We start from the raw sequence: 135,043 nt of genomic DNA on the forward strand, positions 1-135,043 counted from the left end.
TCCGCTGACCGCTCCGGCGGCCGACCCCTCCACTGCGGGGCCCTCCCGCCTCTCCAGTGGGGGGTCCTGCCGCGATGGGCGGGCCAGCAGGAGGCCTCGAGTTCCTCGCCTCCCCGCCACCGCCGCTGGTCCAGACACACTCCCATGACCACACGCAGCCCCTCTGTCCGTCACCAGAGGCTCAGAGAGGGCGGGGCCTGAGCCGGGCAGCAGGGGGGGGGGGACTGCAAACCCATCTCTGCACCAGGCAGCCGCCCTCCCTGTCCCACATCACACCCTGACCCCGAGTCCCCGGCTGAGACCCCCCCAGCACCCCGTAAACGCAGCAGGAGCTCTGTGGGGACCCCAACATACTCAGCCAGGGACCCCACCTGCCACCAGGCTGGGGGGCGTTGGTGATGTGCCACTGGGGAGGGTCCACCAGGACCGCCACAATGGGCCCCCACAGTGGCTGGAAACAGCACAGAGACAAATGGGGGGACTGAGGCCCACAGGAGAAGTTCCTCTCCCGGGGCACACGAACAAGGGCAGTGCGGGGCAGGGACTCGGGGTGAGCTGTGGCGAGGCTGCTCCCCTTTGGCCTTGGCTGCCCCCACTGTGCCCTCTCTCCACCAGACGTGGGGAAGGGCGGTGAGCCCCACGCCCTGCTGGCACCAGGTCCGGGACTTGGAGTCCTCCTCCGTCCCAGGGCACAGCTCACCTCCGCCCCAAGGCCAAGGTCACAGATCTCAAGTTTGGAGATCCCCACTTGGGGCCAGCTCCTGAGGGCAGTTGGCACAGACCCGCCCTGTCCCCGGCTCCCGTCGTGCAGCCAGGCCAGGAAGCAGCTCCAATGCCCACCTCAGAGGGTCCGGGCCAGTCCAGAGAGGGTCAGCGCCTGCTCAAGGCCACGGGCACGTCTACACTGGTGCAAAACTGGAAGCTGGCCAAGACCTCCAGGCCAGGCGCCAGGCCGCCTGGGAGCGCGTGGTGAACAGGAGAGGGAGCCCAGGCCATCACGTGGTCACTTTCTTTATTGTGGTGGCTCAGACCCCATGGGGAGGGGTGCAGGTCCCCACTCCCATGTTCCCACTCCCACGGTGCCCACCCTGCCCGAGCCAAGGGCACAGGTCCTGCAGCCAGCCGGGCGGCTCACTCGGGGGTCCTGCTTTTGCTCCTCAGGGACCAGACCCTGGACAAGCTGAACTTGGACTTCTTCTTCTGGTCCCCGCTGCTTTTCTGGAGGTCTGGGGGGGGGGGGTGGACACTGAGGACACTCACCACCTCTCGGCCACTGCCCCTGCCACATATATCCCTCCTGCCTTCCCGTCGAAGCCCTCCCTGGGCCCCAGAGCCTGGAGGAAGCCAGGTCCCGACAGCAGCCCTGACCCTCTGCCCTCCCTCGTGGGAACCGCCTCGGTGCCTGCCGTTAGGGCACCCGCCGGCCCGGGCACCCCCTCACCCTGACTACACGGTCAGGGGCTGCCTCTCGGCCCCACCGAATGACGGGAAGCTTGCTCCCTTGGCGTAAGCCTTCCTGTCCTCGGGCTGCATCTGCCCTAGGGGTCCTGGCCCCCGCCCCTCCCACCTCTGCCCCGGCCCCCCCATTACCCAGACTCTGGATCATGTTCTGTAGCATCTCGTCCTCCTCTTGCTCTCTGAAACAGGAGCCGGGCGGCAGTGAGCGGCCTGCCCGCGGGGACTCACAGCCGCGCCCCCAGCCCATCTGACACCGAGGCAATGCCTGCCCTCTCCGGGCCCAGACCCTCGTCGGTGGCACGGGGACACGAGGGCCCTGGGAGGACCTGGACCAGGGCTCCCTCAGCTCACTTAACCCGTTCAACAAACTTGGCCACAAACCCTGTGGCCTTGACGGGTCCCTCATTTACACACGGGGACAGGGATGCCCCCGGGGATGGTCACAAAGCCGGCGGCCCAGTGCAGCTCCAGGAGACACAGGTGGCTGGGGGCATTTAAGGAAAAATAAAATCTGAAGTTCCGTTCCCCTGTTGCATGGGTCACAGTGAGCCACTTGCATCACGGAACGTTCCAGCAGCAGGTGCTGACCCCTGACGGGTCAGGGACACGGGGCTCGAGGGCTTTGTCCGGGACAACCTCTAAGGCAGGCTGCCTGGCTGGGTCTGCCCTCGGCCTCAGGGCCCCGCAGAACGCACACGGGGGGGGGGGTTCTCGCTCCTCTGTGCTGACGGCGGGGACAGGCTCTGCGCACGAGGTGGCCAGCCAAGGCCCGGCCTGGGGAGCCGGGGTTCTGGCACGCCCTCACCTGAGGCGGTCCTCCTCCAGGAAGCCCACGATGTGGCTCCGGTCCTCCACCGTACTGATATACTGGTGCAACAGGTCCTCCTCGCGCCGCTGGTCCTTGAGGGACTTCAGACCCTCTGCAGGGACAGCCCGCCTTCAGCGGCAGCCCTGCCGCCCCACCCTGCTCGGGGACACAGCGTCCCCGGAGGTGGGGGAAGGGTCTCGGGGGCAGTGGGGGGCAGTGGGGACAGGGTCTGCCCATCTGCCAACGCTGGATGGACGGGTGGACGGGTGGACGGGTGGACGGGTGGGTGAACGAACGAATGAATGAGTGACTGAGTGGAAGAACGGCCAGGTCGGGCCCCGAGCGCCACTGGCCCCGTTGCACAGCAGGAGGGCAGAGGGGGACTGCCAGGCCCTCAGCCCCACCACCCACAACACCCACAGGCCGCGCTGGTCAGGCCCTACCGCCTGCAGTCCCCGCTCTGCAAGCACAGAGAGGCTGAGTGCCCCGGCCAAGGACACACAGCCTGGAGGGGAGACGTGAGACTTGACCCTGGGCAAGTGGCAGCCTCTCCCAAGGGTGGCCACCCAGGCGGCCGGCGGGAGGAGAGCCCGCACCCACGCCGCCCCCGGGGCTGAGCGCCCCCCACCCCCGGCCGCGGTTCCCCCGGGGTGGGCGGGACGCACTGGGCTTGGCCATCAGCTGACGCAGCTCCCCCTCCAGGTGCAACTGCTGCTCCACCAGGCGCTGGTCCCTGGCCCTGCCGAGGTGACGCAGGCGTGAGGCCCGGCCCGCCTGGCTGGCCTCCCCCATGCCTGAGCCCGGCGGGCGCCGAGAGGAGGCGGCCGTCCAGGAGAGGGCCCTCCGGGCAGAGGTGGAGGCTGGACCCCTCACTTGTACATCAGCTCCGACTCCTGCCGCAGCAGTAGCTGCTTCTCGTGGATGAGCTGGAACCACTCCACCATGAGGGCATCCTCGGAGGCATCTGCGGAGAGGGGGCGCCAGGATGGGTCAGGCCAGGGTGGCCCCAGGGGGAAGCTGGCTGAGGCCGGGCCGGGGCACTGGGCAGGGTGTCGGCTCACCCCCCTCGGCGGCGCGAAGACGCTTCTCCAGCTCCACGCCCCTGAGCTCCAGGGCGTCCAGCTGGCTCTCGATGTTCTGCATGTGTCTCTGGATCTCTTCCGGGGGCACGTAGTCAGGGTGCAGCTGGGGACGAAGGGCCGGTGAGGGGCCACGGGAGATGCCGGGCCATGCCCTGGAGGGCTGCGCTCCCAGCCCACCTGCACCTGGCCTACTCACCCTGGCACGGTTGGTCACTGCCTTGCTGGGTGGAGCGGGGACACCAGCCGAGCCCAAGGGCCTCCCTGCTGAAGGCGAGACGAGTCTCCTGGGCCTGGGGGCATCAGGCCCAAAGCTGCGCCGATCCCACCCCACCTGCCCGGCAGCCCTGCCCCCCCCCAGCAGTGCCCGCTGGTGCCCAAAAGCCAAAGCTCACAGACAGATCCAGGCACCATCCCCACCGGCCTCCATGCCCCCCAAGTCAGCAGCCCGGGCACCCCAAGAGCAAACACTCCACCATCACCAGGTAGATAGGAGCAGGGAACCCTGTCCGGTCCTCCCTTCCCTACTGGTGAGCAAGGGTTCAGGGACGGGGTCCTCCAGGGCCCCGCCCCACCCCAAGCCAAGCCTGGCCACCCGCGGGTGCTCCCCTGCGTGCCTTCCCTCCGCTCTGAGCCCCGTAAGCTCCTCATCCTCCTGCAAACCCCACCAGACGCCCCCTCCTCAGATGAGCCCCTTCATCTCCAGCCCAGCTAGAAATGGGGGCTGGGGTCTCGGGGCTGACCTGATTTGCCCTGAGCAGAGAGCTTCCCTTTCTCCTCTTCCTTCCAGCTCTGGGCTGGGACTTCCTGCCCCGAGGGCTCAGAACGAAGCCAGTTGGCAGAAACGTCCAGGCTGGCAGAGACGGCCAGCTTCCTGCGGCGGGATGGGGACGGGGACGGGGAGGCGGCTGCCCAGGGGCAGGGGACAGGGCCACATGTCAAGCTGGCAGATCTGGTGTCCTCCCCCCAACTGCTTCCCTGAGTGGGGGCCACCGGCCAGCACAGGATCAGCCCTCACAGCCCTGTGCCCACGTCCGCCCGGGAAGGCCAGCGTCCGCATCCTCGACAACACCAGGGCAAACGAGTCCAGTGGGCTGGAGACCGGCTCAAGGCCACGCGGGAAGTGACGTGAGGGCTGGACATGGGTCCGGGGGTGGCACTCACACGCACGTGCAAGTGTAAAGGCACAAACACTCACACCCAGGCTGCCACCCCGGACACCAGCCCCTCCAGCACCACGGGGCCGCGTTCCCGGGCCGGGCACCTGGAGCCCCCGGGTTCCCACCCAGCATTACCTGAGGGGCTGGGCCCGGGGCTAGCTGCGCCCGCTGTCCTGTCAGGCCGAAGAGGGGTCGGGGGGACGTGGACGGGCGCCTCGGAGCTCCCACGGACCTTCCCAGGTGCCTCACCCATCCGAGGCTCTGCCAGGACCCTAGACAGAGGGCAGGAGGTCAGCCGAGGGAAGGACGGGCTGCCCCCACACCCAGGTGCAGACAACCTGAGGCAGGGAAGGAGCTCATGGTGCCTGACTGGCGGTGACCCTCCTAGAACACAGGTGTGTGTTCCTGCGAGTGCTCACCTCTGTGGGTGCGAGCACCAGCTCAGGTCCTCACAGCTGGTGCAGGACCGCGTCCGCTGCCCGCCCCCGGCCACGCACTGCTACGGTGCACACAGGGCGGCCGGTGTGATTACCCCCCCGTCACTCAGGCGGTGTGACTGCCCCCCGTCACTCACTCAGGTGGTGTGACTGCCCCCCCGTCACTCAGGCGGTGTGAACTGCCCCTGTCACTCAGGTAGTGTGACTGCCTCCCATCACTCAGGCCGGTGTGACTGTCCCCCTGTCACTCAGGTGGCGTGACTGCCCCCCCATCACTCAGGCCGGTGTGACTGTCCCCCTGTCACTCAGGTGGTGTGACTGCCCTCCCATCACTCAGGCCGGTGTGAATTGCCCCTGTCACTCAGGCCGGTGTGACTGTCCCCCCATCACTCAGGCCGGTGTGACTGTCCCCCTGTCACTCAGGCGGTGTGACTGACCCTCGTCACTCACTCAGGCGGTGTGACTGCCCCCCCCGTCACTCAGGCGGTGTGAACTGCCCCCCGTCACTCAGGTGGTGTGACTGCCCTCCCATCACTCAGGCCGGTGTGACTGTCCCCCTGTCACTCAGGTGGTGTGACTGCCCTCCCATCACTCAGGCCGGTGTGAATTGCCCCTGTCACTCAGGCCGGTGTGACTGCCCCCCCGTCACTCAGGCGGTGTGACTGTCCCCCCGTCACTCAGGTGCTGTGACTGCCCCCCCATCACTCAGGCCAGTGTGAACTGCCCCCTGTCACTCAGGCCGGTGTGACTGCCCCCCCGTCACTCAGGCGGTGTGACTGCCCCCCCGTCACTCAGGCGGTGTGACTGCCCCCCCGTCACTCAGGTGGGTGTGAACTGGTTTCTGCTACTACTGCTGAGAGGTCCGAGCAGATGTGCACACATCCCTCCCATGGGCATGTCAGTCAGTCCATGTGTGTGCCATTATTCACCTGCAAGCATCTGGTGAGCACCTACCGTATGCCTGACCCTGTGCTAATCCTCAGGCTCCATGAGCACAAAGCCACAGGCCCAGGTGCAGGTCCAGGGGAGCCCCCCCAGAGCCCCGCCTCCCCCCCCTCACCTCTCAGCAGGGCTTTTCTTCTCCACAGGCTTCAGGCGGGCCCTCCATCCTGCCGGCCCGTCCTCCTGGCCTTCCTGGGGGCTGGCACTCGCACCTAGGTGGGAGGCAGGAACACAGTTCATGGGGGGTGCTCCGGGTGGAGGGGTCTGCTGGGAAAGACTGGATCTCACCCGCCCCACCCCAGCTTCCTGCAGCCAGGTCTTCTCAAATACCCACACAACCAGCCCGGCCCACGGGAAGGAGTCGGGCTCGGGGTGGGCTGAGGACTTCAAGCCTGCGCTGTGTGTGCCCGGGGGAATCGCTCCCCTCTCTGGGCCTCGACTTCCCCTGCTGCCAGACAGTGAGGGTGAGGCCAGGTGAGCCCCATGGATGCTGAGTGCCTGTGCGTCTGTGGGATGGATGGCTAAGCCGGGACAGCCCATCTACAGGCCTCCTTGGCTCAGAACAGAGCAGCTTTCGTGGCAGGGGCTCAGCCGAGGGAAAGATCTTGGTAAAACACTCTGCATGGGGTATTCTCTGAGCCCAGCTCAGTAATGCCAGGGCACCCCTACGAGACACCCGGGTGCCCAGAAAAAGCCTATTTCACAATTACCCAGAAAAGTATACATAACGATGCCTGGAACATGAGGCCACGAAACAGTAGTAAGCGGTCGGAGGGGACTCCGGGAGGGGCCCAGGCCCAGGGGGGCTACAGGACGCGAGGAGCCCTAGGGTACCATCATTAGGACAGAGCAGGAAGAACAGACACACAGGAACCGTGGACGCAAGATGCCAGGGGAGAGGGGGTGAGGCCGCGACCAGGGCAAAGCAGGAGAGGAGTAACGGATGGCCTGGCATCATCCCCACGGACAGTGACACTGACAACCGGGGCCATGGGGCCTCAGCAAGAAGGGCTGGCAGGGCAGGCGGGCGGCAAACAGTGACCATAAAGCTGCGCCACCCCAAGAGACATCTGCCACCCCAAACTGAAGTCAGGCAGACTGGGGAGAGAGCGAGGACCAGGGGTGGTGTGACGCAGGTGACAGGACAGGCACCCAGTGCTGGCGAGCCCGGGAGCCGGGCAGGAACCGGCAAAGCACTGCAGAACCACAGACCAAGGAGCAGAGCGGCCACCCCCTGCACCCTGAGCCCCACTCCCCACCCCACCCCTGCTCCAGGGGAGCTCTCACCCTTTGCCAGTGGGGCCTCCGGCTTCAGCTTGGAGCTGGCACCTGCCCAGCTGGCCCCTGAGGATACAGGTGGGCTCTTCCTGCCCACCTGGGGTGATGTGGATGCCCGTGAGGTGGTGCCCACTCTCAGGGGGGCTGGCAGCTCAGTCCTCGCAGGGGGGTTAAGGGCCTGGGGGGATACCATCTGTGACAGCTTGGCTGATGGACTTGCTTGTGGCCCTTCAGTTCTGGTATGGGATTTCAGAGCAGGGGAGGGCCTGTGGGCAAGAGCATAGGCATCAGGCACAGGTGGACCCAAGAGCCCTTCCCGCCATGACCCCCAGGCAGAAGCCCCTCAGCCTTCCCTGGCAGCTGATTCTTAACATCCACCCTCCTGAGGGAGACAGACAGCCCCTCCGAGGGACAGGCCACGGGCACCCACTTCCAGCACAGATGTATATGGCACCTGACTTTACCTTCCCGTATAACTCTGCCATGGGCTGAGATTAAAATGCCCCCAAAACACACCATGCATGGGGTGTGGGGAGGGGCTACACCCACAGCCCCTCCCTCTTCCATACACCTGCCCAGAAGCACCTGGGATTTACTATGGAAGCCCCGCCCAGAGCCAGGGCCCGCCTAGCCCCATCTAAGCAGCATGCGTGAGGCCTCCACACAGGCAGCCCAACACCGGCCATCCGGCATCCTCTTGCGCGCACATGCGTGCAGGAAGCAGGGCCGCCGGCTCCCAGCAGGGCCCAGGGCAGGGGGCTGGAACCTCTCCAAGCCAGAGTAGCTCCTCCATGTGCCCCATGCTCCCTAGGAAACCAATCTCTCCCTCCTGTTTTTCCCGGCTGTCTGGGTGCACAGAGACCAGGAGGAGCAGCTCCCCGCCCCGGGGCAGACATCCCGCTGGGCGTCCCCAGAGAGCCCTCACAGCCATGCGGCCTCAGCCCCCGGGTGCCCGGGACACCCCCAGGCCTGGAGTGGCAGGGCAGGCTCGCTCTCCCGGGGCACCACCGGCTGATCCAGCTGGAAGGAGCAGCTCTAAGCCAGAATGCTCCCCCAAAATAAGGGGCCGCACGAGGCAGCACGCACAGCATCGTCAGCCAGCCTGGTGTGCTATCTCCTTACTCATGGGCCACTGTAGTATGGTGAATGGTGTCCCCCCCCAAATTCACTTCCACTCGGAAGCCCAGAGCATGGCCTCGTTTGGAAATAGGGTCTTTGCAGACGTAATCAAGTACAGATGAAGTCATCCTGGATTAGGGTGGCCCTAAGTCCAGTGACGGGTGTCCTTGTAAGAGACAGAAGAGTAGAGAACAGACACAGAGAGAAATTCAGGTGACCCTGGAAGCCGAGATGGAGGGTGTGACCCCAAGCAAGGAACGTGGGGCCACCAGGAGCTGGATGAGGCGGGAAGGACCCTCCCCGAGCGCCCTCGGAGGGAGTGTGGCCCTGCCCACCTCGTGTTTGGCCTTCTGGCCTCCAGAACTGGGAGAGAACAATGTTCTGTCGGTGAAGCCGCCAGTGTGTGGTGCTCTGTCCCAGCAGCCTCAGCACACTGCTGCAGGGACCCCCCATCCCTCAGGGCCCGCTCCAAGTCCAGCGTGCCGAGGGCACTGGGCAAGCACTGCCACACAGGACTGAGGGGGGATGAGCTCCGCCTGGGTCAAACCGGAGGACACTGGGACCTCTCACAGCCCCTGGTTCCCCATCTATAAAACGGGTATCCTCTCTGTGTGCCACATAGCGGCCCCAGGGAGCAGCATCCGTGCCCCCGACAGTGTGTCCACCATAGCTTTATGTGACAACAGTGTCCCCTCCTGCTGACCACCGGGCACTCTGGGACCCGTCTCATTCCCAATTCCCAGATGAGGAAGCTGAGGCTGGGGAGCCTCCTCAGCTGCCCCCGACCCCGCGCACCCCCCCACCCACCTGCCAGGCGCCTGGGCACCGGTGTCCCCGAGCCTGGGAAGGGCCTTCAGGAGGCAGCTCAGCGCCTGCTCCCTGCTGCTGTCCCCAGAAGGTGCATCCGCAGGAGCTGGGGCCCCGCCAGCTGGGCCAGGGCTGGGGGCGGCTCCAGGAGTCTGGAAGAACCTCTCCCGGGCCTGCTGGATCTTGGAGGCTGATGGGGTCCAGCCTGGGGTGTCTGCTGGGCCTGGAGACGCTGGGCCCACACTGACCTTGGTCTGGGGGGCTGCTGCTTGGGGGGTCACCCGGCCCTGGAGGGTGGCCGGGCGAGAGTCCGGGACACTCGGTGTCAGGGCAGGACGGGGGCTGACTGCTGCCGTCTCCCCGACCAGCGATGACCAGCCTGCTGGGGAGCTGTTGGCCACACGCATGCTGGCTTTGCCAGCCTGGAGGACCGCCGAGAACCTGGGCCCGGCCGGGCTCCCCGCGTGGACGTGGGAGGCGGCGGTGGCCGGAGGGTCAGCTGGGGTGGGAACACCTTTGGCAGCTGAGTTGCTCACCCGGGCCTCTGGCCTGACCTTTGGCCCTGTGTCTCGGAGCCCATTTGCCTCCTGGGCCTTCCATGGGGCACTGGGCAGCTTGGAGTCTGACAGCACGGCCCCTGGTTGTTGGGGGGCCGGGCCCCGCCACGTGGAGCTTGCAGAGGCGGCCTCGGGGTGGTGGCTGGAACATACGAAGACACCGGGCTCGCCGGTGGGCCTGTAGGCCCCAGAGTGCAGCGTGTTGGAGCATTGCTTACACCTGGTGCAGGGCAGAGGAAGACCCGTGAGGGCGCTCCAGGCTGATGTGCGCTCCCCACTCACACTCCCAGGCACACACACTCGTGCAGCCCTGTGTGCACACGTGTGGCGGTTGACTCACTCAACAAACACCTCTCCTCACTGTCATCAGCCATTTTGAGTAGGACTCCACAAGGACCTTATTGGGGCGCAGACACCCAGTGTCTGTACCTGTCAGCACACGCACACAGGTGCACACTCACGCACGGGCACACGCACACACACGTGCACACTCATGCGCACATGCATGCACACGCAGGTGCACGGGCTCACATGCATACTTGCAAACGTGCGCAAGGGCACACGCACACACGCGCACACGCACACACACGTGCACACTCATGCACGGGCATGTGCACATGCATGCACACACAGGCACACGCACTTGCACACAGGGTGCACGGGCTCACATGCATACTTGCAAACGTGCACAAGGGCACGCGCACACACACGTGCACATGCACACACGTGCACACTCATGCACGGGCGTGTGCACATGCATGCACACACAGGCACACGCACTTGCACACGCAGGTGCACGGGCTCACATGCATACTTGCAAACGTGCACAAGGGCACACGCACACACGCGCACACACACACACGGGTGCACACATGCACACGCCCACCTGAAGCAGCTCCGGTGGTAGAGCTTCCTGTCGGCCAAGTGTCGCTGCACGAGGTGCACGTGCTTGTTGCACACCCCACAGGCGCTGCTGACGGGGCTGCTCGTGGAGGCCTGGCCCTTGGGAAGGGTGCCAGCTGACACTTCTGAGCCCCCCCCCACAGGCCTCCCCCCGACAGCTGCCCATCAACGGGCGAAGAGATCCCCCTTTACAGACCAGGAACCCGAGGTCCCGAGGGGAGCAGCCTGCCGGGCGCAGCCAGGTTCAGGGTCTGCAGCCCAGCCCCAGGAGAGGGCCGGGGGCCTGACCTCGGGGACCTGGGGGCACCAGGGACAGATGCCCGCGCTCCTGGGGCCACCTGAGGGGCAGCAGGCCTAACGCCAGGCCAAGGCTAGCTCCCCACGCTGGGCCAGCAGGGGGCGCCCGACCCCAGCATGTCACCCGTCTCCATCCCTCACCTCTGGAAGTGGGGGTACCCTAACGCCCCCGGCAGGTGGGCAGGACACACTCAGGATTCTCCCTGGCCCACCCAGCAGGGAGGGGCAGGAGGCCAGAGAAGTCTGGGTTCAGGGTCCCAGCTCTGCTCGGCCTGCGCCACCTCCCTGGGCCTCAGTTGCCTATCTGTCCGATGGGGATCCCATCCGAACCGTGGAGAACTGAAGGAGCCCCTGAAGCCGATCCTCACGAACGGCGGCTGAGGCCGTGCCTGGGAGCCAAGGGGACCCCCATCCCAGGTGGTGCAGGGGTCACACTCGGTCCCAAGGCCGGAGGGAAGGCGGGGCTGGGGTGCTTACGGTCTTCAGCAGGAGGCCCCCGGAGCTTCTGTCCTTCCACTGGGCGGCGGGGTCTGTGCCACTTGGAGACAGTGGCGGCCCCTGGGCTGGAGCGGGTGAGGGCCTGGCCAGCCGGGATGGGGCCTTCTTCCCGGACGGTTCCTCACTGGGGTCTGACGGGGGTCTCTTGACGCCAGCCACGCCCCCAACTGGCACGAGACAAGTAGGGTCAGGCTCTGAAAGCACCTGGGGCCCCCCGGGCCCGGGTCCCCCGCAGGAGCCCGGGGCTATGGGAGGCGCGGCTCCTGCTGTCCGGGGACACGGGAGGGGCCGCCGGGAGCGGCCACAGGCGCACATTCCCAGCAGGGGCCTGACCTCATACACACCCCTGCCCTCCGGCTCTGAGAGCCCCGATGTGGGGTCAGGGAAGTGGAACTTTTCTGTTTCTCCACAAAGTGGAAATATCAAGGCGGGGCTGGTCCTGTGCCCAGAGTGATTCCGGGGATTTCTAAGGCCTGGATGAGGAATGTGGGGGGGAGGGGAAGTGGCTGAGCTTCGGGGTGCACAAAGCAGCCAGAACAAAGTCCCTTGGGCCTGTCCCCAACCCACCTGCCCTGCCTGGAGGCCCCACCCCGCTAGGGCCAGCCTGGTGTCTACAAGGCCAAATGTCAGGACCAAACGGGGTGGGGGGGCCCTCTGGAGCCAGGCCAGGGAGCCCACACGGGGTCTGCAAAGCTGCCTGAGGCAAGAGTTGTGGGCATAGGCTCGAGGGGTGCAGATGGGCAAACTGAGGCCAAGAGTGTAAGGAGAGGCAGGATCTGGGCGCATCCGTTTGGTGGACAGGTGGTGTGGGGCCTACAGGGTCTGGACCCGTGCTCATCACTTGCAGCAGCATGGGGGGGGCCTGCTCCCCCGGAGAGGAGGCCACAGCTCAGGGAGCCCCGCACATGTGGCACCAGAAGGGCCTCCCTGCCTGCTTCCTGCCCTGCCGGGCAGCGCTGAAAACTGCTGTTAAGCTGGTGGTGGGCGTCGCGGAGGCCTGAGAGGGCAGGTCACGCAGGGACTCACTGGGGGAGCGCCCGTGGAAGTAGTTATAGTACTGGGACACATAGGTCAGGATGCTCAGCCGGTCCGGCACCTTCAGGGCCACCATGTCCTCAGCGTCCAGCAGGGCTGGGATGCCCAGCTTCTCCTCGGCCACACGGAAGGCCTGGGGGAGTGGTCAGCATGGGTGGGCTTGGGGACACCCCTCCTCCTTCTCCGCCAGGAAGGAGGCCAGAAACCCGCTCAGGCCCAGAAAGGTCTGGGTTCTGCTCAGGCTGCATGACCTCCCTGAGCCTCAGTTTCCCAGTCTGTACAACAGGGACCATATCCTGGCCACGCAGGGTTGAAGGAGCTGGGGAGCCAGTCCCTGCCGTGGCCAGCCTGGCGCCGCCTGCCTGCCAATGCCCGTCCCTCACCTGACGATCCTCAAGTCCCCATCTGCACCCTTCCCCTGAATTGCTGAGACGCCCACACCACGTCTGAGGGGGACACCTCAGTCTTCATGTGTCCAAAACAGGGTTCCACGGGTGACCTTCCTGCCGTGCTCAGGCCAAAGGCCTCGAATCTCCTTTGACTCCCCTTCAAAACACATCCAGAATCTGACTCTTCCTGCTGCCACCATCATCCCCTAGCCCCCCACTCCGCTGTCAACACAGATCCTGTGGACCCGGAGCACTCCCGGCACAGCAACCCTCGGAGAGCAGGCCAAGCGCTTCCCACGCCCGGCCTGCCCTCACTCTGCTCCGGCCGCCCCCACTCTGCTCCCGCCACCCCCACTCTGCTCCGGCCGCGCCCCCACTGTTCCCCCCGGGCCCCCACTCTGCTCCCGCCGCCCCCACTCTGCTCCGGCTGCGCCCCTACTCTGTTCCCTCCGCACCCCCACTCTTCTCCGGCCGCGCCCCCACTGTTCCCCCCGGGCCCCCACTCTGCTCCCGCCGCCCCCACTCTGCTCCGGCTGCGCCCCTACTCTGTTCCCTCCGCACCCCCACTCTTCTCTGGCCGCGCCCCCACTGCTCCCCCCGGGTCCCCACTCTGCTCCCGCTGCCCCCACTCTGCTCCGGCCGCACCCCTACTTTGCTCCAGCTGCGACCCCCTCGCTGTTTCTCCTACCAGCCAGGTACCCTCCGGCCCAGTGCCCTTGCCCCGGCAGCCCCCCCACCAGGCTCGCCCCTCCCAGAAGTGCCCAGGGGGCTCCATCTTTCCTGGGCGAGGCCTGCCCTGTCCCCTCAGGACGACCACACACAGCTCTGCTGCACTGTCCCCATGTGTTCATCCCGCCCGCAGGCTACAGGACTTCCTGTCACTCGGGATGGGGGTCCCCTCAGGGTGGGGAGGGGCCGTGGCCCCGCCAGGACCCGCCCCAGGGCTGGTCCTCCCAGAGCCACCTCTGGTCCCCGCTCTGCCGTGGATGGGAACCAAGGCCCAGCCACTCCCGACCCGTCCTTCCCCGACAGGAAGAAGGGGCCCAGGAGGGCGCCGGCGCCGGACCAGAGGCTATTCCTGGGCTTGGGTCACCCGGCTCAGGACAGCCTGCGGAGCTCAGCAGCGCGTCTCTGGCCGCCAGGTGCTCGCCTGCGGGGCCGGCCCCTCCCGCAACTGCCCTGGTGGTGCCCAAGGGAACCTGGGACCTGGGTGACGCCGGCGAGCAGGCAGGAGCAGGGGCACTCACCAGTTTGTTGTTCTCATAAATGTCTTCCTTCCTGAGAGCGTCAAAGTCTCTGGAAGAGAAAAATGCAGGCGTCCAAAGCAGCTCAGGGAGGGAGACCGAGGCCGGGGGTGGCAGCTCTGAAGGCACGAGGTCACTCGGCAGCCACGAGTGGGTGGAGCCGGCCCTGCTCCGGGCTCAGCAGTGCCCGCCGGCACCCCGGAGACCATCGGCCCCCGCAGCCATGGCCCTCACCTCTGGTGCCCTGCAGAGGCTGAGCCCTTACCCCCCACTGCCAGGCTCACGCACAGGCTCTGGGCAGCGGGTCCCCACAGGGTGGGGAAGGGCCACGGCCAAGCCAGGACCCACTGCAGGGGCCTGTCCTCCCACAGCCACCTCTGGTCAAGACAAAGACACCAGCCTGGGCAGTGCAGCCGGGCACACGTCCAAGTGGGCTGCTTCCAAACTCCCAGAAGCTCATGGCCTCGTGGGTCACAGGAGGCCCATGTCCCAGGGGTGAGACCAGGGGGTGGACATAAAAGGCAGTGGGGGTCGTAGCCCCACGCTGCCCACTGGTCAGGCCCCCCCCCACACTTGACCTTGGGGGTGCCGGATGTCCGAGGTGCCAGGCCCAGCCTGGAAGGGACTCGGTGCCCCCACCCAACACGGGCACACCTCAGCCCGTCGGCTAGGAGCAGAAAACACAACCGGGCCGGCAGGCGCCTGTCCCGACACACGCCACTCAAACACCCATCGGTGGGGCCTCCACAGCAGCTCGGCCCCTTCAGTGTGCGCTGGATGGTTCTGGAAGCCCTGTAGCATGGGAAAGGGCTTAGGCAGGAGCCGTGTCCCGACCCAGCCAGGCTGTGCTGTGCGACCCTGGGGGAGCCCCGCCTCGGGCCTCAGCGTCCCCATCTGGGAGGAGGACAGCAGCTTCCAATGCGAACTGCGGGGCCTGGCTGCGGCGGGGCGTGGCGGCCTTGGCCTGAGGCCACGCGGTGGGGAGGGGATGGGGCTGCCGTGTGCCCACCTCCCTCTGAGGAGGCCCCCGCCGGCCTCCAGCCTCGCGTCCGTCACCCTGCCAGCTTCAGGGAGATCGCACCATCCGCTCAGACCACCTCCCAGGTAACGTGTTCCAGATGCTAAGACCACCCCATGAGCACAGACGGTGCTTTTGTGCACAGGACAAGATGGCGGCAGCTCTGTCTGCAGGTGGACAAACGGCCAGGGGGCAGCAGGGGCGGGCGCGGCACCCTCCTGCTTCCTCAGCGCGGCCACACGCAGGTCACCCTGGGTCTGTCCCACCAGCATCCACGGCACGCGGAGTGGCCCGGCTCCAACCGTGGCCCAGGGGGCTCTCGGCAGGCCGGGCCCTCCGTCTGCAGGGGTCCTCTCCCTCCCCCAGCCCATCCCTTTGAAAGTTCAATCTCTTTTCCAGACCTGCCCTGGGTCACTGACCCACACCGCCGCATCCTCAGCAAGATGCCCTGGTGGTGGGAGGGCAGGATAACAAGTTCTGTTTTGTCTGCAAACACGTGGGCTAAGGAGGCCCCCGGCCCCCTGCATCTGCTGCGGGGAGGGGGTGCAACGGCGCGCCTGGCGGATTCGGTGGGGGGGGGGGCGGGCGCTTGCTTTGCCCAGACCCTGAGGGAGCACCTCACCGCGGTGGTGCCGGCCCCCCCCAGCAGGTGCCAAGGCGGGCAGGTCGGAAGCTGCTGAGGTGCCCTTCCACCCAAGGTCAAGGACCCCCCCCCAGGACCCTGGGCCCTCAAGGCCTCCGCAGCGGGGCCGGACCCCCCCGGCCAGTCTCACGGCCACCGCACCCCTCCTGAAGCAAGCTCTCCACCCAGGGTCCTGCCCTCCCAGCCTCTCGAGCTCAGCCCACGCTGTTCCCTCCGTGCGGAACACAGCTGCCCTGCCCGGGACACCCGCCCCGGCGCCTCCCCAGAGGCACCTGCAGGGCCCCCAGTGGACGCTTGTCTGCTTCTCTGCCGCGTGAGCACACATCCCCCACAGCTCGGGGCTCGGCCGGCGTCGCCTCTGTCCCTAAGGGCTGCTTGGCCCGGCGCTCTGGGGCCGGTGCTGGCAGCAATCTCTGGACTGAGCTGCCCCGCAAACCCCTCCGAGTGCCAAGGAGACCGCGCCCGGCCCCATCAGGAAGTCCAACGCGACCGCCATCGGGGACTCTTGTGGGGATGGGCTGAACTGGGACCCACAATGATCTGTTGGAGTCCTAGCCCCCAGGACCTCAAAACGTGACCTTTGGAAACAGGATCTTCTTTACAGACAGAATCCCATTCAGATGAGGTCATGACAGTGGGCCCCAATCCAAAATGACTGTCGTCCTTATAAAAAGGGAAATCAGGACCTGGAAGCACACAGAGGGGCGCCGGCCCTCCACCAGCCAAGGGGAGAGGCCCGGAGCCTCCGGAGGGGCCCACCTGCCGGCACCTGACTCAGGGGACGCATGTCTGCTGTTCTGGTCGCCCCAGACTGACGGCCCGGCTCTGGCCAACCCTCTGGGAGGCGGCCTGGTGGCACGTAAGGCCCTGCTGGACCAAAACGCATGAGCTGCACCCTCACGGGCACTTGCGTGGCTGCCCCTCGGCGAGGAAGCTGCAGCCCGAGAGCCTGCACACCGGGTGGGCTGCGGCTCAGGGCGCCCCCACCCCTCCCACCCCGGTTAGGTCCTGCTTCCGTCGAATCCCTGTCATGTAAGTCCAGTTCCGTTCTGGTTCAGCTCCAAGGTACCTGCGCACACAGCTGCCCTCTGCAAATGCTGCCGACGGACTCGTTCCCAGGCTCGCCCAGCGAGGGGACTTCTGTGGCGTCCGTCTGTGCTCTCGACACCGGCCCATGAACGTACTCATTGGGTCTACACGTGTGTCCTGTGGCCGCTGACTTGTCTGCCGTCGGCCGGGCGCCAGTGTGTGCCCAGTCCCGGCCCGGCCTGGCCGCAAGAGCCGGAGGCACGGCCCCTCCTGCTGGCCACAGCTGGCGAGACTGTTGACCTCACGCTGTTGCGCCAGCCAGCCCCCTGCCCCCAGGCTTTCGGGGCTCTTGGGAATGTGTACCCCCTTCCAAATTCCTGGAGAGCTGACCTCACGCTGTTTATTTCCCGGAACAAAATGCAGCCACGCGGGGGGTGGGCGCTGCGCTGGGAGGGGCTGACCGAAGGGAAGGCGTCTTTTCCAGGCACTCCCAGCACATCTGGAGTTAGTCCCACCGGAACGGGGAGTGGGGAGGAAGAGGGGAGACACAGAGATGGAGAGGGACACAGACAAGACCGAAGCCCCACGGCAGAAGGGGAGGGAGACGCTGGCACGTGCTAGCACAGATCTCAGGCCGGGTGGAGGGCATGGGGAGGAATGCGACGTGACCAGGTGCCCGAGGCCCGAGGCAGAGAGGAGGGTCCCGGTGGGTGCAGGGCCCAGGGCTCAGGGCCCCATCTCCTTGCACCTGGTGGACAAGTGAGACCCCTCAGCCTTGGCTGCCCAGCTGCAGGCCTCCCCCAGGCCAGAGCAGACCCTGACCCCCAACCCTGGCCCGGGGCAGGGTCCAACCAAGAGTCAGCCATGGGGCTTCTGTGGTGGCCTGAGGGGGGGCATCACAGGGCACTGGCCCCGGGTAGCCCCGAGGAGGTGGGCTGGCAGCGCTCCCCATGTCCATCCTGGAGAGTCTTGCCGGAAGGCGGCCGCGGGGGCCTGGGCAGCAGGCCCTCAGGCTGGGGAACAGAAGGCCTCTGTCCCCAGGCAGCTTCCTGCTGGCCAAGAGGCCGGTGTGGGAGGGGAGGCCAGCCTAGCCGCCTGGGCCCAGCCCACCCTCTGCTCTGGCCCAGGAAGGGAAGCAGTGCTGTCTCCGAGCATCTGGGTGGGGGCCTCTCCTGACTCCGGACTACGTGCGAGTCTCAGGGCGCGTCTCAGGGAGCCCCGCCGTGGCCAGGGAGACACTCCACCACCACTGGCTCTGCCCCAGCCCTGACATCGGCCTCCCGAGCTGGAGGGACCTGAGAAAGATCAGGTCCCCCCACCATGGGACTGAAGGGCTGGGAGGCCCAGTGAGTCTGCCGCAGAACCCCCACCTGGGGACACCGTCCACAACCCTTACAAAGGCCCAAGGAAGCCCGGGTGCTTCTGTCAGCTGCTGGGAAGGCCTCCTGCCCCCTCCTTCCTGGTGGCAGCCGCCACCCCTACCTCCTGCGTCTCCCCTGAAAACCTCAGCCACCCCTGGTCAGCCCAGAAGGGGCAGGAGCCCGGCCACGCGCTCCAGCCCTGACAGGTCTACCGCCCGAGGCAGGAAGGGGCTGTTTGTCCTGGGCGGCTCCCGCGCTCACCTGGCTGCTTGGCAGAGGAGGCGTCACTGGGGAAACAGACCTGGGGCGGCACCCTGGAGGCCCACCCGAGAAAGCCCACAACTCGGGGGCAGGCTGACCAGGGAGGGGCCCGCGCTGGTGCTGCCCGGCCAGCTCTGGTGGGGCGTCTCAGGTGCGCCCGCCTCCCGACCCATGCACACCTCCGGGGGCCCCCGCGGGGCCACCAGCGCATTGCATGTGCCTCCCGGGGCAGGGCCGCACGACCCAGCCGCACAGGGGCAGGAGCGGAGCTGTAGGGTGGGAGTAGCCGACCGCCCCCTGTCTGGCTCAGCGCCCGGCAGGAGGCGGCGGGGAGGAAGCAGCTCTGGTGCAGTAGGAAGGCTGGGGATGGGGCGCAGGGAAGGCCTTCCTGGTGGCAAAGTCAGAAGACACAGAGCCGGATGTCCACTCTCCTGCGGCCAGAGGGTTTCTGAAGGACGGGGAGCATGGGGGGGGGCTCGCCCCAGTCTGGCCTCGGAAGCGTCCCCAGGACGGCGGCATCCTGCACTACCCCTTACTGCGTATTTCCTCCCCTCCCCGCACCCCTGGGGGTGGGTGTGCAGCATGGGGCCTGGGGGCGGGGGAGGGGAGTGTAAGGCACACAGAGGACGTGCATGTGCCCGCACTCAGCGTGTGTCCGCACCACCTACGTGCACGGTGTTCCACCAGCCCCCGCAGCACCTGCCACGTGTCAGAAGCTGCACTGATGTTCTGCTGACCACAAACAGAAACCCACTCCCTCCCAGTTCCGGAGGCCAGAAGTCCAAGATCAAGGCGTCGGCAGGGCCGTGCTCCTTCCGGAGGCTCGCGGGGACATCTGTTCCTTGTTCCGCGGGCTCCAGGCGTTCCTTGGCTTGTGGCCCCATCACTCCAATCCGGCCTCCATGGTCATGTGGCCTCCTCTCCCTGCCCCCTGCAAACAGGTACCTGCAGAGCCCAGCTCCTACCACCCCTGCGGAGCCCAGGTGCATGCCCTTATCGGCAGCTCTCCGACCATGTGCTCCTATCCACCAAGCACCTGGCATGTGCCAGACATGGTTCCAGGCACCGAGGACAGGCAGTGACCAAAAAAGACATCTCCACCCTTCTGGAGCTGAAGGCCAGTCGGGGCAGATGGACAAAAGCCAAGTCAGCAGTACATGAGGTAAGTGACGCCCTCGATGTCCCTCCCTGAGGCAGGGCCAAGTCCATGTTCTTCAGCCAGCAGCGCCGAGTACACAGCAGACGCTCGTTAACGGTTAAAGGAACGGTTATGTGACGCCTGCTCGTGCCAGCACGGTACACACCCATAGTGCACACCTGTGCTCACGCCTGGGCAGTGCATGCTGGGACAGGCCCATGCGCCGCACACACACACAGGCCTCTAATCCAGCGCAGCAAGGAGCAGATGGAAGCCCCCAGGGCTCGGAAAAGCCCCAGATCTCCAGTGACACCCCTTGTGTCGTCCTCAGGCTGCTGGCCAGCAGACGGCCGTACCCTATCTGCCTATAACTGCAGGCTTCTCATGCTGCCCTGTCCAGGCCCAGCCAGCCTCACCTGGGACCCTGCGTGCTCCCAGGTGGGCTCGGCCTGTCCACCTCCACTCCAGGTCCCATCCTTAGCCCACCGACCCATCAAAGCCCATTCTGCCCAACATTTCTGCCTCCAGAGGTAACTGACGTGCATCCCTGGGCAGGGGGCAGAAGCTGCTGCCCAAATGCCACACGGGGCCTCCCCAGGAGGCTCCTCAAATGCATTTCACAACTTTGGGCAGGAGGAGGAAGTACGCGTAGGCCTTTGTCAAGACTAGCTTCCCGGGAGAGTGCCTGGGAGTACAGAGTACATCTGAGTGCAGGGGAGGAGCGCCGAGGGCCAGCCCTGGCTCTGCGGACATGCTCTGTGCCGGAACAAGGGCGTCTGGTCTCTGGGCCTCAGTTCCCCCATCTATACAGAAAGGGGTCTCACTGAGGTGCTGTCTCTGGCCTCTCCCAGCCCCAAGACCTCCCTGGCAAACACACACCCCACCCTACCCCTGGATCCAGCCCCAGCTTCTCAGAATGCTTTTGAACATCATGCTTTTTCCAGAAGGCAGGTGGCCTTCCGAGGACAGCCTTCCTGAACCCCAGTCCCCCACCCCCAGTCCTGGCACCTCCCTTGGCGCTTTCCCCATCTCCAGTTCACATGAGTCGGGGGCCAGGCCCTCATCACACAGACCTCTGCCCCCGCAAGCCTGGTCCCAGTCACTCAGCCAGAGCGTTTGCTGAGTGAATAACCGATGTAGTGGGTCGAGCGTGGGGACAAGATCCAGCGACAAGGCAGGGCCAGCCTGCCAGCCACCACCAAGACCCTCCTGGGGAGTCGCCCTAGGCCACTCCCCTGCCGGGTCCCTCGGCTCCCAGGGATAGGGGCTGAGCCTCCACCTCATACCTGTGGCTCCAGGGTGCCCAGGCAGGCCTGCGCCCGCCCCTCCCCCACAGCGCCCCTGGCCTGCATTCCTAAAGGTGCCGGGGCGCAGCACCCCCGATCTGGGGCCGGTCCGTGGGCAGCAGCGCGCTCAGGGGCGCAGAAGGGCAGCCCTGCCGGCCCTCTCCCAGGGAGGCGGCGGGGGCAGGAGTGGCTGTGGCCGGAGCCCGGCGGCCGGCCTGACTCACGGACTGACTAAGCCGGCGGGGGCGGCCGGCCGGCCTGGCTCCGGCCCAGCTCCACTCGGTGGACGGGCAAACTGAGGCCGCCGGGCGGGTGGTGGCTGCAGGGACCCCGCTCCGCGCCGCCCCATCGCGCGGCTCCCCACACAGCGCCCGCCCGGCGGCGCCAGCAGCCCCGGCCTCAGTTTCCCCGCCTGCGGCGCACTCACAGGAGGTCGGGCCGGTGGCGGTGCAGGATGGCGCAGAAGGCCAGGCCGTCGCGGAACGACGTGGTCATGTTGGTGATGCTCACGTCCCGGTAGCCCTCGCACTGCTGCCGGCACCACTGCTGCAGCGCCTTGGTGGCCGCCATGCGGGCAGCGGCGCGCGCCCCGGCGGCCGCGGGGCTCCAACTGCGCCTCCCGGAGCCGCGGACGGACGCCCGCGCCGACCGGCGGACCCGCCGACCCCTGGCGCCGACCCCCGCCGGAGCCCCGCCGGAGCCCCGCGGACTACCGGGAGCCTCAGCCTCGCCGCCGGCGGGAGTGCGGCCCGAGCCCGCCCCCCCAGAGGCCCCGCCCCGAGAGGCCCCGCCCCCAGGAGAGGCCACGGCCCCGCCCCTAGGGCCCGCTCCCGCCAGGCTCCGCCTCAGGCCGGCCACGCCCCCTCCAGGACGCGCCCCTCGAGGGCCCGCCCCGCCCCCGCCCGGAGCCACGCCCATCCCACCTCCCGTCCGAGCCCCTCCGCCCTCCACTACTCCTGGGCGGCTTTGGGACTTTCTTTTCAACGCCCCCGCCAACCAACTGTCGTGGAGAAGTGAGGGGCAAAGCCACTCTACAGACGGGGAAACTGAGGCTAGGAAGTGGTGGAGCGCCCCGGCCTGCCTTTGGCCCTGGGCACCCTTGACCTCGGGAGGCCGCCCCCGACCCCCCCGACCACCCCCCCGTGCGGGAAGGCCCCTTGCGTTTCTGGGTTTTCAGGGGACTTTTCCTCCTGGGTGCTCACGCTGGCGGGGGGCCAGGTGAGGCCGCGGTCCCGCTTCTCGGGTTACAGCCCGGGGCGCTGAGGCTGGGAAGGGGGCGCGGTCCCCGAGTGGCCCCGCCGGCGTTGGGGGGCGCGGGGGGAGGTCCTGCACGCCAGGAGTCTCCCCCCGCGGGCCTGTCCACGGAACTGCTCCTGGGGCGCCGCGCCCCTCGGTGGTCATGCTGGTCCGTGTGTCCTGGTTTTCCACCCTGAGCATCTGTGACAGAAGTCATGGGGTTCTCCCTCCTGTGGGGCCCCCAGTTACCCGGCTGGCTCCGCTCCACATTCTCGGGAGCCCTGGCTGAGGCCATGCCACCGGACAGCCGGAAACACTGACGCCAGAAATGGGCGATGACCTCACCTTCCCGGCCCCCCAGCTCCAAGGCTTGTCCAGACAAGGCCCACAGGAAGGAGGGTGTTTCCCCATGATTGGCCCCTGGCAGGGCTAAGGGGTGGCTTCTCCATGCCCACTTGAAGGAGCAAAAACCAAGGTCTTCCAGGCCAGACCCAGCACATGGCATTCTAGCTCTTTCCAGCATCTGGGCCCTGAGGGGTGGACATCCAGCTGCCCAGCCAGCAATGAGAGTGAGGCCTGTGTGTAGGTGGTGAGCTCCCCATCACAGGGGGCATGCAAGGAGGTGCTAGACAGGGAGCCCCCGGACCTGGGATCAAGGCTGGCCATGACTACTGCCCTGACCTGCGGGGGGGGGGGGGGGTTCCCAGCAGGAGGACAAAGGACAGTGTCATGCCAGTTTAGCCAGGCTGGTGGCTGGTCCTGGAACGAGGAACCAACTGGGTTTTCCTGACCCCCAGGGCAGCAGTTAGGAGAACTAGAAAAGCCAGTGAGGAAGGAAGAGGCCTGGGGGGAGGGCAGGGGGTGGACACAGGGGTTCACAAGGGACACACAGGGCTGGAGGCCCACCTCCCTCAGAAGGAAGAGTGGGGGATGGCTGGAGCTCTGGTCTCCAGGGGTTTAAGCTACATTCTTGCCCCCGCCGCCGGTCACCACGCAGCTTCCTCTAGGGACAGTGACTTGGGGAGCAGCATTTGTGGTGGTGTCCCCATGAGCACATCATGTCCTTCCATTGGCCCTGCTCCTCTCCAGGACCTCCAAGCCAGGGCACCCCCAGTCCACCCACTTCTCTCTACTGCCCCCCTCCAGCTACCATAGCCCACCCCTCCCCAGCAGCCAAAGGAGCTTTCTAGAAAGCCAACTGGTCAAGCACTTTCCTGCTTGGCCTCTGCAGCACTCAAAATAAAGTCCAGGCCGCTCGTCATGCCTCCCGGTCCTTATCACCCCTGCCCTCCCTGGCCTCACCCTCCCCACACCCTACCCTTCCCCTACTGGCCTCAGAGCCTCTGCCCTGCTGGTCCCCTGAACTCAGCCCCTCCTCCAGGACCCCAAACAGGCCCCGCCCACGGCTGGCCCCACAGGGGTTGATGGCTCCTTCCTATCCGCTCGATGCCCACATGCAGTCCAGCAGGAGACCAACCACTGCCACCACCCAGTGTGAGCTTGGATTCCCACCAGCAACTTCTGCCCCTGCATCTGCTTTGCCACCTACAACGGATTCTCAACACAGAATCTCTAACAACGGGGGTGAGGGCGTGCCGCCCCTGCTCACACCCTGCGCTGCTCCCCAGGAAGGTCCTGTCCTCGTAGCGGGCCATCACATCAGCCATCCTCCCCTCCTCCCAGCCGGGGCTTTCCCGCCTGTCCTCCCACAGCCGCGCACCGCCCCCCCCCGGTCCTGCCTCTGACCTCCACATTCACGCTTTCCCCTGCCGGAGCCAATCTAGCCCCTCCTGCAGGACGCTGGGGCCGCAGGGCTGAGTTCTGCCTAACGGAGGGGACGGGCACACCTCCAGACTCACCATCTTGCCCGGTCTGCCAGCCGGATGCACAGGACACGCAGGGGGAGGCCGAGGCCTCACTGACCAGGAACAGCTGTGGGCCTCTGAGCGAGTGAGACACGAATGCGCACTGGGTTCAGTTGCTGGCACTTTGGGGTGTTTGTTGCGGCGGCTAGCCGGCTTTCCCCTCCTATGACACATGCACAAGCAAAGGCAAAAGTGCACCTGGGACGGCACCTCAAGGGGACACGGGGTGCCAGTCACTCAGTGGTAAAAGAAGGACCCTGTCTTGGTTCAGAAAATGGGAGGGGGCATCCCTGAGGAGGGAGCACGGGAACTGAGCCCTGAAGGATAGCAGAGAGAACTTATCCAAGAGGGCAGGAAAGAATTTCCCAGGCAGAAGGAATGGTGTGTGCATCCTGAGGCAGGAATGAAGGTCCGAGGAATACAAAAGGCAAATGTAGCTCCCACGGAGGAACTGGAGAGGAGGGAGCAGGGCCCGCCAGCCTATCAGTTTTCGCACCCATTTCCCCTTTTAATATAGCCACCCTTTAAAAGAGGGTTGATCAGGGGCACCCCGGTGGCTCAGGTGGTTAAGGGTCCGACTCTTGATCTCAGGGTTTCGAGTTCAAGCCCTGTGTTTATTTTTTTTTAAGATTTTATTTATTTATTTGACAGAGGGAGACACAGCGAGAGCAGGAACACCAGCAGGGGGAGTGGGAGAGGGAGAAGCAGGCTTCCCGCCGAGCAGGGAGCCCGATGTGGGATCATGACCTGAGCTGAAGGCAGATGCTTAACAACTGAGCCTCCCAGGCGCCCTAAGCCCTATGTTTAACAAAAAAAAAAAGAAAAAAAGTGGGTTGATCGTACCTTTCCTGCAGCCCAAGAAACTGAGGTCCCAAGAAGAGAAGGGACCACCTGACCAGCCGGGAAGACCTGACCGGGAGGGGCCCCGGCCCCAGCGTGGGGTGAGGACAGGAGGAGCCTGGGTCAGCACAGGCCGTCGTCCTGCCCCAGTGGTCACCCTGGTTGGGGGCAGGACTTCCAGGCCAGACAGTGTCAGTCCCCCCACCTCCTGCTTCCAGAACATTCTGCCCCTCTTGGTGATGATGGGGGCCCACCCTGGGAGGAAGGGGAGGGACAGGGCCAGAGGCATCACTAGTCTCCATCCAAAAGCCAACTCCAGCTTGTGCGTCAGTTTAGCTTCTGGAGGAGGCGTTGGCTACTGGGCCCCAGGAAGAGTCCCAGTGGTGGGGCGGGGCCCGTAGACCTGTCAACTGGATTCCACCCCAAGTAACTAATTTGACCCAGGGCTGATGGGCCAAGCAGGAACAGCAGCTCCTTAAGCCTCTGAGGCAGAGGAGAAACCAGGAGAGAGGGAATGGCTGGGTGGCGGGGCGGGGGGGGCATGGGGTGCTCGAGAACAAAGGGAGGTGGCCTGGCCCGGCAGCTCTCCCTGCAGGACTTCTCAGAGCCTTTATGTACTGCGGTACATCCACGGGAGCAGCCACACTGCACAGGGGTGCCCACAGAACCCCTGCTGTGAGAATGGGTCCCAGAACAGGAGTGGGGGCCGGGGCTCCCTCAGGACACGGCCTGGCATCAGACGGGCCGGCTGAGTTGGAGATCTCGGTCAGAGAGTGGTTTGCCCGGGGACCCTATGGAAGGCTCCCCACTTCTGGGGCTTCCTCATCTTCCCCGTAAGACAGGGCCTCTCATCCCTGGGTGTTCAGGGAGGATGGCACCAGAGGCGGCCGGCGGAGATACGGCTCCCTGCCCAGGCCACGGCAATCGTGGCTGTAGGAGATGGACACTCGTGGGGCGAGGTGGGCAGAGCCCCCCTGGAGTGGACCACAGCCCCCTGCGCACGGCCTGCACAGGAAGGACGGCTGGGGGGGTCACGCTGGCCTCACAGCAGATCATCAGGGATGTCCTTTCTCCCCCACTGCTCAAGGCCGGTCACCCCGGTGCCATCCACGGGTTCACCCAGGCCGCCGTGGACGCCAACGCTGAGCCTGCGGCCCCAGGCAGGAGAGGGATCTAGAAGCTGTGACACCCCATTTTCAGGGGCCACCCATTAATTAATTAGGCCCAATGAATAATGCATGCCGCCTGGGGTATATTAATAGCATATTTATATGGCATACTATGGATAGCATACATTCTCGTCGGAACGCTTCACAAATAATTCATGACCCCACTCCTTTCCTGGGCTGGGGGAGAGCCTGGCCAGTGCTTCGGCAAGGGCTCGTGGGTTGCTTCCAACAGCCAAATTTTACATTTCATTATAAATGGCTTTGCCGGGCATGTCGGTAACTTCTCCATTTCCATCCACTTTATTATTAATGGCTTTCCTGAACTGTAGCAGCCCAACATCGCACACAATGCGTTATAAATATTTGATCCAGCATCTATAGTCTGCCATTTATCATTTATAACGGGTTACAAAAACATTATAAAACATTTACCGCACATTTATAGATCATTTTCGGCTACCACGACGATGTGTTATAAATACATTATTAATCCTCCTCACGCCATTTATAGGAGCCCCTTGTAATGAGGCCTGGCCCGCCCAGCCCCTGGTAAACAGAGCGCACGGGGGCTGCGGGGGGTGGCCGGGCGGCAGGCCCAGGGCCCATGGAAGCCCAGCCCGCTTCTGATGGCTGTGTGTCCTTGGCCGGATCACAGCACGTCTCTGTTCACAGAGCCGGTCATTCACTGGGCACTTCCTGGGTCAGCCGCCGCTCACGGCCACCCTGAGCCTGGGGCTTTACCTTCAGGCCCGTCTCACAGACGCGGACGCAGGCTCAGGGGTTTGCCCGAGGCCACGGCTGAGCTGGTGTTAGAGCCCCACGCGGCCTGTGCCTTTAGGGTCACCCGTCCCAAGGCTGGGGGTGAGAGGTCAGGCGAGGCCGCCCCTGGCCTTATGGGAGCAGGACTGGAGAGCTCAGAGAGTCAGGGTCAGGAGGACCTGGGGCGGGGGGACCTGGGGTGGTGGACCCGCACACTGGACTCTGACCTGGCAGCCCCTCAGCTCCTGCAGTCACACCCATGCCAAAGGCTCTCGGGGCTGCAAGTCTGGCCCGTGGGCTTGTGAGATGCGGGCTGTAATGCTGACCAGGGAGGAGAGGGTCTGAGGGGTCTTTGGGACCCAGCCGCCCCTCCACGGTACCCCAGCTCCACCTCCGCATCCTCAGGAGGCCCCCCGGGGAGGCTGAGGCCAGGGGCAGCAGTCCAGGTGTGCAGAGCAGGTGGCCGTCAGCCCTGGGACGGTCACAGGGACCCTGGGCCCTGCAGCTGACGTCCTGTGCTCACCCAGATCCTCTCTGCCTGTGGCCCTGTGACGTCCCCCCGCCGCCTCCTCCTAGGGCCTCCTCTTCCCATCTGGAACAGGTGGGACCAAACCACTTGCCAGACAAGTGACCACCGAGCCCCACTATGTGCGGGCCGGCCCCTTGTTCCCCACTGAGCCCCACCCTCCCCCCAGGCCAGGAGGGCCCAGGCAGAGAACCGGGGCCGTGCGCTCATCACCACTCACACCCGAAGACCGTCGAGAGCCCTGTGGCTTCAACTGTAGGTTAATAAGCAGGGTCCTCACCTGAAAAACTCCTATTCATCCTTCCAGACCCACTTGGCAGTCTACCTTCCGTGAACTCTTCCTGACTCCCCGGGCATGGGCCTTGTGGGGCCCCTGGGGGCCAAACTGGCACTGGGGTCTGTACTGGTGAGTGGGCTCTGGGATGAGGGAACTGGACAGTCCTCCCAGAGCATTCCCTCCGTCCCTCCGTCCTCCCAGAGCGAGCGTTCCCAGCAGGTCCTTCATCCAGGGAGGGAGGGGACAGCAGGCCCCGGGGAGGCCTTAAACCACGCCCTCCCCTCCGACACCTGAAATAACCCTACCTCGGCCTGGCTGGGCCTAACCAGGTCGGTCCTCGGTTGCTTTAAGGAGACAAGGAGGCAGGTCCTGACCCAGGACCTGAGCGGGTCTGCCCTGTGAGCCCTCGCTGCCCTCATCCGTGAAATGGGGACGTCAGCCAGCCCTCCCAGGGTGAACGTGGGGACACGGGCCCTGGGCACCTGGTGGGGAGAGATCCAGGCCAGTCAGGGCCCACCCCTTCCCAGGACTGAAAACGAAACCAGGTGTTTGTCCTGAAGCTGTTGGGGAAACCGGCGCCGGTCACCATGGCAACGCCCCACCCGGCCCCACCCCTTCGCCGCCGCCGAAGGAAGCCCCCGGACTGGCTGCCCTTGCAGTGGGGCTGGCCTTGGCCCGGCATCCTCCCCGGGGCCTGCCCCCTCTCCTACAGCGAAGGGGGCCGCGGGTCTGGCACGGGACTACTTCGGAGCCCCAGAGCGGTCCAGGCCACACTGGCCCCTGTAACGGGGAACTCACTACCCGGCTCACCACTGGCCTTCGCTGATCGAGAACAGATGCACGGGGACCCATCCTCGGGGGTCCTGTTGAATGTCCACCCCCACAGCTGGACCTGGGGACCCTGGGCTCGGAAGGGGGCGGCCACCGCTGAGGAGTTTGGGGGATCAGAGAGACGGAGGCCAAGGTCACGGGTGAGCTCTGTGGCCACCTGTCGGCCCATCCTGGGGCAGCACCAGCCCTGTGACCTGCACACCCTCTGCTTTCACATTTCCCTGCCCCCTGCACGGATTCCGTGTCCGTCTGGGCCGAGCCCCGATTCTGGTGTCCCAGGTCCACAGCACGTCCACCGGAGACGGTGCAGCAAATGCAGGTTCAAATCCCGGCTCGCCAGCCATGGGGTGCCAGGCCCCCACGCCGCCGCTGTCGCTCGCACTGCCCCCAGGGGGCTTGGGAAGGCCTGGTGTGTGCAGCTGTCATGACCGGCTGCCCCGTGGCACCCGGGCACCCCCTCCACGTGTTTCATGTGGCCACCTCAGCTCAAATACCTTCCACTTTCCTGGCAGGTAGGTGCGTGCAGCCCCTCTTAACGACAGGGCAACGGAGGCCCAGAGACCGGAGCTCCGCTGCTGAGGGTCATGTGCCCAGGACTGAAGCCCGAGCGGGCGCGGACAGCCCGTCCCACCAGTGGGAGCCCCCGGGCACAGCCCGGGTGTGAGGGCCAGGCAGGAACATTCACACCACAGCTCCCCCACCCCCTGCTCCCAACCCGGGGTCTGAAGCCAAGACTCCCAGAGACCGGCCCTCCTTCCCTCCCTCAGCTGCTCGGCACACCCTACGAGCCCGGCTGGAACGCCGAGCAGCCCCAAGCCAGGCCCCCACCTCCAGCCGCGGAGTGACGGGCAGCAAGAAGACAGCGAGCCCAGGGTGCTGACCTCAGGATCCAAGGCCCTAACTGGGCTGAGCTCCTGGTACCTGCTAGGCCTGTGGGGGCAAAGACCCCAGGCTCAGGCCTGGGGCCGAGTGGGCAGGGGCAGGTCGTGTGCCGTCTGGGAGGTGAGGTGACACCAAGTGGGGGGCGCCCCCACCCCCACGCATCCTCACTCCTGTGCGCTCACTCGCCCACAAAGCCGGGAACCGGGGGGGGGGGCGTGCACACCCCTATGGCGCCCCTTCCCCCACACTTGGCCCCGGCTGGGCGCCCAGGTGGCCGGGACCTCCGTCCGTCTCCCCAGGCGAGGAGCGGCGCAGCCGGTGGTCAGGGGCAGACTCTGGCCCCACGGCCCCTGCACTCGCGTCTCAACCATGCCAGCACCAGCCCGAGCCCCGGAGCCTGCTACCGTCTTGCGCCGGTTTCCTGGCACATAACACGGAGACCGCGTGACCGGGAACGGGTGCTCAGCGGGGCCGCGGGCAGTGAGGTAACAGCCAGCGTCCCAGGAGCCCCTTGCACGTGACGGCCAGAGCCCGCACACCGGCGTCAGACCCCGCTGTCCCTCTGCGCGGCTCGCCCGCGTGCCCAGGCTCCTTGTGGTCCCACTGGTGACCTCCACTCCTGCCACCATGGCCAATGCCGCAGTGACCGGCCTGCCCACGCACACACCAGGATGCCTGGGTCGTTGCCGTGCTGAGGGGGGTGGGCCGCATCTGGGGGCTGTTGGAGCTCCCGCACCCCCCACGGCGGAGCTGAGCCCCTGCCTCTCGCCCTTCTCCGTCGGGTGGCTGAAGCATGTGCCAACGCAGTGAGGGGGCCAGGAGGGGAGGCCAGGCCGAGGTGGGCAGGGGCCCAGGCTGCATCGGGCCCTGAGCTACCTTGGACCTGAACCTTAGGCCCAGAGATGGGCGAGCCTGCTTCTCTGCCTGCTGGGACCCCTCCCACACTCTGGGGCCAGGGGCTCCGTGCACCGGCTGACGTGGAGCCCACCACCCACCTGCCGGGGATCCTGGGGCCCCGGGTGAGGAGGCCCCACCCTGGGGCACCGTGTGACATGATCCCAGCAGCCAGGCCGGCGCCCCCCCCCCGCGGAGCCCGCCCTTCTCGGGGTCTCAGGGCTGCAGTGGGTGGGGGCTGAGACTGCCTGCTGGGAGTGGGCGGCAGGCCAGGGTCACGGGCCCCAGGCTAGGCACTGCGAGCCACGCGGGACAGGGACCTGAGAAACGACAGGATCTGGAACCCAGGGGCCATCGTGGGGGCAGGACCGATAGAGGCCGACCGCCGAGAGCTCGGGACCAGGGAGCAAGGGTGCCCAGGAAGGGGGTCGGGAGAAGGAACGGAACACCAGCCTGCTCCACACAGGGAGGGGCACCGTGGCGGTCCCCATGCTGAGGCCAGGCCAGGCCGGGGTGCAGGGCCCCCTGGAGCGAGGGGAAGGAGCAGGCAACTCTCACCACGCCCCAGGGCCAGTCGCCCCCAGGGGCTGAGGCTGAGGTTCAGCCGGGACCATCCCCCCTCCCCGCCAAGGCCCAGCGGCTTTGGGGCCAGTTTTTTTAGGCACGGCGCCCCCTGGTGGCCCCGCTGAGCAGAAGCGGGCAGGGGAGCTTGCTGGGGGGGGCGCAGCCGGAGCCGGTAGGAGGGTAAGGTGGGGCAACACCGGTGCTGCTGGGAGCGCGGCGGGGTGGGGGGCGAGGCCAACGCGGAGGGGGCCCTGGGGCCTCATGGGAGGGGCTGACTTCGTGGGGCACTGCCCCCGCCATGCCCCCAGGTCAAATTCTCAGGCGAGGCCCCCACCCCAGCACTGCAGCTTCACTGGGGTGCCCCCCTCTCGTGGATGGGATCGTCCTGGGTTAGGGCGCGGTTCAGCTGGCTTCTGCGTGGATGCCCACAGCCAAGGGTCCTGGGCCCGTGGCCCCTTCTGGGGTGGGACGGGAGTTGGGTCCGCGGGAGCCCCCGAGCAAACCCCGCCCAACCTAGGTGCCCAGGACCGGCCGAGAGCGGGAGCAGAGAGGGGACCAGCGCGACAGCAGGGAGCAGGGGCTGAGGGGTGGGCCAGGCCAGCAGACGGGCTCCCCCTCCCGGGCCCTGCTCAATCCCCAGGCGACTCGAGGGAGGTGACCAGGCAGCCAGCACTCGGGGAATTCAGAACGTTTCATTTCAACCAGCCCCTTGCCGTGGCTCGCAGGGACATGAGCGTCTGCCTGCGTCACTGTGCAGGCAGGGAGCCACGGGCCGCGGGCACTGCTGCGGTGGCTCGGCGCCCTCCCCCCCCGGAGCGGACCAGCAGGCGGCCAGCAGAGGGAGGCTGCAGGCCGGCTCACATCACCGCCTCCATGTGCAGGATCCTCAGGGCCTCGGAGATCTGGACGCTGGTGTCCATCTGCCCGTACATGCCCACCAGGAAGGCCCGGTGTAGCAACACGGCCGCGTGCTCTGTATGAGACACAAGATGGACACGTCCGGGCCCCGATGAGCAGGCGGCTCCCGGAAGCAGGGCGTCTGGGCCCCCCTGAGAGCCAGGCCTCGGGGAGCGAAGGCCTTGGGGGCACTGGGCACCCTGGGTGGGACAGGCTGGGGCTCACCTTGGCAGAGGAGGGTGTACTCGGGCAGGTTCCTGAGGGCCGTCTGTACCACCTCGAAGTCCCGGCTGCCCAGGCAGCACATGAACGTGGGCAAGAAGTCCGCTGCAAAGCTGAGAAGGCGCATACTCAGGTGGGCACCTCTCCCGCGCCCGAGATCGCCCTGGAGCGCCACGGCCGGGTCCTCAGCAGGCAGGGCTGGGACAGGGCCGGGGTCCGGCGGTGGGGACGCAGGGCTCACCTGGGGTTGTTCTGGATGGAGCGCAGGGCCAGGCCGAAGGCCAGGTTGCGGCAGGGTTCCTCAGCAGAGCTCATCAGCCGCTGCAGGCTGGTCTGGGGGGGCGGGGGTGTTACCGGGGCTCCCCTCCTGTCAGGAGCTCAGCTCCTCAGCCCCCAGGCCTCCCGACAGCAACCGCAGAGAGTCGGCAGGGGACCCCGCTCCCCACGCCCCACCCCCACCGCCACGGCCTCAGGACCCGGGGCCGGAAGCACTGGCGGTCTGCAGGTTCCAGCCCAGAGCAGGGGTGGGCTCCCGGCTCAACTGTGAGCACCCGGGGCAAGGCCAGGTTCAGACACGGGGTGCCCCGTCCCCCCAGCCCAGCACGCTTTCTACTGGAGGGCTGAGGGCTCCCCTGGTCCCCAGCTCGCTCACCGAGAAAAAGCCCAGGATCTCAGGTCTCCGCCGAGACATCTCGTCTATGTCGCTCAGGACTTCCAGCACGTCTGAGACAGGCAGAGGGGCACGTGAGGGCCATGTCACAGCTGCTAGACTCACGGCCAGACCCGTGTCCCCAAGCAACCCAGGGGCAGGAGGGGGCAAGCTCCAGGAGCAGAGCCTGTGCTGTGGCAGGACCCCCAGGCCGTGCGGGTCCTCACCCCGCCTGCCAGGCAGGGGCAGAGCGGGGGCTCCACAGGGACCCGGTCTCGCCTCTGCACAGGCTCCGCGGCAGCGGGACCCCCGGTGCTCTGGCTGCAGTGTGGCCGTCAGAACGCTGGCGCCAGTGCCCTCTGGAACCTTCCATGCCTCCTGAGTGCTGGGTAAGCCCAGGAGTCCCCAGCACCTCAGGATGAAAAGCACCGGGATTTGGCCTGGCTTCCCAGTCCCACCAGGCCAGCAACCCCAAATAGTCGCTGGTTGACCGGGAGGCTTTCAGAGGTGCAGGCCCCCGCAGCCCTTGTCTGGCAGGTCTGAGGAGGCCAGCGATCTGCGCTGGAACCACCCTGCCCAGCTGCCTGTCCCTGGCCTCCCAGAGCCACTCCTCCTGCCAGGCAGCACCCGGCTCCCGATGCTCCTCTCTGCACAGGGACACTGACCCCTAAGCGCACACCCACTTCGGGGGGCCACCAGCACCACGGTGTGCCCGACAGCCCATGTTCATGCAGCGGCCCTGCCCTCCGTTCCCCTGCACACTGCGGGCCCCCCCCACCAGCCCGCGGTCAGGCCTCCCTTCTGCAGGTGCCCCTCGGCCCCAGGGGTCCCCGATCTCCTGCTGTCTGCAGCCTGCTGCCCAGCGAGACCCCCAGCAGAGTAGCCCGTCCCCGCCTCGAGCCCCTGCATCTTCCCCCTAAGGCCTTCTCTGCCCCCCGACCATGAGGAGACAGCCCCGCTCCTCCTGCAGCCTGGTAGGGACCCTGCTGTCTTCTGGCCGGCAGGAGCCAGGTTCCCAAACTCACCCTCAACAGTCTGGCCCCGGGAAAGCCTCTTCATGTAGGGAGCCATTTCTGCTGCCGTCAGGGGGGTGAACAGGGAGACGCTGACCAGGGGCAGGGAGCCAGCCGAGTTCTCCTCTGGAAGCCAGGAAGTCAGTGCTGTCAGACGGGAGACAGCACCGCCCGCCCAGGGCCTGTGGGAGCTCCGGCGGGGGGGCGGGGGGAGCGGGGGGAGCGGCCTGCCAGCACCCAACACCCAGGCTCCAGAAACCGCTGTAAGCAAGGGCCGTCCCTGCCAAGCAGCCCCCAGAACCCCACGAGTCCAGAAGGTGCGGTCACTGCCCCAGGCCCGAGCACGATGCCCGGGACGCAGTGGGCGCTCAACAAACGTGCGGGAACCGTGAGCCCGCTGGGACCTGCCTGGGACAGAGCACTCTTCTCCCCGAGCCTCTCCCCCGCCGCACAGAGCGTGACCTCACGGCAGGAGCAGTGCCAGCCCCGCTGCGGCCCGGACACGCCACAGGGACACCGGCATGGTCCCGGGGGCTGCCAGGCCTGCAGCCCCTTCCCGGCAGAACCCCCGTGGGTCCCACTCACCGTCGCCCTCCTCGTCCAGGCCCCGGTCGGCTCTACCATCCCTGCTGGGAAGGCTCAGCCCTGCAAGGAGGGACTTGAGCATCACCAGATCACTGCTGTCGAAGGACAGGTCGCTGGGGGAGCACAGGTTCTCCGTGAGGAAGACGCCGCAGATGGCGGGCGGGCGGGGAGGAGGCCAGGCCTTCGGGAAGCGCGTTCAGAACAGCGCCGCACAGACGCAGCCCCGCGGCCCGAGCCCCCGCCACCCTGGGCTCCCGCACTGCATGCGCCCCCACCTCGGGAGCCCCTGACCCGAGCATGGACGTGCCTCCCTGCAGCCCTGCGGCTGGACCCTCGCCAGACGGAGCCTGTGCGGGCCGGACACGTGTGCGCACACACACACACTCACTGCAGCGCGTCCGCGTGTTTCTGCAAGAAGGACACGGCCGCCGGGGCGTTGCAGGTCACGTACTTGTGGGTGAAGTGCACGAACTTGTGGATGAAGGGCGCCAGGTGGCGGGAAGACTTCCTGTAGCTCTGCAAAGCGGAAGCCGTGCGTTCACAGCCGGAGCGCCCCCGGCCCGCCCACCACACTTGCCCGGGCCTCAGGACAGACCGCGGAGGCCGCAATGCCATCTGCTGGGCGCTGGGCCCTATGTTCAAACCGGCCGTGCCGTTCGTGAGCCGCCAGCGCGGCCAGGCAGGCGTCTAACGCGCACAACAGCGCGCAACAGCAGCTGGCCGCGGGGAAGGCAGCACTGAGCCCGACGGCGCTCCCGGCCGGCCCCCGAAGAGCACGGGCCTTCCCCGGGCACACGACAGGCGGGGAGCTGGTCCCCAGGCCGGGTGGCAGAAGCCATGGATAGGCGGCCTGGCCGGCCCCGATGCAGGCGCCCCCGGGCCAGGGAGCAGAGGGGGTGGGAGTGGCGGGGGCCGCAGGAGGTGACAGCGGGCAGAGGAGGGACAGGGGCACGCAGGCCTACTGCCCAGGCAGAGGCGCACGCACCAGCAGCAGGCGGACGAAGGAGCGCAGACAGTCCCACAGCGCCCCCTGGTGCTCGTGCTGGAACACCTGCGGCTGCAGCAGCTCCAGGACTCCCAGCACATGCAGGAAGAAGGCCAGGTGGTTCTGCTGCCGGAACTCCTGGAAGTTGAGGTGGGTGCGGCCGTGAAGGAGCGCCGCGATCATGGGCAGGTGCCTGGGGACAACAGAGAGCGCTCACGGTCCGCTCCCCAGAAATCCAGCACCCCTGCCAGACCCCGCAGGAAACGCACGCTCGGGGACACGAGACACACAGGCACACCTGGCTTCCCCACGCGGCCTGGGGCTCGCAGACGTGTCCACCTGCAACCCGGCCACCCTGTCCGTCCCACCCGCTTCTGGGTCTACGAGGTGGTGTCTCTCCTGACCCACCCTCCAGGGCTCTCCCTGGGCCCAGCTCTGGCTCCATCAGGAACAAGCCGACAGCCGTTAACTGTGCCCTGCGGTCCACAAGGAAGCCTTTAGACGCAGACCCCGCTCTTGAACAAGCACCTGAGCGCCGGCAGGACGTGAAGAACCACCGGAGGGCCTGCTGGGCTTGGGGTGGAAAGGGCCGGCTGGGGCGCCCGTACCTGAGCAGCAGGATGGGGTGGGCCACAGCCAGCTTCCTGCAGGCCATGTTAGCGTCAGCCACTCTGTTCTCCGACGACCGGGAGTCGCTGGTGTCCGCGAGGAGGGTGATGAAGCGGTGGATGAGGCCATCCAGCTGAGGGGACGGGGGCAGTGAGGGCCAGGGACTGCCCACAGCCCTGGTGTCTCATGTGCCTGCCCCACACGGGGCGAGCCCACCGCAGAAGGGCCCCCGACGGGGCTCACTGGGGGCGGGGCGCCCCAGGTTCCCTGAAGACCTGGCATGGTCGTGGGGTGACCAGAGAAAGCTGTCGCCCCCCCCCCCGGGCCCCGTGCTTTCTGGGTGCACGTCAAACAGGCCAAAGCCAAAGCCCCCTGACAACCACATAGACGGTACTGAAAGTCAACCCCTACACCAGACACACACTCTCACTGAACGCCAGGTCACTACGTGCATTCACATGCGAAACCAACATGGCGTACGAAGCATGACCTCAGCTGTGCAAAATATGCATAAAGAAACACAAGGAAACGTGGTCATAAAAAAATAGTACTTCCCGGCACTGAACTGACAAAGTAGCAAATGCTACTCGAGGCCAGACCTCGGAAGTGGGTGCGGAAGACCCGTCAGATGCCCCCCGCACGCCCCCCGTACGCGCCCAAAGGCAGCGAGGGCAGATGGCAGGCAGACCTGCACACGAGCGCGCGGTGCGCAGGCTGAAGCAGGCCGGTCAGGCCGCACGGTGCGACACCCCACAGCCCAGCCGGGTCTCGGGACCACGCTGAGCGGAAGATGGCCAGCGAGGCGCGCGTGCCTCCACCACCCGGACAGAACGCTCCCGCAGCGCGAGCTCCGGGGCGCTCGCCTGAGAGGGGCGGGGAGGGCGCAGGGACACTCTGGGCTGACGGACGCGTGAGGGACGAGCCAGGGGGCCGCTGGGTCAGATGCCCGCCACCGGGCAGCAGGCTGTGCGTCACAGCGCCTTACGGAGAACCAGGGGTGCAGGCGGCCGGCCCCTCTGCTCCGCCCCACAGCCGGGGGGCTGCTCGAAGGAGAAAAGACCGCTTCCGGGCCCTCCGAGAGCTGCGACAGACGAGGGGCGCGAGGCGCGCTCTGCCCCCCGGCGCCCAGGAGGACGGCCGCCCAGACGCGCCAGCACCACTCGTGTCCTTTTTGGCTCTTACAGCTGAGAACTGCGTTTCTCCGGGACCTGCTTTGGGCTTGCACCCCAGGAGTGAAGAGCGGGGGTGGTGGCGAGCCCCCCCCGTCAGGCCGCCCCCAGCCGCGGCTCACCTTGCAGGTGCTGCTGCCCGTGGCACCTCCACTATGCAGCAGGGCCTCAGGCACGGGCACCCGCAGCTCCGGCCACTGCAGGTAGAGCTGCACCAGCAGGTCCCGGCAGCGCCTGCCCAGCACGCTGCAAGACACGGGGGCGGCTGCTGGGTGCACGGGCTCCCGCGGGCGGCGGCCTGGGCCCGCGGGCGAGGGGGAGCCTCACCTGTCGCCCCACTGCTGCATGCAGCCCGTCAGGTGCGCCGTCACCTTCCTGACGCTCTCGTCGTGTCCACGGCAGCAGCTGAGCAGCAAGGGCAGCCGGGCCTGGAGGAGGCTGCAGGTGGCGGCGTCCCCGTCCTGGCTTCTGGCCTCCGCCTCCGCCAGGATCAGCTCCACCAGGCCGATGAGCTCGGCCGCCTGGACCCGCAGCACCAACTCCTCCCGCCGCTTCTGCAAGCAGCAGCGCCCGTGAGCACCAGGGCCGGCCGGCCAGGCCCGCGCACGCCTCACCCCACCCTGCGGGGCGGCGCGCCCCAACACCTGCCTGAGGGGTGCGCTGGTCCCTTCCCTGCCAGATCCGTGGGACGTGGATGCAGGCCCAGAGGAAGTCCAGAGAGGCTGAAGGGTCAAACCTGCAAGGACGCGGGAGCTTCGCCTCAGTTTCCAGGCGAGAGAGGAGAACAAAGGGTAGGACGAGCCGTGGTGACGTCAGGTTCGGGCCACAAACACCACTTCCCGATCAGCTCTCTAGGTACGGCCAGGTCAGCTGTTCCAGGACGTGTGCCGCGCTGCCCCGCCCCTCCTGACGTCCCCATCTCACACCAGCAAAACCAACACTGGCCCCGCCCGCCCTCCAGGCCCACTGGCCACACAGAGTGGGCATTTGACTCCCCTGCATACAGCGTGGACAACAGCCACGGACACCATCCGAGGAGCTGGTGGTCGCCCAGAGCAGGGTCACTTGGACCAGGTGGGCTCTGTATCCCCACGGTGGTGACAGCCACTGCAGGAACCCCCTCCAGGGTGCCAGTGAGGGGAACGCTGGGTCAGATGCCCAGAGGGCCCCTGGATGCTGCCTCCAACTGCCTGCCAGGGTGCGGGGAGGGTGAGGGTGCTCACCTCTGCTCCCGGTTCTTGCCCAGCAGGATGCGGATACACTGATGCAGCGTGGACCAGCTGGACTGGTGAGTGAGGAGGGCCAGCAGGTAGGGTCGGAAAGACGGCACCTGGGGGCCAGGATGACCTTTGCCCTGGGGAGGAAGAACACTGGGGATGGTCCCTGCTAGGCTGATTAGCCACCTAGCCTCAAGCCACTGGAAAATAGAGGAAGAGGGATGTTTCTAGAAAGACCCAGAGCTCCTGCCTGGAATGCAGCCCTGGCAGCCCCCGAACCACGGGGGGCCCAGCTGGGGCGCGCTGTAAATGCAGCGTGTGCTGACCCGAACCAGCTACTCAGAGATAGCGAGTGCACGCAAACAAACCCAAATCCCCAACTCCTGCTCCCAGAACCCTCAGAGTCTTGTCCAAAGGCCACCGGCCATGGAAGCACCTTGAGAGACTCGGGGACACCGGAGGGTGATCGGGGGTCTCTGAGACGCCCAGTCCCTCCCCACAGGGCCCCACAGGCTCCTCGGGGGCCCCATCCCCAGCGGGGTGCCGGTCTCCACTCTCCACGGTGCCTCCTGTCCCTGCAGGAGGCCCTGGGCCACAAAGTGCTGGTCCCCCTCCTCCCCGCCTGCCCGAGCAACCAGATCCGGCCGCTGCAGTGACTGGTCACCGGGGACAGGACACCCGTCCAGGCCAGTGAGAGTCAGGCCCGGGCTTCTGCTGGAACCAACACAAAGAGACTGTCCAGGCAAGGGCTGCCGCGGGACCCCAGCGCCCACCACACCAGGTTAGTGCCGGCCATCGGTCCTCGGAGGGGAGCACAGCCCACCTTGCTCCGGGAGAAGAGCAGCCTCTGCTGGAGGTCAGGGCAGCTGCTGACCACCTCGGGGTCTAGCATCTCCAGCCAGTCGACAAGCAGCCCCGAGCAGGGTCCCAGCTGCACGGCCTCCAGGCTGAAGGGAAAGCAGGGAGGGCTCAGAGACGGCCTGCCAGGGCCGCTCACAGACTGGCCGCGGCCCCGCCAGCTTACCTGCAGCCGTCGGCTTCCGACTCCCCTGGGGCCTGAGGCTCCTTCTCCTGCAGCAGCAGGGAGCTCACCACGGCGACGGGCCGCAAGGTCGGGGACGTAGGGGCGGGGGCCAAGAGCGCGGCCAGCAGCTCCTCCAGGTGAGGCGACCCCACCTCAATCAGACCCTGGAGGACTGCGGGGAAAACAGCGTGTTCCATGGCACTCCAGCGCGGGGGACAGACAGGCCCCAGACCACCGGACTCCAGGACGGACAGCCCCCGGGCCCCCCAAGGCCAGCAATGCCCCTGCGTGCCCAGGCCAGGGCGGCCAGTGGTGAGCCGTGGCTCGGCCTGAGTCCATCACCGGGGTGGGCTCACCGCATGCACAAAACCCCAACAGCAGAGCCCAGGCCGGGGCTACGTTGCCGGGGGCGGGGCCTTCCTGGCTGACTGCCACTCCTCTCCACAGGCCCCATTTTGGGGGCACCTGGGAGATGGACCTCTGCGCTCTGCGGCCAAGCTGGGGGTCCTCACAGTGCCCGGCCCCGAGGTACCTTTGCTGACAAGCTCGGGTTCCACGCCACAGTTCTCCCCTGACTTGAGGGTGGTGACCACAGCCCGGACGGTGGAGCTGACCACCTCCAAGTCCCCTCGGAATGCCAGGGCCTCGGCTAAGCGCAGGAGCCCGCTCCGCACTGCAGGGAAGCATGTGTGTAAGCCAGGGGACAGCCCTCTGTCTGCACTCCTGTGGCCTGCCCTGTCCCGGGAGCCCCCAGGCCTCACGCACTTCCCGCCAAGGATCCTACTTTGCTCCCCAAAGCCCTAGCTTTCCAACCCTCGGCCACGTCCACACCGATGCCCATCCGGGGCCCACAGAGCCCAGGGGCTGACACCCCTGTATATCGAGCCTATCGCCCCTCCCCACTGCCCCTGGGGGAGTGACAGCAAGCCCAAAGGCCCGCTCCCCAGGAGTCGGCCGGCCCTCACCGTCGCTGATCCTGTGGCGTGCTGAGTACTGGGCGGCGAACAGCTTGAGCTGGGCCTGCAGGGGCCCCCCCTCCCCAGCGGGGCCGTCCAGCCACTGGAGCGTCTGCATGAGCACTTTGAGGAAGAGTGACGAGAAGCCCGTGTCCTGGGGCACGCAGCGCTGTGGGGACGACCCGCAGCTCAGCGCAGGCGCCGGGACCAGGGCGGGGCCCGCACAGAGTCTCTGGCCATCGCGCTGCCCGGGGGCACCAGGACCTCAGACAGATCCTTTCAAACCCCACGGCTACCGAGGTCCCCTACTGTTTGTGACCCACCGTCGTGCAGCTCAGAAAGAAGACACCCCACGTACACGCAGGGACACAAACATCAACGCGTTCACGCAAGCCGAGAAGCAGATACGGCAAAATTGCAAAATCCGGGGCGCACGCGTGGGCTGGGAGCGATCCCCGGTGCCGTCCCCTGCTCGCTGGAAAGCTTCGGGAAACAAAGGTGCGGGCTCCACGCCCAGCTCCGTAGGGGCCTGCTTCCTCCGTCCCCGAGACGCCACACACCAAGGCCCACAGACGGACAGAACGGGGACGCTTGGCAGAGCCCGGGACGGCTGTGGGTGGACACGAGGCCCTGAAGACGCGCAGCGGCCCTCCCGCGTGGCCCCCGCGGACCCCCGCGGACCCCGGGCTCTGCCGCACGCACCCACCTGGTACTGGCAGAGCTGGCGCATCAGAGGGCAGGCGAGGAAGTGGCTCCGGTGCATGGACATCACCAGGGCCCCGCTGTGCGGGGAGTTGAGCAGGGTGGCGATGGCCTGCAGGAGGCGCACAGTGACGCCCGTCACCTCGGGGCTCCCCTGACGGACACGGGCCAGCTCCTGGCCCAAGGCCTGCTGCAGCGCGAGAGCAGCAGGGCGGGCGCTGGAGCTCTGCCACCGCGGGCCCGGGCTCAGCGGGAAGATCTGCAGCAGAGCAAAGGGCAGCGTCAGGAGGACGCGCTCGGCAGAGGTGGGCCCTGCGCCCGGCGCTCGCACCACGACCGCTCGCGCTCGGTTGGCCAGGCTGTGCCGGGGTGCCGCCGGCAGCCCCCCGTCCCTGCCGGATGCGCCAAGGAGGCACAGAGTGGGTGCCCGGGACTCCTGACAGGGACCTGCACGGGGAGCCCACTTGGGGGAGACCGCAGGCAAGCCCACCGCCCTGCAAACGTGGGCCCCTCCGTTACAGAGCGGGACCCCGACCCCAGAGGGTGCGCACAGACTGCAGCTGGAGGGGAAGGGTGGGGCCCCTCCCAAGCACGGCCCCGGGACTCGAGAGAAACCCACTCGAGAGAAAGCGAGCATGCAGGTGCGCGAGCAGGGAGAGACGCGCTCGGCAGCGAAAGTCACAGGGTGAGGAGGTGAGCACCCATGCGGAGGACCCCGGGCCGCGGGCCGCACGTGAGCACGCGCGTCCACAAGAGGTGGAGGCACGGGAGCGAGCGCTCGTACGACCGTTCTACACACACAACTCCGGACAGGCTGAAGGTCGGGGACCGTCCGCTCTAGCAGGAGCAGCGCCCTCGTCGGCAGAGCAAGTCAGGACTGCGCTCGCGGCCGAGGGCTTGTGGCACCTGGGCCAGTCCCACAGAGGCCTGGCGCCTCCAGGCACCGCCCTAAGGGAACTGCGGGGGCTCCGTCACAACCGCCGTTCCGGGTGAGCGCAGCGAGGCACGCGGCAGGTGAGCAGCTCGTCTGCAGTCGCCCTGCTCTGGCCGGGCCGCTGGCTCCAGAGCACGCCCCACGCGGATGTGGAGTTCCGGGGTGAAGCCCCTCCCCATCCGCGCCCAGCACCCCGCTCCTGGAGAGACTCTCCCAGGCAGCCACCTCGTACCTGCAGGAGCATGCTGGCCAGGTCGTCCTCGGGAGCAAGCTCCCGCACCTGGGTCACAGCCCGTGTCCGGCCCTGGCCCGAAGGCTGCTCTGGGCTGTTTTTGGGTTTGGGCACCTCTGCGCTGTCTGCAGAGAAAGGGGAAGAGGCTTCAGCTGATGACTCCTCCCGGCCGGCTTCCAGCGGGGGACGGCACTCCCCCCACTACCACCCCCAGCCTCACTCAGGCCTGCTGGGGCCCGCGAGGAGCAGGGCTTTACACAGGAAGCCAGATGCTGGCTGCTGATGACTGTGCCCTGGGTCTGGGGAGGCCCCACGGTGCCATGTGCTGAGCTGTGAGGCGGGGGGATGGGTCAGTACCTCGCCGCGGGGGCAGGGAGGCCGTGAGCAGGGAATGGAAGGTCTGGCCTCCGGACGCTCCTCTCTCGTGCTGAACTTCAACCAGGTGAGCCATGTAATCTGCGAGGCAGCAGCCAGGGTTAAGCAGCTGAGCCCCAGAGAAGCGAGGGCCTCCCCACCCCCACAGAAATCTGTGCTGGGAACACCGTCCCCCGAACACCCCAGCACCGGGTTTCACAAGCTCAACTACAGGATCTTTTAGCAAAGGACCAGGTCGTGCTGAGCACACCCCTGTGGCTCCTCCATCCTCGAACCCCAGAGCACGTACGGATGCTGGAGGCGTGCTGGGACAGGGCAGCCCGGCCTCTCCTGAGGGTTCCAGGCTTGACATCCTGCCGGGGTGCCCGCCCTCAGACCATCCCTGTTGCTCGTGCTGGGCCCGAGGCGCTCGGTCGGGGTCTGCAGCAGACTTGAGGACCCCGAGTCTTACTCTTGTCCATGATGTTCTGCTCCAGGGTCTGGGGGTCATGGGCCACCGCCTGGTCCAGGTACTGGAGGAGTTTGCTCATGCTGGACACGGGGATGCCGAAGGACTGCACAAAGAGCAGCAGCTGCTGGGGCTCCAGGTCCTGCAGGGCTGAGAGTGACGCTCACTCGGTCACCCCTCGCTCAGTGCCCCGGGCCCCTCCCTGCCCCAGCAGGCTCACCATCACTGCTCGGCTCACAGCCGGCTCCCCCACCCCACTCCCTGAGGCTGTTCCTTCCCTCTCGCCCCTGAGCTCCCCTAGAATCATCGCTGGCTCCCTGTGGCTTACAAGGAGTCCAGCTCCTTAAGTGTGCCCTCCCCCGAACTAACCCCACCGTGCACCAAACTGCCTCCCAGGCTGCCCTGCACCTGCCCAGGTGCTACCCGACCGGACACTGCACTGGCCACCGTGGGAACAGCGCTCCTCCTCAGGCGGGCCACCCCACTCCCACTCCATCCTTCCAGAACCAGCAAAGACGACCCAGCCCCTCCCTCTCCCCTCGAAACTCCGTCCTCCGGGACGGCTCGCTCCCGTAGGGCCCCTCGGCTGCTGCCTGACCCCAAAGCCCAGCACAGCACCAGGCGCAGCGAGGGCCCCACGAGCACCTGCTAGAGGATGGACGCCCTGGAGCCTACAAGGCTGCCGAGCCGTCCTCTCCCACGTGCCATGGTGGGAACGCCCAGCTCATCGGGAGGCGTGAGGCCGGCCCAGCCCCGTACCGGCGTCCACCAGGCGAGGGACCTCCGAGCGGATCATGCGCAGCTTCAGCCAGTCGGGCAGCAGCAGCGCCTCCTCAGACGTGTCCACCAGGAAAGCTGTGGGCAGAGGCTGCTTCTCCGGGAACCAGATATCCAGCAGAGCCTGGAACTCACCGTCACCAGCTTCGGGACAGACAGTGTGGTAAGTGGCAGGACAGCTCAACGAGGCCCCCCCAACCCCTGCAGTGAGAAGCTCCCGGCCCCCCGAGGGACCGAGAGCCGAGGCTGGAAGACCACGTCTCCTTACTGTGTAAGGCGAACGGAGGCTTCGTGGGAACAGGAGAGGAAACCTGTGAGCTATCTAACCCCACGATTCCAGCTGAGGGCACGCGGGTACTCAGAAACTGGCCAGTCCACCTCGGGGGACTAACACGGGCCAGCACTGTCCCTAGGCTCCTGGGCTCAGCTGAACCAGCTCCCATCCTGCTCCCAAGCTCTGGAGACTGCCCAGGGCTGATGCGAGACCAGCCTCGCCTCATCGCCCCGGGCTCGTGAACTCCCGTCCTTCTGAGGGGGAGCATCCTCTTCCTTCCCAGCAGCGCCCCCACGGCACCTATCCCAGCGAGGGGCCCTGTCCCCGCCCTCTCCTCCCGACATGAGGATGCGGCAGACCACGGCGGCCGGCCAGGAAGGGCTGGAGGGAAGGCTGCCAGGCCGGAGAGGGCGCAGCCACCCAGAGGGACACAGCCCACGGCCAGCAAGCGGAGGGCCTGTGCAGAGGAGCTGGGGCTCACAGCTCTGGGGCTCGGGGCCTGCTCAGCAGGCAGCCCCACCTACGCTTCTACCTCCAGAGACCAAGAGTTTCACCAGCTCGGCTGGCAGCGCCGAGAGAAGCCGACACAGCAAGGCATCGGCTCCCGACGCCACTCCGCGGCGGGCCAGGGCAGCGAGGAGATGCTGGAGACTGCAGGCTTGTGAACCTGAGGAGCTCCACGGCTCCCGAGATCTTTCCTGCCACGCCCTCTCGGGACAGGCAGGGAAAGGATCCCGCCGCCACCCTGCGGGGACCTGCTCAAATCGCGGGCGGGCGCGGGCGTTCTTCCCGCTCTGTGGGCCCCCCCGGCCCCCCGCGGGGCTGGAGCTCCCGCAGCGTGAAGACAGACTGTGGGCATGGACCCCGGGACTGCCCCTCGCGCACCCGCAGGCCACTCACCACGGGGTGGCCCCAGTGTCAGGAGGATGACCATGGCGTGCACCACCAGAATGTGCATGGTGGCCGTCTCCCCGCTGGTCCAGCGAAGGAAGACCTGGTCCTGGGACTCCGACTGCACGGGAAGGAGGAGGGTGGCTGGGCTGTGCCGGGCGCCGGGGGTCCGACCCGGGGAGCGGCCGCCAGACTCACCCAGCTGTACACCTCCTCGCCCTCCTTGCTCTTGCGCATGCGCCTCACGTAGCGGGAGAAAATGGAGAGCAGGGCGACGAGCACGGCGTCCGACTCCGCACTGCAGGAGCGCTTCGAGAACAGGTGGGACATGATGGTGGAGCGCTCCACGACCAGCCGGGCCACGTCCTGGGGGCAGCGAGCACGCCGTCAGAGGGCCTCCCCCGCCGGCCCACGCCAGGCCGACAGCCAGCGGCGGCCCACAAGGCTGCATCACGTGAGCTCACACGGCCATGGCCAGGGTCACCGAGACCCAGCGGCGCGTGGTCTCGCCGGCACGCCGACAACGGAGTGAGGGGCCCTTGTGCACACACGGGGACGCAGACCACCAAGCAGGCCGGGCATGGCAGGGCGAGAAGGACACAGATGCCCTGAAGGCTAGGATGCCCACCTGGCCCCGTGAGCAATAGGAGCTCGCCCTCCTCAAGACCCAAAGAGAAAAGCCCACAGCCACACGCAGACTGACCTGAAACCCGCAGCAACGGTACCGGGCACATGGGCCACGGGCTGTCCCCAGGCTGGCTGCCAGAGCAGACTCGGGCGAGGCGTCAAGGCCTGGGCTGTCGTTCCCACCCAGCTCCCCAGCAAGGAACCCACACGCAGAAAAGAACATCACCCCCAGGGGCCTCTAGCTGCCTGCATCCCACAGAGCCCAGGGCCCGCAGGAGCCGTGTGAGGTCAGGGCCGGAACGCGCGGACAGGACAGAAGGGCCACGAGAAAGCCGAGCAGGAGAGCCGGTGAGGAGGAAGCGGCCGCGCCCGGGGCCCCACCGCCCGCCCTGAGTAACGGCCACGTGGAGACCCGCCAGCACACACCGGGGTTGGCCCAGGGGTGGCCACACTCCACCTCACAGCCCAGGCACCATCACCCAAAGATGGCGACAAAGCCGGCCAGGCCTCGGTGACCCCGACAGCTACGCCGGCACTAAGCACGGCTGGACCCTGGCGCCCTCGACGCTGACTGTGGGCAGAAGGTCCCAGGGAAGTGAGTGGGGCACGTGCAGCCCCGGCCCCCCGCCCCCAGCCCAGGGGGCTGCCCTGCCGGCCCCGCCCAGCCCCGGCCCCTCACCAGCGCCAGGTCACTGTGCTGGCCCTGCTCCTCCACGGGTGTGTGCTGGGACAGGTAGACCAGGTAGGCGCTGACGGTCTGCGGGTCGGTCTCCATGTGGATGGCCTGGGCACGGAGGGCCGTGTGAGCTCCACCCGCAGGCCAGTGCCCCCCGCCGCCCAAGCCGTCCGCAGCGCCCACCTGCTGCAGCGCCAGGGCAGTGGTGGGCCGGACGCTGTCGAACAGGGGCAGCCGGGGCAGGTCCCGCAACAGCCACTGGTAGCCGCGCAGCGCCTCTGGGTCCCCCGGGTCCTCCTCCATCGGGGGCTCCTTCTCCTCCCCGTCCCGCACGCTGCCCTCCGACAGCACCAGGGACAGGCCCTGCAGGCAGACATTGCCGTGCCACGTCTCGGCCCGAGCCCGCACGGGGGTCTCAGGGGACAGGCATGTGGGCTCACGGCCCCGGGAAGATGGGCGCTGCCCGGCCAACGAGGACGCCGCGACTTGTCACAGACACTTGAGCCGACACGACACAGACGCAGCGTGAGCTGGTTTCAAGTCACCCAGCACCACGGAGGACCGGGCAAGACGGTTACGAGGCCGCCGAGTCCCTCTGGGGGTCCGGCTCTCCCAGACAGCAGCCCCACCACCCCTTCAGCCCCGGAGAGCCCAGGGGAACACGTGCCTGCTGAGGTACGAGAGAGGCCCGTGCCGGGGAGCGAGGGCGTGGGGGGACAAACGGGCCTCACCTTCATGGCCAGCACGCGGGAGGCCACCTGGGAGGAGCCGAGGCGCCGCAGGAAGTAGTCCAGCACCTCGCACGTGGTCTGCTCGTCGGCCTTGGGGCCCAGCAACAGGTCCTGCAGGCGGCCCAGCAGCTGCCGCTGCTTCTGCTGCCTCTGCAGGGGCGAGAGAGACCCCCGGTGGGCCTGTGGGGCCGCGGGCGGGACACGGCACCCCGGTGGGCCTGGGGTGGGGGGCGAGGACGCCAACCTGCCGCTTCTTGGCCTTCTGCTCTTTGCTCTCGCCCTCCTCCTCCTCCTCCCCGGAGGTGGCGTCATCGGCCGCGTCATGCAGCAGGAACTCACACAAGCACTGCACCGGCAGCACGTCCAAGGAGCCCTCGCTCGACTGCACCAGGTCGGCCAGCCAGGGCATGGACTGCGACGAGGCCTGGGCCGGGCGACGCGCACCTTCAGCCCCTCCCAGCAGGAACCCGTCGCGCCCCCTGCCGCGACCCGTCCGCCCACCACCCCACGCTCCCGCGGCAACAGGTCAGGGCCACCGCTCGCTGCCGACAGTTGGCTACAGCCAAGGAGCCCGTCCTCAGTGGCCCTGGGTCCCAGGGTGCCCTCTTCTGGCCACGGTCTCACTTAATGCCAGAGCCTATGGACGCCTTGGCCAGGCCCCGGCCCCCTCACCCCCTGCGGCCTCGGCCAGGCCCCCCCCCCGCCCCCGGAGCCGCCGGGAACTGGCCTGCCTCTGGATTATGTTGAGGAGAAAATCAGGGCTTCGGCTCCGGCACAGCAGGTGCCCGAGACGCAGGGACTGGTTGAGACCTTTCACTTGGTCCAGGATGTGGGGGGGAGGCCTCCGAGGGGGTCCTCTGAAGATCCCAGAGAACACGAGCGTGTTAGGAAGCCGCGTGTGCGCAGAGTCCCCGAGTAACAGCAGCAGGTGAGGGCAGGGGGACTGCCTGTGTCCCACCTGAGGCAGCCCCCACAAAGGCCCAGTGGTCCCTCTGCCTCCCCGGTTGTTGAGTGCACCCAGCCCCACAGAGAGTCCCAGGGGCCTCGCCCCCCCACCCTGCCACTGCCCGCGCGGGCTTGGCCCCGGGACGTGAGTAGAACATACTGAGGGTCCAGGCTGGTGAGCTGGGACAGGAGAAGGCTGCTACTCTCAGTGATGGTCTGCTTGGTGGAAGCCGCCGCCAGATGCCCCTCGAACGCCAGGATCTCCTGCTTTTCCCGCTGGGAGGTCTGCAGCTCCCGATTAATCATCTCCGTCCGGGTCTCCTCGTCCGTCAGGGTGCATGGCGGGTACGAGTAGTTGCTGGGGACCGAACAGGAGGAACGTGCTTTGGTGCCCATCTGAGGCATGCGGCCACCAGACAGCAGTGCAGGGGTCCAGGAGGGTCACAACTAAAGCCCCGCGCACAGCCTCAGCTGCCAAGCGCTCCGGGGGACCTGGCTGGGCCACCAGCAGTGCTGCCAGGTCGGGGCCCTGGGAGGAAGCCCCCGTGCTCGGCAAGCCGCTCTCCCTCCACAAGACAGCGCACTAGCCACCTCCCGAGTCAGGCCCAGCGGGCGTCAGAATCCTGGACACCCGCTCACCCAGCCCTCCCCGGGCCAGAAGCCCCTTGCGACGGGCAGGCGTCCCGGCACACAGGGCATCGGCAGGCAGACCAGCTGCTCCGCCCAGCCTCCCAGCTGTCCCGGGTTCGGAGAGCGAACGCACCGCCGGCCACGGCCACGCGTGTCAGGCCCGTGTTCTGGGCCCCAGCGGCAGCCCACTGCATCAGCCCCGGGTCACCCACACGCCTGTGCAGACGCGGCCAGTTCCCGCCCCGCACAGCTCACAGGTGCACGCACGCGTGTGCACATGCCGCGGCCTCAGGCCCTGCTCCGTCTCAACCACGGCCTTCTGCGTGGTCACCCTCCTGTCCCTCGGGAAGGTGCTGGCAGACGGACCCAGCTCCCACTCCCGTCGACTGGCAGGGAGCGCGTCACACGTGCTGCGGACGTCACGGTGCAGTCACCCAGCCCAGGCGCCGGGCACCCATGCCCCCGTGCAGCACGGCGCCCCCCGCGTGGACCCCAGGCAGCGTTCACGTTTGCACCCGGTCCACCCAGTGCCTCGTCTCCGTGCAGCTCCACCCGGCCGCACCCCCTCGCTCGAGTGCCACCAGCCGTCCACTGACCTGCCCCCACGACCCACCTCAATCCCACTCCGTCTCACCCACAGGAGAGGGCACTAACGTGCAGCAGACCCAGCTGGACTGGGCTGGGTCTTCTCTCTCACTACGAGAAAGCGAACCCCAGGCGGCTACGCGGCAGGAGACGCTTCGGAGCGAGTCGGGGGCTCTGGGTCTACTCTGTTCCCCAGCGTCCACAGACAGGGCCTGTCCTCGGGGGCCCTGCTCCCAGCAGTGCGTGTGCTCACTTACTTGGTCATCACCATTTCCATGAGCATCTTCAGCGTGGGGTACTCCTCCCAGGCAGCCAGCCCTAGGGAGCAAGGAGACAGCAGGTGGCGGCCAGAACACGGAACTCCTGCCCCGCCTAGGGTCCTGGCCCACCACCCAGGCCCTGGCCAGGCTCCACTCTGGGTCCCAACAAGCAAGATGCCCCGACAGGATGTAAGAGCAGCACCCGGCACGGGTGACCACGAGCTGGCCGGGGGAGGCTCACCGATATTCTCAGGGTTGAACGCTGCGACCACCAGGAGGAGGGGCCACGCCTTCCAGTAGAGGGTGGAGATGGCCAGGTTCGGAGGCTGGTACCTGAAACGCAAGGACACTAGGGCATGGCTTGGCCTCGGGGGTGCGAGGCAGTGATGGGAATCGGTACTGACCAGGGTGGAATGGCCCAGAGACGATTTGGTGATGGACCAGCGAGGGGACTACTTCAAAGATTGAAATGTGGACAAATGGGCCTCCACAACCCCCGGATCTGGTCGTCCAGCAACATTGGCGTCCCCAGGAAGGGCACTGTGGGCACCACTACGCTGCCCAGGGCCCAGCACCGGGACTCGCTGCCCAGGTCCCTGAGCCGGCTGAGCCCTGGCATGCCGTCTACAAAGTGGGAACGAAGGTGGTCACGACATGAAACCTCAATGTTCCTTTTATTCTCTCCCTCAGAAAGCCAGAAACAGCCCTCTATCCACCCACACAAACTGCACCATTGCCACCATGATTTAAAAATCACGTTTATGACGCACTCATGGTCAAAATGCAGTTCTTTCAGGTGATGGAACGTTCCAGAGGATGAAACAGAACGCCGCTGTTGCAAAGAACAAAGGAGATCTGAGAAGCTGACTTGGAGAAATGAGCAATTGGGCTGCCACGTGGAAGAGAGATCGGGAAGCAGAGCACGCACTAGCAACCCAAAAGGGCAACGAAGGCAACGAAGAAGTGGATCCTGGGCACGATAAATAGCAGCAGAAAGAAAAAGATACTTGGGTACAAATGTAACAGAGAACACGTGAGACTAACCCACTAGAAGCTACGGGACAATGTTGAAAGAAACAAGAGAGCTAAACAAATGGAAACCAGAGCCTTAATATCGTGACCGTGGCCACACTCCCCAAACTCATCTGTGAAGCAATACCCGTCAAAGCCCACGGGGCTTTTCTTTAGAAATTCTCTAGAAGCTGACCCGAAAATTCATGTGGAAACGCAAAACAGTCTTGAAGAACAAAGTTGGAAGACTGCTACTTCCCAATTTCGGAACTCAGCGCCGCCCACAGGCGTGAAGACAGTGGTACGGACGTGGAACAGACACACAGACCAACAGACAGAACCAAGAGCCCAGAAGAAAACCCACACATCATCGTCACCTGATCGCCGATCAGGGAGACAAAACCTTCAACGGGAGAGGGAACAGGGAACAGCCTTCAACGCACGGTGCTGGGACCACGGGCCGTCCACGTGAAGGAGAATGAAGTCGGACCTCACGAGCTAAAACTCTCAAGTCCTTAGGAGAACACATGAGAGAGCTCCGTGGCCCGGGTCAGCCACCAGAGCCACGCGGCAGCAGAGTGGCCCACAGGCCACGTCGTCAGTGCATCCCCGCACGGAACAGAGCCGAGGGCCCCAGACAAGCCACGTGTGCGCAGTCAGCAAACAGCGCCGGGGCAACGGCTCTTCCACCTGCGGCGGAGTGAACCTGGACCCAGCTTCTCCCTCCACCCACAAAACTAGCTCGGGGGATCAAAGGCCTAAGTTCCAGAGCTGGAACTGTAAAACACAGAAGTACATCTTCATGATCCCGGATGAGGAAATGACACAAGGGGACAAGAAATGGGAGAACACCAGAGGAGCCGGACTTTCCCGGAACTAAAGCGTTCGTCTCTCAAAGGCTCAAAGGGCACGATCAAGAGCCTGGAAAGACAAGCCGCAGGACAGGAAAAACACGTGCAAGTCACAACCTGTTCAGGGTCTAGATCCAGAATATATAAAGAACTCCCAAAACCCAACAACAAAAACCCACACCACCCAATTTAAGAATAGGTCAAAGAACCAGGACAGACGTCTCTCCCGACAAGACAGACACGTGGCTGAACAGCACAGGAAGAGAGGCTCCGCGCCGTCGGTGCTCAGAGGCGCCCGTGGGAGCCACGGCGCGACAGCTCCACACCCCCGCCAGGACGGTGAGCGCAGAAGACGCGGGCGCGGGCGTGGCGAGGACGCGGCGGGCACCGCTGTGGGGAAGTCAGCAGTGCCTCAGTTAACCCCGTAACCCCCCCAACGTCCAGCCTCACGGGCGTCTGCGCCCAGCACAGGGCACTGCGGCGGCAGCCACGTGGAGGGGGCGGGTGTAAGGAGGCAAGGAGCGCCTTACCCAGGGGGGAGCTGGATGTTCTCGGGGTGGTGGTAGGTGCACAGGTTCAGGACCGCGTCGATCAGCTGGATCCTCTCCACCTTCAGCACTTCCACATCTGAAACCCGAGAGCCACACGGAGCTTCCAGAAGCCCGTTCACATGCGCCAGGGGGCCCCGAGGCACAGGGTTCGGGCTGTGGAAGGACGGCAGGCAGACAGGGCCTCGCTCTCCAGCAGCTGAGGGGCACGGGGGGACGGACACGGGTGGCCCGAGCAGGGTGGGGGCGCAGACGCTGGCCCGGCAGCAGCCAGAGATGAGTCGCTCTCTTGGCCTGAGTGCCGTCCTCAGGACTGCCGGAGCGGCCCTTTAGAGGGGCAGACACAGCACCTGCCACGGTGCATCACATGGAGAACGTGCGCAAACCCCAGGGCGAGCTCCAGAATCACCGCCAGAGATGCGCACCTCCTACCCCATCCCCAATTCCAGAGACCAGTAGGGTCCAGCGAGCAGGGGCTGCAGGACGAAGCAGACCCACCCGAGCAGCCCGAGAGCATGCACGCAGGCACCCGGAGCGGAGCCCGGCTGGGGGACGCCATCACTGGGGGGGGGTGCACGGACAAAGTCTGGAGGGACCCTCACCATCTGCTTGCACGGCCGCAGCTCGTTTCACCAGGTGGTCGGCAAGCTCCATGGCATCCGCGGGGCCCAGCGGGAGCTCCCGGGACAGCCCGATGACCAGGATGCGCATCAGTGTGTCCTCCAGGATGGGCACCTCCGAGCAGAGGCGGAGAAAGAAACTGCGGGCAGAGCAGGTAGAGGCTGGGCTTGGTGGAGGGCTGCACGTGCCCCCCGACCCCCGGTGCGGGGGAAGCCCCAGCTCGGAGTCTCGACGGGACAGGGAGGAGGGCAGCCATCCTGCTCCCATGCTCTCTTGCTCCTGAGGCCTCCGTGGATGAGGCCTGGCCACGCCAGGGAAGAATGTGAGAAGGTGCGTGACCCCCAGGGGCAGACACACCGGCCACCATCCACAACCTCTGAAACCGCAACACAAGGAGGGGCAGAGAACATGGGAGGATAGGAGCCACGCAAGCTGGATTGGGCACCAGGGACCCAAAGGTGAAGACAGCTGGGAGCCACTCGAGAGCGCTCGGGAGGCGGGGCCACAACACTGACCCGGGGAGGAAGGTCGCGTGCGTGTGGCTGCCTGGAGGCAGAGGGAACGGTGAGTTTGAGGGTCCCGTGGGCACGGGTCGGCTGGAGCCCTGGGAGTGGACGGCAGTGCAGGACACGGCAGGTACAGCACGCGAGGACGGGGTGGGGGGACAGGGATGGCGATCAGGAAGGACAGACAGGGGTGGGGGCGTGCTCGGGGGAGCCCTGGTGTCCGTGGTGCTCACGGGAGCAGACCCTCCACCGCCCCGTGCACGCGGCAGGCATGCTCACTTGCGGTCACTCTCGGGGGGCCAGTTGTCCCACTTGTAGTAGGTCTCCGGCTGCTCGGTGAAGAGCACCTTGTGCAGGCTGTGGGGGACAGAGGGGCTGTCGGTGCAGGTGCCCGGGGGGCTCTCCCCACCCCACTAGGCCCCACAGGTGCAGAAGCGGCACGCTCCAGCAGGGGCTCCCGGGGAGTCTTCTGGAGCCTCCTGCAGCCCCCCATAAGGCTGGCACACCGGACCCCAGAGATGAGCCTGTGTCCCCCGGCTCGGGGGCACATCTTTGGCTGAGAGGCCGGGGCCAGCGGGTTCCCACATCTGGCGTGGCAGGCTCCCGTGGGCGGAGCACAGGGAAGGGCCGCCGTGGAAGCAGAGCAAGCCTGGCCCGTACCAGTGCACGTAGTCCTTGGGGGCGAGTTTGCTGATGGAGGGGACAACGGTGTGCAGCCACCACACGGCATCCCGCTGGATTGCGGCAATCTGGTTCTGGAAGGAGCGCAGCACCTCGAGGTCTGAAAAGGACACGCAGGCTTATGGTGCACCTGCATGGCAGCCTCCCGGGGTCAGGTGCCAGGCAGGTGCAGGGACAGGAGCCTGGGCATCACAGGGCGCTCTGAGCATCCATCTCTGTGCCTCCTACGGGCTACGGGAGGGACACACAGATGGACACTGACGCAGCTAGACAAACGTTCAGGGAGCTGCGTAAGCCTCCTGTGGGTTGGGGAAATCCTAGATAAACGAAATCCCCAAATTCCAAATGATTTCATTTCTTAAAGTTTTCATGACTTTGTTAAGGCACTTGAGAGACCTCTGCAGCCAGACTCCCGGCAGGCTTCATGATGAGGCAAAGCAGCAGAAAGACCCACCCACCCTGCCCTCCTGCCCTCCTGCCCTCGGAGGCGGGACTATGAGCCCGAAATGGCCCCCAGTGAGCAGATGACCAAAGCAGCCAGCAGGCCCTGGGCCCAGAGAACAGGCAACGGCAACTTCCAGAAACTCCGAGTGTCCGGCGGTGCTGGGCAGGGCCCCCAGGGGACGGCCTGCAGCCTTGGGAATGCCCCCCAGCCCTGCCCTGGAGCTGGGTGGTGTTGGGTTTGTCCTTGGTCCTTACTCTTCTTCTCTCCTTTGTCCCAGGCAGTGCCGGCTTCCTTCACCTGGGCGGTGATGCCCAGCATCATGGCCACGGCCAGCACGTCTGTGATGTGCACCACGAACCGCTCCTGCAACCACAGCCCCACACAGCCAGGTTCGTGTGGGGCGGGGCCTGCACCCCAGAGGCCCGGCTCAGGCCCCCAGCCCACGAGCAGCCGGCCCTGGAGGACGCCCAGGGAGCACCATGCCTGGAGACGGCCCACGGGAGGAGGTCTGGGGACCAGGAGCAGGTCAGCAGCAAGGGTCAGACCACAGAAGGTTCAGCCGACAAAGCTGGGCAAGGCCCACCCTCCAGAGCGTGGGGCCATCTGCCGACTCACCCACGTGGCCCTCAAGACCCTCCACAATCTGCCCCCGTTCTCCTCCTCCTCATCTCCCTCCGCACCTCAAACTCTAACACCTTCCTGGGGCAGACCTCTGGCCCCGCTGGCTCCAACTCCATCCCACCTCCAGGCCGGCTGGAAGGTCGCCCGCACGAGGTTATCCTTCCCCCACACAGAATGGACCCCAGGCTGCCCTCTGGGACTGGCCGCTGGCCGCACGGGATGCCACCCACAGATGGCAGGAGAGGCCGCGGAGCGTGGGAGGTGAGGGGCAGGCCAGCTGTGGCACCTTGAACTCCATGTCCAGGTACTGGGGCTCCTTGCGCTCCTGCATGAGACCGAGGCAGAAGGCCTGGAAGTTGACCTCGTGCTTGGTCTGCTTGATGATCTCCCGCAGTAGCGCCCGCGAGGCCCGCAGGTAGTCGTCCTTATTGGTCAGCAGGTCCTGGAACACCATGGCCAGGAACTGGGAGGAGAGAGGACACGCAGGGAGGTCACTCCCCACCGCCGCCAGCTCCCCTCCCGTCGCAGGCCTGCCGTCGGGGCCTCCCTCGGCCCTTCCGGGAAGACACCCCCGTTTCCCTGGAGCACGCCGGGCTCAAGCGAGCACGATTCGGCTTCCACGCTGGCTGCTCCCGGACAGCAGGGGACACGGCTTTCACTCTCCTGGCAGCTGGCTCGTGGGGGACTGGTCCTCATTAAATGAGGCGCCAGGTTAACGAAGACACTGGCTGGGGGTGGGGCGTGCCGGACACCTGGGCGGCTGGGATGGGCGGCGAGAAGCAGCACAACGTGCACCTGCTGCTGTGTGCGCATCCGAGCCGTTTAAAGGCCTAGCTCGCTTCCGTAACAACACTGGCACCGCCCCGGCTCTCCCTTCAAAAGCACCTGGAATCCGGGACCCAAAGGCCGCACCAGAGACGCCGGCCTGGGTTGGGAAAGACCAGCCCTCAGGACGGCGGGACAGGCCTTGGCTTGGAAACAGGTGCCTTTTTGGGGGCTCAGTGCTGCCTGCTCCTGAACGAGCCTAGCTGTAGCCTCTGAGGAAGGCGCCCCTGGCAGGGCCGCACCCCCTGTGGACCTGACCTGAAGTCGGAAGCCACCGTGTGCTGCTCACCGGGCCCTCTGCCCCCTCCCAGGGCTTTCTCCACGCAGCCGGCACCACGGCACCACGCCACCCGCCGCGTCCGAACGCCTGGCCGCGCAGGTGCCACCGCGCCCTCCTCTCCGGCCTGCAGCCCCCGCCGTCCGGAGCGGGGCCGCTCCGCAGCGCACACGCAGAAGGCTGCCGGGCACCGCCGCGCCCTACCTTGGGCGCCAGCTCCGAGCTGTGCTGCAGCACCGTGTACAGGACCTGCATGTTGTTGGGGTTCCGGGCGTTGGAGAGCTCGTTGAAGACCACAAACTTGATGGTGGTGCCCAGATTGTCCTTGTGCGCGCTCAGCAGCTCCCTGGACACAAGGCGAGCCAAGGGGCACTGGCGCGGACCGCGGCCACCCACCACGCCACCCCCCGCCCCGCTCGCTCCTGCCCGGGCCGCACCTGACACACAGCATGTAGTGGTTGAGCAGGACCTTGGGCTTGAGGCGGATCTTGATCAGGTGGGAGATGACGTCCATGTCCTCAACGCCGTGCGTGCTGCAGTTCATGCACACGGACATCAGCAGGTCCTGGGCTGGCCTGGTCAGCTACGGGGGTCCGGGCAGCGCCCCGTCAGCCTCGCACACAGAGCCCGGGAGGAGGGCCCCGCGGGCACGGTCCCCCCCGGCCCTCACCTTGGGGTTCTGCAGCCACATCTCCAGCCTCTGCACCGCCATCAGCCGCACCTCCTTGTAGCCACAGGTGGACGTGAGGAGCCGCAGCAGGTTCCGGGAGACGTTGTCGATGGGCTGGCGCCGGTTGAGCTGGTCACGGAGCATGTCGAGCACGTACTCCTCCACGCTCTCCGCGAGGTCGTCGTACCTAGGCCAGAGGGCGGGAGGCAGGAAGGAGGGCTGGCTCTTCTCACGGGCCCACCCCACCGGCCTTCCAGCCACACGCTGGGCCCCGCGGGCGGGGGGCCGCACGGCATGCCTACCTGGGCATGAGCTGGCCCTCCTGTTCGGGGCTGAGCTTCTCCTCGGCAATCAGGAGCTCTGTCTGGCTGTCCTCCTCCTCCGTGAGGGAAGGGTGAGGGCTGCTCCCTGCAGACCGAACCACTCGTGGACACGTCCCCCAACTGTCCTGCGAGCACCAACCCCCACCCACAGTGGGCTCCGTGGAGGGAGGCGACCCAGCCCCTCCCTCACGGACTCTGTCCTCTCCCCAGCCTGGCCACCCAGCATCTCTTACCAGCACTGAGATCCCCGCCGCTGCGCCCCACCTCCCCCTGCAGAAGCATGGTCTTGGGGGGCATCTTGGTGTTAAACGCCGTTTGGATGTTGTCCACGAAGGTCTTGCAGTGTGGGCTGTCCACCCAGATCCGCTCTCCCAGGGAGTCTTCGATGTACACCTGCACGTGACAGACGTCCACACTCCTGGCCCCTGCCAGGCAGCTCGCTTCTGTCTACCCTCTGCTGCTCCCAAGACAGGTGCTTCCCCGAACGACCTCCCCAGTGACCAGTGCAGGAGACAGACGCCCCGGGCCGTCAGACATGCAGCCTCCGGAGAGAGCACACTCAGGTCGGCCTCTTTTTCCTCCCGGGGCCCAGCGCTCTGCCCCCATCACCCCAAGCAGCGCGGAGGTCCCAGGGGAGCCTCCCAGGAGAGGCGGACCCACCTTGACGAAGATTTCCGGCCAGTTCTCATCCTCCTCGTATGCAGCCATGAGTAGGTTACAGGCCAGCACGGACACCAGGCTGTTCCCCTTGGCCTTGAAGTTGATGGAGGCATCCCGCCGCAGCAGGCTACACAGAGCCTGCGAGAGACGGCGCGTCATCGGGGAAGCGGTGCCCTGCACATGGGGCAGAGCCAGCGAGCTGCCAGGGGAGGTGGCCTGAGGTCGGTGGCGGGGGAGGACCGCAAGGCCAGGGCGAGGGCCTCAGCAGGCCCGCCAGTCCTCACCTCGATGACACCCTCTGTGGCGAAGATGTTGGGTTTGATCTTGGCCAGATACATGAGGCTCAGGTAGAGCGCGCCGTCCGGCTTGGCCCGGGTGGCCTTCAGCTGCTTCACGGCCCCACACAGCACGCCCTCGATCCGGCCGTCATTGCCCTCCAGCTCGGCGGCCTCGATCTCGTCCAGCAGCGCGGAGGGGGGCACTGGCAGGTGTGGGAAGGGCACGGTCAGAACCCGCCTTCAGGGTCCCCCAAAGTCAGCGGACAGCAGGGCAAACCCGCAGAGCCCAGCGGGTGAGGCTCTCAGGGCGGACAGCAGCAACATCCGGGGACGAGCAGGCAGGTGCCGCCCGCCTCACGGGCTGACCCAGCCAACGACGGGCCGCAGCGGCAACAGCGCCCTCCAGCCTCCAGCGCCGGCCCAGCCACCTCCAGACCCTCCCCGCCTCCCGCACGGCTACCCTGGGGTTAGCTGCTCCTACGCTACGTTTTTCTACAAATCGGCTTTTTCTAAGTCTCCAAATTAACTGGCCCAATGCCATTCATCGCCTTTTCTCCTCTATCAGCAGTGGCTTCTCAGCGGCTCTCCCCTCCTGGCGCCGCTGACCCTGCCTCTGCCCTCCTCAGATCCGCCCCGCACGGGGGTTTCTGCTTCAGTAGTCTGCAAACAACCCTCTGGGTTTTGACCTTCTCTCCCGTGTTCACTTCTGCCATCATTTTAGCCCTTCTCTCTTTCCGCCGTCTTGCTTCAGCGGCACACAGAGCTCGCCGACCCCCTGCCCCGCCAGCCTCCCGGGAGCGTGCCAGGCCCGCCACGCCTCTTCCTGGTGCTGCACTCGGTATCGCTCACACTTTGTATCCCCACTGTGGCGTCTTCTTGGACCCGAGAGATTTTCCCCGGGGGTTTTTAAAGACGCAAACACACAGAGAGAGAGGTGCTGCCGTTGGTGTGCGTTAACCGTGCGAGGGCAGAGGATTGAGCGATACCCGCTGAACGCCTTCCAGGTGTCCGGGACACAAGGCAAGCAGGCCGCGCAGACGCACCGGACTCAGGGAAGACCTCGACCTTCCATGTGCCCGGGGCTGCGCTCGGCTGTGTTCCACCTTCTGTTCACTGATGATGTTTGTAAAGTGCTTCATCGCTCAGAACACGTTTTTCATAACCGCATTTCATCTCATCTCCAGAAGCACCTTGTATGGGAGACGCCAGCCAGTAACCGGGAGAACCGTGGTGCAAGCCGGGGCCTCAGCCCTCGTTGCCAGGGGCGGATGCCGCCCCGGGAGGGTTGGGCATGGATGAGAGGTCTGATTCATCTCCCAAAGCCCAGCTAGCGCCAGCCGTGTCTTCTGCTCCTCATGCCCCGGGGCTCCCCGCTGCCAACTGCATCTTCCCCGCCTGCCAGCTTGGGTTCTCGCCCCTGGGAGCTGCCCAGACCTTGCCCGTTCCCTGGGCACAGTCCCATTCTCCAGGCTGGATGCCTCGCTCAGCAGCTTATTCTCCAACATCCTCAACCACCCGTCAAAACCCTGTGCAGCCTTTAGGGCTCAACTTCACAAATCCCTCATGAGCCTTCTCTGTGTCAAAGCTGTTGTGTGACTATCCCTATGCTAAAAACCTAGGGCTCGCTTGATGTTTAGAATCTGATCTATGGGGTATCGTGGAGCAGCTAGAAATAACCAATGGGAAGATGACACAGAAAAGCAAGGACAACCTGAGGTGTGTATAGATTAAAAAGCCCTTCTGTAAATAACACAATATAAATAATTTCTAAAAAAATTTTTTTGGACGTCATAAACATTGTAGTATTACTTTCCCAACTAAAGAGAAAGAGAGACGAACTCTTCGTCGTTAGTAGAGATTACTGAAGTGCAAACGTCCACACCCCAGGCAGAGAGACGAACACACGAGAACACAGAGCCCGCAAGAACAAGGCTCTGGTCTCAGTTTCTGCTGATCCCCACTGCGTGGAGCAGAGCCTGTCACAAAGGAGGCGCTCAGCAAGGACATCAGATGAGCCACCGGGCCAAGGAAGGACGCTGCTCCCAAAGAAGAGCCGCCGTCAGCGCAGCAGGGGCTCCTCCACGACATGGGGACAGCTGAAGAGCCACCATCCGCCCACCTCCCCGCTGACGGAGGGCCGGCACAGCCCGTGCCCGCTTCGCTAAGAGCAGGGCGCTGAGCTCACTGCAGGGACGGGCCCTGGCCAGCACTTGTGCCCGCAGCATTGGGGCCTGAGACCCGCCTATGCCACGTCGCCCTGGGTCCCGTTAATATTTCCCCATCTCCGTCACAGAATTTGGAAGCACACGTGGGGTAAAGGCACCTGCGTGAGAAGTGCTCTGCAGAACAAACTCCCAGATGATTCCTCTCCACCCTTCTCCACAGAACCTGCGCTCAGCTCTGGCGCTAAGCCTGGAAGCAGCCTTCAGCGACCCCCCCAGGAGACGGACAAGGTGTGGGATGTGCTCTCTGGGAAGCTCAGAAACGGACTTTACCTTCAATTGGGACCACAGATGGCTCCTTAATGGATGGAGAGATAGCACGCTTTTCTGCCACTGCAGCCTCAGCCAGGCGCCCCAGGGCACTCAGGGGGGGTGTGGACGAGAGTTTGGGGCGCTTGGTGAGGCCGGTCAGGGCTGAGGCGCCCGCCAAAGCGGCTGCAGCGTCCCGCTTGCGCTCGGAAGGCAGGCCAGAAGGGGCAGGCTTCAACAGGGTGGACGCCGTTTTGGATTCATTGGCCTGACCCTTTGAGCCCAGAGCAATGAAGTCTCCCGGTGGAGGGTGCCCTGCAGAGAAGGGAGGTGGAGAAACGTGCACTTTACACGGTGGCGGCGGTGGGAAGGGTGCTGGAGGCAGACGGCAACCTCCCCTGTCTCACAGGGGACTACACAAGGGTCAGGGCAGGCAAGGGACAGGCGGCCAGCAAGCCCGGGGCGCAGCCGGGTCCGGTGCGGTGGGCGACGACAGCCACCGACGCTCACGCCCCGCTCACTACAGACCGGGCCTCCACAGACCCTCGGCCAGGCACCGCCCGCCGGCTTTGCACAGACACAGCTCGCGGGGGACAAAGCCGGATCTGAAGCCACGCAGCCCCCCGCCCCGGCCCCGCGGCGCCCTCAGCGGCTGTCTGCTGCCTCGGGTGTGCCCCACGGCCGGGAGCCCGCCTCCCGGAGGCCCCGATGCCCAGGAGCCCGCACCTGACGGCTTGGCCGCCGCGCTGGGCCTGCGGACCGTCGCGGGCTTGGCCCGGTTCATCCCGTCCCCCGCCCCGCGCTGCGGCTCGCCGCCGAGGGGTCACCCGAGGAGAAGGCCGGCGCCCGGTCCGCCGTCCCCTCGCCCGCTCATTCATTCATTCGTCCCTGGGCCGTCCGGGCCCGCGGCGTGCGGGCGAAGGGGCCGCGGCCCCGCCGGGCGGAGCGACTCAGGGAGGCCGCGCGAGGCCCGCCTCCGATCGGCCGGGGACGGATCGCTGTCGCCGGCAGCCGCGGCCCACGCACCACGGTCCCAGAGCACCGGCGCCGCGCAGCCGCCACGGCCGTCCCGGAACCGGAAGTCGCCTCCACCGCCCTCGGCACCCAACTTCCGGAACAACCGGAAGCAAAACACCGCAGCGGGGGGAGGGCGCGCGGGCGGCGACGGGGGCCCCGCGACGCCTGCGTGCTGCCTGCTGCGCTCTCTGGCGGCGGGAGGCCGGCCGGGCGTCGCTGCCGCCGATCCGTCTGGCACCTGCTGTCTGCAGGTGAGGGTGACGTCATTTAGTGACGCTCCCGAGGACACGCAACAGGGGAGGGGGGCATGGAGATTCTGATCCAGACGTGCTGCACCTTCGGGGTCCTGCTGTCCCATTTAGTTGTCAAAGGGCAGGTTCTGGGGTCCCCACGGTGGGACGTGAGGAGCGACCTAGGGAGGGCTGGGAGTGGGCACGGCCCTCATCAAAACCGGGGGTGGGCGGGGATGGGGAGGGAGAGGCATCAGTCCCAGCCTCAGTTTCCCCGCCTGCACCGTGGGGCTCTGCAACCTCTCCCAGTCCCTTTTGATGGCAGAGGATGTGTCCACCCTCCCAGAGTGAGGGCTCCATGGCGACAGAGAACCCCACGCCCTCCTCCTCTAGGGGGTCTCTGGCTGCAGCCCCACCCCACACCAGGAACGAGGCCCCGAGCAACTGTCGAGCAAGTGTCCCGTCCGCAGCCCCGCACTCGCAAGCCGGGTGCCTTCCTGTATGGAGCAGATGGCCTGGCGTGCGGGGACAGGCCACGCGCACAAACACTGAGCTCGAGGCTCCTACCAGACCGGGTGCTCCGGCAAGGCAGCGGTCGGCGGTTAAGGGACCTTAGTCCGTTGTGGCTGCGGGCAGGGAAGGGCTGAGCTTCAGGGGAGAAGGAGGGTGTGGGGCCCAGGTGAAGACTGGCAGAGGGCACGCAGTGTGGATGCATGGCCATCTGTGTCCACGGGCGGGCAGGGACCAGAGAGGGGAGACGGGGCCCAGCCTCCTGATGGTCTCCTTCACAGGAATGGCTGCGGGTCCCGGTGTGTATCCAGAGGGACTCAGGACAGCTCACCATTGCAGGCCCTTGTTGGCCCTGCCTGAAGTCCCTCTGTCAGCAGCCCCTGGTAGCGGCCTTTGTCACAGGGAGAGGGTGTCACTCAGAGCCCAGAACCGTGCTCCCTGGTGTGGCCGGTGCGGCCCTTCTGCCCACCTTGGGGAGGAGGGAGGCGGCAGTGGGGCCACCTTGCTGGGGGTTAGTGCAGGGTGTAAATCAGAAAGCCTGTGGGAGATGCCCGGCGCCCGGTAGTGCTCGCACAAACAGGGGCCACCCTCCCTGCTGTGGTGGTTGTCATTACCCAGACCCTCGGGCTCCAGGAAGCAGGCCAGGAGGTCACCGGGGGAAGGAACTGAGGTCCAGGATCTATGCAGCCCCAGGGCCGGAGGGTGGGGCCCTGTGATGGGATTAGTGCCCTTATGAGAAGAAACGGGCAAGTCTTCTCCCACTGCTTGCCCCCCACCCCCCACCCCCACATGAGGACCTGCTGCAAGGTGCGGTCTGCAGGCCAGGAAGCCGGCTCTCACCAGACACCAAGGCTGCGGGCAGCTGAGTCTCCGACTCCCAGCCTCCAGAACCCGGAGAAAGAAATGTCTGCGCTTTGGGACCCACCTGGTACCGTGCTGTAGCAGCTGGAGCCAAGACCCTGTCCAAAGCCCTCCTTCTTCTGCTTTTGTGGGCTGGGAGAGGGGGACAAGGGCCCTCATTCCAGCAGACGGGTATGGGGCTCCCAGCGCAGAGGCCGCCAGAGGCCTCCTGGTGTTCCAGCCGCGCCTGCCTGCAGCTCCCCAACTGCCTTCTTTGTCTCCCCCACCCACAGCCCCCACCCCTGCAGGAGTGCCAGGACCCACGTGCATGAGCTCGGAGGGCAGGGTGGGCACTGAGTAGGAGCTCAGAGTGGAAGGATGACCACTGCACCCCATCACCCCCATGAGGACAGATGCTAACAAGTGCTGGTAAGGACGTGGTGCTGGTGGGAAGTGGGCTGTGGTCACGTGTGAACAGAGCTGCCACAGGACCCCGCAGGTACAGTCCTGAGCGCAGGCCCCAGAGAACCGAGAGACAGCGCTCAGATACACACCTGCTCACCCGTGTTCGACGCAGCACGTTCACGAACACCAAGAGGTGGAGACCAATGTCCATCAACAGATGAATGGAGCCAAAATGTGCTCTGTCCACACTGTGGAGTATTATTCAACCGTGAAAAGGAGGGAAGCACAGATCCACGCCAGGACACGGGTGAACCTCGCAAACATGCTGGGAGAAGCCAGACACAAAAGACCACGTGTTGTCCGGTTCCGTGGATATGAGATGTCTAGAACAAATCCACAGAGGCGGAAAGCAGATGGGTGGTGCTGGGGGTAGGGGAGGGGCACCACTCAGCGGGCTCCGGGTTTCTCTTGCGGTGATAAACACGTCTGGAATTTGATGGCGGTGCTGGAGGCACGACACGTGAATACGCTGCTGAATCGTATACTTTGAAATGGCAAACGTTAGGGTCTGTATCTCAATGAAGTTATTGAGAAAAGAGTGGGTGGATGATGCGTAGTGGGGGTTTTTTCCCTGTAGCCAGAAAAAAATGATCTTTTTCCAGCTTCACGGATGTGTAATTGACAGTAGTCGTAAGCATTTAAGGTACAGAACGGGGCATTTGACATACATACTCTTTGTAAAACGGTTACTGCAATCCAGCGCGGATTCACGTTTCCCCGGCCTCACCTGGTTACTGCTTGAATGGCACCTGGTAGTTTGGACACAAAGCTGTGTGAAGCCGCCGACGGCGAGAGGTGGGGTCTCCACTGCATCCCTCCGGAGCCGGCGCCTGTGAGTGCTCGGCCCCCAGAGCATAGCAGCCAGGACACTGTGCCCGCTGCCTCCGCGCTGTCCCTGGGATGGCGGCTCCTGGAACCCGCCGAGTCTGCGACGCTGTGACCCCTGACGCCGTGGGGGGCAGAGACGCACGGCGGCCAGGGCGCAGACCCGTGAGCAAGGTGGTGACCGTCGTTACTCTAACTCACTAAGGTAGGGTTTTTTTGGTAAGATTTATTTATTTATATGGGGGGAGGGGCAGAGGGAGAGAGAATCTTAAGCGGGCTCCATGCCCAGCACAGAGGGGCTTGATCCCATGACCTGAGATCTTGACCTCAGCCGAAACCAAGAGTCAGACGCTTAACCAACTGAGCCACCCAGACGCCCCTTAAGTCACTAAGGTTTTAAAATCGGGGAACATGATTTCAAACACAAACTGTTGGCAAGAACTGTGCAGAGCGTTACTGGGTAGTCTTCATCCTGAACCCCTCAACGTTAACCATGTACTGTCTTTGTTTTATCCTCTTTCTCCTTAATTTTTCCTGAACCATTTAAGAATAAGTGGAAGTTGATTCCCTTAACCCCCAAACACTGAGCGTGTATTTCCTAAAAACGAGAATTCTCTTACGTGATGACAGCACTATTATTCACGTCAAGAAAACAACATCAGAGCAATGCTGTTTGTCAACCTAAGGCCTTAGGAGACCGTCCATTGTCTCAGCAATGTCTTTATGGCCGAGACCATCCGAGATCTGCATTGCATTCCACGGCCCCATCCCCCCTATCCCCCAGCCTTTCTTCTAGAACACTTTCCCAGCCCTCCTTGGTACTTTAGGACTTTGACGTTTCTGAAGTGTCCAGGCTTGTTACTTTGTGGAATTCCCAGCCCGGCTCGCGCACCGGCTCACGAACAGGCTCACATTACGCGGTTCCGGCAGGAATAGCACACAGACGCTGACTTCTCGCCGCATCTTAGCAGCGACTTTAACTTAACTGTAGTTTATCTCGTTACCAGCAAAGTTAACTTGATTACTTGGTTCGGGGGTGTCTATTGGATTTCTCCTTTCTTTTTTTTTTTTTTAAAGATTTTATTTATTTATTTGCGAGAGAGAGAATGAGAGACAGAGAGCATGAGAGGGAGGAGGGTCAGAGGGAGAAGCAGACTCCCTGCCGAGCAGGGAGCCCGATGAGGGACTTGATCCCAGGACTCCAGGATCATGACCTGAGCCGAAGGCAGTCGCTTAACCGACTGAGCCACCCAGGCACCCTGGATTTCTCCTTTCTTTCACCACCCCCAACCCCACAAAGTTTCAGCCACTCAGTTTCAGCTTCCTCCTGGACCCCTGCCTGACTCCGTCCTGAGGATCACTGATTACCTTTGGCGAGTGGGCGCTTTTCATCCCTCATCCCTCATCCATCCTGGGTTTGTGGGCCGGCATTCCCTCGTCACGAGGAGCTGCCCTCCTCCCGCTGGCCCACCTTCCCATCAGGATGGACTTGGGGGTTCCTTATTCAGCAGATTATTGTAACCCTTCACTATCGTTATTTATTTGAGGCACAAATGCCACAGATTTTGGACAGTGGGGACCTGCCTGGCTCACTTGTGGCTTGTGGTCTTTCGACATGACACCATCATTAGTGAAACTCGTCCTTTCTCTTTTCCCCTCTCCTTACTTTTTGAAGTCACTAAGTGTGGAGGTTGTTTGGTAGGGAGGGCTGGGCTGGGCAGACGGATTGGAGGAGGGAGGGAGTTGGGGCGTCCTCGGTCACCTGAGAGGAGGAGGTGCGGGAGCACGGGCTGGGTGGCAGCTGGGGGCGAGTGTGCTGGATGCACGAGGGACGGCTGTCAGCTTACCCACCTGCCCCTTCCAGGTTTCCCCGTCCTCAAGCCTCTCTGTAGAGGCGGAGCTGGGCTGCTGGCTAGAGGCAGCAGGGCTGGGGGGGGCGGCGGGAAGGGCCAAACCAGGGCCGGACTCCAGCCGAGGTTCCGCCCACTGCCAACCGCTTGCGGGGAAAGATGGGACGTCTAGCGGGAGCCATCAGAGGGTGAGCTGTGCCAACCTCTGACCCAGGATTTGAGCCCAAATGTGCAGAAACGCAGGCGCCGGCTTGACTACCACGGAGGCCCCGAGTCCCGCCACGCCAACTGTTCAGTGCCGCTGTGGGGCGTCCGCACAACCCGCTTCTCCGAAGCAGCTGTGGAAGGCCCACGCAGACCCTCCCGTGCCGAGAGGACCAGACGGTGCTGAAACAGAGCTGCTTGTAGCCCCGTCTGCCTGCAGCGACCACCTCTGTCCCAAGGGGGAAGGAGCGCATCCCCGCGCTCATGGGGGCGTGTGGCTTTGTTTGCACAATCAGGTGGATTTCCCAGGGAAAAGAAAGTTTCCGTCAGAAAGCGAAGAGGAGCGCATGGCCAGCGGGCTGTATCAGACCCCTCCCCGCGGAGACCACGGTGCCGCCTCCCCCTGCTCGGGTCCCACAGGCCGCCCTGCCCAGGACAGGACCCCAAGGCCACCCCACCCCAGAACTGAGTGCAGGGACCTCCACGGGCTCCCCACGGACGCCAACACAGGTGCCCCCAGGCTCCTGAGACGCGCTGTGTCCCATTCAGTGGCTGCTGTGGAGACCTGAACAATGGAAGTTCGTTCTCCCCCGTCCTGGAGGCCCAAGCCCGAGATCAAGGTGGCAGCAGGCTGTGCTCCCTCCAGGGCTCCAGGGGAGGGTCCTTCCTGGTCCCTCCTGGCTCCTGGGGGGCGGCTGGCACTGTTCAGCCCGCCCGGGGCCTGCTTCCCCCCCAGCCCCTGCTGTCTCTTCCGGTCTCTTCCGTGGCTTCCGCCCCTCTGTGTCCCTGTGGCCTCCTCTCCTCCTAGTGGATGGAGGGCTCACCCCCGCCCAGGGGGATCCCAGATCCTTACCTGACTTATATGTGCAAGGACTCTGTTTCCCAGTGAGGCCCGTTCTGTGTTTGGGGCCACTTTTCGCCCGACTGCGGCTCCATGCCGAGGACCCTGGGGGTGCCGGGGGCTCTGCTCTCTGACCCCCTTCTTGCGCACTTTCCGTGTCAGGAGCCCCCGCACGCCCACGGCCGCCCTTCCCTTTCGCGGCTCTTTGCTGGTTGTGGCCTTCTTCCCTTGCCCCCACAACCACGTCCTCAGCCCCACTGGACCTGGCTGGCACCTTGACACCCTCCGGTAACTGCCGAACTGCTGCTCGGCTCACCCGCCGGGGGCCTGACTCGAGCCCCCAGCAGCCCCAGCTCCGCGGCCTCCTGCCGCGTCCCAGGGCCGCATGCCACGCACAATAAACGTGGGCAGGACTGAGGAACAGCCCCGCACAGAGCAAGGTCCCGTGCAGGGAAGCCATAACCGTTAGGAGCTGGGCCCAGCCCAGAGGGGTGCATCAGTGGGCAAACGCAGGCCTCGGAGGCCCACATGCCCAGTCACCGTTGTCGGGACCCTGGGTCACCGCGAGGACCTCATCCCCCACTGGCCCTGACCTAGTGGCTGTGTGGTGTGCTCACGCGGCTCCCAGAGGGAAGGAGGGAGGTCCCTGCAGTGGGGACCAGACGGGGCGGCCCCTCCCGGAACCTGAAAGGCCAGGGGCTAGTGGCCAGCAGGGTGGGGGACCGAGGTGAACGGGGACCGGCCTAGGCGCGCCTCCGGGTGGTGGGGGCAGATGGGGGAGGCGCAGGTCTGCAGCTGCCTGTGGTCTAACCGCCTCTAGGCCAGGAAGCAGCTGCTCCCGCTGCCTGGCCTGGGCCCCAGGGCTGGGCTCGGACCTGGGCGGTGTCTCCCTGGGGTCCAGGTCTCCCCGCCTGGGTCAGGGGGCCCCCAGCCCCGGACCGGGCCTGGCCCTTCCCAGCGCTCACGGTGCGGGGACGGTGAGATGAGGCACAGGGCGCCGTGGTGGGGCTGGTCGGTTCCCAACTACCTTGTCCACTAAATTTAGAAAGCGCTTCACCCATGTTGGAAGCTGCACCAGCCTGGCGACTGGGTTTCAAAGCCATGAGTCAGGGGTTATTAGGACTCAGATGCCTGTGTCCCGGGGGACCAGGGCAACTCGGAGACCCATCTACACTCAGGTAGACGTTTGGGCAATTTCCTCCACGAGCGAACATTCTGGCGCGGAGCGTTGGGTGCTGGAATCCGCCAATGAGACGCCACTGTGCTGGGGCCAGCTGGCGGCGTGCGGGGAGGCCATAAGGACGGCTCTTCGCCCGGTGCCCAGGAAGGCTGGGCGGCCTGATATCCGAGACTCCGCTGGGCAGACGCTGGCCAGCGAGCGGAAACTCCGGGGAGGCAGCCTCTGGCTGGAGGCGGGGAAGTGCTTTCCAACAATTGTCTGAAAATAGAACGGGCTGGCTCACGAGGAAATGAGTCTCCCGTCACGGGAAGGGAGCAAGCAGCAGCAGGAAGACTGCTTAGCAGGCAGGGGATCCAAGGTGTCTGAACCCGCCAGGGCCTGAGTCCTGTTTCTCATCTGCTGGGTCCCCCCCCAAATGCTTGGGGGCTGGAGATGAGAAAGCAGGACCAGGGTGCGGGCACCTTTCTCCCAGTCACGCTGCGGGGTGGGGGGGGAGCTGGGGCTGGCAGAGAGCACTTTCTCGGGGACCTCGGGTGTGCGGAGAACCAATGGGGGGACCCGCTGGTCACATGGTCCCATCTGCCGACCCTGCAGTCCCCCTCCTGGGTCTCAGCTTCCCGTTCCCTTCAGTTAGCGTCAGACTCGCAGCTCTCCAGCCCGCACTCCGAGGGCCCCATGCGGGGGCTGCAGGCAGGTGCCGGGGCTGAGCTCGCCAGCTCTGGGCTCGCGGGTGACAACGCAGGGAGGCACACACATTTGTTCTGAACCCGCTGTGATCTCCCTGCCTTTGAAAGACTGCGGGGAGGGCAGGGCAGATAAAAGCCGGGTGCCCCCAGGGCCCCTCTTCATGGCTTGCCCCCGTGGGACCCTGGGGTTCCGGGGAACACAGTTTAAGGACCAGTGTCAGCAAGCCCACGGACTAAGGCGTAGGGGGTCCCGTAGCCCAGCTACATACTCCCAGCCGGCACCTCGCCCATGTTCCAAAATTTCCCCTGGAATGGCTGAGGCTGAGGACAGGCCATAGGCTTGCTTTGTTTGGTGGCTGGTGGGAACTCCCGGGGACACTCTGGGACCAGTCAGCTGTGGAGGGGGGCAGAGGGCAGAGGTCACGGGCATGGGGCTGGGTAGGCTGGAGGTCGCAGCCCACATCAGGCAGGACCAAAAGGTGGCCTGGGTGGGGAGAGTCTCGTCCCCCAGACACGGCATTTCCTCTGGGGATGGCAGACAGAGAAGCTGGGTCCCGGCCCCTGGGCCTGTGTCCTCCCCTTCTCTCTCCGTCCTCTGGCTGGGTGGGGGTGGGGGGTGCACCAGAGCTATGACCGCCTCCCTCCTGCCCTGCGCAGCGCAGACCTGATTCCACGCCCTCGTCCCCCTGTCCCTGTGTGCCATCCAAGTGTCCCCAAGGCTGTCGGGGCCAGGGGGCCACACACGGTTTGGTTTCCTTGTTCGGCCTCGTTCAGATCTTTTGCGAAGAGCATGCAGTATATTCGAAATGAGAAAAAGACCCTCCTTGACTTTTCTTAAAAATAAGTAAATACATGAAATGTATGTCCCAGAAATTCCGTGTCCCAATCACAGGTCCCAGGGGCTGTCTTGTTTACAGAGAAGCACCACCGCCCACTCAACACCGCATCGTGTGTTCTGACTCAGTGGTGCAGAGATTACGGTCAGTCCAAAGTGACATTCTCAGGCTCGGTGGAGGATGACGCATATCCAATTTCCAGGTGCTTGACATCACGTGCAGGTCAGCATTTCTCGTGGTATCGATTATTTACAATCCACGTTTGCACAGGGAACCTGTGCTGTGACGGATCATGGCCAGGGTCCACTGGGCACCACTGGGCTTGTTCCTGAGGCTGGCCATGTTCCTCACGACGTGGCATGGGATTCCCCGAGCAGGAGGCCCCAGAGACCGAGAGCCAAGCAGAAGCTGCGTGGCCATGAAACACGTTAAGATAAGGAAGATATGTTTGGTCTTCCTCTGGGTTCCTGGCCCCGAGCTCCTACAACCCTTGAAATTTCCTGAATGGTGGGAGCCTCTTTTGTTATTCCCGACAAGCCCCCTTGACCTGACCTGAGTTTGCACTAAGGAGGTGACTGCAGGTGGGGCCCCTGGACGGCCTCAGGATGGGGACCTGGGCCTCCGGGGAGGGGAGGGGTGGAGGCGGCCCGCAAGCTAATCTATCCTGCTCCCATAACCGAACTTTGATGCAAACTTGTGAACAAGAGATTGGAAAAGCTCCGCTCGCCCAGGGTGGCCCAGGGTGGCCGCCTGGGGAGGGCAGGAGGCGCAGCGTCCTCTGCCTCCTTCTTGCCCCTGCATCTCCTCTTCTGGCTCTCCTTTATGGTAACACCGTACCCTGAGGTATGACGCACTCCTGAGTTTTGTGATTTGAGCCCGAGCCTGATTTTGTTGTCTGCAGGCAGAAGTGGGGGTGGCCTGGGGGCCCGGGACTTGCGACTGGCACCTGAGGTCGCGGGGGCAGCTGGTGGGACTAAGCCCTTCACCCCCTGCTCTGTGTGACCCCGGGAACTTTCACTGCTGCCCTTCACCCCCCTGCTCTGTGTGACCAGTGGAGGACTGTAGTGAATTGTGGGATACCCCAGCCGGTGCCGGAGAGCTGGAGAACTGGTTGGTGTTTGGGAAAAGAGAACACTGTCCGCCATCCGCCAAGGCTACCGGGAAGGCGTGGCCAGCTTCTGGGAGAAGACGCGCACTCCGCTCCTGGCGGGAAGACGCTGCCACAGCATCCCTGGAAGATGGGGTGCGCTACAGTCACGGAACTTGGCCCCTGGCCTGAAGCGACCACAGACATCCGGCCAGGGGCCACGCCCACCGGTTGGGGGACAAGTGGGTGATTTCCGCTTGGGAAGATGATGAGTCAGGCCAGGATAAATGCTTGTGCACGGACCTCCCACTCGAACCAGATTCCACGTGCATGTGAGCACCCCGGCCCTGGGCCCGGCTCTCTGGTGCTCCCTAACCTGGAGTTGACTGAGCCGTCTTGCCATCAGAGGAGTCTAATGAATGCACGCTAAGTACCTAACCCCGGTCTGGCCCGGAAGAGCAACTGAGATTGGCAGCTATCGTTGAGAGCCTGGTGCTGGTTTGGGGGCGAGGGGAAGATGGCTGTCGGACTGTGACTCCCAGGTCCCGCTATTCGCATTTGGTGCTGGACCAGTCTCTGTGTGAGGGGGTAGTCCTGCGTGTGGTGGGCTGTTGAGCGGCATTCCCGGCCTCTTACCTGCTAGACGCCAACAGTAACCCCTCCCTTGAGCTGCCACGACCAAGAATGGAAGAATGCCTCCAGACTTGGCCAAACGTCCCCTGGGGGCCGAGTCCCCCCCTGGGTGAGAACCACTGCCCTAGAGCGTCTCCACGTTCCACCGGCCGGACTGGGGTGTGTGTTTGCGGGGTAAACGGCCTGGGTCCTGGCGGAGGGAGTGAATGTAGCACACACCACCTGGTGAGGTGCCCTCATGCAGGGGGTGGCCTTGGCCGTGGCCACAGCTGCCCGCCTCCCTTGTAACTCACCATAGCAAATTAGTATACCACAGCGATGGGAGTCTTTTCATTTGAGAGCTCTGCATTTGACAAAGACCTTCCCACGTCTGGTCCTCAGTCAGTCCTGCTCCGCGTCGAGATGTGCAGACGGGCTCAGGGACCGGGCCACCGGCCCAAGGCCACACAGATGGCCAATGCCAGAGTAGCATCTGGAAGCCAAATTCTGCTCCCCCTGGATCTGAAGTGTGGAGCGACCCCTTCCCCTCCGCTGGTGGAAGAACGTGGTTTCAAGACTGGCCCCGAGCCAAGCCGACCACCTCCCTTGCTCCAGAAGCAAGCTGGGGACAAGCAGACAGAGGCTCTCAGCCACCCCCCAAGCTCCCACTGTAGCCATTGGCGGCTTCCTGGCAGAGGACCCAGCCTGTCGGGGCCCGACCGCAGGAAACCGGGCTGGGCACCACCTGGGGAGGGGATGCTGAGGCCCGAGGAAGTCCCCCAGCCAGGCTGAGGAACAGCCCCGAGAGCAGGTGCACGGCGGCGTCCGAGGCAGAGGTGCAGGCAAGCACGTGCCCCCTGGGGCGTGGGGAGGGGGCTCCTCCCTCATCCTCGAGGGCAGTCCTGGACAGCAAGGGATGAGGGAAGGGCATTGCTGAGCGCTGCTGGCCCCGTGCAGAAGCGTGAGTCATCTGTTCTAGGTCAGCAAACATCCGCCTACAAAGGCTGCCCCCTCACAGGGTGTGGGGTGCGAACACCCGCCCCGCTGACTTCCTAGAGGGCTGTACTGCCCTGCCGTCGGTGGGGGTCACGCAGCAGGTTGTCCCCAAGGCCAGCCTATCCAAGGTTCAACCCCCCGCCTTCCTGGGGCCTGTGACCACTGGGGGCCCCTTCAGTGAGAGCAGTCGCCCCCACAGGCTACAGCTAGCGCGGCCCCTGCCTCTCCTTTTCCCCGAGTGATCGGCCTCCCTCCCTTGCCCTGGACCTTGCCCAGGGCACCCTGAGTCCGCCCCGTGGCCCTCCCTGCCTCAGCTCTCTGGAAGGAGGGCGGGCAGCGTGCACCACTGGCCGGGGCAGTCCTGCGACTCCCTGGGGCTGACAGTCTCGGGACTCGCCCGGGGTGAAGAGGGGCACTGTGTCTGATGTAAGCAGACCCTTGTTATGAGCTCGTCCGTCTGCAGTCTCCCCTTGGCAGGGACAGACACACAGACACCCGCTTTCTCTCCCTCGTTCCTCATGCTGAAGGCGGCGCCATGTACACGCCGTGGGGCACCTGCGGGTTACAGCTGTGCCCCACGTCCCACACACCTGTGCCCTACCCACCTGCACACGGATCTTCGTGGAACTTGCACTGCTGCGTGGTGCCCCAGGCGCCCTTGTCCCGCCGCTCACTTAGCTGGCCCCTCAGCAGTGACAACTCGATGGCCCAGCCTTTAGCCATGACACCCGGTGCCCCCACGATGAGCCGCTACACCCCAGGTTCACTCGCGAACAGGCGCACCTGTGGCACGGGGCTCTCGAAGGGGGCAGGCTGGGTCTGAGGTCGAGTAAGGTCCACGGCAAGGACTGGAGGAGCCGCCAGGCTGCCTTCCTGCAGCCCACCGGCAGCCGCGCCTCCCGTTCCCCTGCCTTGCGATCGGAGGGCACCCCCTGACTCGTGGGCTCTGATGGACACGAAATGGAAGACTTCAACGTGCGTGCTCTGATTATGCGTGTCTTCCTCTGTTCGTCATTTAGGGTTTTTTTTATGTGAGTGATCTATGCCTATCCTGCGCTCCTTTTTATTTGTGTCTTACTTTTATATTCCTAGGAGCCTTTTGTAGATTGGGGAGATAGACCTTTGCGACGTGGGTTGCAAATATCTTTTCCTAGTATGTACTTTGTGTTGTGACTTTGCTTAGAGTGATTTTTGCCTAAAATCTTTTTTATGTGTCTGGGTTTTGAATCGGGATTTAAAAACAATTTTCCCCCTTTGAAGTTTTAAAGGGAGACATTCATGTTCTCCACAAATATTTTTAATGGCTTTATAAAATTCATTTTTTTATTGCAGTAAGATATACATAACTTAAAATTTGCCATTTTAACCACTTCTAAGCGCTCGGGTGAGTGGCACTCGTACACCCCCATGGCTGTGCAAGCATCCACCACCCGTTTCCAGAATGTTCTCATCGTGTATAGTTTCTTGTTAAAAGGGTTAAGTCTTTGATCCATCTGATGTGTATAGTGCTGATGTGCGGTATGGACAGGCTGGACGCAGCTTCACCTTTTGTAAAGGGTCATCACATTGTTTCCACATCACTTATTGACAAGTCCATCTTCATTCTATTTTTTGAGCCCATTTTAGAGTTGGGGAACATGAGATCGGGAGCGCGTGCCCTCCCCTGGGTCCCAGCACCCAGCGTCCTGCTCTTCCCGCCTTCAGGAGCTGCTCTTAGAAAGCGAACGTTGATATAACAGTCCACAGTCCAGCTGGGGGAAAGAGGACGCTCATGAGAAACCAAATCGCACGCAACGTCAGGAGTCCCGCAGACTGGCCATGGAGCGGCGGCTCCAGCTTTGCCTCCGAGGACAGAGGGTTTGGGGAGGAGAAACGGCTTTCCCATTCCAGGGGAGGTTGATCAAGCCTGGAGAGATGGGCGGGCGTTGCTCTGGCACTCCTGTTGAGGCCGACAGCCAACACCGAGCACCTGGCTGTCCCCCAAGGCCAAGTGTGCCCAATGAGAACAGGTCACTCAGAAAGAGGCCCATTTCTCTGGAGCGAGAAGCCACGGGGTGCTTCCTGGCACTTCCTCCTGCTTGGTTCCCAGGATGCCCCCCACAAGGCGCCTGAGCCCCGTGAGCACCCCTCAGGAGGTGCAGCTGTGCCCATGGGAGGCCTGCTGTCACCCCCAAAGCTCTGGTGCGTTTCCTCCACACTCGGCCTCCCATCCAGGTGCTGGGGACGGGAGTGTGGCTCTGGTGGGCTGGCAGGCCATGTGACTTGGGATGTGTCAAAAGTTTCCACCTAACAGAAGGACAACCAAGGAATCACCCAAGTAGGACTTACTATTGTTTATTGTGCACACACCAAAAAGACACTTGGCAAGCCAGGAGCACTCCGACCAGAACATGGAGCATGGCCCGGGGAGGCCGGGGGCACTCTGACCCGATCGTGGGGTGCGGCTCTGGGGTCATGCGGCACCTTCCGTGGTGAGAGCACAGTGAGTGTTCATTGTTCACGGTGATTGGTTATCATATCAGAAGTTTCCTAAACGACAGGGACCTGGTTAGTGGTTCTCTCCCAACAACCTCGGGAAGCAGTTTAGGTTTTGCTTATGATTTTCAGAGGCACAAGCGGGGGATGACCTGGGTCAACTTAGCCTTGCAAAATAAGCTTAATGAAGCTTTCTACAACTAAACTGGGACTTTTCAAGGTTGGTCTCCATTTGTTTTGAGTTTTAGCAATTCTCCCCTTTTGGTGGTTGTGTCAGTGGGGTTCCCTTGCCTTCGCTAGTTGAGTCTTCAGGCTGGAAGTTCGTGTCATCACCATCTTCATCATTTCTGTGGTTCTTGCTGACTTCATCCAGGTGTCTGGTCCTCATGAACACCGTTCAGCACATGGGTGGCTGCCCACCGGCCTTTAAGCCCCGGAGAGTGTGCAACATACTGGAGAGGCTGGTATGACGACAGTAAGGAGGACAATAACCAGGATCGAAAAGTTCCCGGGAGCAGAGGTTCCCAGGAGCCAACACGTCACCAATCAAATACATTAAATGGGTTACAATTGTTTGAAGTTATTTACAAAGGTGCGCATGATGCGTTAGCCATCACATAGCCTCACAATTACTTAGGACGTTGTCCTTCAGCAGCCAGCGGGCTCCCACCTAAATCAGGTCTCGATACGGTGTGAGCAGTCAGGTAATTTAATGACAGACACTTCTATGGAAACATAAGAAAAACAAAGGTTAGTACTTCAAGCAAATTATAAATTCTGTTTCTGAGTTTGGAGAGTGGCCAGTTGAGTTCCTAGCTGTTGGGTTTGGAGCCTCTTCAGATGGGGTGAGAGCAGGCTGTGGTGATCTGACCCTTTTTCCTGGTTTGCAGCGTGACTGTCCCTGGTGATCTTTCTGAGCAGGCCGCACGATAAGCAGGCACGGAGACTGTCCACATGAGCTGCTGTGGGCATTTCTCTGAAGTTGACATCAAGTTGTCAAGCTTTCGCTCGCACAGCTCTGGGAAAAGGACGGTTTTAGTTTCATAGTGACTCCAAGTCAAGAGGGTGGGAGAATTGGAGATGATAGTTTGGAGCATTCTAGCCAAATTTTGGAGGAAACTAGATTTCAGGATCTAGTCCAGTCTACAGGTATAAAACAAATCCTCCAAGACAAGAAACAGCACTAGAATCTGATATCCACAAAGATGATTAATATTGAAACATATTTTTTCTCTCTATAATCATCCCCCATTTCTATCAAAGATAACCATAGTAAGACTAATTAGTTTGCAAATTAAGATTGGTTTCAATACACTCAGTCTGATTATTTATGCAAGTGCACAAGAATAGTGATTGATCATATAGGTGCTTTTAATTCTGCTTTGCTAGAATGTTTCACAAGGAAACTCAGATTGGACTTTCAAGAGCCTCTCCAGGCCAGGAAGCCAAGCCTGTTGTGTCCTGTTATAGGGAGGACAGATTCTTATCGAATTTATGCCAACACACATATTGTCATGAAAAATAAGAATATTTCCTAAGAGCTTCTGAATTCTGGAGGGATCACATAGGGGAAAAAAAAAACACGTTTCAATCTCTGTTGCAAAGATACACTTTACCAAATTGTTGTACATCATAGATAGCTTAGGACAGGAGAAAAGGGGTCCTTTACACCCAGAAAACAAGACATGAAAGAACCAGCAATGTTGTAATCGAGGTCATCCAAGTTACAGTCATCTCCATCAGGTCGCTCAGTGTTTTGTGATTAATTCTTGCATCACTTCATCTCGGGTTAGTGGCTTTATGAATCAATCAGCTTTCCATTAAAATTTTAGAAATTCTCGCTCAGTTCAGTGCTACAGTCTTGAGGTTATCGGAAGAGCTGCATTCTAGAGTGCTTGTCAGGATCGTTCCTGGGAATGTCTTTGAAAAGGAAGCACTTTTGCAGGAACATTTTTGCAAAAGCATCGGAGTAAAACAGTAAAACTGTAAATGGCAGAAAGACTTAAAATGGCCGTGGTTAAAGATCTGTGAGAGTTCATCATAATGCCATTGACAAGGAAATTTGGTTATATCTATGACATACATTTTAAAACAGTAACTAGAATTATGACTGATAACATTATAGCAGGACATGTCAGGTTTTTAAGAATCTCATAGAATTTCTGGACTGCATGTATTATTAACATATATTTATACAAATTTAAGCTAACGAAAGTTTATCTTCACTTCTTATTTGACAATGCTTCCCATGTAACACAACATATCAAATAAGCCGAACTAGTTCAGCATTTCTCTGTTATAAGGAGAGAGAACAAATCTTTTGAGATAGTCCAGGGACCCTTTTTAAAATCCCAAAGTCAATTTGAAGTCAAAAAGACGTCATTAGAATTTGGTTTTTGACAAGTTTGTCAAAAATAGCCCAAGGTTTATAACACTTGATCAGATAGGATCACAGTTCACCATGAAAACAGTACATAGTCATCCGTTGGCACCAAAATGACAATTAAAAATTTCAAAGCCAAATACAGAAAGTTACAGAGTTGCAAAAATGACCTTAGTTCTTTCAATAGAGAAGACTCAGTTATTTTAGTAGGTAATCAAAGACTTGGTAAAGACAATGTGAAGCGCAGGAAAATTACATTCCTAAAATACAGAATCTGGGGTGCCTGGATCAGTCATTAAGCGTCTGCCTTCGGCTCAGGTCATGATCCCAGGATCCTGGGATCGAGCCCTGCGTCTGGCTCCCTGCTCCGTGGGAAGCCTGCTTCTCCCTCTCCCACTCCCCCTGCTTGTGTTCCTTCTCTCGCTGTCTCTCTGTCAAATGAATAAATAAAATCTTTAAAATAAAAAAAATAAAATTAAATACAGAATGTTTGTTTCGTAGGCAGATTACACCAAAAGTAAAGAAAACCTTTGTTTACAATTTCTGATTGGGGCGGACTGATAATCTAAAAAAAATTTGTGATTTTAACAGAGCAAAACCCAAATTCTAATTTTGTACCAGTGTACTTTTGATATTAAAAATCTGTTTTTTTTTTTTATTTTAAGTGGCTCCATGCCCAACATGGGGCTTGAACGCATGACCCCAAGATTAAGAGTCACTCACTCTGCTGACTGAGCCAGCCAGGCACCCCCTAAAATTCTTTTTTTTTTTTTTTTTGAAGTTAAATAAATCCATTACGACCTTAGTCCGCTTGACCACACATTAAATTGCTTTTTTGAAATCTTTTTCCACAAACTTCTTGCAACTTTCTATATCCATTTAGGCTTTTCCTATCTTTTCCCTTTCTTATTCCAGAACAGTCATTTTGCTCTAAGACAAAATTACTTTCTTTTTCCCTTACTAACCCCAACCCCCAAAACCAAAACCCAAAACAATAACAACAAAAATCCATGTCTTTTATACCTTTTCCTGTTCAAAAACACATTCAGAGACAATGGAATGTATTCTTTGATTGGCATACCAAAGCTGCAAGATGAAAGGACTCCAAAACACAGCTCCAAAAGTGCCCTTACAGGATGCAAAATAGAGAATGTTTCACAAAACCCCTTTGGCCATCTGGGCAGGTATGCACATTAAGTTGGAGAGCTTAGAACACAGAGAGCAGAGCTCAGATCTGAGAGACTCACCTGCAAACTTCAGGGTTGGTGAGAAAGCACTGAGCACGGTGGGCTCTGTGGGAGGCAGGACCTGCCTGCACAGCAGCCTCAGAGTCATTGTGTGGGGCGGGGGGGGAGGGTGGGTGGGGGGGGTGTCCTTTTTTTTTTTTTTTTGGATCCCACTTCTGACACCATGAAATGTTAAAAGTTTCCACCTAACAGAAGGAAAACCAATGAATCACCCAAGTAGGACTTACTATTGTTTATTGTGCACACACCAAAAAGACACTTGGCAAGCCAGGAGCACTCCAACCAGAACATGGGGCGTGGCCCGGGGAGGCCGGGGGCACTCTGACCCGATCGTGGGGTGCGGCTCTGGGGTCATGCGGCACCTTCCGTGGTGAGAGCACAGTTAGTGTTCATTGTTCACGGTGATTGGTTATCATATCAGAAGTTTCCTAAACGACAGGGACCTGGTTAGTGGTTCTCTCCCAACAACCTCGGGAAGCGGTTTAGGTTTTGCTTATGATTTTCAGAGGCACAAGCGGGGGATGACCTGGGTCAACTTAGCCTTGCAAAATAAGCTTAATGAAGCTTTCTACGACTAAACTGATTTTGTCTGTTCAGGGACTTTTCAAGGTTGGTCTCTGTTTGTTTTGGATTTTAACAGAGGGGTCCCCTCCCCAGCTTTGTCCTCCACCTGGGACAGAACCAGGCTGCTCCTTTCCGGAGCGTGCTGTTCTGGGCCTGCCTTTGCTACCATGAGCTGGGGCTTTAGCTGGGCGGTGTTCCCCAGGCCCCCGGGGGCTTTGGAGCCCTTCACGTTGAGGCCCTGGGCCAAAGATGTTTATCACCATTCCTACAGAAGAGAAATAATTCTCTTTATCCACTTCTTCTTCTTCTTTTTTTTTAAGATTTCATTTATTTATTTGAGAGAGAGAGAACATGAGCAGAGGGGAGGGGTAGAAGGAGAGGGAGAAGCAGACTCCCCACTGAGGAGGGAGCCCGACGCGGGGCTCAATCCTAGGACCCTGAGGTCATGACCTGAGTGGAAGGCAGATGCTTAACTGACAGAGCCACCCAGGCGCCCCTCTTTACTCACTTCTTGATCAAAGAAGAGAAATCAAAGGACAGATAGGGATGTCCCTGGCAGGTGCAATACCAGCTGCCCTTTCCTCACTCGTGGGGCCTGCGTGCCCTGGAACAGGAGGTGTGCCCCGCAATGTGTCCACTCCTCTCTGGTTAGTGCACTGTCCCCTGGGATGCGAACTCCAGCTGGACTCCCCTGGCGGAGCCCCCTGCCCCCAAGGCGGGCTCCCGCTGGGACCACCCCTGGGGACAGCGGGGTCTCCTGAGGGCTCCGAAGGGGCTGAGGGGATGCGCAAGCGGCCGGCGGGGAAGTGGGGACTCCAGAGGAGAGCAACGCGGCCAGGGCGCGCTGTTGTGGGAAATGGGGGTGCTCCCGGGTGGGCTCACTCAGCGGGGACGACTGTCATCACGGGGCGCACGACACCTGCGGGCACAGGTGCAGCCGCCGGCCCAGCACGGGCGGGGCGGCGGGGCGACGGCTCGCAGCGGGGGCCCGGGGCTAGGCGGCCGAGGGGCGGGGCCCAGCGGTGGGCGGGGCCTAGAGCTGGGCGGGGCGGCAGCGGGCAGCGGCGCGCGGTGGGCGGGGCGGCGGCGCGCGGTGGGCGGGGCGGCGTGACGCGCGCCGACGCCGATCCCGGAAGCGGTGTCAGATGCTGGGGAGCCGGGCGGGCGGGCTGGCGGCGGGCGGCGGGGGGGTACTTGTTGTTCTTCGCGAAGTAGGAGCCCCAGAGCGCGGCGGAGGCGGCGGCCGAGGGGGAGCGCGAGAGTGAGCGCGAGCGCGAGGAGAGCGCGTGCCCGCGAGGAGCCGCCGCGCGCCCGCGCCCCCCGCGCGACGCCAGGTGAGGAGCGGCCGCGCGGGGCCGGGCCGGGCTGGGCCGGGTTGGGGGCCGGGGGCGGGTCGGGGACGGGTCGGGGCCCGCGCGCCGCTGAGTCACGGCCGCCTCGGACCCGCGGCGGAGTTGGGCGGAACCTCGAGACCCCGGCCCGCGCACCTGCCGTCAGGTGCCCTGCCGCGAGCGCGCCGCGCGGGTCGGGGTCTCTTCTTTCTCAGGCCCGGGAGCGCGCCCGCGAGCCCCGGGCCGCCCCGAACCCCAGCGGGAGGCGGTGGGTTCCCTGGGGGTAAGCGCCGGGGGAGCCCGGGGCGTGCCGGCGGGCCCGGCGTCCCCTGTCGACCCCCCCCACCTGCTTTGCCTTTAACCCCGGGAGATCCGCTGCGAGGCGGGAAGGCGGGGGCGAAAATAAACGGCCACGTGCAGGGGAGCGCGTAGTCGCGCAGGGCCGACCCGGCCGGTGCTACCTTGCCCGGCGGTGGCTTCCCACCCGCGTTCGGGGGGAGGGGGCGGGAGGGCCTGGAGCAGGGGGCTCATGACCGATGTCACGTTCGGAGCCGCTGACCTGCCAGGGGTTTCCCGGAGGGAGGCCTTGGTGTGGAAGCTTTGGGTGGGGAGGGGGACACTTCCCCTAAACCCCGCGGCCTGCGGTCTCATCTTTCCCATCTGCGAGTAGGGGGTCTCCATCTCTTCCAAGTCCAACTGTGATCCTGCTGAGTTGGGGAGGCAGTGCGTCAGTCCGCCGGCTTCCGCACGAGTCCCCGGGAGCCTCGGAGGGGTACCGGGCATGCTCCGCTCTCCACCTAGCTCTAAGGGGCAGCAGATCGCTTTGCCTTCTGTCTCTCACGGTGTTCTGGCTCGCCACGTGTTGTGCGAACACAGCCGTGGAGCAGTTGGTGTTCGGGCTTGCTGAAGTTCCCTGCTCTCTCCGGCGTTAATGATTATGCTCTTGTTTACCTTTCACACTGCTCTCGTGGGCCGGGCAGGAGTGCTCGCCCTCTGAATAAATTGTTAGTGGGGAAGATCCCCACACTCAACTACCTTCCCTTGCCAGGCGCCTGGCCGCAGGAAGCTCCCGGGGCTGGTGCACGCTCGCCCCGCACGGCCGGTAGAATCAGTGGGTGCTTGAGCCAGTGTGGCTTGGCCGCCCGGCCGCCCTCCCCTTTCCCCGTTATTGGCATTGGCGCGGTTTTGCTGTTCCAGCCCTCACGGCACAGGTATCTTGACCGCGTGCAGCTGCGTGCTAGGCGAGCTGGGCCATCTCCAAGCAGCCTGCCTTCTGGGGTGGGGCTTTGCAGCGAGTGTCGGTCTGAGCCGGTGGGAGGGGTCTGGGAGGTTGAAGGTGAGCTGTGCAGGTGGGTGAGGAGCACCTGCAGCCTCTGTGGTCTCGTGGGTAGCTCACAGCTTTTGGAGAACTTCCCTCCCTGGGCAGCCCAGCAGGCATGTGTGAGTTGAGCTCCTTCAAGGGGGGTCTGCTTTTAGAACTTAACAGTGGTCCTCTCGTGATTCCAAAATAGTTTCCGAACTCAAAAACACAAAGCAAGGCTTCTCTCTGGAGCACATTTGCCTTCTGTGCTTGGACGTAGCTGGGCTTTGAGGGATGCGTTCCAAGTTCAGCCCCACTCACTCAAGGTGGTTGCTAAAAATGGGAGTTGAATCGGGGCTACTTGGGGAAATCGTTTCTGGGGCTTACTGCGTTCCAGCCCTGTCTCCAGGGCCCAGCTGCCGCCGAGTGAGGTCGCTTTCCCGACCCAGACCCACCGTTCTCTGTCCGTGTGTCCGCAGCCCCACACGCTTTCACTCTTGGGGCTGCTTTCACTCTTGGGGCTTCGGTAGCTGGAGAGTCTGTTTACCGTCTCAGGCAGCGGAGAAGAAATCCTGCCTGCGTCCTGGCTCTTCCTGAGTCTAAAGGTTTCTGGAGTGGACTTTCTGGCTTTAGGGTGCAGTCCACACGGGAAATGGAACCCGGGCAGCTGTGAGCGTTCTCTGTGTGGCTACTCCTCAGAGCAGTAAACAGTGACTCACCCTCCCCTCTGCTCCCCGCCTCCCTGCTCCCTGCCGATGGAAGATGCACTGCTCCCGTGTTTACTTTTGCTTTTTGTAAGTCACAGACTGGTCATGTTTCCTCTTTCTTACAGTTTCAGGAAATTGAAAGTGTTCTCTTAAAATCATAGAACTTTAGAACAGGTAGAAATAAATGTAGGGATTATGCAGTACACATACACCCCCCGCGCCCCCCCCTTTACATGAGGACACCAAGCCCAAAGACCCCTCACCTGGCCTGTGGTGTCAGAGTCTGATATCCGGGGTGTGGGGGACACCCTGCCTGCTTTTCTGCACTGCATGTGGGCTGCACGGGACGGGGAGGGCCAGAGAGGTCCTGAGCTGAGGCGCCCCCGACCCCCTCCCTTCAGGGCAGTGCTGACACGTGCGCTTAGGCGGCTTGCCTCTCACTTGCTGGGAGTTGAGGGGAGCAGGTGTGGTTAAGAACGTCCCCGCCCTCCATCCAGCAAGGGAAGCAAACCTCAGACAGAAAGACCAGGACCAAGTCTTGGGCTCAGCCCTTGATGTGTACTTGTGAGAGGGTGCCCGCCCACCCCAGGGAAGGCAGGAGGGGGCTTTCTGGTGAAGCAAGGGTTGAGGGGAGAGGGTGGGAGTCCAGCACTGATTGCGGAGGCTCTAGAAGCCAGAGGTGAAGGCCTGGATGCGACAGGTGGCCAGGGCCGTGAGGGGCTCAGGAGGGCCTTCAGGCAGGGGGTTCTTCTACCCACCTTGGGGCCTACATTTGAGGGGCCAAGGCCCAGACAAAAGCAGCCCAGGCCTGAGCCAGGGAGGGCTGGAGCATCAGCAGAGAGACGGGCTGAGGCTGACAGGCCAGGCTCAGCAGGTGGACGTGGAAGGAGAGGTGAGGTGTTGGGGGTGATGTCCGCATGAATGGCATGATGGGTCATCACCTGAGCTGGAGATGCAGGAGGGGGGCAGGTGTGGGGACAGGGCACATCTCGGGCCTGTCAGACACGCGGGCTGTGTGACCTCAGTGGGATGTGGGGCCTGGGGCTGGTCGAACGCCTGGGCAGCTGTGGCACGAACAGAGCCCCAGAGGGGAGCCTGGAGACAGGAGGACCACCCAGAGGGGTACCGGGGGAGTGAGGGGCCAGGGCGTGGCCAGGGAGGGGAGGCGTTCAGCCTGCTGTCAGCCTGCTGTCAGCCTAGCAGCCGCCTGAGTCACCTTTGGACAGAGCCAGGATGACACAGCTTCCTCGGACTGCAAACGCAAGGTGACCAGACGTCCTCCAAGCCAGGCAGACAGTCATGTCTTGCCGGAGGGCGGCCAGCCAGGGCCAGCCTGCAGGCTGGGTGTGGGCTAGGCTGATGGGGTGCACCCCCACGTGGAGGGGAGTTGGGCAGGAGGTACGAGCCCTCCCGGTGCCAGGCCTGTCTTCAGTTGGGTGAGGCGTCAGCTTGGGGGGCAAGCTGGCCATGTCACCCTGTGCTCGTGGGACAGTTGCCTTCTGTGTCGGCCCCACTGTGCTGCCAGCTGGGAGGGGCGCTCAGCTTTGGATCCTCTGTGAGGAGGCCCCCAGCCCCCCAGGACAGAGGCTTCTGGCTTTGGGGTTTGCACCCATCAGGGTGAGTCAGATGCTGTTCTGCTGTGTGAAGTGGAGATCTGCTTCAGGACAGAACCCTTTTCCTCCCTGTTTTCCTCCTGCCCTCTTCCCTCTCCCTGGATCCGACCCCTCGGAGACCTGGGAGGGCTGAAGGGGGCAGGCACGGGGAGTGGCAGCCGCCGTCACTCCACACTGAACAGGAACAAGAGTTTTTTTGAGCGCCCACCCTGCTGGGCACCAGATTCGGCTTCCTGTGCGCGTGAAGCTCATGGTGTAGGCTAGTCTAACTGAGGTAAGGGTTAGAGCCCCTTCAGACTCCAAAAGCCCCTTTTGGAGGGGCTCTAACCCTCTGACATCATCTAGACCTAGGGCTGTTTGAGTGGGGCCATTGCGCCCATCAGCCACCTGGCTTTACTGGTGGAACAAATGTTCCCCCCACCCCCCAAGGCCCTGAACCTGAGTCTAGCCCAGCGAGGGCCTGAGCGCACTGGGGATGGCCTGGGTCGTGAGTTGCCCCAGCTGAGCCGAGTCAGAGGGTGGGCAAGCAGCAGGTGTTTGCTGGGGGATGGAGGGGCTGAGACCCTGGCCTCCAGCTCACCTGCCCCTGGAAGGGCTGTCCTGCACTGTTGAACCTGGACGACTTGCCCGTTCTTTGTGGGTCCCGGAAGGGAGGGCCACCCCCAGCTCCCTAACTTGTTCCCAACTATGCCATCCCCAGAGGTGACTCCCATCTAGGCTGCTGGTCCATTGTTTTTCTTTTAGAGCAGCCTTTCCCTTGACTTTGTTCAGATGCACACCAGGATGAAGTTTCTGGCTTTGGGTTGAAAACCACCCTCTTCAGGGAGGAAAGCAGTCACCTGAAAGGTGTTCCAAGGTCTAAGTGCTGACCAAGCAGCCTTTCTTGACCAGCAGCGTCTCGAGGGCTGTGCGAGCTGAGCGTCCGGCTCTTGCTCACTCGGTGGGTGGGCATGTGCGCCTCGGAGGTTCACACCCGCCTTCGGGGGTCCCCGCCTGGCTCTGGCTGCCAATTGACTGGCATTCCGAACAGCCCGTGCAGAGAGCGTGCACGTGTGGCCGAGGTTCTGTTAGTTGGAGGTGAGGGGACTCGATGCCCCGAGCGTCCTCCCATGCGGCTGCCGGAGAGCCGTGTGCGGGTGCTGAGCGGGGGCCGGCGTGGTGGAAGGCGAGGCCGCCTCGCGCGCTCCTGCCCGGCCTGTCGGGGCCTCGGTCTCTAACCCTGGCTGCGGTCCGGCCCGGGACCAGAAAGCAGTTCCTCCTGCGTGCGCTCTGGTGGCCGTGAGGTTGCTTGAGGTTCAGGGGTTTATAAATACACGTTTTAGGGCAGTTGTCTTAAAATCAGTTGTCCAAACTCGCACAGGTATGAAACTTTTCTCTGAGCCTTTTTTCCAAAAGCAAACTGTCGGGTTTTTTGCCTTTCATGTTTGAAGTGATCTTAGGTCACTGCTGCATGTATTTTGCGTAGCTTGGCATAGGGGAGTAATGGTGCCGTTTCTGTCCATAAACTGAGTTCAGGAAAGACGGGCAGTGCCCAGCCATCACCGTGCTCCTGGAGCTGGCTCCCTGGACCGGCGGCCGAGTCTGCGTAGTGCCCCTCGGGGCAGCCCGCTCTCCAGCAGCTGGTGGAGACTTCCAGGGGTGCCTCGGCGGCGGGGGGTGGGGGAGGCAGGAGCTGAAACCTGGTCCGCCCGAGGCAGTGGGGGTTGTGTCTGTGAGCAGGGGTCCATGGGACGGTGTCTGCCCTTGCCTGGGACTTGCCCACCCATGTCTGGGTCTCTGGTTTCTCAGGGGGGCCCTGGTGCAGGTCCCAGGCCCCTGGGGGTTGAGTGGAGCCCCCAGTCAGGGTCTCTCCCGGCTCGGCCCAACCGAGGCTTTTGCGAGCTGGACAGAACTCTGGGACCCCTGGTTCCGATCCCCTCATTTTCAGAGGAGGAGAGTAAGACCCACAGAGAGAAGAGCTTTCCTGGCTTGTTCCCCAACTTTGTCTCAAGGCGATGATCACCTCCACATGTACTCCTGTTCGCTCTTAGGCCTCACGTCGCTCTTGTTGAACAGGAGGTCCGAGAAGGGCAGGGAGTCCCCAGAGGTCAGACCCCAGCGTGGCACCCTCCCACAAAGAGAGGCGTCCCTCCTCTCTTGGACCCCAGGTGGGCCCCAGGGCCGCTCTTCTCCCATCTCTGCCGAGGCTATCATCTGTGTCCTGTGCCCAGAAGGCAGATGAGGTGCAGAGCTGGTGGATATGGGGCTTTGCCCAGGTGACCTTGACCTTTCAGATGCAGCCAACGGACCCTCATGGGGCCTGTCTGGAGGGGAGGGGGCCGAGCCCTTGCAGTGCTGTGGCCCAGTCCTGTGCCCATCCTGGTCATCCTGGGCATCCCACCACGCACTGTCACGGAGGGCAGGTCCCCAGGAGAAGTGTACCTGCCTGCCCTGAGCGCAGCCCTGTGGCCCTGGGTGCTGGCTGAGCTGGCCCGCCACCGTGGGGGAGGCACAGAAAGCCCTGCTGGTCGGGGTCTGAGCGGAGCTCCCTCCTTTGCTGGGGCCTCCCTTTTCTCATCAGGCGGGCTGGGCGGTCCGCGCAGGGTGGGAGGGCCTTAGGTCTGTGGGAATGTGAGCTCCTTGCTCTGTAAACAGCTGTGACTCACCGCACAACTATGCCCTGGCGGCTCCAGGCCCTTGTGCGCTGACGTGTGCTGGAATGACACCCGGCGGTGGAAAAGTTTCTCAGGGCTCTCCCAGCTGCCTGGCTCCTGCTGGCCCTCCAGGTGCTTTCTCTAGCACGGTGTGACCCCTGCACCCGGAGGGAGGGGCGCTAATTGTGCGCCCCCTGCCCCCCACAGATGCCGGGGGTCGGGCTGCTGTCAGGAAGCGGCTCCTGGTCCCTGCCGTGACCACCCCATGCTGCTGCGTCGTCTGCGTGTCTGTCTCGGCAACACGCGTGGGGGTGTGGAGGAGCCCGGAGCCCCCCGGGGGTGTGCCTGGCCCCGGCCCTGCTGCTGTCCTGCTCGCCGTCATCCGGCATCGGCGCCCGGGAGTGTTGCCAGGGGCAACTGGGGGTCCAGCGACCTGGGTGCTGAGACCCTCTGGTGGCGGAAGGCAGGCGAGCCGTGGGGACGGGTTAGGGTCCCGGGGCTGTGGGCGAAGGAAGGCAGGGTGGAGACACCCGCCCGAGTCCCGCTCACCCTCGAGATGGAGGCTCGGCTGAGGCTCCCTCTCTGGGGCCCGCACCCCCCCGCCGTGCATTTCTCTGGTGTTCTCTCTGCTCAGTTCACCGTGCCTGGCGTTTGGAACATAGACCCTGGTCCCTAACCCAGTGACAGAGCGTGGCAGCAAGTCTAGAGCCGCGGGGTCACACGGGTTTGTTTACTGTCCCGCAGCCTGTGTGTCTGCACCGGCCCGCCCGAAGCCATTGTTGCTGTGGGCTTCTCCGTTGCCATGGCGACCACCAGGGGCTGGCTACTTCCCAAGGTCGCCATGGCAACTATCAGAGGGGAATCATGCTTGGGATGCTTTGGCTGGCTTTTTCATGAATGATTAGAATGTGTGACACAATGCAGACGCGAAAACTCGAAGGGCGGGCAGCGGCGGGGCTGGCGGGTGCCGGGGACAACTCCCGCCAGACGGCCGCCCCATGAGCTCGTGCAGCCACGGCTCCCCACCTCCCGGATCCTGCCCTGGCCGCGCAGGGAGACCCCGCCCACCCCGAGGGCCTCAGGTCATGGCTCTGGGGCAGCCCAGGTGGGGGTGGTGATGTCACAGCCGCAGTGCCCTTTGCAGAGGTAGGTCTGCTAGGGAGGGCGGGGCTGGGCCAGGGCGGGTGCGGGCTCCACCCGTCGGGGGGCGTGCTCCCCCGGGGGCCCTTCCTCTCTGGAGCCAGGCTAGGTCAGGGGTACCAGGGGCTCTTGCCTGGGCAGGGTGCCGTCCTGGGGGCCAGTGGTGCCCTTCAGGGGCTGGGTGCGGCTGATCTCGGGAGGGGGCTTTGCTGCTGCGTGCTTTGGCCCTTGAACGTGGCAGCCTGGGCCTTGCGGGTGCAAGCTTCTCAGCTCGGAGGGAGAGTGAGAACAGGAAGCAACAGCTGCTCACGCCTGGGGGGGCCCCCCCAGGCGCTGGCGGCACAGGCCTGGCGGGTGGGGCGGCATGGGACCGCTGTGTGGCTGCCAGGCACTGGGCCAAGGTGGGTCCGGGTTGCTCCGTGGTCTGATGCTGGAGTGGGGGGTGTGGCCAGCATGCCCACCCTGCAGGGAGCCCCTCATGACTGGCTGGCTCCCATCTTGCTTTTGGGGTGACAGGGAACAAGGAGCTGAGCCTCCTTGGAGCCTCTCTGCAGTGGGGATGTCCCCACTTTAGGTCACTTGTGACGGCAGCAGGCCCCGTCCCCAGCCTGGCCAGAACCTAACCTCGCTCATTTCTGTGTTCTTGTGTGATTTTCTAGTTCCAATTTCCAAGCCCTTCTGTTCGGGTGACTGTGCCCAGGTTATGACGACTAATCCCAAACCAAACAAGGCGTTAAAGGTAAGCAGGGTTGGGGGTGAGCAGATCCTATTTCTGTCCCGGGCTCAGGCCGGGGAAAGGTCCCTTCCGGCCCCAGCAGCGCCTCTTTCCCAGGGTTGCCCTGAGTGTGAGGAAGGAAGCCCTGTCCTCTGGAAGAGAGCGGGGGGGCTGTTGGCTAGAGGACGTGTCACAGAGAGGTGGTGACAGAATTGGGGGTTGTGGCCTTGGGAGACACCAGCTCTGACATCTGGGGGGATCCCTCCTTGGGAGAGAGTGGTAGGGGTGGATCCCCGTCGGCTAGGATGTGCTCATCACCCTCGCCCCCAGGGGTGAGCAGTGTATCCTCCGTCCCGTGGAACCTGGCTCCCAGGGCCTGGCCGTGAGCAGTGTGTGCCGCCTCCGCGGGCCTTCCCAGCTCCTGAGGCCGGCAGCGTGTGCTTGGGTTGGCTGTGTCATCCTGGGAGCGGAGCTGGGTGTGCAGGGGAGGGAACTGTCCGTGCATTTCTGGGCCGAGCACGCCCAAGCCGCATCTGAGGTCCCACGAGGTCCGAGGGATGCAGAAGGATGGGCTGCCGTGCCGTCCCGTCCCCCACCTGCCTGTGTCCGTCCTGCCCCGGGCCCTGGAGAGGCACAGAGGGTAGCACACACGTGGGCCCTGGCCTTGCAGAGTGTGGGCGGCCGGTGGGATCCAGGTGATGGCCGGGTGTAGCCAGCAGCCCCCATCCGAGAACCGTCTGCATGATGCTGTGTGCGCGGCGTCAGGTGACCCCGCAGGGACCGTCCCCGCTCCGTGACGGAGGAGCGAAGGCCCGCTTGCGCAGTGGAGGGGGGTGCTGCCCGGAACAGGCTCGAGCCGTCCTCCGGGTCCCGCTGTGGCCAGTCCTTCCCGCCGCGCCCCGCGTCTCCGTGCTGACCGCTGTGCCGTGGCCCCACAGGTCAAGAAGGAGGCGGGCGAGAACGCCCCGGTGCTCAGCGATGACGAGCTGGTGTCCATGTCGGTGCGGGAGCTGAACCAGCACCTGCGGGGCCTCACCAAGGAGGAGGTGGTCCGCCTGAAGCAGCGGCGGCGCACGCTCAAGAACCGCGGCTACGCGGCCAGCTGCCGCATCAAGCGGGTGACGCAGAAGGAGGAGCTGGAGCGGCAGCGCGTGGAGCTGCAGCAGGAGGTGGAAAAGCTCGCCTCGGAGAACGCGAGCATGAGGCTGGAGCTCGACGCGCTGCGCTCCAAGTACGAGGCCCTGCAGACCTTCGCCCGCACCGTGGCCCGCGGGCCCGTCACCCCCACCAAGGTGGCCACCACCAGCGTCATCACCATCGTCAAGTCCGCCGACATCTCCTCCACCTCTGTGCCCTTCTCGGCCGCGTCCTAGTGCCCGGCCCAGGGTGGGGCCTGGGGGGCTGCGGCCGGGCAGGTGGTGGGCTCCTCCCTCGTGCCCATCAGACGAGCCTACGGGGGGCAGACCCCTCATCACCTGAGTCAAGCACAGACTCGCGGCGGGGACGGGGCTGCCGGCTGAAGATGGGGTCTTGCGAGACCGTGTGCTGCACGCCTTCCCACACGCACGCACACGCAAACACGCACACGTACGCACCTGGCCTTCCTCTGGGCCCCACCGGCTCTCTCCGGACCGTCCTTTTCTAGGAGTGTGTGTCTCGCGCCAGTGGGCGTCGGGATGTACGGAGGGAAGGTCCTTGGGAGGTTCCTGGCCCTGTGGCCCAGACGGCGGGGGCTCTGTCTTCCACCCATCCCGAGAGTGGCCCGCCGTGGTCCACCAGCCGGTGCGGGGACCCCCTCGCTGCCCTGAGCTCTGGTGCCGCAGGACGAACCATGTGCTCCTGGTGATGAAAAGCACCCTGACCCTGCTTTTAGCCTTACCGGAGACCTGCACCCCGCGAGGCAGAGGGAGGGAGGGAGGGAGGGCCGCCCGAGGGGCTGTGTGCGCGTGCACGCATGCCCCGGGATGTGCCAGCCATCGCACCGGCGTACCAGCAGCACCGGGGCCTCGGGGGAGAGGCTCGGAATGGCCGGTCACTGGGGGGGCCTCCGGGGTCCATGCGGCAGACAGTTGCATGGGGGTTGGGAGCTTTGCCTCCGTCGGACCTGCCGAGGAGCGGTAGCTGCTGGGCGGGGAGGGGGGCAGCCAGCCGGGGAAGGTGGAGCCCTGCGCAGGGAGGGTGGCAGGGCCTGGGGGTGGGCGCGCGGAGGTTCTGTGCGGAACGGGGGTGAGGTTGGCAGGGGCCTCAGGAGTGGGCTCTGGTTCTGCTGGAGGGGACGGGTGAGGTCTGAGGGTGAGGAGGGCGTGGTGACGAGGGCGGTGACATGGCAGGGGCCCGGGAGTCCCCTCCTGGGGGCACCTGGGTGGTCTCTTGGTGCAGACGACAAGGGGACGCAGCTACCTTGGTGCTTAATCCTCGCCTGGAACCTTTACTAGCTCTTTCTGGCACCTGGAGCCCCTGATGACCTTGGTGACTCTTGCTGGGGCTTCCCTCCCCTGTGAGCCTCGATCGATCGGGGCTCCCAGCTCCCGTGTGCCGAGCTTGGACTGCCCCTTCCTGGCCCTGCTGGAGAGAGGCTGGGGCTGCAGGGTCTGGGGGTGGGCGTTGAGCTCAAGCTCCCGGCCTCCTCTTGGCCCTGCCACCCACCACCTAGGGAGACCCCCACCCCCAGCAAGCCATGGGCCGCCCGCACAGGAAGAGGAGGATTGGGCAGGGCAGATGGCCCCAAGGGCTGCGTCCTCCTCCTGCGTCTGCTGTCAGGAGCGGCTGGGAAAGGTCTGGGGCCCCTGCAGCATTGCCGTGTGGCCTTCGCCTTGGCCTTGTCCTGGGGGGAGGTGAGAGGTCTGGGGTGTGCTGGATCCTTATGGAGAAGAAGGCCCAGTGTGTTAAAAAAAAAAAAAAAAAAGTTGTCGATACCATAGCCATGGTAGGTAATCCACATTGGATATCAATAAGGACCATGGGGAAATATTTAAAAGAAAGAAAGTATATATATATATAAAATTATATACACATTTTATCGTACAGATTTTTCGTAACTTTTCCTGTTTTTACTGTAAATCCCTAATAGAGCAGAGCTGCAGTTGGAGTAGGGTGGGGGTGGGAGCTGGTCGCCCCCACCCCCAGCTCTGGGGAGGGAGGCCCGGGCTGCCCGCCCGATGCTTCCCTCTGCGTTCCCGCCAGCCCTCGGGAGCGCCGAGGCCCCGCCTGGGGGAACCCGGGGCCAGGGAAGGAAGACCAGAGCCTTCCCCGAGTGCTTTTCCTTTCAGCTCACTGAGATTCCATTGTCACAGGTTTAATATATGGATTTTTTTTATTTAAGAGAAAAGGCAAGGACTTCTGTCCCTGGGGTTTGCTCCCCCTGCCTCCGGGGCTTCAGACGCGGGTCCTTCCTGGGGACGGGGCCTCCCGCTTCCTCGCCTCCGTCGCTCGGCTGCTCCATTTCCATATTTATTTTTGTGCTGCTTTTATCATGGTATAAATTATTGAGAAGAGATCCCACGTCGTGGTCCTCGTGCGTAGGACTCGTGCCCCGCGCCTGCCCTGTCCCCTCACGGCCACCACCTAATTTATTGCTGTACATCTCTGCTGTGATGCTTTTGTACCTTTGCAATAAAGAGTTTTCTGGTTTCAGACCCGCCTCTTTTTGTGATTGGGGCTGGGGGTCAAGTCCCCAAGTGCAGGGCACCATTGGACGGCTGCCGCCCCCACGTCCCAGCCCCCCAACACGGTTGTCCTCGCCCGCAGTGGGTCTCCTAGGCTGGGAGGTCCATCGGGACAGCCACGGGCTGGGGAGGGGGTCGGGCGGGTGGAGGCGGCCGGGTTGGCTTTCTGAGTGGTGGGCCCAATTCCCCAGTGTCCCATCCGCCCTGACCGGGAGCCCCCAGCCTTCAGACACAGCCTCTTCCTCTCCAGCTCGGACGGCTCCCCCCAACCCCCTGGGTGGTGTGTGCCCCGGTCTCAGGCCAGGTCCTGCGGCAGGTGGGGAGAGGGACGCTCGGCCTGGGGTGGAGAGCAAGGTGCCTAAAGGAAGCGGGCTCTCCCAGCAGCCAGGGCCGAGGGCCTGTGTGCTCCTCACGGGCCTTCCCCACCCCAGTCCCTCCCAGGGGCAGACGTGTCAGCACTTGGCCTCAGCCTCTGAAGGAGGGCCAGCTTGCCGGCGAGGTCTCGGGGTTTCCAAGACCTGCCAGCCCTCCTGCCTCACCTCTGCCTGAGCTGATGGGACGGCTCCTGCCCTCGCTCTCACTGAGGGGGGGGCGTCACCACCAGCCACTCGGGGTTCGCCTCTGGGGGGCCTGTTCCCTCCCCTTCCAATCCACCAGCTCCCTTCTGTGAAATCGGTGGGGAGCAGAGTGTGCCAGCACTATGGGGTCGCCGTGGCCCCCGGCTAAGCCAGACCTCCCCGAAGCCAGGCCCGCTCCCCCCGCGAGTGTGAGCTGGGAAGTCATTGAGGGTTACCCCTGTGCCCCCGCCGGGCCCTCCAGCTCTCTCGGCGCTGCCTGCTTTGGATTGCTGGGGCCATTTCCCAGATGAGAGCGCCAAGGCCAGGACAGCTTAGAGAAGCTGGCCACTCCTGGCCCCGTGCGGTGGGGCCCGGAATTGGGAGCCCACAGTGTCATCACAGATGGCAAGATGTGCCTCCCTCCCCCCACCTCGAGAGCACCCACGCTCCCCCCAGGAGGGCGAGGCCAGCAAGGCGGGGTGGCAGCTGTGACCTCCCTGTGGGTGGCAGGGGTGCGGCGTTACTCTGTGGTGTCAGAAGGAGAAGCCGGGCCTTGTCCACGGCAGAGATGTCTGTGGGGGCCAGACAAGTGCGAGAGTTGGCTTTTGCGGGCCGGTCCGCCTCTTGCTGGCTCTGTGACCTCAGGCAAGTGGCTCACCCTCTCTGGGCCTTGGGCCCCTTTCCCAGGGCTGTCGTGAGGATTCAGTGTGCACCAGGGTCCTGGCCCCGGCCTCACACACACCGGACACAGCGCACCGGCTGACAAGGCCCTCCCTGGGCAGGGGCCTGTAGGCGAGCACCGCCCTGCTGCTCACAGTGGGGCTGGCGCCGGGCCCTCCTGCATCCTCCAGACAGCTTCCCACCGTGGTTGCTCCCAGACCTGCTGACTGAGACCTGCGGGGCCAGAGCCAGGCCCACCGTGGTCCGCCAGCTGCGGAGGACGTGATAAGGCGGGCGGGGGACTCTCCAGCTGGGCCGCAGGGAGGCGGCATGCCTTATCTCACTGGGCAGCCGGCCGGCCCTCCAAGAAGCTGCGGCCTTGAGTCCTGGGTCTCCAGGCCTAGGGAGCAAGGAGGCCACGGGGTGACCCCGCTCTGGCCAGGACACTGCTGGTCGGTTCCTGCCCTGCCGAGTCTCTCCGGACCCTCGGCACAGGGGCGTGAGTGGCCAGGAGGGAGGGAGGCCATCACTGGGTGGTGCCCACCAGGCTTTCCTGCCCGCTGCTCTGGCCTGGCCAGCCAGCCCTGGCTCCCCACACCCTCGGGCTCTCGGGCACACAGGCCCTGCCCTCAGGCCCTCCAGGAGGCCTCCCCACTCTGCTGCCTGCTTCTGGCCCCTCTGGCGGGCTCCTCGCAACTTCTGGAGGGCAGGGCATGTGTCTCCCTGGGCACCGGCCTGGCACATAGGAGAGAGAAAGACGGGGGAAGGCAGGCTCCAGTTGCGAGCCCCATGTGCGCCCCGCGCTCCCTCTGGGCCTGCGTCCATCTGTGGCCTTCATGGACCCACTACAGGTGGGGCCGGCCAGAGGCCCATCTTATGGAGGAAGCTGAGCTCCTAAAGGAAGGGGAGTGCCTTGGGTCTCCCGCGGGGGCACAGGGAGCGCCCTGGGTCTCCCGCGGGCACGGGGAGCGCCCTGGATCTCCCGCGGTCGTGGGGGGCGCTCTGGGTCTCATGCGGACACAGGCCAGGGCACTCGGTCTTCCTGTGAGCTCTGTACCCCGCTCTGCTCTGAGCAATGATCCGGACCCTTCCCCCAACAGCAGACTTAGCACAGTGGGGCTCCTCTGACCGCCCTACTACAGTCTGCTCACCCGGGCACTGACCTGCGGGAACAGAGGCCACTGGAGTCACTAGAAAACCCAGGTGTTTATGTATAAATAAATGTGATTCGTCCGTAAGCCCCATGTCCTCTGCGGGCTGCTCAAGTGAAGGTTCTGTGCAGGTGGCCCCAGGCACCTCCTGGACCCTCGTCAGGCACATTGGGGCGGGGGCTTTTCAGGAATCTCCACGGCTGGAGGGGTGCTCAGGGGCTTGGCAAGGCCCAGCTGAGTCCCCCACCATGACCACCTGTCCGCGCCTGCGCAGCTCCGGTGTTCTCAGGGCGGGCTGTCTCGCTCTCCTGAGGCCGTCCTTCCCTGCAGGGGCCCAGCCTGGAAACTGTCCATCCAGCAGGGCCCCGCTGGTGCCCGCCTCACAGCAGCCCCCTGAGCAGACGGCCAGGGGAGCCCAGTGGGTCCCAGGCTCCTCAGATAAGCTCAGACGTCCCCTCCCAGGGCCACGAGCCTGCCGGTGGGGGGCAGGCTGGGAGGTGGCCCCGCAGGCCTGGCAGGAGGGCTCCCAGAAGGGGCTTCACTGTGGGTGAGGGGCCCCTGGTCTCAGCCAGGTGGCTGGTGACCCGTGGCCCTCCTACAGCTCCTCCAAGGGGATCAGCATCCGTTTTTCCACGTTCCGACTCTTCCTGACCCCACCGGAGCCTCCTGCCACACTGGGCTGGGGGCCGGGGCTCGGGGCCTCGTGTGTGGCCTGCTGCGTGTACTGCTGGTAGGCCGGGGAGAAGTTGTGGACCGCGTCCTGCACGATGTCCTGTGGGCTTATGGTCTCCTTGAGGCCACTGGAGATACTGTGCATGGGTGCCTCGGGGGCTGGGGGCAAGCAGCACGTGTGGGGGTCGGGGTGCCCCAGACCCGTCATTTCCCCCTCAGACCCCAGCCCCGGAGGCATGGCCCTGCTCCCCGCCGGCCTCCAGGCTGCCCAGGCCCTGGGCTCGGCCGGCAGGGGGTGACTTCAGGACCTCTGAATCCCAGCCCGGCTCCTCCACCCTGGGCCTGTCCCAGCCCAGACCCCCAGGGGCCACAGAGACTGCCTTGGCTGGCTCCTGCCTTCTCTCCGGCCTGGAGTGAGCCCTTCACACTCGTGGTTACGCCAGGCTGCTGGAGGAAGTGCAGGCCGTCCCTGCCTGAATGGGTCATTCCCTAGGGATGCCCGGGCCCCTGGGTGTGGTGGGCAGGGCACCCCAGGCTTGGGAGGCGCCAAGCCCCCCATCCCAGCAGGGGCCGTGGGGGCCCAGACGTCCAGTCCAGCCCATCTCACTCAGAACTCAGGGCCTGGGCCAGATGCAGATGTGGCACCTGTCTAGGGCGGGGGTGCTCCCGAGGGGCTGTCTCTCTGTCTGTGGGGTTGAGATCCCCTGGGCCCATGTATGGGATGGGGGCCAGAGATGTGGTGCTGAGGGTGCCCAGAGGATGCAGGGCTGGCTGCGCCCTCCCCAGGCCCACCCTCCACATGCCCCTCCCCCACGCCCGCAGGGCCCGGCGGGCATACCTGGTGAGTTCTTCTCTGCATACACCTGGCAGGTGAAAGCATAGCGCAGGGCAATGGAGGCAAACAGCATCTCGATGCAGATGATGAAGTTCTGGTAGCCAGCGGCCACCGTGCCGGCCCCCACCTTGCTCCCATCGATGACCTGGACCTCAGGGATGACCCCACACTTCTCCAGGATGGCCAGCAGCATCCCTGGGGGACGGTGACAGCCGCTCAGGACCCGCCCTACACGGGCCTCGGGAGCTGGGTGGGATCTGTAGGGGAGGACTTCCGGCCCGCACAGGCTCCTCCGGCCAGCCCTGGGACGTCCCATCCGTGTGGTCCCTTCCATGGAGGGGGAGGCTGATGTTCAGGGGTGTGGGTGCCTCCAAAGCCAGGGTTGTGGCACAGTGGGCATCTGGGAGCTCCCCACGTGTCTGCCCTGACCTCCCTGACCCCAGAGCTGGGGCCCGACCCTAGCTCCACCCCGCACTGTCTGGTGGCCGCCCTCCCCTGCACGGTGGGGTCTGGGAGCGCCCCCAGCCTGGCCCCGGGCCTCTGCCTGACCTCTCCACCCACAACGGGCCAGACCCACTGGATGGGGCCTCGCCATTTCCCCCCACGCCAGGGGCTGTATTGCTTCCGACTGAGGGGGGCGGTGGTTGTGACCTGTGCTCTGGCCAGGGAAGCTGGGGCCAGGCCTGAGGGCATGTGGGGAACTGGGGGCGGAGGTGGGATGGGGACAGCCTCTAGGCTCTAGCCGCTGCCCCCACAGCCCACCCACCCTGCCAGAAAGAGAGGAAGATGACGGCCTTGATGGTGAAGAACTTGAGGATGGGCTCGAAGGGCTGCAGGAGCTCCCTGGTGGCGAAGTAGAAAAGGAACAGGGCGTAGAGGGCCAGGCTGACGGAGATGTTGTAGATGAGGGTGATGTAGAGGTAGCCGCTGTGGATGCTGGGGCCAGAGCAGGTGCCGGGGGTCAGGATGGGCCCCGCGCCCCATGTCCTCCCTGCTGTCCCAGCCTGGGCACCAGCAGTGACCCAGACCTAGACCCTCCCTGCAGGGTGGGTGGGCGGTACCCGAGCGCAACAACCAGGGAGCTGGGGGTGCCGGCGTGGGGCCCCTTGCAGGGAGTCCCGACACAGCAGTAAGGATGTAGCCCTTCTCCCTATGAAGCCCCCCCACCATCCCTCTTCCCCCGTCCACCTGGGCGCGGCCCGTTCCTTCGGGCCTGGACTCTACATTGTGGACACATGGGTGGGTGTGTGCCAGTCTGTGAGCGTGTACGTGATGTGTGTGCACCCTGTGGGTGTGTTCACACGCACATGTCAGCACTGCACATGAGCATGTGAGCGGGTGTCTGTGTACACGTGAAAGCACTCGTGTCTGCTTGTGTGCACGGGCTCGTGTGTGTGCATGTGAGTGTGTGTGTGTGTGTGTGCTTGTGTGCACGGGCTCATGTGAGTGTGCATGTGTGTGTGTGTCTGTGTGCATGGGCTCGTGTGAGTGCCTGTATGTGAGCGTGTGTGTGTGTGTCTGTGTGCATGGGCTCGTGTGAGTGCCTGTATGTGAGCGTGTGTGTGTGTGTGTCTGTGTGCACGGGCTTGTGTGAGTGCATGTATGTGAGGTGTGTGTTCGTGTGTGTGTTCATGTGGACTGTGTAAGCACGCACGTGTGTGTGTGTGGACCTGGTGCAGGGCTCCTTCTGGGGTGTGGAGGAGGCACTGCCCGACGGCTCCCTGGGCCTGAGTGCCTGGAATCCCCCGTCACTCTCCTTGGGGTGGGCGGGCTGCAGGGTGGGGGCCGGGGGAGGGAGCCCATGGCCGCCGGGGCTGCGCAGCCCTAGCACCCCGCACACAGGGACCCGCTCCTCTGGGTCTGTTTGCTGCGGCCTCGCCCTGGCAGTCTCCCGAGAGCGGGGGAGGCCTGTCCGGCACACGTGAGGACTCGGCCCTGTGCTGAGCGCCCCCCGGCCTGGGGCCCGCACCCCCCGCCCCCCGGCAGGCCGGCCCACCCCCTCCCAGCCCGCACGGCAGCCAGGCCTTACTTGAAGTCCCCGTCGTGGTATTTGCCGAACGCCTGCAGGACGATGGTGACCAAGGCCATGATGGGCTTCACGATGCAGAACTGCAGTGTGGCCTGGGGGGGAGGGAGGCATGGGGTGGTCCGGGCGGGTGGCTGGGAGGGGCAGGGCAGGGCAGGCAAGCCCCCCACTCACCTGCTTGCAGAAGCGCAGGAAGCCGATGGAGTAGGACATGCCCTGCAGGCAGCAGGTGCCGTAGAGGCAGCTGGACCTGGGGTGTGCAAGTCCGTGAGGCGGGGCCCCCGGGAGCACCTGTCCCCAGCCCAGCCCTGCTGCCCGGGGCGCGGAGGGGCCCCCGTGGGCTCTGGGGCGAGACGCTTACCGGATGGGCTTTCCCCGAATCTCAGCCATGATGGCGCTCTCGCCCCCCAGGTACTGGAAACACAGGCTCAGGAAGCTGTAGATGACAAAGGCTGCAGAGCAGAGGGCCGGGGCGGGCGGCAGTGAGCCTGGGCTCCCCGGGGCCCCCCACTCCCCTGCCCTCAGCTTCGGGACCACCCGCCGTCCCTGCTGACCCCCGGCCGTCAGCAGTCCCTGTGGCAGTGAGGCCCCACCCCGTCAGGGCCCGGGCAGGCCCAGCTACAGGGCCCCCCCGCTCGGCGTCCCCGATCCCGACCATCAAGCGGCCCCTTCCCACAGGGCCTCGCCGAGCTGGACTTGGCCCGGGAGGGTGGGGTTGCCGAGCTGGCCGTGGCCTCTCCGGGGCCCTCCCCGGATCTCGCTAAAGCCTGGATCCGAGCGGCGCTCACCTTCGTAGCAGTCACGCACCGAGTCGAAGTAGACGTAGTGCTGGTGGCCCCCCAGGAGGAGGAGGCTGAGCCAGGAGTCGAAGGCGTAGATGGGCACGATGAAGAGCAGACGGATGATGTAGCGCTGCTCGTTGGGGACCGTGTAGGAGCGCAGGTGCAGGTAGATCTGGGCGGGCAGAGCAAGGGCAGGCTTGCGGGGGACGATGGGCACACGCCCCCGCTGTGCGGAGCAGGGGACAGTGTCGGAAGCAGCGCGAGCTTCCCAGGCGCGGCTGGCCCCTTCTTCCGCATACTCTGCCGCGGCAATGCTCGCTCGCTCGCGCACTTACTCGTGTGTTCATTCATTCGGGGAGAATTTCCCGGGGGGGGGGGCGTCCGTGGCCCCGGAGTTTCGCATCTCAACGTGGGCAGGCATCCAAAGGGCTGATCCCCTGGAGCCCTTTCCGGGATGTGCCCCATGGAGCAGGTTACATCCGGAAAGAAAAGGTCTGTGTACGAGGATGCGACACAGGTGACCACGCGGTGGGGCGGGCGGGTCTCGGCAGAGCAGCCCCACCAAGGGGTCTCAGCCAGCCAGTAAAAGTGGCGTCCCAAGATGCCCGCGTGGGGACCTGCTCTGAGATAACGGGGCGTGTAGGCATCAGATGACAAAGCAGGTGCGACCCCATGCGTGTTGGAAACACGTGGTGAACACAGAAGGAAAGATGGCTCTGTCCTGTCCCTGGACGGTAGGAAAATACGGCTGATTATAGTTTGTAGACCTTTCTTGATTTTCCATGACTTCTGCGGGGAGGGGGGAAAGCAGTGAGAGGGTCTTGAAGAGGTAGAGGCGCAGGGGAGCGGGGCACACAGCACCTCTGGAAGGCTTCCTGGAGGAGGTGCCGCTGAGCGCAGGTGGAGAGAGGGCCGTGGGAGGGCAGGCTGTGTGTGGAGCCCCACGGGCACCCAGCTTCAGAGGGCACAATGCAGGGAGTGGCGGGGACGGGCTGGCATCCGGAACAGTCCTTATCAGTCCCTCACTCCCCGGCTGGTGCAGTGGGCAGGGCCCGGCATGCCCAGCCATTAGGAGACGTGGATTCTGTCCCGGGGCTCGCACTGCCTGGCTGGGTGGCCTTGGCCCCCTCCGTCCTCGCCCGCCTCACCTTCCCGTCTTGAAAGCCAGAGGCTGAGTCCCTCTCTGTCCTTGCGGGCTGCCTTCCTCTCACGGCGGGCCTGACCGTGGGGGTGGGGGTGGGAGCTGCAGCCCTGGGGTCCCTGTCTGCCCCATGCAGGGGTGGGGCCCCAGGAGTCACAGACAGACACACAGACACATGCGCGGTCCCCACAGTGCGGGGGTTAGGTTCACACAGAGCGGGAGTCCGGGATGCCCACGCAGGACTCTGGGGCCTGGCCCCGTAAATCACAGGCTACCCCAGACCTAACCCGGTCCACTGCCAGGGAGTAGGCGGGTCCGCCACACAAGTGCGCTCGCACCACCCACCGGTTCAGTCTTCCTGTCCAGGGGCCTGGGAGCAGCTTGGTAAGACTCAGGGCCAGTCCCGCCTCCTCTGGGCAGCCCTCCCGGGTGGCCCCTGCTCCTCTCGGCTGTACTGTGCCCCCCCGCCCCCCAGCCCCTCTCACGCACTTGGGTCTACTTCTGTTGTGCTTGTTCGAGGCCGAATAGCAGGTGGCTCTCACTGTGATGGGAGTCTGCTCACCCTCCCTGCCCACCAGCCTGCTGACGGCCCCTGCCCCGGGCCCACGTCCCCACTCATTCCCTCCCCATCCTGCAGGCCGGCCCCGCTCTCGGCCCCCCCGACAGCCTGCCCTGGCTCCCCACGCCCCCCAGGTTGAAGGCCAAGCTGCCGCACTGACGTTCAAGGTCCCTCTCGTGTCCCGAGTGCGCCTTGTCCAGACAGCCCCGTCCCTGGCCTGCACCTCGCGCTCGCCCCACATGGCCAGCGCGTCCTCCTGGGCCCCCGGCCCACACCCTGGTTCCTCCCTCGCTGCCGGGCCTGGCCATCCCCCCTCGGAGGGGCTGCCCCGTCTGCCCAGTGGTCACCGCGTGGGGCTGGGGGCTTGTGGGGCTCTCCTCTACTCCCCTGAATCTGGTGTGCTCCCAGCCAAGCTCCATCCCTGGCAGAGACCTCCCACCTTCAGGCCTGGCTCCCACATGCGGCTTTCTGGAGAAAGCCCCCTCCCCTGCCCCTGTGCCCTGGCCTGATGAAGCGTCTGAGAGCCCTCCACGCAGCCGGGCCTCTGGTGGCTGCCCCCAGGCCACAGCTTGAGGTCCCAGATCGCAGCAGGGCCAGCCAGGGCCATGTCCCGTGGAGAGTGGGGTCCCAAGAGAGGTGCAGAAGGGAGGGCCTACCTGGTGGCAGGTGAGCAGCAGGGCAGTCCACACAAAGACCCCCGAGACGCCACGGGCCAATGCGGTGGTGAGGAAGAGCCGGGAGGCGCCCTGGGAGCTGTTCCCCACGGGGTCCGTCTGCGGCCCGGCGGGCACGGAGGACGCAGAGGGCACGGTGGGCATGGCGGGTGGGGGGCTGGGCTGTGGCCAGGTTGCTGACACCAGGGGGCCGCGGGCTGTTCCCAGGAGCCCTGAGGCATTAGTCATCTGCAGAGGTGAGGGAGGACACAGGGAGGAGTGAGGGCAAAGGTGCGCCAGCGCCTGGCAGCCCCAGGGCCAGCCGGGGGGGGGGGGGGGGGAGGGGTGGGGGCGGGGAGGGAGGGGCTCCTCCAGGCCACCAGCAGGCCGGGGCTGCATGGGCTTCCGTCCCCGTCCCTTCTGTCTGGTTCGAGTCTGACCGTCTTGCCCACTCCCCTGACTCGGGGGCAGTCCTGCTCCGAGCACGAGCTCAGCTCTAAGGCCGGGACCTGGGGCGCCCTCCTTCCCCAGGGCTCAGCCACCCGGGCAGAGACTCAGGCTCGTGGGAGCCCACGTTTGAGGGGCCAGAGATGTGTGGGAAAGTGAGGGAGCCCCCGCTGCCCTGCCTGCCCGGGGTGGAGTCAGAGAGAAGGCCAGCCAGGCGCGGCCTGCAGCGGCTGATGGGGGTGCAGCCCAGCACCCACCGGCTCCCTGGGACCTGCCCAACTGTCCGCGGGCCCGACTGTGCGGCAGGGCCCTTCACCCGCCCAGGCCCGCTCAGTAGCCCCGGAGGCTGGTTCTTCAGCTGCTGGCCAGCCAGCTGGGGCACCCGGGCCTCTCCCCTGGCCTCTAGCCCACGGTAGGTAGGGACCCAGCGCCTACCTCTCAGGCAGGAAGCTCCGGCCCAGCCCTGCAAGGCCCGGCCCCCAGGGAAGCCTGGCTGGTCATCTGCATGGCCACGTGGCCCCAGGGGCAGCCCCACTGGGGGTGGGGCAGGGCCCCTATCTGGAGGCTGCACCAGGCCTGGGGTGGGGGGGCACTGCCTCAGCTCCCAGGTGGCCCACCTGAGCTGCTGCCTGCGGGGGGGGGGGGGGGGGGGGCTGGGCGGAGGGGGAGGAGCGGACGCTCGTCCCCTCCCCTCCTGCCTGGCTGACATTCTATCTTTGCTCGGCGGCAGCGGGCTCCCAGGAACCTGCGGGCCGCCAGGTGCCCTCGCCTGCCTGTGCGGACGGAGGGCCAGGTGGCTTCTCCTGGGCCCCAGGGAGGCAGGAGGGGTCTAGGGTGGCTGGGCTGATGTTTGCCTAAAAACAGGTGAATTTATGTTGTGCGAGTGTCGCCGAGTCTGCAAGAGGTGCAGTGGAAACATTGCTGGGGTTGTGGGGTCGGGGGAGAAGGACAGGCAGGTCACTGGGCTCAGCCCGATGCCAGAGACTCCTTTGGGAAGAGGCTCATCCGGCTCTGTCTCTGGAGCCATCGGGGTGGGGACACAAACGCGTGCATGCCGCCGCCATGGGCAGCACGAAGGGTCTGCTCTGTGCCCCTGATGGGGTCACACGTTCATGTCCTCTGTGCCCACCTAACGCTCCCTGTGGGCCTGGGCCATTCAAGGGCTGAACTGTGGGAATGACAGATCCTTTTTTGCTCGGAGAGGTTCATCCACACGTCCACGGTCCCCAGGAGTGTGGGAGGCTGCAGGCCTGGACACACGACCCCTCTCCCCACCCCTCCACACCCCCCTCCCCCCCTGCCGGGACCTTCCACGCTGACTTCTCTCCCAGCCGTCTCCTTGTCCTGCCGGCTCAGGTGTCACCGTTCAGTCCTGTCCCCCCTTTAAATCCCACCTGGGATTCCTGTCCACCTGTTGGCTTTGTGCTTGCTGCCTGCCCTCCCTCCACGGGAGCTTCCCGCGCTGGGCCCAGCCCGTCTCCAGTGCCCGGGGAGTGGGCAGCCTCTGTGTGGCCGGCCCTGTGCGGTGGCTCCTACCTGCTGTGGTTGGGTGGCAGGTGTGGTCTGTACCTCAGCCAGCCAGAGTAAGTCTCCCCTGTGTGCCCGCATCCCGCCACCTGCCCTGGGTGCCGGGAGCGTGGGTCAGCGCGTGCGGACCCCTGGTGACAATGGCTTGGGGACCCTGAAGGGCAACGACTCAGCTTTGGGGACGTGGATGGGCCTGGCAGGGGCCCAGGGACCCACCCATGCCACAGGTGGGGGAAACGAGGCCTAGGTCCTTCCCAGGCTGGTGTTGGGGGACCGAGCCTGCAGCAGGATGCACTCTGGTTAGATGTCAGAAGGACTTCCTAGCTGGAGTCAGCGGGGCCAGGCCTTTGGGAGCATGCAGAGGGGCCCTGGCTTTGGGGAGGCCTGAGGGCTGGACCCTGGGCCCAGATAGAGGGACTTCCGAAGCTCGGCTGTTTCCTCGGAGGGGGAAACACTGTGGGGGCAGGCAGTTCTTTCTGACAAGGCCGGATAAACACGGGGGGCAGGCCCAGGGGCTCCTACCCCTGCAGCTCTGCTTGCAGCAGGTGGGGGCCAGGGGCCCATGATCCCGGGAAGCCCCTTCCGTCCAGGGCCGCCCCTGCTCTGGTGGTGGAGGCCAGGCCAGTGTCACTTCTGGGCTGTTCCTGCAGCTGCCTTACCCTGAGGTTTTCTTGTTCAGCTGTTGCCTCCAGGAAGGCCTCCAGGGATCCCTGGCTCTGAAGCCTCCCCACTCCAGAACCTCTTGCACACTGCGGGACATGGCTTTGCTCAGGGCCTTCCCATCGGCACCAGGCCATGCGTGCACTTTAGAATCCCGGGCCTCTGCAAAGTGGGGGCCTTCTGCCCTCCCCCTCTTTCTCTGGGTCCTGACCTGTCTCTCTGGAGGCAGCCTCAGCCCTCAGTGCCTTGCTCTGCCCATGGCCTCGGGGGCCACCTCGGCAGACCCCTTCACCTCTCAGGGCCTCTGCTTTCTCATCTGTACAGATGAGTCTGGGGTTCTCCCGCCGCGCCGTGGGTATGGCAGGCAGGTCCCTGCCATCACTGGGGGGCTGGGACACCCCCCTTGCCTTGCTCTGAGCTCAGGGAAAGGCCTGAACCATGTCGCCCTCCCGGGGGCCGCCGCGGTGGGGGGAGTGGAGAGCTGCAGGAGTCTGGGTGGGGGAGGCACGGGAGACAGGGAGGGGAGGGAGAGGGGCCTGCACCACAGAGTGCTGGGGTCCAGCACCAGGGGCACCGAGCCCAGGAGAGCAGCCCCGCCCCCGGCAGCGGCTGTCATGGCCACGCACTCTCAGCAGAGGTGGCCTGGCCGGCCCGGCCTGATTTCCCTGCCCGGGGCTGGACGCTGACCAAGCCCAGCACAGGACAGACCTGCCTGCCCAGGTCCGGGCAGCTGGGGCCTCTGACCCCTGTGTACGGTGACCAGGTGACTAGGCTCCGGGCAGGTCCTGGCTGGGCTGTGGGTGGCTGAGACGCTGTGGCCGGTGTCGGGCCTGTGTCCTCATCCCCACGCCCGCCCTTTACTACTAATGACCCAACGCCCATGGCTCCTTGGCCTTACTGCTGGCCCTGGATCTCCTTCCAGACGCGCCCTGCCATCGGGGGACATCTCTAGAGGCCTGTGGCTCCTTCCCTGCCACCAGCCCTGTCCAGTGCCCCCTGGGCAGGCAGAGATAGGTTGGGGGAGGACAGCACGCTCCCTCAGGCCCTCCCACTGGGGTCCTTTGGCTCTCCTGGGGGTGCCCGCTCCTGGCGTCCAGGGAGTGGCAGGCAGGGTTTGCCTCTGAGCTTCTGTTCCGGCCCCCGCGATGGCCCTTGACTCAAGCAATAGCCACGGTGGCGGAGGGCCTGGGGGTCACTGGACCACAGCCACTCTCAGCTGAGGGTCCTGGGCGCTTGGGCCTTTAAGCCACTCAGGTGGGAGCTGGGAGAAGTGGGGAGCGGTGGTGGGGCCACGGGGCCTCTGCAGGCCGTGGAAGGAACCTACCATCCTGGGGGCCCCAAGCCACTTCTCCCCTCCTCCGGGCCCATGGGGGCCGCGGGTCCCTCCAGCTCTAGTTCTGGGATTCCCTGCGTGGGGGGCGAGCAGGGAGGCTGTGCCTCCCGGAGACCGAGACGCAGGCTCGTCACTTGGGTCAGGGCGCTGGGCCCCAGAGCCGCGGGAGCAGGGCCCCGGGTCGGACACACCGGGCTGGGACCCTGACGTGGCCCTCCCTGTGTCTGTGGCCTTCCTCAGTTGCCCCCGCGATTGGAGCCCCCGCGTGCAACAGGTCAGCACCCGTCTCCCTCCCTTATAAAGGTGGGCCCCGGTCCCTGCGGCCCAAGGACAGCTCTGGCGGGCCAGCCGTCTCAGTCGGCCCACTGTCCTGCCAGCTGGGTCACCGTCCGGGGGCTTCTAGGCTGGTCAGCCCCGGGGGACCCCAGCATGGGATCTCGGGGACTTCACTCCCTTCCTTCTGGGGCTCTCTGTCCTTTCTGTGCTGCCCGTTCCTGGCCCGTGTCCCTGCCCTGTGTTACCTCCCTCCCCCAGGCCGGTTGCCTCCGTCCCCAGAGAGGGGCTGGGTGTTCCCGGGGCGTGCCTGCAGCTGCCAGTCCTGGGTGTGTCCCCGGGGGCAGCCCTCCGGGCGGAGCTGGGGCAGAGGTGCTGTCCCAAGACCCTTCTTGGTTACCAGGTGGCATCGCGGGGCCTGGCAGGGCCCCGTCCTCTTGAGTGGAGAGGGGGTGGTGCAGAGGCCGGGACTCTCGGAATTTCAGGGTGTGAGGTCTTTTCTCCCGGAGCCCCTGCCCCACTAGAGTGAACGGGACCCCGCCTGGACCCCACAGCCCTCCTGTGGGTGTGCACACACGTGCCTGCCCGCGCTCACCTCTCTGGTGGCTCCCTCGGCCGTCTGGTCGGGCCCCTCGGGCAGCTCTGTTGCAGGGCGGCAGGCCTGGGGGTGGTGGCTGGGGGTCCAGCCCCCACCGTGGGGCCTCCAGAGCTCCGTTGCTCCTCACAGCAGCCTGGGTTGGTCCAAGATACTGTTGCTCCTGGGAAGCGCTGGCCTTCCCTGGACCCAGAACACTCCTCCTTGCCACCGCCCACCCTGCCAGCCGGGGTGCAGCCCAGACCACACCCTCTGCCGTGCCCTGCCCAGACGCTGGGACCCGCTGTCCCTCCCATTGTCCACTGTCCAGCGGAGGGTACAAGCCGACCGCAGAGTCTCTGACATCCGGGTGTAGCCTTGGGTGGCCACACCTCTCCAGTCCGTGTGGTCGGGGGTCCGATGCCCCCCTCCTACGGTGCAGTGAGGGGCAGACGGGGGGACGCGTGCCGTCACCGAGGGATGGGCTCCTGGCTCCGAGCAGCCCACGTGGGGTCTCCGAGGGGCCTCCTCCAGAGACGCGGAGCCGCTGAGAAGTCGGCCGGCCACCTGCTCCCGCGGGAGAGATGGTCCCCACCATCTCCTCACAATCTCGGAATCAGAGGGTCCTCACTTCCCACCGAGCCCACCTTCACCCCCACCCCCACTGCGACACCGTCTGTCCGCTTCGGGCCGGGGTGCAGACTATGAAGCTGCGGGGCCAGAGCGCCGCCCTGCACTCGGTCGCAGCTCACTCAGGGCCCTCTGATGTCGCGCATCGGTCGGGCGTCCTTCCAGTCACCCGCGTGCCCCTCTCCTGACTGCCAGTGTCATGCCAAGGCGCTAAGACGCCGGCGCTCAGCGGTCCCGCGTGCAGGTGTCTTAGTCCACCGCTTCGTTGTCATACTGGGTTCTGGAGGATCGGGGGCTGCCAGGAGAAGCTGCTCCGAGTGATCGCCGAGACAGCCGCCCTCCCTGGCTTCTCTCGTGCGCTCTCGGCTCTGAGCCACGTCCCCACGTGCACTGAGGAAAAGGGAGGGCGTGCGAGGGAGCGGGCCTGGGGGGCCTCTGCACTGGGCAGATCGCATGGTGGTGGGAGGGCGTGACCTTGACGGAGGAGCCCCTCTAGCAGGCCGGGCTGCAGGGGCTGTCGACGAGCCCCGTGTCCGTTAACTTCCACCCGCCTGCGGACCGCTGGGCACGCGCCACATGCAGCCTGTCCGTGCACGGGAGTGACCATCCCCACGGCGCGGACCGCCGCCTGCAGGGACCGCGGCCTGCCGGATCGCTCCTCCTGACCCGGAGCGGCAGAGGGCCCAGCGCCTCCCCACCCCGGCCTGTGCCTGGATTTATAGGGCAGGGCAGCGCCCAGGCGTGGGCATGAGCGACAGGAGCGCGGAGCGTCCGGCCGATTTCCACGAGCCACCAGACAGTTCCCGGCAGCTGTAAGGGTGCCACGCGGAGAAGGTGCTGGGGGCCCCACTCTGTTCCATGCCAGGCCCGCCACCCCCGCCAGGCTGCCGAGGGCCTGGGCAGGCACCACCCTGGGTCTCCGAGCCCCGTGTCTCCGGGGCCTCTTCTTCAGGGCGGCCTCGAGGGGTGGGTGCGCGGCTTCGTCGCGCAGTCAGGCCACCAGCGAGCGGCGGTGAGGGGCCTGCGCCCGGGTTCAAGTCCCCGCTGTGCTGCGCCGGGGCGGCTGGGCGATGCCTCCGTCCCCCTCCGGAACACGCGGATGACGAGGAGTGACCTCCCTGGCTCTGAGTGAGGACACGGCTGTCCCCCGAGCCTGGTCACCGTGACAGGCAGGTGTGCTAGTCCCAGGGAGACGCATTTAGGGACCACACCAGAACACCGAAAGCTGCAAATCTGATCCCAGCCTCAGACTGGGACGCTGTCCACGCCTCAGGTTCCCTGTAAAATGGGAGGAGTCGTGACCCCACAGCACAAACACCTCATTCTTAGGTAACAAGCGTTGAGTAACTGCTGAGGATTAACCCGAGGACACCACGCCTCTGCTTTGGGGGGGGGGGCGGTGCTTCTCCAGCAGCCAGTTCCTCCCCACCCGCCAGGACACCCCAGTCCTTGGGGGTCCTCGTGTGTGCACGCCCCTTCCCTTCTCTGGTCGGCTGCTGTGTCCTTAGAGCTTGTGCTGGTCCCCGTCCCCCGAGAGGCCCACCAAGCGGGGCTTGGGGGCAGGATGTAACCGGGCGAGTGCGGCGCGAAGGCAGGTGGCGTGGGAGTGGCCAGGCTGGCTGCAGGTCTGCCCGAGGGGCCAGGAGGTGGGGCGGGGCTGGCCCCAAAGGAGTCCTGTCTCTCTCAGGGACGGGCCTGCCTCAGTTTCCCCGGTCACCCAGGCTCCCCGCAGCAGCGTCAGCACCTCCTCTGGGAAGTCTGGCAGATTCCCATGCGTGAGCCCCGCGGTCGCCGTCTGCCAGTCTGTGCCCCGGGCGGGGCGGGGCTGACGGTGACCCCGCACATTCTGCTGACAGAATGAGCCCTTGAAGAGCTTCCCTCTGTCCCATCTTCAGCGAACTCATGCTCACCTCTAAACCGGACCGGCGGCTTGAACCAGTCCTTCCCATCGCCTGTTGGAGAGGAGTTTCTAAAGTCAAGAACCTCAGGGTCTCAGAAACCGTTGGTTTTGAGGGAAACCGAATAAAAACATCCCTTCTGCTCTCACGAGGACATGGACGCCACCCAAGGTGTTTCTTTACGGAGATCTTGTTTAAGATTTTATTTTTAAGTCACCTCGACGCCCACCCTGGGGCCGGAACACAGCCCTGAGATCAAGAGTCGCACGCTCCACTGAGCGAGCCAGCCGGGCCTCCCCTCTTTACACAGGGACCCCAGCTTCCAGACCCCGGGCCCTCATCCCCTCTAGTCTCCGGTCCTCTGCGGGGCGGACTCAAACAGCACACTGCAGCCCCGCTTCTGGTGCGGACAGGGACGCGCCACCACGGCTAGTGGGGGACGAGGACCAGCCCGGAGGGTCCGAGCTGCTGTCCACCAGAGGCCCGGGCGGTCAGGCCACGAACGCCATCCTGAAGCCCACGCCTCACCGTAACTGCCACGCGGCAGGACAGTAAGAGAGGCTCGCGGAACGGAAGGCAACGGCTGTCTGGCCAGCCAAACTGGCTCAGAGAAGCCGGGGGAAGGAGCAAGGGCAGTGTGCACAGTGTGCGTGAACCTTGCCAAACAAGCTTTCCTCCCACTTACGGTGCGCTGAACCGAACCTACGCCGCGTGACGTTAGTTTCTCAGTACTGCCAGGAAAGCTGGTGAGATATCTGGGGATAGGCATTTATTGAGAATAAAAAAAATTTCCTTCAACAACAGATACTGCACGTGGGGGGCCAGGACTCATGCCTTTCAAATCTCAAACGTACGCAGCGACCTGGACCCTGGTGAGAACCGTTCACAGCCCCCAGACACACTCCGCAGCTCTCCTCCACCCGCGGATAAGTTAGTGCCCAAAGCAGCAGTCTGCCTGGGATGCGCACATTTCTTCCGGCTTCTAGAGCTCAAGGCAGAGCTCCTCCTCCTGCCTGACCCCGGGTGTCGCGTGTCCCCTCAGCCCGCCGAGTAGCAGGCGCGTCTTCTGCTCCAGGGTCACCACACCTGGCAGGACTGGATCACCTCCTTCAAGGCCTTCAGCCCCTCCACACTCCTGTCCTTCACGGCCATGGCCAGGAGCACCGCTCTGTTCCCAGCTTCCTGAGACACAAACGTCACCAGGTTCTTTGCTAAGACGTGGATGAGAGGCTGGTAAGGGAAAGGAGAGAAACCATTTTAATTGCGACAAATCTGTTTTCCCTTAGCACTTCGCGTGTGCCCTAGAAACCCGACTGGCTTCCTACACCCCAATAAATCACACCCCGCCCCGTAAGTTCAAAGCAACAGCCATGCAGCATTCAACCAGACTCCAGAACACTCCAGTCCTAAACAAAACGCCGAAGAGGCACCACTCTACTCATTCTCTTGGTGCCTTGATTCCCTGGTCTCTTCTGGTGGCCGCCATCTAGGAGGCCTCGTGAAAGGTATTCTGCGCGGCTGGGGTGGGGTCTGTCAAGCCTCACAGGCGATCTCGTCAGAGCTCAATACTCCAAGGCAGCACGAGAGGCTCGAACCTCACAAGATCAGTACCCCGCCTGCCCGGCAGATCCAACGCTGACGGGCTGGGAAAAGCAGGCGCCTGGGGCGGGCAGGTGCTCTCTCAGCTGCGCAGGCTCCAGGAAATGCCCGGCCGTCCGCGGGCTCCGCGGCCCTCCCACCGGACCCTCCGGCCACTACTCCCAAGCCGCAGTCACACCAGCGGGTTTCCCCCCACCGCGGGGACCCCTTCCCAGCCACTTTACCTCGTCCTGCCCAAGAAGGACTTTCGTGGTGAGCACAGGCTGGCTGATGTCACTGGCCACGGGGCTGGGCTCCAGGGAGACCAGGGTACCCATCTTCCCGAACTGGGTCACCACCACCAGGATGTGGCTGCTGAAGGCTGTGCAGACCACCTGCGTGGGGACCCCACACACCACTTCCGTCTTCTGTTTGGAGACCAGCAAGGGTTCGCCTTCCATGGATGGGTCTCTTCCGTGGCACTTTCATGTTTAACAAGGAAACAGAAAAAACCAGAGTAATTCAGCCAAGCCGCGTGGGATGCGGCCCGCGGCCCCCCACACAAGCGCGCCCACGCGGGCGGGCGCCGTGCACCCACACGGGCTTCAGCGGAGCCCCCGGGAGCCGCTCCCAGGCGCACCGCGCGGACGTGCGGGCTGCGCCTACCAGGCGGGCCGTCGGGGCACACGCTGGTCTCTGTCCCCGGAGGCTCCCGCCCTCCTGCCCTCCCGCCCGGCTCCACACCCGGCCGCGGCCCGAGGCCGGCGGGAGCGAGCGCCGCAGGTGCACAAGCCTGGGCCCCGGCAGGTGGCCGCGCCCCCGCCGCCCGCTGAGCTTCCCCTTCCGTTTGGGGAAACGACCGCCCCCACAGGACAGGGCGGCACCTCCGCGCGGGCGAAGGGCAGAGAGCGACGGGACGCCGGCAGGCCGGGGGCCCCGCGGGGACGCGCGCCCGTCTACCCAGCCCACCGCCACGCCGCCCGCGCTTACCGCGCCGCGCCCGGAAGTGACGCCCTTGGGCGACGCGGGCCCGCCCCCGCAGGGGGCCCCGCCTACCCGCGCTGCGGCCCCTCCCACCGGAAGGGCGCCTGCGGGCTTCCGGTCCCGGCACGGTCTCCGGCGCCCTGAGCGGCGGGGTTCCGCGCTCCGGAGAGGGGACGCCTGTTCGGGGCGAGGGGCGGCAGCCCCCCACCCGCGGGCCTCGGCCTCCCGGCCTCTGGCTGCTCCCCCGGGGTGTCCTCGGCAGTCGGGGCAGCGCCTGGCTGTGGGTTCCCTACCCGCATGGCGGCCCGGGGGCTGTCGGAGCGGAGCCGGCGCCGTGCAGAGGTCGCCCCACGCAGAGCGGGCCGTGAGGGCCGCCGCCGCGGACACAGGGACCTGGGTGTGGCCGGCAGGAGTCGGAGCCCGGGCGCGGGGCGTCCTGCTGACCCGGGCGGGCGGGACGGCGCGGAGGCCCCACGGCGAGGCCAGGACTGAGGGCCCCGGGGCGGGGGCGGTCCGTGGGGGGCGAGCCCTCCGCCCCACTCTCCCGGGGCCCCCAGCCCTCCTGTGGTGTTCTGCAGGGGTGGGGGCGATCTGCGGGGCCGGAGGGCGGTCCGTGGGGGTGCGAGCCCTCCATCCCACTCTCCCGGGGCCCCCAGCCCTCTGGGATCGACCTGCAGGGGCGGGGGCGGTCTGCGGGGGCGAGCCCTCCGCCCCACTCTCCCGGGGCCCCCAGCCCTCCTGGGGTGTTCTGCAGGGGTGGGGGCGATCTGCAGGGCCGGAGGGCGGTCCGTGGGGGTGCGAGCCCTCCATCCCACTCTCCCGGGGCCCCCAGCCCTCCTGGGGTGTTCTGCAGGGGTGGGGGCGATCTGCGGGGCCGGAGGGCGGTCCGTGGGGGTGCGAGCCCTCCATCCCACGCTCCCGGGTCCCCCAGCCCTCTGGGATCGACCTGCAGGGGCGGGGGCGGTCTGCGGGGGCGAGCCCTCCGCCCCACTCTCCCGGGGCCCCCAGCCCTCCTGGGGTGTTCTGCAGGGGTGGGGGCGATCTGCGGGGCCGGAGGGCGGTCCGTGGGGGTGCGAGCCCTCCATCCCACGCTCCCGGGTCCCCCAGCCCTCTGGGATCGTTCTGCAGGGGTGGGGGCGGTCTGCGGGGGCGAGCCCTCCGCCCCATTTTCACGCGGGCCCCAGCCGTCTGGGGTCCATCTGGGCCACCCTTCCAGCGCACATCCATCGGATTCCTCAGGCCGTGGTGGGTGCCCGGCATGGGGCGAAGCGCTCTGTGAGCAGTAGTTCCTGCAGTCTTGACCCCGTCCTGTAGACAGGCTGGTCAGGTTCAGAGCGCTTGCCCCGGGTCCGTAAAGCTGGTAAGGGCTGGATCCGGGCTTCAGACGGTCGCCCTGCTTGCCCTGCATGACTGGTCTGAGGGCTCCGCGCTCAGGTACGGGGGAGGAGGAGGGACCAGCGTGGCCCCTGTGGCAGGACGATTTCTGGTCCCCTCCCGCCATCTCTGACAGCCCCCCAGGGCTCATTCTCTCTCCAAGCTGGAAGTGTTATTGGCGGGGTGGGGGACCTTGCTGCCCTAGCTTGAGCCTGCAGATTCCTCCTTAGGGCAGTAACAGCCCTTCAGAACCCGCACTCAGAGGCCTTGCTGTCCAGGTTCCTGACAGCCCCTGCGGGGGCGCATTTCCCCTCCACCTGGTCTGTCCACCCCACTGAGCTCCTTAGGAAGCCTTGGCATCCCTAATCTTTGCTCCCTTTTCTCGTGATTTAATGATTCCTTAGACAATCCGTGTCAAGTCCAATGAAGCATGCGCCTTCCAAAACGATTTCTGGTGGCTTAAAATAAAAGGCGTGTATACAAAACATTATCAAAATAGAAATCAAAATCAAAAGGAAACCTGTTTTTGAGCTTTCTTGCAGCCAGTTCACAGAGGGAAAGATTATAACTTTCAAGGTTCCAATACTCAAAAAGGATGAAGGGTATTAATTTCTCCGGAGAGTGTTTTTGTTGGGGCTAAATTTAAACCCACATCCACCCACACACACCCCAAAAGCAAATTGCCAATTCTGTTGCTTTGCCGTGGGAAACCTTACAAAGGTGCATTCACTGCTGTTCACCTATTCATGCATTCTTTGTATACAAATAGACATAAGTTTGACACCCCTCCAAAAAATACCCAACTCTGAAATAAAGTTCTCACCTTTATGAAAGACGTGCAAGAGCAGAGTGGCTGATAAGTTTCGATGACACTTAAGCAAATATGTCAGTGCTTGTCTGTTGGCTGTTTTTTGGTCGAGATCTTGGGTAGAGGCTGCATATGAAGGAAAGGAGGTGGGAAGTCTAGGAGGGGCTTCCTGGAGGCCCAAGTGGGCACGTGGGCAGAACGTGGGCACTTAGAATAAGGGGGGCCCAGCTCATTGCCTGCCCTGGGCTGTTCTCCAGTGGGAGGTGAATTCCCTTAAGTGAATCCACTTAAAATGGGAACCGAGTAGTGAGAGTGTCACTGGTGGGGCAGAAGAGTCTGAGAATTTATCTTAAAAAAATGGGGGCAAAAGAAAATGTCTTGAATTTGTCTTATATTCAAGGAATTCTAGGTTATGAATGCCATTATACGTTAATTTGTAGAACCAACGAATCCAGTGTTGATTTGGCAGGGTCATAATCTTCCCAACAAGTTGTCCGACAGCGATTTTCCCGGCTGCATAACGAGGAGGGTGGTCCGAGGGTACCATCCGCTTCCCCAAGAGCCTCTCATGATCCTTTGATACGCACGTTTGTCCTTGGAGTCTGTCCTCTCACCAGCTGGCCCCGTCTGGCACTGCCGGGCCCTCCACGTTTGCCGCCACATTCCCCAGTATTAACCTTCACGGGCTTTCCGAAATCTTGCATCTCTCATGATGCACGGCAGCCCCCCCAGCCTCGCAGCGTGCCTACCAGGACTCGCGACGTCGTGCCCGTGCGTGAGAGAGAGTGGGGGACACGGAGGGGCATTTAAGGGGAGCCCAGTTTTGTAAACGGTCGATTCAGTAGGGAAACCTGTGTTAGGATGTCCCTACTTCCCTCTGCGAGCTCATGCCTTGCCAGCTCCGGCAGGCACACAGGGGCCTAAGATGTCAACCCTGGAAGGCTCCAGAATCTACCTCCTTGGCCCTTACTAGCTGTGCTTTGGGGCAACCTCCCTGTCAGCCTCAGCTTCTCAGCTCAGAAATGGAGAGAACACGGGTGCCGGCCTCACAGGAGGGAGTGAGGTGGGCCGCGGGCCGTGATTTCCCAGAGCTTTATGAAGTTAGCTATTACTTCATGTGTTTTCATACTTACTTATACATTTATACATTATTTATTACCTTTATTATTAAACACCTGTCCTCTCATCCGCAGGTGAGTAACATCCTGCTGCCGTATGCCGGGTGAGGAATGGCTTGAAAGCAAATCAGTCTTTGGGGCTCAGAGGCCCTTGACCTGCAGGAGGCTCTCAGAGCTGCCACCCTCCAGGGTCTGCCCAAGGGAGCGGCTCATAGACACAGTGTCCCCTCCAGGTTTTGGTGAGATGGTGTAATAGGTGGAGCTGTGTTATTTGTAGAAACGATAGCCCCTCTCACGTGTCCCAGCCAGTCTCCTAAGAGGACCCGGGGATGCAGAGAGCTGGAGATCACGTTTGTGATGCAGGCCTGAGACATGGCATCAGATAAGCAGATTTTATTCCCTTTAGGCGGTAGATACTTAGGACCGAGTTACGGGAGGTGTGTCCATTAGGGTTCTTCCAGGCAGAGGTGACAGACACCGTGTGAAACCGTCCTTTGCTCCAAAGGAGAACAGATGGGCTCACTGGACAGCTGAGAAGTCCTGGACACTCCGACGATTCTCCCCTCCGTTTCTCAACTCCGAGATTGCTGTCCTGCGTCCCGGCAGCATCACCAGCCGCTGCCCCCAGTCGCTCTCTTTCCCAGGACTCCCCGGGAACATCCAGGCCAGTCCCTAGACCAGCCTGGGTCACGTGCCTGTCCTTGAACCAATCGCTCCGTGAAAACGACCTGCATTTGAGAGTTAGCAAGTCCTTGTCAGTGATTACGTCAACGAAGAAATCATAATGAACGTGACGAAATATCTAGAGCGCCCCACCCTCCCCGCCCCCGGCCCCTGGAAACCACGCACCCACTTTGTGTTTCTGCAGATTTGCCCATGTGGACAACGCCCACAAGGGGACTCCTGCGCCACGTGGCCTTCCGTGGCCGGCTCCTTCCACTCAGCACCGTGTGGACAAGGTTCATGCACGCACCTCAGGGCTGCGTTCCTTCCGACAGACCAGCTCTTGGGAGGATTAAATGAGGTCACATGTGAAAGGGCCTGGTGGAGGGCCGGACACACCCGGTGTGCAACAGGGCTGCCCGCCTTTCACGGGTCAGCGGGATCCACTCACGGAACCGCACACAAGGGGCCTCGTGGGACCAGCGGCCCTGAGCTCTCTTCACTGCTGGCGTTTGGGGGCAGCTGATGCCGAGGAGTGGCCATGTCAACCCATCTGCCCGGTCCCCTAATGCGCCCGAGATGGGTCTGGGGATATCTAAGCACAGGCCTTGATACAACCAAGGCCAAGGGGTCCTCCTGCCCCAGTCCCGTCCCTGGGGAAATGCTGTGGCGGTTCGGGAGCTGCTGGTGCCCCGTTAGGACAGAAGCAGGTGCGAGAGGCCTCGGGGGCATGGCCACCTCCGCAGTGGTCTGCGGATCTTTCTCTGAGCGGTTCCCCCGCCGCCGCCGCCGAGGCTGGGGACGCTCTGCCCTGGGGGCCCCCGCGTTTACCGCCAGCCCACGCCCGCCCTGTCTGTGCCCCAGCTGGGAGTGACCCCGTGCACGGCGGTCACAGACACCCTTGAACAAATAGTGGCACGGAATTAGAAGCGGTTCTAATTAGAGTTCTCCACAAGACAGAGATTACCTATAGCAGCACCCAGTTATCTGGAAAAACAATGAACAATTAATTTTTTTGCAAACCAGGATTATCCAAGTGGAGGGAGGGGGCAGGATATAAGAAACATAAGCCGCTGAGGTTTTTGCAGAAAGAAAAGATTAAAGGCAACCAATCGAAAATCGCATATATTTTATTACAAAAACAAAACCCCGGGTCTATGTGAAATTCAAATTTTTCCCAAGGGAAATTAATGCATACCATTAAAACTGAGTCCAGTTTATAAGGATCCAGGGAGCGGTTCAGAAGAGGAATAAATCCTCTTCCCAGGGAGCATTTAAAGATCATTTCTGGAATGCCTGCAGCACGGGAAGAAGTAAAATCATTTTCCCGCAGAGCCCAGTGGTGTTTCCTGGTGGGTGTAGCCTCTGTTCAGAGGCGGCAGGCAGGGGCTGTGTGGTCTACACGGGTCCCGGGCTTTGGAGTTCTATGTCAGTGGGAGTGTTTTCACTTAACACCAAACAGTAAGCCCCCAAAAAACCCCTTGTTTTTGGACCCAGTTCCCTGCCCGCCCAGAATGGGGAGCTGAGGACGGCGTGTTGATTTTGGTCAAACTCGGTCAAGCTCGGCTGTTACAGTGTTTCGCTCCCAGAGCGAGGCTTTCTGCCCTCGTTAGAAATACTGACAACTGCCTAGCACCCACATATTTGTTTAGTTCCTTAATAAATGAAACCTTAATCCATGTACAATTTTGGGAAGCCTTTCTTTCAATATCTTAAGGAATTACTTCCCCTGGCGAGGATGCGGCCCGGTTGCCCGGTGTGGGGCCTGCCGCCAAGCTTGCCCATCCTCACGGAGGCCCGTCCCGGCTCCCGCTCTCTTACCAGGAGAGATAGGGCCAGTGCTGAATGCCACGGGGCCTCAAAACGTGCTTGTTGAGTTGGACTGCATTCGAGGTTGCATGCCACGCCGCGGATCGAGGGGTTGGGGCGGGCGCAGGAGGCGGGAGGATGGGGCCGAGGGAACCTGAGCCTCCAGGGCCAGGGCAGGCTCACCTGTGGCCTTGGACCATTCCCTTTCCCTCCCTGGGCCTCCAGCTGTAAACCCTCATCTGTAAAATGGGCACATTGGCCAGGTGGCCCCCAGGTGCCTCCCACCCACTCTTTAGTGGCGCGGCACGGGGAGGGACCCAGCAGGGACCCAGTGGACGAGGCAGAGAAGGCGGGAGGCGGCCTCACGGTTCCGAAGCCTGTTCCATGTGTGTGGGCTGTCCCAGGTGGAGGCTCTCAGAGGGCAGACTGGTCACGGCTTGAGGACGTGCTGACCAGTAACGCCAGGGCCGCACACGGGAGGTGGTGAGTCTGCTCCCTTTGGGGGAATTGAGAGCAGGTGGTCAGCTGGGGTAGGGACTCGTGCAGGGGGAGGGGGGATCTGCATTTGGGGGGCTGGACTTAAAAGAGTTTTGGAGGATTTAGAATCCAATGCCTATAGTTCTGTGCGTGCAGAACTGATAACACGGGGAGGTACTAAGCCCTGCTGGACGGTCCGAGACAGGACAGGACACAGACCTGAACGGAGTAAGAACCGGCCACGCCCAGGGCCGGCGGGAACGTGGAATGGCACGGGCACTCTGGGGAGCGGGTTAGCGGTTCCTTGGAAAGGTGACCACCGCCTCCCACATGCCGCAGTGGGGCCATTCCTCGGTCTACAGCCAGCAGAAGACCCTCCCCACCCCCACCGGATGCACCCCACACGCTCTCAGCGGGTGGGGGGTGCAGACACAAAATGGCACGTGCACGTGATGGGACGCTGTTCTGTATTTGAAAGGGGTGAAGTGCTTAGTGGTCCATGCAACAGCGTGGGGGGGGCAACCTCACAAACTGCTGAGAGAGAGGAGCCGAGCACAGAGTCTGCATGAGGCCTGACTGCACGCCTCTGGACTTCCGAGAAAGGCCAGCTTATCGGAACAGAAAGTGGGTCCGCGGTGCAGAGTTGGGGCTCAGGGACGGTTTTGTGGGAGGATGGACGTCTGCATCTTGGCGGTGGGGGTGCTGACGTGACTGTGCGCATTTGTCTGCACTCGGGAAGCCGTCCCTCGAGAGCGGACCTCAGGGTCTGCGCAGAAAGAAACCGGGAACCCGTAATGGGGGCAAACAAGCACTGCCGACAGGTAGAACCGAAGGAAAGTCCCACCTCCAACCGGAGCGGATCCGCTGGGAGCGCGGTGGCGGCGTCCTGCGGCGTCCCACAGCACCTCAGGGCACGCAGGTCTGATTGCCCGGTGCCCCGAAGCTGCCGCAGTCGCCCGTCCGTCCTTCCGTCCATCCGCCCGCCCGTCCGTCCGGGAGAGAAAGGTCTCTTGGGCACCCGCTGGATGAGCATTTCCGGCCGGGAGCGGGCTGAGGGCTCTGGGCTGCAGAGATAAGGCAGATGATGAGCCGGTGGCCGCAGGTCCAAGCGGACCGAGGTCGGCCCCGCAACGCCCTCACCACCACCGGCCCGAGCGCGGCTGAAAGGAGGAGGAAGGCCCCCGAGGAGTGCGGCAGCGAGGGAGGCCGCGGTGGGGTGGCCCCGCCGCCTGGTGGGAAAGGCCGGTGGTGACGCTGTCGCGGGGCTGGTCCTGTGGTGGCAGCAGGTGCAGATTCGTGGGCACTTCCAGTGTCCGCAGACGCCCGTAGGCACGGCTGTATTCTGTTCTCACAACCAGGAAAGAACATGGGGAAGGCAGCGCGCTTGGGACCTTTGTGGCCCGGGGGACCTTGCGCCCCGAGGACGCACCCACAGCCCCCCGATGTGAATCTAGGTGGTTTGGGTCTGGTGTTGGCCGGGAAAGAGCAGGAAGGGGGTCTACAGCCCCCAACCCTGGGGAAGGCAGGGTGCGGAGAGCCTGCATTACCAGCGAGCGCCTCCAGGGGGCAGCAGAGGCCTGCAGAGCCCGGTGTGGGTGGAGGCTCCGAGGTGTCTGTCCTGTGGTCCTCACTCCCCAGGGGAAGAGGGGCTTGCCCCGGCACTTCCCGCCCACCTGGCCGGCTAGCCTGCCTCTTCCGGGGGGGCCAGGAGCCCGTCTGTTCTCTCACTCTGTCCGTCCAGGTCTCAACCTCTCACTTCCCCTTCTCGCTCTCCGTCTCTGCCCGCCTCTGCCTCTGTCTTCTCTGGGTGTCCCTCCCCCCAGAAGTACAGACACCTGGCCACAAAGATCTTGAAGGTGTTATGTCGCGGGCACCTGCTGAGCCCGGCCTGAGGGCCAGACCCGGTGCACCTGCGCTGTAAGGGGGGCGAGAAGTCCTCTGGGGGGACCGTCAGGTGCGCGGCAGGAGGGAGGTAAGTCAGCCCCGAGCAGGGGCATTCGAAGTCAGGAGTAGGACTCGTAAGCTGGACTAGACAGTCAAGGCCATGATGAAAACACAGAGTGGGTGCACGCTGGCCTCTGCGCCCCCCACAGTTACTATTACGGGGCCTCGGCTTTAGCTCTGACCTTCCTGGGAGCCACGGAGAAAAGGGAAACAGGATCAGGTACCCAGGCCTATGGGGGGCGGTGCAGGGGACCCAGTGCTGTGCGGGTCCGGGGTTCAGTCCGGCCTCCCGTTCCCTACTCCGTGCACCCTTGGTCGCTGCCATCCCCCTCCCCAGAGCCCCTGCCTCAGCTTCTCCCCCATGAGCCCCCTCCCCACGGCGCCTTCACTGCTCTCCTTCCCCTGCAGATAAGCCCCCAGACTCTCGCCCGTCACTGCCTCATTCTTCCTCACCTGTCTCTTGGCTCACGGGCCACATGCTTTTTCTGAATAATAATTTTAATTGTGGTACAATAAATATAAAACTTAACCACTTTAACCATTTCGAAGCGTCCAGTTCAGGGGCACCGAGCACATCCATGTTGCTGTGCAGCCGTCCCCCCCATCCGGCTCCAGAATGTTCCATCCCACACACGGAGACCCTGTCCCCGTGACGCACGGACCCCCACCTGCTCCCCCAGCCCCGGTCCCGCCGTCCACGCTCTGTGTCCGTGAGTCTGATGACTCCGGGACCTCGTGGGAGTGGGGCCCCCGTGCGTATCCTTCCGTGTCTGGCTCGTGTCCTCGGGGCTTGTCCCCGTGGGGGCAGGGGTCCTTCCTTCCTTTAGAAGGCCGGCTCATACTCCGTGGTGTGGCCGGACCACACTGTGTTGTCCATTCCTCTAGCTTTGGTGGCCGAGGGGCGCCTTCAGGCATTGGCAGGCAGGCCCTTTGCTCGCCTGGGCCGCTCACCTCCGTGACTTCTGCCTCTCTGTGGATGGCCAGGAGTACCCAGGCAGACCTTTAGTCAGCGGAAGCAGCAAGGACTGGCAGCCTTGTCCTGCTCTGGGAGCAGAGAAACCCCCCAAACCAGGAGTGCTCTTTGTTCTAAAAGGTGCTTTGAGGTGCACGGGCCTGGGGCAGCTAGGAAGAAGTGGACCCCGCAGAGCTGCGTGGGAGACACGGGCGGGCGGTGGGTGCTGTCTCTGCTTATTCTTGCAGCTGATGAAGCCCTGGGTCCTGCACCACAGCGGCACCCACTGAGGGGGCTTCTCCGTCTCCCCTCGGCTGGGGAGACCCCAGCCCCTGTGTGTGGAGCTGGGGGCAGGGGCTGCTCTGGGCGGGGAGGAGAACCACCACTCTGGGGCTTGGACCTGGGGTGGGCCTGGGGCCAAATGCAGGTGGGCTTTGCGCAGGGCGGCTGGGGGGCGGGTTGGGGGACACAAGGACAGCCCTGCGTCTGCCACCAGCACCTGCTCGTCTCCTGGGAAATCATGCTGGGCTCTGTCACTGTCACCGGGAAACAGTCTGGCAACAGCCTCTTGCGCACGAGGGGTGTCCCCTGCTTTCTCTCCCCGCCGTGCGTCTGGTTTCCCTCTGCAGCCCCCCAGGGGCCGCGGCCCCCCAAAGGCTGCATCTGGGAGCAGAGTGCCCTGAAACCAGAGAAAAGAACACTGGGGATTTGGCTTAAACTCGTTAAACCCAATGAACCCTCCCGCCGAATGATCCCGGTCTGCGCCAGGCCTTTTAATCTCGTTCGGGCCTCGGGATAATTTGTTTAGCTGTGCTGATCAGTTGAAGGTTAATTCAATTGGACTCGGGTTATTTATTTGTGCCCGGATTTGCTAAGTGTCATTGGAGGTACATGAGGTCTTCATTATGGTGGCACGATGGCTTCATTAGGGGGTCGGCCACGCCTGCCGGGCCCCCTTTGCCCTTCTGCGAGCATCCAGGCTCCTTCCTGCCCGGGGAGGGGGTGGCAGTCTTGGGGGCTGGGGGGCGCCGGGAGGCGGGGCGGCCTGGGGGGAGGGGCGCTGCGCCAAGGGTCCAGAGGAGACCTGGCTCTAGCCTCTGCTCCGGTGGTGGCCCTCCTGTGGTCAAAGAGCCAATCCTCCATGGGTTTGGGTGACCGGCTTTCCGGGACTCATCCCTCGGGAGGACCCTAGAGGCAGCCACCGCCCTGAGCCACAAGCTGGGGACAACCGTCTTCCCTCTCGCTGACCCTCCCGGGGTGGGTTTGGCTGGCTCAGCGAGACCCCTTCCCCACCCACAACTTGTGCACATGGACACCGGGGTCATGGGAAGGGCAGGCTGGGTCCCTGCCCAGAGCTGGGATCTCTTTCTGGGCAGCTGTGAGTGATGGATGGGGCTTGGCAGTTTGCTGTTTCCTGCACTGGGATCAGACGCCCCCGCCGGTTCCCCTCCCCAGTGCTGTGACCTTCTGGCCGGCCCCGTGGCGTTGACTCTCCAGGCACCAGGGTGGTGGGCGGTTGGTGGAGGCCTGTCCCTGGGATGCGTCCCATCCTCAGGCTCTCTGGCAATGGAAGGATGGGGGGGTTCTGGGTGCAGGTGGAGGGCCCAGGCCACAGGGGGTAGCAACTGAGGTCAAGGGAGCTGAGCATGAGCGAGGGGTGCCAGGGGTCCCCCAAGGAGCGCCCCCAAGGAGCGCCCCCGGCCCCCTGGAGGTTGCTAGCTGGGCTGAGCGCTGCCAGCCAGGACATGCGCCATCTCGGACGTAGGTGCCCGGAGCAGGGCAAGGTGGGGGAAGGGCTAGAGCAAAGATCCCCACCCCTGTTCCTCCACCCCAGGGACCCCCCCCAGAACTGGGGGCGTGTCCTTCCATCCCGTCCAGGAGAAAAACCAGATCCAGGCTGAAGTCAGTCCTCGGGGCCTTACTTCCTGAGCAAACACCCTGTGTCCTAAGAGCTCGAGGGGTCTCGGTATGTAGGCCAGTGTCTTAGCCGAACAGTGGAGGAAGCTGGGGCCCAGGGAGGGGAGGTGACAGGTGCCCCGGGGGCGAGCGGGACGCATGACAAGAGCCAGACAGGAAGATGTTGGCCGTGACCCAGGAGCCCAGCCTCCATGTACAGACCTCAGCTTGTTCACACCTCGCAACAGCCCTGTGAGGACAGTAACCACCACCCCTGTGCACGGGGGAGGACGCGGAGGCTCAGAGAGGTTGGGGGACTGGTCTGAGGTCACACAGCTGCCCCGCTCCAGAGCTGAGTGGGGCCCCGTCTGCTTCTGCCTGTGCTGGACAGGTGTCAGGCCATTCTGGAGAAGACTCAGGGGGTCCCCAGGCACAGACCCCAGGAGCAGGGAACCCCAGTGTGGGGGGAGCGAGGCTGGGAGGGGTGAGGGCCATTGAAGGTGTCTTCGTGCGGTTCCCTCCAGCTGGGGTGGGGTCCCTGTCTGGGCTCCCATGCTGCCCAGCCTTTCCATCACTGCTGCGCCAGTGTGATCACTGCCTGGTGACCTGCACATGTCCCCGCAGGGCAGGGCATGTTGCTGACTCTCCCAAATGCCCCAGCCCCCCCCCCCCATGCTGTGGGGACAGGGAGAGGGTCCTACCTTGTCCTGGGTCCATACCTCCACACTCTGTCTACCATGTGTTCCGGGTATCCATGCTGCGTAACAAAGCACCCCAGCCATTCTGTTAAAGCTCACGGTTTTGGGGGTCCGGGATTTGGGCTGGGCTGGGCCAGGCGGTTCTTCTGTGTGGCATCGACCAGAGGCCATCAGGTGGTACTCAGGTCAAGGGTGGGCAGGTCTGGAGGGTCCCTCCCATGCCTGGCACCTTGGCGGGGACCACGGGGGTCTGGGCTCAGCCGGGACTGCCCACTGGGGTTCCCACCCGTGGCCTCTCCGGGATGACTGGAATGCTGATGTGGCGTCCCACCGTTCGTCCTTCCACGTCTGCCTTGTTTCACGAGCGCCGTGTCCTAGGGCTTCTCCGTGCCGGTGGGTGTGGGCGCTCCTTTCCTTCGTGAGGCTGGTGAGCCTCCACCCAGCCATGGACACTGGGGTGGCCTCCACCTTATGGCAGCTGTGACCGTGGGCAAAGTGTCCGTGTCCCCCTGAGCTCTAGCTCAGCGGATTCAGAGGAGGGGGCGTGGGCTCCCTGTCGATGGGAGGCCATCAAGAGTTTGCAGCTGCCTTCAACCCATGACACCACACTGCAGGGAGAGAGAGAGAGAGAGAGAGAGAGAGAGAGAGGGGTTGCTGGAAATTCTGGCCATGCAGCCCTCAGGAGGCCGTGGCAGAGACAGCCGGATGATGGGGGAAAGGGGAGACAGGGCCCCGGTGTCTGGGGAGGTGGCAGGAGAGACCAGGCCGGGTCTGGGGGGATGGGCGGGAGGCCAGGCACCTGGCAGGGGTGCCCCAGAAGGGAAAGCAGGCCTGGAGGCTTCTGGAGAGGGCCGGGACCTGCCTTCGGGAAGGAGCAGGGGTGTGGCTTCCAGGAAAACTCTATGGGGGGCGAATTTGAGGCGGAGGTGATGAGAGGGGCCAGCCTAGCCTTGCTTTCTTGTGCCGGCGCGAGTCAAAGTCGGGAGCGTCGGGAGGGTGTTTCCAGACAAGCACCCGGGGAGCCACAGCTTGGGGTGAGGCCGGTCGGAGCCAGAGCTGTTGGGAGGCTACATCGGGAGCTGGGGTTCTGCAGGAGGTCATGCGGTTGGCGGGGTGGCTCCCCATGGGTGTGGCCGGGCCCACACACTGAGCAGCAGCATCCGGTGGCGGCCCTCACAGGCTGGCCTTGGTGCTGGGCCCACTCTCCTCCTCAGGGCCTCCGCCTGTGGGAGGCCAGACCGGCTCCCTTGTGGGGCCGTCTCAGGCCAGCCTTCCAGGGGCACAGACAGAAGCCACGGGGCTTCTTGAGGTCCAACTACGGACATGGGGAGCCGGGGCTGGCCCAGACCTCAAGGGAGGGGAGATAAACGCTACCTCTTGCTGGGGCGTGACCACTGTGTCCACCTTTGAAGGCAGTCTGCCACCTGGAGTCCTGGTCAGCCAGTGTGTGGTGGCTCCGGGCACAGGGCCACATCGCCATGGGGGTGGGAGACAGGCAGGGGCGCCCACTTGGCAGAGAGTGGGGGGGCAGAAATGCAGACAAGCGCCCAAGAGGTGGAGGCACCACCTGGGGTCCCACACGGGCCCTTGGCAGCACTCAGTGGGCACTCAGGGCATACTGACAGCCTGAGGGATCAGGAGCGGGGGGACCAGCGAGGCTGGACCCCGGCAGGTGCGGCTCTGGGCTCAGGTTCCTGCTAGCTATCCTTCCCTGCCCCTGTGAGGCCTGGGCACCTCATGGCGGGTCACCCCCACCCACGTCTCCCAGCCCCTCTCCCCTCCCAGGCTGGGTCTTCCCGGCCTGTCAGGCAAACCTGGTTCCCTGCCGGCCTCATCCACAGAGGTGAGATGCACCTGGGCTTCTCGCAAGTCCACTCGCTGGCTCCCCCACCTCTTCAGTTCTGGGCTAGGAAGCTGGAAGCTGGAGAGGGGCGGCGGGCCGGGGCGAGGGCCGCCCGGGAACACCGTCCCTGACCCTGCGTGGGGCGGAGGATCGCGGCTCCCCAGGAGAATCTGCGGGCCGTGTGCTGGCAACGGTGGGACTGAGCGGTCTGTCCCTCTGCCCGCGCTTTCCGGGCACTGTGGACCATCAGGCAGAAGCAGCCCCTCCTCTAGGAAGAAGAAAGCCCCTTGGCGTGCCGGGCGCTCTCCACATGCATCAGTGACATCGCATTGAATATTGAAGGTTCACCTTCGCCCCTGGGACCCCCTTTTTGTCCCCAGATAGCCACGGCTCAGGGGGCCCTGTGACGGGCCCCGGATCACCCGGACAGGGATGAGCCCAGGTGGGGCCAGAACCTAGGCCTCTGGGACTTCAGTTTTGTCTGGAAGAGAACAGCACGCCGGGGATCATGGTGTTGGAACGGCATCCCTGGGGGGCACAGGGCCCTGCCTGGGGCAGTAGCTCAGCTGCAGAGAGGTGGGGGTCAGCTGCAGAGAGGGTGGTCAGCTGCAGAGAGGGTGGTCAGCTGCAGAGAGGTGGGGGTCAGCTGCAGAGAGGTGGGGGTCAGCTGCAGAGAGGGGGGTCAGCTGCAGAGAGGTGGGGGTCAGCTGCAGAGAGGTGGGGGTCAGCTGCAGAGAAGTGGGGGTCAGCTGCAGAGAGGTGGGGGTCAGCTGCAGAGAGGGTGGTCAGCTGCAGAGAGGTGGGGGTCAGCTGCAGAGAGGGTGGTCAGCTGCAGAGAGGTGGGGGTCAGCTGCAGAGAGGGTGGTCAGCTGCAGAGAGGTGGGGGTCAGCTGCAGAGAGGTGGGGGTCAGCTGCAGAGAGGGTGGCGGAGGCGCTGTGCCAGGCCAGCCGCTGCGAGGCCACGGCGGGGGCCCTCAGGAGGTCAGAGTAAAGCCGGAGCCCAGTCTAGACCAGGCATCCTGGACCTTGGGAAGCTGTCCGCCGGGCAGGGCTGGTAGGAAGCTCCCAGGAGAAAAGGCCTGGCTGATGCAGACCCCAGGCCCAGAAGCACTTGTGCTCATAGCCCCCCAGCTCCCTGCCTTTCTGAGATGGTCCCAAGGCCCAGCCAACGAGAGGGTCAGAGCCCAGGCCCAGGATGCTGCCCTCCCTTCTGCTGGCCTGCTTCCCTCCACCCATCCTCATCCGTCAGGACTGGGAGGGGCCGTGCCGGGCGCTGGAGACACGGGGGTGGGAGACCACAGAGGTCCCACCTGGGCAGAGCCGCTGTGCGGTGGGAGAGAGAGCAGGTGCCCAATGGCTGCTGAGCCCAATGGGGGAGTAACGGGGCCGCTTCCGACTGGGGGGCCCGGGACATGGAGGGACGCAGGCCGTGTAGGGAGGTGGGGCGGATGTGGCTGGGCCTGGAGTGGGGGGTGACCGCATAGGACGGGGACCAGGCCCCTCCCTGAGCTGCTAGTGAATGAGCACACGGGTACTTGGGTGTCCTGACCAGCAGGTGGATGAGGGAGGGAAGAGTGAGTCGGGGAAGAGGGTGTGACGATAAAGACAACCCCCCCCCCCCAAACTTCACCTTCTCTCTCGGCAGGAAGCATCTCTCTGGTTTCCCAGGCTGACCTTGGGGGGTCAGGCTCTCCCAGTGTGTTTTCAACCCATTACGCAGATTATTTTGCTCATGAAGTCACACGGCAGGGACTGCGGGGTTTTCATCTACAGAGGGCCTTGCAAACATCCATCAAGAAAAGTTAAAGCATTTTAATCTCCAAATGCTGCCAGGCTGCAATATTCCCCTCCCGTGTCAGCCAAGAGAACAACAGCCCTGTCTGCGGGAGAGCTGGAGACGTGGGGCTATGCCAGGCCTGAGATCCTCCTGTGCTTCGCGCGTGGGGACCATCCACAGCGCCGCGCGGCAGATGTCAGGTGTTTGGGGAGCAGCGATGGGGCTCCATGTGCTCTGGGCTCATGCTCTATCCCTGGGGCTAGACAGCCAGGAGAGGGGGCGTGTCTGGCTGCAAGGCCTGGGGGCCAAATGCATCGCTCATCTTCCTGGGGACTTAAGACCCAGCAGTCGCTCTGCCCCATCTCCAAGCGGGCGTCGTTCAGGGCAGGTGGCTCCCACACGTGGACAACGCTCTTCCTGCCAAGCCTGAAAACTGCTCCCCACGAGCGAGGGCCTTCGGCCTGGTCCACTTGACCCACACCAGTTACTGAGCACGTACTCTGCCGGGCACGTGTGAGCGGAGTGGTAAGCAAGCCCATTAGACATGGGGATCCCCCCACGAAGGGCAACACGGGGGCAGGGGAGGGTGTTGGGGGTGGTTGGAGGAACAGGAAGCATTTCAGCCGTGACCCGAAGGCTGAGCAGAAGTCAGCCGGGTGCAGGTTGGAAAAGCCTGGGCAGAGGGAACAGCGTGTGCAAAGGCCCTGAGGCAGCCGTGTCTTTGTTCCCGGGGGTTGCTGTAATACATGAACACAAACCCGGCAGCTAGCACAACAGGAATTCGCTCCCTCCCAGGTCTGGAGGCCATCAGTCTGAGCAACATGTGGGCAGGGGTGGTTTCCCTGGAGGCTCAGTGGGACAGTCCGCTCTGGGCCCCTCTCCCAGTTTCCGGTGCTGCTGACCATCCTGGGTTGTCTGAGGATGCACCCCCCCCCCCGACCTCCACTTGTGGGGTCACCTTCTCCTTGAGTCTCTGTGTCTCAGGCCTCCCTCTGCCCTTCTCTTGTTAGGCCCACCCTAAACCCAGGATGACCTCGTCTCGAGATCCTTCACTTAATTACATTGGCAAAGACCCTTTTCTCAAATAAGATCCCTTCCTGGGTTCTGGAGTCGTATAGTTGGACATACGTTTTTGGGGGACACCATTGGACTTCCTGCAGGTGGTGTGCGGTTGGCGTATTGTAGGGATAACGGGGTGGTCATCTTGACAAGATGAATGCATGCGGGGCAGGCCCAGATGATGTATGGCCATGGGCCAGGGAAGGGGTTCCCGTCATTCCAGGTGCGGCTGGCGGCCGGTGCAGGGATTTGCGAGGGATTGACCCTGTCTGACCTCCCGACACGAAGTGCCCTGGCTGGAGGGTGCGCAGAAGCTGTAGGGATGGGAGCAGCAGGGTGACTGGGGATGCGGCTGGGGACCTGGGCAGGGGTCACGGCAGCTCAGACCCAGAGAAGGGGCTGGATTCCGGACTCAGTTTGGAGGGACAACCGAAGGATTCGCTGAAGGAGTGGGTGTGGCCCAGGGGAGAGAGGACTGAGTTTGTTCTCAAGGCCTCCATGGGGACGGTGGGGGGCCGGGGCCTCTCCCTGTGGCGTCTGGGAAAACAGAGCAGTGACAAGCAAGAGGGCCCACGGGACACGCGGACACCCGAGCCCTGGCTTGCGGGGGCAGGACCCAGATGAGGCTGGTGGAAGGCTCAGGAGAAGAAGCAAATGCAATCCCGAGGCCCGTGGCTGGATGGGATGTTATGCTACCTTATTACGTTCGCTAAAAAACGAAACCACTCGCCGACCCTGAGGGGCTGTGTCACTCTGCTCTGCTAGATTCTGGGGGGGATTTGAGGAGCAGAAGCTGGTGGGGGGGCACACATGCTCTGTGACCCCAGTGAGCACCTGCTCCCCTGGGTCTCCTCCCTCCCCCACCTCATGGTCTCCGGGACTCCCTCCCACCCTCAGACCCTGTGGCTTCCCCCATGTTTGAGAGAAGCTTCCAGCACACTGCTGCCTGGCCAGGTTTGCTCTCTGGTGTAAACTCTGCTTCAGCTGGAAGGTTGAACTAATAATGAAGTTTCTCTGGATTCATTATGCTCTCCAGGTTTCTCTCCCGGGTGGGACCATCAGTGTCAAGTGCAGCCTTTGGAAAGCAGGGTGGCTGGCCAGGGAGGGTCACTGGGTGTCAGAAGAAAAGAGAAGGTGTGTGTGGGCGGCAGCTCGGGGTCTCCTGGTGGGGGCCACACACGTGGTGTGTGGGTGTGTGCGTGCCCAGCTGTGCGTGGGCTCCACAACCCAAGACTCAGAAAGCCAGTGTTGTCCAGGCCTCTGGGGCCTGGTGGGTGCTCGGGGCCTGTCATACACTGACCACATGCCTACGCAGGGTCTGTCCAGAGGGACTCCTCATTAACGTACAAGGAGAGGTAGCGTGCCTGGTGCACGGGACTATTGGAAGAACATGCACGAAGCACCGTTTTTGCGTGCACCAGGTTGGAAAGAACCCTCCTGGCTAAGCCTGACCGAGCAGAGTGCAGCGGGTGGGGCTGCTGGCTGGGTCACGGAACATTCAGCAGGTTTCGATCTGCTCTGACATTTGGATGGGTGGCAAGACTCGAGTGCGCTTCTGCTGAGCAGAAGGAAGTCCAAGGCCAAGGGTCTCCCCTGGGAGTCCAGTGTGAGGCCGGGGTGACTCAGAACCCCGGACAGGGGCTCCGAGGATGGTGCCACCACCCTGGCAGTGACCGGCGGTATCTGTGTGCAAGTCTGTGGGGGTGTGGGGCGGGTTTCCGGGGAGCAGCAACCAGGAAGGGAGGCCCTGGAGTGATGTTGGAACAGCCACAGGAAACCAGATCCCAGTGTGGGGAGCCAGGAACCAGAGCCACGGTGATGTGCTGCAGTGCCGAGTCTGGGGTGGGGGAAGCTTGGCCTTCAGTCCTGGCATGGCCTCTAGGAGCTGTGCAACCCTGGGCAAGTCACTCACTGCCCCTGCACAGCAGTTTCCTTGTTGGCAAGGCCATATGCTCTAAGAGTTAGAAATCCTGTGGGTACACTACCAGCCTGAGCCAGAGTGCAGACCGGGGCAGTTAATATCCCATCGTTGATGTGTGTTTGTTTGCACATGGACCATGCGGTGGGCCCTCTCTTGAGCTGGGGAACACGAGGGTGGGCAAGGTCACCTTCAAGGAGCTTACCTCCTAGTTGGAGGGACAGACCCTCCAACAAGCAGCTTGAATCTAGTGTACTCAGTGCTGTGATGGGGAAAGGGGCTCTGGGCACCTAGGGCAGGGGGTGGGGGTTCTCAGGGAAAAGTTCCATGAAGAGCTCTCTTAGCTTAGACCTAATGATTGAGTAGATCTTCTTCAGATGAAGGTGCTCAGAGAGTTCTGGAAAGGGAGACAGCATAGCATAGGCCTGGAGGTGGGAGACAGAGTATGCTTAGAGCATGAGTTGATGATGGTGGTGGTGGTGATGATGATGATGGCGGTGATGATGGTGGTGGTGAGGATGGTGATGATGATGGTGGTGATGATGGTGATGAAGATGAAGGTGATGTAGGTGATGATGGTGATGAAGGTGATGTAGGTGATGGTGATGAAGATGAAGGTGATGTAGGTGATGATGGTGATGAAGGTGATAAAGATGAAGATGAAGGTGATAGTGGTGATGGTGATGATGGTGGTGATGGTGTTGAAGATGAAGGTGATGGTAGTGGTGGTGATGGTGGTGATGGTGATGAAGGTGAGGATGGTGATGGTGGTGATGGTGATGAAGGTGGTGATGGTGGTGATGGTGGTGATGATGATGGTGGTGATGATGGTGATGAAGATGAAGGTGATGTAGGTGATGATGGTGATGAAGATGAAGGTGATAAAGATGAAGATGAAGGTGATAGTGGTGATGGTGATGATGGTGGTGGTGGTGATGGTGATGATGGTGATGGTGGTGATGGTGATGAAGGTGATGAAGGTGGTGATGGTGGTGATGGTGGTGATGATGATGAAGGTGATGAAGGTGATGTAGGTGATGCGGGTGATGATGGTGATGGTGATGAAGGTGATGATGGTGATGATGGTGATGAAGATGAAGGTGATGCAGGTGAGGATGGTGATGGTGATGAAGATGTAGGTGATGATGGTGAGCAGGTGATGCAGGTGATGAAGGTGATCATGGTGATGATGGTGATGGTGGTAGTGATGGTGATGAAGGTGGTGCTGATGGTGATGAAGATGAAGGTGATGCAGGTGATGATGGTGATGGTGGTGATGAAGGTGATGGTGATGATGATGAAGGTGATGCAGGTGATGGTGATGAAGATGAAGGTGATGCAGGTGATGATGGTGATGTGATGGCAGTGATGATGATGAGAAGTGCTCCTGCTGACAGTGAATATGGTGGCGGTGATGATGGTGATAATGATGCAGGTGCATCAGCCTCCTCTCCCCTGGTCCAGGTCAATTGAGGGGCTAGAGGAAAAGTCAGGGACTTGGCCGACTCTTCCTGGGTCTGAGCTTTCCTCTCTGGATCCCTCGGCTTTTCCGTGGTCTCCGGCGTACCTCATCCCCTGGGTTCCTCCTGTCTGTGTTCAGGCGGGGCTGTGGTCTGTGCTGGGGTCCCATCCCAGGAACAAGGCCCAGCCAGGCTCCAGCGCCCCTTGGCTCTATCTGAAGTCCCGTGGTGATGGCCACTCCCAGTCGGGTCAGCGGAGGGAGGGGAGTTTCCACTGTGGCGGGTTTGGCCCCCTCTCCGTTCCCCTGCGGTGTAGCCCTTGCGGTGAGGTGACAGCTCTGGCAGCTGCTGGACCACGTCTCCCAGGCTGGGGGCAACAAGGGCCTTAGCAGGCAGAGCTGACCCCAGCGACTGTCCTCAGACATGTCCTCCTGGACCTGGCTGTGTCTCCCTCACTTCCTCCTGAAGGGGAAGTGATTGGAATTAGGAAATACGATCAATTTGGAGGTTGTCGCTCGCAGCCAAGGCACGGTTTCTACAGGGAAGGAACCGTTGAGCTTCTGCCTCTCATGGGCCCTGTTTGCCCACGTGGGACCTGGCCCGGGAGGGGTGGCTCGGTCATCCCCCCACCGCTGCTAGTTTCCTTGGGACCCCCTGGGCTGTCTGGGCCCCGTCCTGAGCCCGCCCCTCACATGCTGTGTCAAGCACCCAGCCAGCACTAGTGTCTCACTCACAAGACACCTCTGAGGTCGGGTGCATATGATCGCCTTCTTACGGATGGGAAGCTGAGGCCGCAGAGGCAGACCTCTCCCACCTCCGGCCCCAGAAGCTTAACCACGATGTCGCTGATGTTCCAGCTCGCCTTGCTCCCACGCACGAGTGATGAAGAAATGCTGGCGCCATCGAGACAATCGTGTGCTCGTGTCCCCTTGACATCTCCATCTCTAGGGCTGAGCCCCGAGCCTCAAGGCCCCCGGGCTGGGGAAGGAGGGAGGAGCTCATGGCCTAGGGTCCTGCTGAACGTGCGGGGCTGAGCCAACTCCGATGTGTGCCGCGCAGGGGAGCTCGGGTCCTGGTGGTGGGGGAGGCGGGGAGGTGAGGAGGAAGGCGGGGTGGAGAAATCAGGACCTCTCCCCACTTTCAAAGCTGGGGTCCAGGGGCCTTTAGAAGCATCCAGCTGGGTGTGGGGACCCATGAGAACGTGGGGAGGGTGGGGCCTCTCCCCTGCTGCAGCTTGGGAAGACCCAGAGCCCATCGGTGATGCCCTGCCCCCTTCCGACACGACATGGGACGGAGGGTCTGTAGGAGGAAGCCAGGAAGATGGGCCAGACGGGGTCCTGGCTCCGCATGCCCTGTGTGGGCATTCAGCGCATCCCAAAGTCCCCGAGAGGCTGGCATATCAGCAGAAGCGGGCGGCCAGGGTAAAGAGTCCATGGCCCGGGAGGACATCCTGACCGGGGCAAGTGGCCTTGAGAGAGGACGCTGCAGGGCCATCCTCGTGAACGTGGCAGCAGGGCGGACGGCGGCGCCCTCACCCCCTGATGTCCCTGCAGAACTTGACGTGCTCATGAGCTTGGCAAACGTCTCCCAGCTTTTAATTTGTGGGAGAAGCGACCTTTTATATTTCAGATCACATGAAGTTAATTTGCACTCCAGTTCAAGAGAGCTCCTGAGAAGGTAGGAATGTGATTTCTTAACAGCTGTTACTGTAGGACTCAACATGACAGAAATGATGAGAGGGGAGGCTTCATTTTTAGACAGGAAGAAGCACAAGCTTTCTCCCTGGAGCCCGCCCAGGATGGAGGAATCAGATGGGAAGAACCCGAGGGAGCGTGAGGGCCAACCACTCACCTTGTGTGATGTCCCTGACCCACAGCTGCCCCACTTCTGTTAGAATACCCCCAGCAATGGAGAGCTCACTACCTCCAGAGCAGCCACAGCTAATGCTGGTCAGCTTTGGCTGTCAGAAGGTCTTTTTAGTGTTAGGTACGCTCTGCTTTTGTTGACTCTGCCCTGCCACCTGAAGATGCACAGTCACCCCCTTCCTCCTCCTCACATCAGCCTTTCCAGCGTTTGAGTGGGCTCCACGGCCAGCTCGCCTTCCTCAACTGCCGACCACCTCTGATTCCTTACCCACGCATCCCCGAGCAGATGTCCGGGGCCTACCATCCTGTCCCTGGCGATGTCCTGGCCTGCCAGTGTCCCTAAAGTGAGGCACTTAGGACCAGACACGATGTTCCTTTTTCCGACTGACCGGCCGAGATTCCTATCACGTTCCTACTTCCGGACACCATACCTCTAGCCAGACGGCCAGAGGTCACCTCCATAGCGGGCTTTCAAAGCGTACTGCCCGGCCACCTGGTTGGTATCCACGGAGAAACCGCCGCATGCCTAGTCCTGTGCCGGTCACTGTCGGGGGTCAGAGCAGGGGAGGCAGCCTGCAGGAGGGCGAGTCTCGTCCAGTGACGGCTGTTGGTGTCTGGATGAACCCCCCCGCAGGTCATGCTGGCCCACCTGTCACACGTTCCTTGGGGCCCCCCCGGACCCTGATGCTCGGACCAGAGCTGGTCACCTGACTCAAGCTAGACCGTTCCCATCAGGAGGTGGGGACAGTGGGTCCGTGCCTGCAGGTGGCTGTGGGGCAGCTTTATTCCCCGCGGGGTCTGGGAAATCTGAAGTCTGTTTGCAAAGAAAGAAGAGAGTTGGGGGGCGGGTAGGTGGTGGGCAGAGAAGGGTAGCACATGAGCAAATGCAGAGACAGGGGTGGTGGGTGCACGCCCAGAGCCCACCTGTGTCACCTGCCCTCCCGGCTGCCTAGAACCAGGACGTCCCACGGGGCGGGGAAGGAAGGTGCCGGGAAGCAGGCCCTGAGATCTGGCTCCACCCCTGCCCCAGTCCTTCCTGGTGCCAGGATTCCCCAACGTGCTTGAGACCCGGCTCAGCCCTGTGGGAAGATCGGAGCCACGCTGACGGCCCCCAGCTTCTCAGGGTCCGGCCCTCCTTGCCGCCCAGGGTGACATAGGTCAGCGCCCATGAGGGGCCAACAGCCCATCGCTGGGGGCTCCTCCCGGCTGTGTTGTTTGTGCCATTTGTGGTTTGTTTCCGGCCACTCTGTGAGGCTGTTTATTGGCTACTGGCCACGGACTTGCCCAGGTGCGGGGCCAGCCAGGTGGGGCGGTGAGGCCGAAGCAGTGGGACTCAGAGCCCGGCCGAGAGTGCCTCAGTCCCCTCTGTGCCCCTCATGAGCTCAGGCAAGTGGCCCGCCCTCTCTGAGCCCCCTCTGTAGAATGGGGACCATAGTGCCCCCCGCCCCACAGGCCGGCTGGGACAGTCCCCGGAACCAGCACGGATAGAGCGCCTGGCACTTGCCACCATATGAGTGTGCCTTCCCAGATGGCACACTCGTGTGACCGGCAAGTTGGCCGTGGCTGTTGGTGGGGAGCTCAGCTGGGGCGGAGGGCCGGAGGCCTCCATTTCCTCTGCGGGTGGCCTCTCTGTGGCCTGGGCTCCGAAGGCAAGGGGACCACCTTCTGTGACCCCAGCGTCCCGAGTCAGATGACGTCTGTTGCAGGCTGCCTGGTGTCCCCTCCCCAGGTGGCTGAGCTCAAATGAGACCGCTAGGGTGGCCCTAATGCAATGTGACTGGTGTCCTCTAGAGAAGGGAGAGCAGGGCACAGGTGTGCACTGAGGGGCGACCACGTGGGGACGCGGAGGAGAGAGGCCTTGCCGGCACCTTGGTCTTCTGGCTTCCGGACCTCTCAGTACACGTCTGTTGTCTGAGCCGCCCAGGCCGGCTGACGGAGCATCTCTTCAGCCCTACTCTGTCCATCAGGGTGATGACAAAGGCCCGTCCAGGTTGAAGGAGGGGACACAGCGGACCCTGGCCCCTTCAGGCAGGTGGTGTCAGGACGCCAGAGGCCCAGACGCAGTGGGAAGGGAGGCGTGAGGCCAGAGTGGGAGCCCCGAGCCCACTGGGCCGGGCCAAGGTGTCCATGGAGCGCGGCCTGCTGTGGTGTTTGTCAACACGCGTGACGTGGGCCTTGGGGCCGTAGCTGGGGACACTTCAGAGCACAATTCCGAGCCCTCTAAATGAACGTGCTTCTGGGAGAGTGGAGAGGCCATCCACCCTCTCAGAGATGGAAGATGGCCCTCCAGGCACGGTGCACTGGGGTCCCCCATGGAGGCCCTCCGGAGCCCCGTAACTGCGGTCCTCAGCGCAGACAGTGCTTTGTGGGAGGCCTTGCTGGAGAGAGGCAGGGGTTCTGGGCTCCAGTCCCCGAGCAGAGCGAGGCCCCAACGTGGGAGAGGAGGTGGGTGTCCAGGGGCCAGTGTGAGCCGAGGGTCCCGGACCTCCAAGTGGGTGAGTCAGATCTCAATAAAGCAGCTAAAATATAACAGCGCCCACCTTCATAGAGTTCTTAAGGGTGTTCATTATTTCCTGTAAAATATTTAAAATGGTGCCTGGCACATGCTAAATGCTCAATAAATGTTAGCTATTAAAAAATAATAAATCTCTTTAAGGCTCCGCAGCTCTGCCTCCCCCAGGGAGCCTGCACAGACAGGG

The 135,043-nt window shown here is 63.9% G+C and overlaps 5 protein-coding genes and 1 long non-coding RNA gene across 17 annotated transcripts; 2 read left to right on the top strand and 4 right to left on the bottom strand.

Moving 5' to 3' along the window:
* Window positions 1-997: 997 nt before the first annotated feature.
* MICALL2 (MICAL like 2) lies at window positions 998-21,467 on the bottom strand. 3 transcript variants are annotated; one of them, XM_036105554.2, is made up of 17 exons: window positions 21,175-21,467; window positions 14,015-14,063; window positions 12,370-12,511; window positions 11,323-11,510; window positions 10,532-10,647; window positions 9,089-9,865; window positions 7,172-7,428; window positions 6,003-6,096; window positions 4,641-4,777; window positions 4,089-4,253; window positions 3,545-3,609; window positions 3,328-3,451; window positions 3,140-3,230; window positions 2,932-3,005; window positions 2,264-2,378; window positions 1,591-1,637; window positions 998-1,226 (listed from the first exon to the last, which is right to left on the bottom strand). In XM_036105554.2, the coding sequence occupies exons 1-17, from the start codon at window positions 21,315-21,317 to the stop codon at window positions 1,132-1,134; spliced, it is 2,679 nt and encodes an 892-aa protein (XP_035961447.2). In that variant the 5' UTR covers window positions 21,318-21,467; the 3' UTR covers window positions 998-1,131. The 3 variants fall into 3 exon arrangements, with proteins under 3 accessions (XP_035961447.2, XP_035961446.2, XP_035961449.2); XM_036105553.2 differs by having other exon boundaries at window positions 3,545-3,612; XM_036105556.2 differs by lacking the exon at window positions 4,089-4,253.
* Window positions 21,468-31,263: 9,796 nt separating this feature from the next.
* On the bottom strand, window positions 31,264-60,867 carry INTS1 (integrator complex subunit 1). 2 transcript variants are annotated; one of them, XM_078074223.1, is made up of 47 exons: window positions 60,518-60,867; window positions 59,816-60,106; window positions 57,327-57,523; window positions 57,043-57,180; window positions 56,616-56,775; window positions 56,362-56,467; window positions 56,060-56,246; window positions 55,827-55,972; window positions 55,594-55,735; window positions 54,574-54,750; window positions 53,921-54,029; window positions 53,201-53,321; window positions 52,820-52,897; window positions 52,016-52,173; window positions 51,396-51,492; window positions 49,245-49,336; window positions 49,001-49,061; window positions 47,689-47,886; window positions 47,311-47,440; window positions 46,828-47,007; window positions 46,584-46,733; window positions 46,036-46,215; window positions 45,856-45,960; window positions 44,748-44,915; window positions 44,559-44,670; window positions 43,367-43,528; window positions 42,611-42,757; window positions 42,142-42,240; window positions 41,785-41,909; window positions 40,623-40,730; window positions 39,926-40,085; window positions 39,493-39,633; window positions 38,961-39,132; window positions 38,760-38,883; window positions 37,943-38,073; window positions 37,368-37,455; window positions 37,047-37,273; window positions 36,842-36,965; window positions 35,550-35,683; window positions 34,942-35,134; window positions 34,345-34,472; window positions 33,957-34,069; window positions 33,384-33,497; window positions 32,362-32,432; window positions 31,951-32,042; window positions 31,713-31,822; window positions 31,264-31,563 (listed from the first exon to the last, which is right to left on the bottom strand). In XM_078074223.1, exons 1-47 carry the CDS (start codon window positions 60,573-60,575, stop codon window positions 31,448-31,450), a joined length of 6,420 nt encoding a protein of 2,139 aa, XP_077930349.1. In that variant the 5' UTR covers window positions 60,576-60,867; the 3' UTR covers window positions 31,264-31,447. The 2 variants fall into 2 exon arrangements, with proteins under 2 accessions (XP_077930349.1, XP_035961444.2); XM_036105551.2 differs by having other exon boundaries at window positions 40,623-40,877.
* A 2,964-nt stretch (window positions 60,868-63,831) lies between these two features.
* Window positions 63,832-91,711, top strand: MAFK (MAF bZIP transcription factor K). Of its 5 annotated transcripts, XM_078074225.1 has the most exons (4): window positions 79,827-79,973; window positions 87,148-87,369; window positions 88,023-88,102; window positions 89,017-91,711. In XM_078074225.1, exons 3-4 carry the CDS (start codon window positions 88,067-88,069, stop codon window positions 89,449-89,451), a joined length of 471 nt encoding a protein of 156 aa, XP_077930351.1. In that variant the 5' UTR covers window positions 79,827-79,973; window positions 87,148-87,369; window positions 88,023-88,066; the 3' UTR covers window positions 89,452-91,711. The 5 variants fall into 5 exon arrangements, with proteins under 5 accessions (XP_035961442.1, XP_035961440.1, XP_077930351.1 ...); XM_036105549.2 differs by lacking the exons at window positions 79,827-79,973; window positions 87,148-87,369 and adding an exon at window positions 63,832-63,883; XM_036105547.2 differs by lacking the exon at window positions 87,148-87,369 and having other exon boundaries at window positions 79,818-79,973.
* A 2,442-nt stretch (window positions 91,712-94,153) lies between these two features.
* TMEM184A (transmembrane protein 184A) lies at window positions 94,154-105,766 on the bottom strand. Of its 2 annotated transcripts, none has more exons than XM_078074053.1 (9): window positions 105,615-105,766; window positions 100,783-101,028; window positions 98,433-98,598; window positions 98,006-98,096; window positions 97,819-97,894; window positions 97,648-97,739; window positions 96,385-96,461; window positions 95,622-95,813; window positions 94,154-94,942 (listed from the first exon to the last, which is right to left on the bottom strand). In XM_078074053.1, the coding sequence occupies exons 2-9, from the start codon at window positions 101,026-101,028 to the stop codon at window positions 94,707-94,709; spliced, it is 1,176 nt and encodes a 391-aa protein (XP_077930179.1). In that variant the 5' UTR covers window positions 105,615-105,766; the 3' UTR covers window positions 94,154-94,706. The 2 variants fall into 2 exon arrangements, with proteins under 2 accessions (XP_077930179.1, XP_035961433.1); XM_036105540.2 differs by having other exon boundaries at window positions 96,385-96,554.
* Window positions 105,767-108,868: 3,102 nt separating this feature from the next.
* PSMG3 (proteasome assembly chaperone 3) lies at window positions 108,869-110,818 on the bottom strand. Of its 3 annotated transcripts, none has more exons than XM_036105545.2 (3): window positions 110,690-110,818; window positions 109,945-110,181; window positions 108,869-109,351 (listed from the first exon to the last, which is right to left on the bottom strand). In XM_036105545.2, the coding sequence occupies exons 2-3, from the start codon at window positions 110,158-110,160 to the stop codon at window positions 109,199-109,201; spliced, it is 369 nt and encodes a 122-aa protein (XP_035961438.1). In that variant the 5' UTR covers window positions 110,161-110,181; window positions 110,690-110,818; the 3' UTR covers window positions 108,869-109,198. The 3 variants fall into 3 exon arrangements, with proteins under 3 accessions (XP_035961438.1, XP_035961437.1, XP_035961435.1); XM_036105544.2 differs by lacking the exon at window positions 110,690-110,818 and adding an exon at window positions 110,584-110,685; XM_036105542.2 differs by lacking the exon at window positions 110,690-110,818 and adding an exon at window positions 110,366-110,549.
* A 370-nt stretch (window positions 110,819-111,188) lies between these two features.
* Window positions 111,189-116,332, top strand: LOC144382196 (uncharacterized). 2 transcript variants are annotated; one of them, XR_013448653.1, is made up of 2 exons: window positions 111,189-113,965; window positions 114,059-116,332. It is a non-coding gene; the product is annotated as an uncharacterized LOC144382196 (long non-coding RNA). The 2 variants fall into 2 exon arrangements; XR_013448654.1 differs by having other exon boundaries at window positions 111,189-113,636.
* Window positions 116,333-135,043: the final 18,711 nt, after the last annotated feature.

Source organism: Halichoerus grypus, chromosome 6 (assembly GCF_964656455.1).
Source record: "Halichoerus grypus chromosome 6, mHalGry1.hap1.1, whole genome shotgun sequence".
NCBI lineage: Eukaryota > Metazoa > Chordata > Mammalia > Carnivora > Phocidae > Halichoerus > Halichoerus grypus.

Excerpts from the sequence above, each read along its gene's own strand:
- INTS1 (XM_036105551.2), bottom strand. The coding sequence starts at position 60,575 with ATGAACCGGGCCAAGCCCGCGACGGTCCGCAGGCCCAGCGCGGCGGCC. Across the intron at positions 60,107-60,517 it reads CGCGGCGGCCAAGCCGTCAG|GGCACCCTCCACCGGGAGAC; the intron begins GTGCGGGCTCCT and ends CCTTCTCTGCAG. Across the intron at positions 42,241-42,610 it reads GCAGAACATCATGGACAAGA|ATTACATGGCTCACCTGGTT; the intron begins GTAAGACTCGGG and ends GCTGCCTCGCAG.
- PSMG3 (XM_036105545.2), bottom strand. The coding sequence starts at position 110,160 with ATGGAAGGCGAACCCTTGCTGGTCTCCAAACAGAAGACGGAAGTGGTG. Across the intron at positions 109,352-109,944 it reads TCCTTCTTGGGCAGGACGAG|CCTCTCATCCACGTCTTAGC; the intron begins GTAAAGTGGCTG and ends TTCCCTTACCAG.
- MAFK (XM_078074224.1), top strand. Across the intron at positions 88,103-89,016 it reads AACCAAACAAGGCGTTAAAG|GTCAAGAAGGAGGCGGGCGA; the intron begins GTAAGCAGGGTT and ends GTGGCCCCACAG.
- TMEM184A (XM_036105540.2), bottom strand. The coding sequence starts at position 101,028 with ATGACTAATGCCTCAGGGCTCCTGGGAACAGCCCGCGGCCCCCTGGTG. Across the intron at positions 98,599-100,782 it reads TGCTGCTCACCTGCCACCAG|ATCTACCTGCACCTGCGCTC; the intron begins GTAGGCCCTCCC and ends CTGCCCGCCCAG. Across the intron at positions 95,814-96,384 it reads CTTCCTCTCTTTCTGGCAGG|GGATGCTGCTGGCCATCCTG; the intron begins GTGGGTGGGCTG and ends ACCGTCCCCCAG.
- MICALL2 (XM_036105553.2), bottom strand. The coding sequence starts at position 21,317 with ATGGCGGCCACCAAGGCGCTGCAGCAGTGGTGCCGGCAGCAGTGCGAG. Across the intron at positions 3,613-4,088 it reads CTCTGCTCAGGGCAAATCAG|CAGGGAGGCCCTTGGGCTCG; the intron begins GTCAGCCCCGAG and ends TCTCGCCTTCAG. Across the intron at positions 3,452-3,544 it reads CAGTGACCAACCGTGCCAGG|CTGCACCCTGACTACGTGCC; the intron begins GTGAGTAGGCCA and ends CTTCGTCCCCAG.